Source organism: Panthera leo, chromosome A1 (assembly GCF_018350215.1).
Source record: "Panthera leo isolate Ple1 chromosome A1, P.leo_Ple1_pat1.1, whole genome shotgun sequence".
In the NCBI taxonomy this organism is placed as follows: Eukaryota; Metazoa; Chordata; class Mammalia; order Carnivora; family Felidae; genus Panthera; species Panthera leo.
The window spans coordinates 23,109,886-23,233,071 of NC_056679.1; the positions used below are offsets into that span (position 1 = coordinate 23,109,886).

General features: G+C 40.9%; 2 long non-coding RNA genes across 3 annotated transcripts; one reads left to right on the forward strand and one right to left on the reverse strand.

Annotated features, from left to right (window-relative positions):
• Positions 1-340: 340 nt before the first annotated feature.
• On the reverse strand, positions 341-7,332 carry LOC122198907. The gene is made up of 3 exons (XR_006193215.1): positions 7,222-7,332; positions 3,443-3,544; positions 341-662 (listed from the first exon to the last, which is right to left on the reverse strand). It is a non-coding gene; the product is annotated as an uncharacterized LOC122198907 (long non-coding RNA).
• Positions 7,333-30,775: 23,443 nt separating this feature from the next.
• Positions 30,776-116,100, forward strand: LOC122207780. Of its 2 annotated transcripts, none has more exons than XR_006197020.1 (3): positions 30,776-30,857; positions 56,742-56,861; positions 115,933-116,100. It is a non-coding gene; the product is annotated as an uncharacterized LOC122207780 (long non-coding RNA). The 2 variants fall into 2 exon arrangements; XR_006197014.1 differs by lacking the exon at positions 30,776-30,857 and adding an exon at positions 46,008-46,112.
• The last annotated feature ends 7,086 nt before the right edge of the window (positions 116,101-123,186 follow it).

Below are 123,186 nucleotides of genomic sequence, written 5' to 3' on the forward strand. Positions count from 1 at the left end.
ATTCTTTGGCTTAGTTTGGAGGGGATTTGATGATGCTGAGGGATAATTAAGACTTTTAAGGTGATACAGAATCTCTGTAATGCTAAAAGTCAGTAATTAATTCTAGAACTATTACGAAATTCATATAGCTAAAGTTTGGGTAACATTCTTTTCTGCCTAACTTTATGAAAATATATTTTTCATGCAAGTGTTCAAATACAAGTTAAATACAAATTGACATACCAGTTAAGAGCTGCTATCTATGAGGTAAATCCTGAGTCCAAATTTAGAAATGAGTATTGAATATGTTATGGAACCTGGTCTGGATCAGCCAGCGGAATAACCAAGCGGCACTTGGAGATCTTGGAAGGCAGGAGGTTTATTTCACACCAGCAGGCTCAGAGGAGATCATTCTCCAGAGGTCTGATCCCTGAACTTAAGCATGGGGGACAATTTATAGTCTGTTACTTCCACATTAGTGGCGATTTGGTGCATGCGGCAAGCGGAGCAGGAAGAAGAACCTGGCAGGAGAGTCTTTGGACAGGAACAGGAATTCCCAGATCAGTCCCGTCGGCCATCTTATCACATAATTTTCCCCTATCAGATAGATCTCAACTGTTTTGAGACCAGTTTATTTTTGTTATTTCTCCTTGTTTCATCAACTTGATCAATATTATGATGACCTTTGGACAAATAAAATTGATAAAACCTTTGGTGTGTGTTTTTTTTTTGTATTCATGCTTTAATCCACCCATCACCATTGTTATTGATGAGGGAGCATGGGACAGGCTGGCACAACCTCCCCTCCTCCCCATGTGGAATACATGCGATATTCCTTGGGCACTCCTGGCTACCCAAGAACAAAGGAAAGGGGTTAAGTGCTTGCCATGGTGATGTGGGAAACTAAGGCAAATGAAAAACTAAATACCCTTACTGCCTACGGCCCACTGACAAGTAGGAGCTCAGCTGCCTCAATGATGACACTTTGCTGGGGACAAAAGAGAACCTTGGTGTAATATTGTCCCAACCTGCAGGATCCAGTAAATCTACCTCAACTGCCTTAGGATGTATGCTGGCAATCTTGCTCCAAGCTTATGGCCCCCCCATAGGGGTCTGAAGGGTCTCTTGACTGAAGTTTTATTCAACTGTAATAAATGGTGTTTCCCTAGCAACAGTAAGCCCCTCAGGGTCCTAGAAACCTTGCTTCCAAAATTCCTTGGAGATTTGCTGTATCCCTGACCCCCTCCCAACCTAAGAGTATATAATGAGTTACCCATCAAGACCCCATGCAGCTTTTCCTGCCGATGGGTCCTGTCCCCATACTTTAATAAAATCTCCTTTTGCACCAAAGATGTCTTCAAGAATTCTTTCTTGGCTGTCAGCTCTGGACCCCAAGAAACTCCCATCACCCCAGAACTTCATCAGTTATCATTAAAAAATTCTTGGAGCTGCAGATATATGGTTTTCTCATTAGGTGGCCTATTCTTAAAAACTCTTGAATGTTCCTATATTAAAATATTCGTGTTTGTGTATGTGTAGCTCAAATAATGCTTCTCTCTTACTTTTATTCGTTGGTCCCAGTTAATTTCTCTTTGAATACATCTAATACAGGAAATATTAAAGATAGCTGTTGTGTCATCATTTCCTGGTCCTTCTAAGTTTCTTTTCCCAGGTAAAGTTTCCCAATTTTTATCCCTTACTACTTTTATGACATACATTTCAGTTTCACCCAACCGGGTGAGGTCATTCTTAAAAAGAATATCTTAATCATAGGAAGAGACTGAAGAAGTAGGCAATGATAGAATCATCGCTACTAAATTACTGGGCAAACCTCATGAGATTCCTGTAATTAGAAATATTGTTTGGAAAGTTATAATAACCAAGTTGGTTGTTCATGGAATGATTTTTAAGAACTATTCCTTAGAATAAAGAGCAGAGTTTTGCTATGTCACTTCTCATCATAATTTAAAGCTTCTTTTTGTTCAAATTATTCTTAGAATTTGCGTTTGTTTTCTAGTTGAAATTCCTAAATGGTGTTATCTGTTGATTTTCAAACACCTGTGTTGCGAAAGACTTATCCTAAAACAAGGTCATTTGTTGAGTCAGAGTATTCTTCTAAAAAGGCTACCTCAAAGAGCAGTGTTTGTCATTCAAATTTTGCCCTTTCTTGGGTCAGAACCTTGATCACAGTGAGGAGCTCAGTTCCTGGCCTAAAAACCCTAGGTGTGATATTTTTCAGGCTAGACCACAGGCAATTACAAAGGCTTTATCTAGGAGGCTTTGGGAAGGAAAATTACCCTTTGTGATGTTTAATTTTGTGTGTCAACCCGACTGGACCATGGGCTGCCCAGAGATATCAGATTAAACATTATTTCTAGATACATCAGCAAAGATGGTTCTGGGAGAAATTAGCATTTGAATTGGTAGAGTGAGTAAAGCAGATGGCCCTCCCCATGTGGGCGGGCAACATCCAATCCCTTGAGGGTGTGAATAAAACTTGGAGGCAGAAGAAGGTTGAATTCTCTCTCTGCTTGATTGGTTGGATTTCCACATCAATCCTTCCCTGCCTTGGGCTCCCGGTTGGACTGGGATCTACTCCATGGGTTCTCCAGCTGTCAGACCTTCAACTTACACCACTGGCCTACCTAGGACTCTAGCTTGCACACAGCAGACAGTGGGACTTTTCAGCCTTCAAAATCACATGAGCCAGTACCTTAAAATAAATCTCTTTATGTAAATATGTATAAACACATTTTTTTTTTTTTTTTTTTTATGCTATGCATTGCTGTGTAGTGAACACATCCATTCTGTTCTGTTTCCCTGGAGAATCCCGACTGATATACCCTTCCCACATAGACTTGATGTACAGCCAGTGCACTGCAGTCTGTGAAGGGAGTTACGGTCAGGACTCAGGGCCTCTTGGCCAGCCATGCTGTTATGCAGGCCTGCATTCTAGGCCAGGACTTGCATTTGGAGGTCTTCTAATTGGGAAACCTTGAAGATACTGTCCTCTGCCCTCAGATTCAATACCCTGTTCTTTTCAACTTCCAGCCCTCCCCTCTCCTGTGAACTCCAGGTCCATTAAACTGCAGAAGACTTTTGTTCTGGGCTCCCCAGGCAGTGAGATGCCCCACCCCCACTCCACATCTGTGCTGATTCGCCAGTCTCTCCAACTAGAGCACTGTTCTGTGGGGGAGAATGGAATGGGAGAGTTGGCTGCTTCCTGCAGGTTAGCCTCTTGCTTTTGCTATCACAGTGAGTGATTAAAGGCTTCACTCTTATTTCATTTTGGCTTGTTGTTTTTAATTTGCTACTCAGACAGCTCAGCTCTCCCCTGCTCTCCTCCTGCTCAGCAGAGACAGCTTCCGACAACATGGTTCACATCAGCAAAAGCATTTACCATAAAATTGGATATATCTCAGGTAATGTTAATTAAAAAAGCCAACACTTGTCGAACACTTACAGCATACCAGACACGATGCCAAGCCCTTTATGGATGCGATTGATTGCGGTGTTACTCTAAGTGTGGTCCTCAGACTGGTGATGATTGATAAAAGCTTGTAACCTGTTTAACACGAGGGAAGTGGGAACTGGGTATTTGTGTTTAGCAGTTTGCCTTTGTCATTGCTATATGGTGGCTATTTTTATTGTGTTTTTAAGAGTATTAGTCCACATCAGACTGAAAATTTTAGAAATATGTTCTTTCACCCAGGGTGGATGGAGAAGTATTGTGCTATCTCACCTAATCCTTATAATGATCTTTAAAAAATTTTTTTTAAAATGTTTATTTACTTTTGAGAGAGAGAGAGAGAGAGCATGAGCAGGGGAGGGGCAGAGAGAGGAAGACACAGAAACTGAAACGGGCTCCAGGCTCTGAGCTGTCAGCACAGAGCCTGATGTGGGGCTCGGGATCATCGAGATCATGACCTAGGCCAAAGTCGGACTGTTAATCAACTGAGCCACCCAGGGTGCCCCTATAATGACCTTTTGAAGTAGATGTTACTATTACCCTTTATTTACTGATGAGTAATCCAAGCACCGAGTGGTTAAGTAATTTGCTCAGAATCATAAATGTATGCTAAGTGTGGCAATGCTGAGAGTGTGTCAAGACAGTTTAGTACACAGCTGCTGGGCTGAACTCTTATGCTAGGGCTAGGTTCACTTCTTTTGATCATTAATATCTTGTGCCACCATATTTGTGGTCTAACAAGGACCCCCATAAGCCATTTGGATAGAATATCTGCAATTGTGTTTGTCCCGGCAAATTCAGAGTATACCTCTGCCGTAGACATATCACCTTCGTCACACTATGAGATGATGCTCTAGGCTGTCTGGATAAAGAGAAGGTCTGAGTCTTCACAGAAAACCTGTCATGTGGTCAAATATTTCCTTGTGTTGGGTATAGTAGTTTCCGAAATTCAATTCTTGTTGGAATCGATGGTCACCCAAAGCAATTTGCATATCTGTGGCACCAATTTCCAGATACGTAATTCCATTTATTTGCTGCTCTGGGATTCTGCCTTGGCATCACCACAGCTCTGTATGTTTCCTGTAGGCATCTCAGGCATGGAAATAAAACTGTGTGAATCCAAGTACTTCCTAACCCTGATGAGGCATAAATGACTGCATGTGAAGAGCTAAGCTGGGTCAAATCCTTCTCTCATTATCTTATTTGTGATTCCTTGGGCAAAAAGGTGGATTGGGGGGAAAAACCCCAAAGCTTCATGAGAAATCCTTGGTATGGAGACGAGGGATGATTCCAATACATTTCTTTGGCGGAAGAGTAAGAAACGGAGGTCATTGGAGGTAACTCACAGAAAAGGCAGTAATGGTTCTAAGGGGGGTGACTCTGGGAAGGAGGCTTTGGCCTGGGGAGGGGAAGTATGAAATTCCTGCTTTTTACTATTCAGGTGATCCCCGATTTATGATGCTTTGACTTAGTTTTTTTTTTTTTTAATGTTTATTTATTTTTGAGAGAAAGAGAGCATGAGCTCTGGAGGGGCAGGGAGAGACAGACAGGGACTGAGGCTCTGAAGTGGCCTCTGTGCCGACAGCAGAGAGCCTGATGCGGGGCTCAGACTCACAGACCATGAAATCATGACCTGAGCCAAAGTTGGATGCTCAACCGACTGAGCCACCCAGGGGCCCTTAGACTTAGGCTTTTGTTTAGGCCTCGATTTTTGACTTAACAATGGGACAAAAGTGATATGCATTGAGTAGAGGTTATACTTCGAACTTTGAATTTTGATATTTTCTTGGGCCAGCGTTACGCCGAGCGATCCTGTCTTGTGATGCTGGGCAGCGGCAGCTCCCGGTCAGCCCTGCCATCACCAGGGTGAACCACTGATACACTTACAAGCGTTCTGCACCCAGGCAACCATTCTGTTTGCCACTTTCAGTATAGTACTCAATCAGTGCCATGAGATATTCAATACTTTATTACAACATAGGCTTTGCGTCAGATGATTTTGCCAAATTGTGGGCACTGTTCTGAGCACGTTGAAGTTCGGCTAGGCTAAGCTGTGATGTTTGGTAGGTTACGTGCATAAATGCGTTTTCAATTTATGACAGTTTCCATTTACAATGGGTTTATCGGGTTATAACCCATTGTAAGTCCAGGAAGATCTGGACACTCTTCTCTACTTGAGTTTTTTTATTTTTTTTTTTCAACTTTTTTTTTTTTTTAATTTATTTTTGGGACAGAGAGAGACAGAGCATGAACGGGGGAGGGGCAGAGAGAGAGGGAGACACAGAATCGGAAACAGGCTCCAGGCTCCGAGCCATCGGCCCAGAGCCTGAAGCGGGGCTCGAACTCACGGACCGCGAGATCGTGACCTGGCTGAAGTCGGAGGCTTAACCGACTGCGCCACCCAGGCGCCCCTCTACTTGAGTTTTTTTAAACTACATGTATGTGTTCCTTTGAGCAGTTAAAGACCTATCCCAGCCCAGGTTTTGTGTCCCATCCCCTTCGGCCAACTCTTGAATTTGGCTGCAACGCAGTGGAATTTACTGCAAGTTCTTACTTGCTTCTGCTAAAGGCATCTTGCTCCAAGCTTAGCTTTTCTTTTTTTTTTCCTTTCTACTTCAGAGGCCTTTAAAATTGTAGGAGCCCTCTTGGTCCATGCATAGGAGCAACTAGAAAGTAAAGATGCATACAGACCCCTAGGACAGTCTTTGAAGGAAGAGGTATGGGGTCTGTGGCTCCAACTTCAGCCTCCCACTCTTTAGGATGGTAATTCTGGGAGGATCTGAACACTTGTCAGAGGTTCCCAACAAAACAGAGCTCCCATTGCCTTCAGAGGCAGGCTGGATAACATACTCTTAGCTTGAATTTTTCACTTTGTCATAATCCGTCTCCCCACCACCATCCCCACCCCATTTCTGCTTCCTGGGATCGCCTCCCAAATAAACTACCCACAGCGAGTCCTTGTTTTAGGATCTGCTGTTAGTAGAAACCTAGCTATGATAGGTCCTCAGGTGAAAACTAGGACTCCTGAAATGAGATTTGTACTCAGGTTTCTGGACCCTGCTTTCCACAGTGCAGCTGGGTCACTCGTGGGCCCTGGGAGCTGCAGCTGTGGGGGCAGTCACGCCCGAATGTAGACTGCAGAATGATCCCACTCTGAGCAATCCATTAAACCATTACAGAAATGTACCATGGGGAAGGTTCATGGCTGAGGGAGGGGGCCAGCGATGCCATAAGGGAGACTGTAAATGACTTTTTGGGCAGCCAAAGAAATGTCATAGAGGAAAGAAGGGAGATAGAAGTGAGAAGAGATAAGAAGTTGGCATCACACAGAGAAACGGAAATGCTGTCTCTCTCTTTTCTCCTGTCAGGAAGGCTAAGAGGTGTGAGCTGCAGATTGCAAAATAATTCAGGGAGCCAAGGACACTGCCAACTTGATTTAGATGTTGGAACTGTCTCTTGATTTTTGGAAGCCTGGGGAAGATGACCGAATAGAAACACCACTTGCTTCTGCCATGTAGGTGTGCTAAAGAATATCCACCGCCTGGAATTTTGGCAGGTCTGAGAATTCTGCAACTGGGGTGACTGCTGGATTTCTAGTTTCCAGTTTGGTTCTTACCTGGCTGTGAATGGCCACTGGCTTCCATTCACCCTTGCAATACTGCACCCACCCTCTTTTCTGTAAGCTGCCGTGGTTCTTGTTATTTACATCCAAAGTTCCTGGCTGTTTTGTGGCCCCTCCCCACCAGACCCGAGTGTACCTGGGAATCACTTACCTCATTCATCTACTCTCCTTTGGTCCCATACATGGGGCTTGGGGGTGTTCCCTTCCTCAGTCTGATCCTTTTGACTGAAGCTTCCTCTCCTTTGTTTACCAGCTGATTACATTTTCTTGTTTGTTGTTGTCCACTTTCTCTTACACACCCGTGAGTACATCTAATAGACCTTCTTGTGTGATGTCATCAGTTAAGTAGAGCAACAGTAATAGTCCCCCAGCTTGTAGATGCCAAAACCACCACTAGGAGGTAGGTTGTGATTCATTTCCAATAACTTAAGTGCCCACCTTAGAGGGCAGGGCGATTACTATGAAATTCTTAAGACCTGCTTGGCGTGCGGGTATCCACAGTCAGTGCGGGGCACTGCAGCTCCCCAGTGAGACCCACTTCTCCCCACCTGCGCCTGGCCTTCTTGATGAACGGAGACGTGAGTGGAGAGCTCTTTGGCTTGGGGCTTTCAGGGTCTCATGGATGTATCTCCAAAAGCAGGGTCTCTGAAACCACTTGTTTTCTTGGGCTAGATTTCAGTAAGTATCAAGAGTTGAAACAAATTTTGCCATTTTTATAACTTAAAAGGCAAATAACCTGCTCATATTTCTGAATTCTGTTCTAAACCTCTGACTCCTGAAGCAGGAATGCATGTTTATGCCTTATAACAAAAACTGATAATGCCCCAAATGGATGTAGACTCTTTTTTCTCTCTCTTTTTAAAGTTTATTTATTTGAGAGAGAGAGAGAGAGAGAGTGGGTGAGGAGCAGAGAGAGAGGGAGAGAGAATCCCAAGCAGGCTCTGTGCTGTCAGTGTAGAGCCCAATGCGGGCCTTGAACTCACCAACCCATGAGATCATGACCTAAGCTGAGACCAAGAGCTGGACACCTAACTGACTGAGCCACCCAGGCACCCCACTTTTTTCTCTTAATTCTTAAATTTTAAAATAAAAGCAATAACTGCTGGTATACGAAAAATTAGAGGAGTACTGGAAAGAAGGGGCATTCTGTAATTGTTAAAAAGATGCTGGGGTGCCTGGGTGGCTCAGTTGGTTAGGCATCCAACTCTTGATTTTGGCTCAGGCCCTGTTCTCACATCACAGTCCCCGAGTTTGAGCCCCACATCAGGCTCTGTGCTGACAGTGCAGAGCCTGCTTGGGATTCTCTCTCTCCCTCTTTCTCTGCCCCTCCTCTGCTCTCTCTCAAAAAAAACCAAACCAAATCAAACAAAACAAAAAAACCCTAAAAAATAACAACAACAACAACAAAAAAGGTGCTGGGCCAAACTGCCTGAGTCAGGATCTTGTTATGACCTTGGGCTTTCTGAGGCTACTGATCCTTATCTGAAATGCCGATGGTTAAGTAGTACCTATGTCAAAGGCAGTCATGAGGATTAAATGAGTTAGTGTTTATAAAGAGCTTAAAACAGAGCCTGGAACATTTTAAGCCACATATAAAAAATTTACTGTGTGAAATGAGATATTTTCTACATTTTGTCTGTCTCTATGAGCATAAAAACAAATTACTTTTCTGTTTAAGCAGGTTTATTTTTTTTATTATTTTCAATGTTTATTTTTGAGAAAGTGCAAGTGGGGGGGGGGCAGAGAGAGAGGGTGACAGAGCATCTGAAGTGGGCTCTGCTGGATGTGGGTCTCGAACTCACAAACCATGAGATCATGACCTGAGCTGAAGTCGGACACTGAACCAACTGTCACCCAGGCGCCCCTGTATGTAGGTTTATAGTACGTAAATGGACTGTTTCCTTCCCCCTTAACAGTGTGTTTTGGATATCTTCATCGTCACTATTTAGAGATATACCTCATTCCTTTTAAAGATTGCATATATGCCATTGTATGGATGTTTGGAGTTATGTCGTTCCTACTGTTTCTGTTGTAAACCATGCTGTAATGGATGTGTGACTTTATTTCTGCACACTTAAGCAAGTGAGTTCATAGAAGTAAAACAAATTTTACCTTTATTTTACTAGGTAGATATGGACAAATTACCCTCCAGAAAGGTATACCAATTTATACTTGGTTTGGACCCTTTTTTATTTAGATTTGATGACTAAACACCGATTCTTGGCTAATGGGGATAAATTAGGAATACAGAGAAATGTATCTGTGGCAACGTTGGGCAAAATGGCAGTACCTGGACTGAGATAAACTTAGGTCTTGGGTTTTTAAATAGCAGGTTCCCTTAGGTCTGAACTCTGTTTTAGGGGTACACAGACAGTACTAGCACCGATGGCACCTACCTCTTAGCTCAGAAAAACTCCAGATTCATCAGTGTGCTCACAACGATGGACACACAGAGCACTGCCTTGGTCTATATATGTCAAGCGTCCACCGCTAATAGACAAGCCCATGTATCAAATATGGAGAAAGTAAATTTCTTTATAATTACTCTAACTGCAAAAGGAGATTATAAAATGTGCTAAAAGGAAATAGATACAGGATCTTCTAGAATACAGGGTGTTGGAGAAGGAAGGCAGGAGGATTGCAGGGTGAGGAGCTTACTGGCCTCTGACCTCTGGCACTGCCTGGGTGCTCATTTTTTATCTAAAGATCGTATCTTCCTCTCTCTTCAGACTTCCTCTGTGTTTTTTTCATGATGCCAGTGAATTTTCTCTGCCATCTCACAAGGCTTAAAGACAGAGCTTGGGATATTCATCATATAGGAAAGCAAGCTTTACTACAGTGAAATTCCTGAATCAGGGAAAATTCATTTAATTGGAATGATAAATCTTTATTACTCATTTATTTAATCCCCAAAAGGCATGAATTAGGTTAAAATATTTGAATACTGAAAAAATACAAAGAAGAGAGCCAATTTTAGCCATAATCACTCATAAGTTATATATGTTATACAATAACTTATACATTATATTCAATTGAAAGTGAAAAGCACACTCTGACCACATTTTCTCCCTCCCACTCCAGCCGCTAATAGTTTAAGGTACTTCTTGGATTTTTTTTTTTTTTTTTTTTTGAGAGAGTGCAAGTGAGCATGGGGGAGGGGCAGAGAGCAAGGGAGACACAGAATCCAAAGCAGGCTCCAGGCTGTCAACGCAGAGCCTGACGTAGGGCTTGAACTCATGAGACATGAGATCATGACCTGAGCTAAAGTCGGATGCTCAACCCACTGAGCCACCCAGGCATCCCCTTCTTGGAATTTTTAGTCTTTAAAATACTTCATATTAAAGACAGAAAAATATAAGCTCTGTATGTTTTCCCACTGAACAGCCAGGAGGCCATCTAATGTTTCAGCACCTTGGAGAGATAAAGGAGGGGAGGAGTTGGGGCTGGGGGAAGGGAGCTGGACAGGGGGGCTGAGGAGTAGGCAAGTGGGATAGGAGAGGTCAGGAATGCCCAGGGACCCAGGCACTGCTCTGCTTCCTCTTCTATGGTGACTGACCAGAGTCAGAGAACATCACGTTCATCTAGTCCTGCCTCCCTGTTTACAGAGGTGTTTTCCAGCCCTTAGCTCTTGATGCTTCCTAGAGAATTCTGTCACCATCAAAAAGATAATGGAAATGGTAATAGTAACCACAGCAATAATTTCTTGACCATCTGCTCCATGCCACGTATTGAAAATACATGATCTCTTTTAATTTCCGTGCAAATCCCATTGTTATCTCCATTTGCAGATGGGGAACTGAGGTCAGGAAGTGAAGCACGACTAAGTTATACAGTGAACCAATGGAGTTTACACTTGTAGCCCCCACAGTTGGACTGTGCCGCCTGCTGTGTGATAATCCTGCAGATGAGCTGGGCTACCTTTGATTATTCTGTAGAGAAGGATTTCCTAATGCTATCCTGGATACCGTGGGGAAACAGCATTCCACATCTTCAGAAACCCACCCAGCCTTTATCAGGAAAGTTTCCTATGTGACCTTTCCTCCCCATAAGTGATTTCTAGAAGGTGGCAATAATTCTTACCCATACTTAAACTGGTGGGCTTTGTAGACTCTGTGGCTTAAAAATAATAGGCCAGGAAAATTTCCAAAATGATGCTCAGGGACAAAGAAGTACCAGACAGAAAGCAGAGCCATTAAAAACAAGAAGTTAATGGATGACTCAGAAGGGGCAACGTTACTGCCCGGTGACTTAAAACTTGGCATCTAGGAAGCTAAAATAAAAGGTTTGGGCAATCAGGAAGTAATAAAATACATTACTGGTAATTTTTGGCATTGATGAACACAGCTGGGCCAGCTTGGGGAAAATGCCAACAATGAACCAACAAATCTAAATGGCTGGCTCAGGGAGGTCGGGAGGATAGGTTTGGAATCTGAGTCTTGGTTGAGTGCAAAGTCGGGGAAGGCAGAGCTCTCTGCAGACTCTCTGTGGATCAATGGGGGAGGACTTAATTCAGCTTGTAGGTGGGGCCAGCGGGCTGATGGGGTGGTAAGAAATGACGCTCAGATGGCAGCGTGCTGGGACAGTGTCTGTCTCTGTAAGGCTCTGTGGGGCCGTGTTCCCTTCCCTTTGCAGACTACCGCCTCCGACGCTTGCTGCCACTGCCCAGCGCTGGATCTGTGGGCAGCCCAGAGGCCGATGTGTAGGGCCAACGTGAAAGGCATAGCTGTTCACTGGGCTGATGGACTTACAGGCATGCTGCTCAGGAGGAAATAATTCCCAAGAGATCTGAGAAGTCACACTGATTAAGGGGAACAGGGACATCCTATTGGCTCAAAGTACTGTGTCCTAGACACTGTGCCTGTACCTTCACACAAATTATTCTGGTTACGCCTCTCAACAAACAGAAGGTAGAGGTAAACTTAGCAGGGTTAAACCTGCAAAGAAGTTGTAAGATGGACAGAGGGAAGGAAGCACTGAGCTCTCCCTGACACTGGGGACAGGGGCTGGAGGAGGGACCTTGGGATGATCCATGGCCTCGTTTGTCTCTGTCACATCCCAGGTGGTGCCTCAGACTTCAGGCTTGTAGCACAGAGAATAGAAATGAGAGCCGGCAGAGGTAACTGGAGAGGTCGGCTAGCTGCACGTAGAATGGTGTGAGAGTCATTGCTGCAAGTGGGAGTCAGTAATGTGAAGACATGGGCTCTACTACTCACTCACCCCTCTGTGCCTCAATTTGCTCATCTATAAAATGTGGCTCATAATTGGATTCATGTATAAGGTCATCGTGAGGCTTAAAATGAATTAATATATTTTAAACACTTGAAGAGTGCCTGGAGTGTAATAAGCCTGGTGAGTGTTAATGATCACTGGTGATTATTATCAAAAAGAGACTAAAAAGGCCACTGGTAATTAAAATAGCTAACACTTACTGATTGAGCACTTACTATGTGTTGAGTCTCTTGCTAATCACTTTATCTGCATTGCCACCTTTAAGGTCCTCACTACTACTCAGCAGGTGGTGAGCATGCCCATGTTACAGAGGGGAGGATTGAGACTTCAGGAGTTAAGTCCATTGCCTGAGGCCACACACCCTGTCCAAATGGCAGAGTGGGGTCCGTGCTTGTGAGGGAATATAAAGAAGGCAGCCTGTGGATGTGTGAGGAACCATCTTTTTCTTCACTACTAGTATATTTGGAAGGGGAACAGGCGGGGACACAAGTGTTGGGTTCCAACTATTCAGAGGAGCATGAATAATTTTGTTCCTTTTACGTCTCCTCATTTGCCATTGCTTTCTGTTGGATGATAATCTCCCTTCTGTGCTCTCTAGTGATTCTCAGACATTAGAGCCCCCTGGGGAGCTCCTCTAATACTCCCAGGCTCACTACAGACCAATTATGTGGAAATCATGGGGGTGGGATCAGGCACCAGTAGTTTAAAAATCTCCCCAGGTGCTGCAAATGAGCATCATTACCCTAAAGCTTACCAATCTTAGAAGCCTCTTTGAAACACCTAGGAATTTTTAAAGCAATACCTAGGCCCTCCTATCCCTGAGACTAAGTCACTTGTTTCTGGATTGGGGCTCAGGCACTGTGTCATATAAAATATCCCCAGGTGATGTGAATATGCTCCCAGAGAGAAGAACCATTGTCTTAATTGAGAATTTGGGTAGCAACCCAGGAGAAAATACATGTCATTTTTAGGAAAAAAAAAAAAAAGGAGAGAGAAAGGTAAAATTGAGTTCATACTTATATATCAGTGGTTTATATATTTGCAATTTTTATCTTGATGTTACGTTCTACATAATTCTTGTGGTAAAGCTCAATGAAGAATCCAACATATTGAGATTTATTGGAATGAAAAAGATCATAAATAATGACATTTCCATAAGATATATAAGGGGATTTTTGAGGGGCTATTGTAAGAGTTATTGGGGCATGTGCACAATGATAGAGAAACAAGAAACCACTGAAGAAACAAGATCCCTCTCTTGTTCTGTGCTCATGGTCACATGCCATGTAGCTTTCATAGCATTGATAGCAGCTGCCATTCCTGTCACATCGTCCTAACCTAGCCTCTTTGAGTCTGTTGAAGAGTCTCTGTGGTCATCTTGGGGTTGGAGATACAATGACAGATTCCAGGCATGGTAGTGAGGGTGGAACAGAGCCCATACTATAAGGTGAGAAGCAAGTTGGGGCCTGGGGCTGAGGTCATCTTCACTGGGGGAAGTGAGAGCCTCCTTCTGTCTTCCCATGACTGGTACCTAGCCTGACTGTCAGGTCAGTTATGAACTGGGCACTGAGCACTCAGTATTCACTCTCCCTCTCCTTTCACCCACCTAGAGTATCCTGTTGTCCAAATCCTGCCCTGGGAGGTGGCATGGTGTCAGTAGAGGTCAAGTCCTAAGCCCAATATGCTTGCCATGTGACTTTGGGTAAACCCCTTACTTTGCTGAACTTCAGTTCTCCCATTTGTAAAATGGGCCAATAGCTTCTATTTCAAAGACTGTCATTAGGATTAGAAGAAAGGCATTTAAAGTGGCTCCTAGTAGGTGCTTTTTTTTAAAAATGTTTATTTCTGAGAGACAGAGCGAGAGCAGGGGAGGGGCAGAGAGAGAGGGAGACACAGAATCCAAAGCAGATTCCAGACTCTGAGCTGTCAGCACAGAGCCCGACCTGGGGCTTGAACTCACGGACCATGAGATCATGACCTGAGCTGAAGTCGGACGCTTAACCGACTAAGCCACCCATATGCCCCTGTAGTAGGTGTTTTGTAAGTTTTATTTGCTCGAGATGGGTGTTCAGGGAGAAAGGCTTTATGGGCCACACAGGTCTGCATGCTGGTAATTGTTGAAACCTGGGCCAGTCGGGGGAGAAAAGTGTTAAGCTGGAAACTGGGTCCCACTATTGACTTGTACATCTCTCTGTCAAGTGGGCAAGTGGTTTTTGCTGTTTCTGTGGTTGTGTGGAAAGTCATCCATATTTCATTTCACATGAGGATGAATTAGGAACTTAGAGTCTCTGGAAGAAAAGTACCTATTACATTTAAGTTAAAACATCAGATCATTCAATTTCAATCGCCAATATTGAAATACTGGCAAATAATGGAGAAAGTCATTGTTTTGTTTATTTTACTAATTGAATGTATTGGGGAAAGGACCAATGCACAGTAAAAAAATCTCATTTGTAGGAATGTATTTCCTGGTATTTTCATTGGTTCTGTGCATCAGTTGAATAGGATTCAGGTTATATTTAACCTTTGGATAGGAGGTATCCTGAAAATTAATTTGTAAATCAGAGATTTGGAAATTTGAAGGCATTTTCCCTCAGAAAACATGTTTTGTGTGCATAGTGCTAAGCCAGTGTGTATACATCTTTGGAAGATGAGGTCACTCAATTAATGATGCTAATTAATTCTGAAATTCTTGTGGAATAGGATTCATGGTGTCCAGAGTGGAGAAAGGAACTTAACTTTTCTTTGGTACTGACCTGTGCCAGGCAAACTTCGGGAAGAGGCAGAGTAATTTACCATTAGCATGCTGTTACTCCTTTTCTTACCCCTTGGCTGCCCTCTGGGTCCCCTGTCCTTAATGCCCAGACCTTAATATCCTAAATTCTGCCCAGAGGCCACCACCATGGTATCTATCTCACCAGGACCCTTGCTATAGACCACTCCTTCTACCTCCCTCTGCCCATCCAATGGAAACATGGCTGCTGAGGGAAACAGGAAGATTCAATTAATTCATACTCTCCTGTGAATGACTCATATCCTGGCATGTTTATGGAGCTGGGTATTTTTTTTTATATTTTATTTATTTTTTAATTTACATCCAAGTTAGTAAGCATATGGTGCAACAATGATTTCAGGAGTAGATTCCGGTGATTCATCCCCTAACACCCAGTGCTCATCCCAGCTAGTGTCTTCCTTAATGCCCCTTACCCATTTAGCCCACCCCCCTCCCACAACCCCTCCAGCAACCTCTGTTCTCTATATTTAAGAGTCTCTTATGTTTTATCCCCCTCTTTGTTTATATATTATTTTTGCTTTCCTCCCCTTATGTTCATCTGTTTTGTATCTTAAATTCCTCATATGAGTGAAGTCATATGATATTTGTCTTTCTCTGACTAATTTGACTTAGCAAAAAACCCTCTAGTTCCATCCACACAATTGCAAATGGCAAGATTTTATTCTTTTTGATTGCCAAGTAATACTCCAGTGTGTGTGTGTGTGTGTGTGTGTGTGTGTGTGTGTGTGTATGCCACATCTTCTTTATCCATTCATCTGTCAATGTACATTTGGGCTCTTTCCATACTTTGGCTAGTGTTGATAGCACTGCTACAAACATTGGGGTGCATGTGCCCCTTTGAAACAGCATATCTGTATCCCTTGGATAAATACCTAGTAGTGAAATTGCTGGCTCGCAGGGTAGTTCTATTTTTAATTTTTTGAGGAACCTCCCTACTGTTTTCCAGAGTGGCTGCACCAGTTTACATTTCCCACCAGCAGTGCAAAAGAGATCCTCCTTCTCTGCATCCTCATCAACATCTGTTGTTGCCTGAGTTGTTAATGTTAGCCATTCTGACTGGTATCTCATTGTGGTTTTAATTTGTATTTCCCTGATAATGAGTGATGTTGAACATTTTTTCATGTGTCTGTTAGCCATCTGGATGTTGTCTTTGGAGAAGTGTCTATTCATATCTTTTGCCCATTTCTTCATTGGATTCTTTGTTTTTTGGGTGTTGAGTCTGATAAGTTCTTTATAAATTTTGGATCTAACCCTTTATCTGATATGTCATTTGCAAATCTCTTCTCCCATTCCATCAATTGCCTTTTAGTTTTGCTGATTGTTTCCTTGCTGTGCAGAGATTTTTACTTTGATGAGGTCCCAATAGTTCATTGGAGCTATTTCATTTAAAAAGAGATTTTTTTTTCTTCTCTCGCTCCCCTTCCTTCTTCACTATTATTTTTCCCAGTGAGGGTGGGGTGGAGTGGGGAAACATTTAGGCCATTTGATAAAGTGAAGTGAAAAAATTCAGACAATTTGGAGGGAAAATTTTGTGGGCCAGTAGCCACAAGACAGATAGTATATCCTTTAGAGTTTCCCTGATTTCAGTTCATTTTAGCTTTGCACCCCATGCAAACTATGTCCCTTGGTGTTTAGAGGTGTTGCCAATATGAGAATAACCCCGGTTAGAGTTGACTATGCAACTTGCAGGGGGGCCAATGCAAAGTGAAAATTCAGAACCTTTAAAAAAAAATAGAATTTCAAGATGGTGACCACAGAGCCTCAAGCCACGTATGGACTCTTCTAAACCTGGGGTCTGTGTGACCACACAGCACACGTCACTTGTCTGTGAAGTTGGCTCTGCCCCTGGTTAAAGTGGATACCATGTGTTAGCTTCATTTTCTCTTAGAACCCTTAATGTGCTTTGTGTCTGAATCTCCAAGAATATAGCAAGATTTCCTTAATTTGTAGTCTTTTGAAATTTGGACACATCTTGGAGGTCAGGGACTGCAGTGATTCCTTGGGATGCTCAAACTTGTTGTTGCTTCACTTAAGGCTCCCATCTGTGTGTCTTATAGACCCTAATGTTTAATACAAAGCTCCAATATCAATAGGAGGGTAGAGGGTGGGAGGAGGTTCCCTAAGGTAAGGGTGGAGAGAAGGCCCAGCTCTGGGTTGACCCTCTTGCCCACTGAGGCCATTTTGGGGTTTGAGTCACTGATGACTCAGGTGTATATCAGAGTCTACCTATACTACTCACTTTCTGCAGTTGAATCGTGGCTTTGGCTGAGGCTGGGCAAGGGTGTACTTCAGGTCTGCTCTATTCACTCTGTCCTCTGCAGCTTCTTGATGGATATTTTGGACAGTAGTAAGATAAAGTGAGCTGAGTAACTGCTTGATCTGTCTCCCTGCTGCTGTGGCAGCAGCTGTGTGGAGAGGGGGTCTTGATTAATAAGTGAGAGGTAAGGAGCAGGAGTGCTTCCCTTGATGGTATTTTGATATGTGTATATAGAAGCATCTTTTGAAAATATCCAGGGTAAGAGGATTCATGGGGAAAGTGGAAAACGGTATAAGACAAGGTGTCTTACTTCTGTTCCTGTGTGTCATTAGCAATCCTTCAACTTTATTTTTGGTTTTAAAGTAGGGTCGTCTAGCATGGTAATAGTTCTCATTTTCTGGCATTATTATATTCACTCCACAAAGAAAGGAAACACGCCCCGAATCCCAATGTATGCTCTTGGTCCTTTTGGAGGAATCTGTTTACAAAAGATGAATATGTAATAGAGTCTGTAATATGCTTTCTCAGTTGTATTTCCCAGAGAGACCTGCTTTGCCTCAAAATTCAGTTTATTTATTTTCTAGGGAAGACACTGTCTTCTTTACAAAAATATAAGAATTTTAACTGTATAAATATGTTTTTCTTATTAAATATTTTTTTTAAAGATTATTTATTTATTTTGAGAGAATCCCAAGCAGGTTCTGCACTGTCAGCATGTATCCTGTGGCGGGGCTCGAATTCATGAACTGTGAGTTCATGCCCTGATCTGAAATCAAGAGTTGGATGCTTAACCTACTGAGCCACCTAGACATACCTCATCCTTTTTATTTTTAAGGCCTTCAGGGCCCTGTGTGGATGAAAGAATAGGAAAGGCAAGGTTGCTGTGGAGTCCCAAGCTGTCCCCATGCCTGTGTCTCTGCCCCTTCCCTTCTAGATCTGCAGCATTAGTAGAAATGAAGGACCCTCTCAGCTCAGATCTGGGAGGCACATTCCTGGACTAGGGCTTGTGATTGCTCAACCAAGTAGATGCCTCTTGTGAGAGGCTGTTCCCATGTGTGGGAGGTGGGGGGTGGGCTTGAGTTTGCTATTCTCCGAATGGACTTGAGTTGGGGTGGGCTGAAGGAAGGAAAGGGTGAGAGTGACTACGAGAGAGCAGATACTGATGTAAATGTCCTGTTTTTTGTTTTTGTTTTTGTTTTTTCTCTTTCCTCTGAGAAACTAATGAAAGCCCTCTCTAGTATGTAGGGTCAGGGAATGGTTTCTGTTTTGGGCTAGAATTTACCTGAATTCCCCAGGTTCTCTTCCACATGCCACACACTTCTTTTCTCAAGGCCATCTGTATGGGACATGACTTTCCAGAGTCAGGCACACGTGTAACTTTGCCTTTGCAGAGGCGCATGCTTTGGGTTTTCCTTAAATATCTTGTATAGCACATACATTGCTACAGATGATTTTTGTTCATTCGTTTGATTTTTCTGTCTGAAATATATGAAAAAGAAGGCTGGCTCCTTGCTTTATTTTTCATCTATTTCCCTGGAACAGTTTCTTGTTTGTTTGATACTGCAGCTTTGCTTTCCAAGCCTAAATCTCTGCTCTTGACTCTGTTGTCTGTCAGACTGCAAAGGGAATGTGTTGGTAGACCTCTTTTGGCCATGGAGAGCCCCTTCTGATTGGCATCGGAGCTGAAAAGAGTCCCTCCCTGGGTACAACTATGGAAGCCACTTTGTGTCACCCAGTAGGCAGTTTGGTGGGGGGTTAAACCGCTGTGTTCAAACATGCAGTACAGGAGACACTTAAAAAGCCTTGAGCAAAAGCAGTTCTGAGCTAGTAGGAGGAAGTACCATTGTATTTGGTCACACGGGGGCTCTGGCTCCCTCATTGTCCGGTGACTTCAAATGCTGATCTAAGTGGAACTGAGTGAAAGACTATGACCCAGAAGCAAGGTATCTTTGTTTATTTTTTGCATAACTTAGAAGGCTTCAGGCACGTGGCTACCTACCTAGCTTTTCCTTTTGAAGTGCCATCTCTGCCCCCTCCCCTCCCCCACCCCCCAGTCCTTATTCCAGCCACTCTGAACTAACTCCTTCCAGCTTCCTATTTGATGTCTCTCTGACCACAAGGTTCTCTCTGTGTGGAACTCACACTGCCAACCTGACTGGGGAGCCCCTGGTCATCTAGCAAGACCCTGTTCAAGAGCTTAAATGTCTTTCCTGACTTTCCCCCTGCAAGCTGGACCCGTGCTATAGCAGGTACTGACTACCAATACCTGATACCAGAAATGCTCCATTTCAATTGTTTACAGTTTATTTCCATAGACCCAAGAGTAGCGTAATGGTTAAGAGCACAGCCCCTGAAGCCAGACGGCCTGGTTTGAAATCTCAGAACTGCCACCTAATTCTGTGTAGCATTGGACAAGTTCCTTAACTTCTCAGTGCCTCAGTTTCCTTATCTTTAAAATGGGGATGATAACAATAGCACCCTTACCTCATAGAGTTTTGGGAAGGATTAAATGAGTTGATATAAGTAAAACACCTACCATGGTGCTTGGCTAAGGGTATGTGCTAAGTTGTTTGCAGTTATGAAGACTAATCTGGAAGTCCTTTGTGGGCAATGACACCAACTCATCTGGTTTGGGCACACCATCATAGAAGCGTGAGGAGGTAGACGAGAGGAGAAACATTCACATTCACCCCCTGTGAGCAAAACTGACCATAAGTACTCAGACATAGTCTGTGCAGGCTGTCCCAGGTAGGACCTCTGGCTGAGGACCTTACCACTTCCTTCTACCACTTCCCATCTCTTTAGTGAGTGGGACTTTTCCATGTCCACTGAATAGTGCAGCCAGGGCAACTTGTCAGTTCAGATAAATTCATTTATTCCCTTAAAAGTGTTATGTCTATTGGATTGCACAGGTGTGGCCTGGGCTCATGTGGCTTTGTCTTTATATCACAGTGTTGCCCTGATTAAGTTCTGAATATTTTCCTATACCATCAAGAAAAATCTCCATCTAGCATGGGAAGGGCAGGAACAGAGGAGATCGATTCTGGAGGGTCCTGGTATATTGTTATTATTATTACTCCTTTTCCCTGTGAGCTAGAAAGAGGGTTACTGTTTTCTCAAACAAAAGGAACATTGGATCACAAGGATCCATTAATTATGCCCTATCTGTTAGTTTTCATTCTGTATTCCCAATTTTATTCCATGATGCCATTTACCTGAGTTCATTTTTTATCTCACTCTTATCCTTTTGGCCTGATACGCTCAGACTTTGACAAATCTGGCACGTCCTCTATCTCTGTAGTTGCTGTCTTATTTCAGGCCTCATTATTTCTTGATCAGACTCCTCTCTAGGCCCACAACCAGTTTCCTGTCCATCCCCACTGCTGCCAGAATGGCATTTTGATAACAAATCTTGGATTACATGACATGATAAGGTGGTCGTAAAAATGTGTACTTTGCCTTGACATTTAAAAAAGGTTATTGTGTCTTATATCCCTTATTATTTGAAGTGATTAAAATGTTCTTAATATAACGATATTCTGGGGTGCAGGTAAAATGTTGACAAACCAAGTATTGTTGAGGATCCTGAGCTGGGCCATCATACAAAAGGTCCGGGGGTGGTGGAACACATGAAAATGGAATGTACCAGGGGGTATGGCTGATACACTTGATGAGGAAGACAAACATTCCAAAAGTAATAAGTCAGCTACAGATGCATCTATTTGAGACTGTTGTCAATGTCCATACTTGGCCTGAAGGAGGAACTGACCCACTGGAAACGTTTTATTTCTCTAACAAAAGGAAGCAATGCTTAGGTGGGACAAGAAAGGGAGAGTTTTGATTATTTTAAGGGGGGAAGTTCATACTGGAGAGATAAATGTGAGAGTTGGTAGCTTATAGAAGGTATTTACTTATTAAAATTTTTCTTAGTGTTTATTTTTGAGAGAGAGAGAGAGAGAGAGAGAGAGAGATGGAGTATGGGGGGGTGGGCAGAGAGCCATATGGAGATAGAGAATCTGAAGCAGTCTCCATCCAGGCTCTGAGCTATCAGCACAGAGCCGTACGTGGGGCTAGAACCCATGAACCACAAGATCATGACCTGAGCCGAGGTCAGACACTTAACTGACTAAGCCATCCAGGTGCCTCTATAGATGGTATTTAAAGCCATGGGTGAATTCACTGAAGGATGCAACAGATGTGGGAGAATGGAGGGCCGCCACTGAGCCTGAGCCCTCAGTGAGCCTGGGAGCCCCTGGGACTGAGGAGCAGGGCTGGTGGAGGAGAACCAGAGGGCAAAGGGTCCTGAAGTGAAGGGCATACAGAGTTGCAAGGAAAAGAACCATCAGGATCAAGCACCTCGGAAGGATCAGGAAAGACGAGAACTGACAGATGAACATAGGCTTTGGCCATGGGAAGGTCAGTTTGACCAGAGCTGCGAGGGGCAGGCCCAAAGGCAGTGTGGTCAACACAGGATGGGAGAAGGGGCTTGGAGACAGTGATGTAAAGGACTCTCGCAAGGAGTTCTGCTTTAAGAGCGGGGAAGTTGGGAGGCAACTGGAAGAAGTGGGGTCAAGAGAATTGTCTTTGCAGGCAGGGGAAGTGTGATTGGGGAATAGGAACATTGATGAAAATGTCCCTAAGCCTGGAGACATTTCTGTGCACTGATGGAAGACTTAATGCAGTTTAATGGCTGCAGCTGAGGACAAGCAGAGACAAATCTGGTCTTCCCCGGGTAGGGGTGAGGCAGGCCATTGCAAGTGCTGTGTGCAGAGCGCACAATGGATTGTGTGTCCTGGTGGCCCCTGCTCCACCTTGGCCCTTCCACCCCTGAGGCTTGTCCTTGACAGCGGTGCTAGGGACCCACGGGGAGGGGGTTGAATCATTTTCCCTGAGGCTGGTCACAGCAGATTATGGAAACAAGATAACAATATATACCGGATGCTTTAAGGAAATTATTATGGACTGTAGTAATAGTTCCTACTGACTGAGGTGCTATACTGGGTTTTTAATATCCATTAGTTGTCTTCCTTACAACAGCTCTCAAAGGCAGGTACTTTTCATTTCACAGATGAGGAACCTAATGTGCAGGCAGACGTAGGGATGTCCCTGGTCGCTCAGCAGGGCTGCTGTTCAAACCTGGCCTGTTTGACTCCAAGGTTTACACTATGCAATCCTGCGTCTCTATTGATTCTGGTGACCAGGAATTTACTTAACCTTTCTTAGATTCTGTTTTTATATTCAGCTTTTAATTCTTGAGGTAGGATGTGGAGGAAGATTCCTAGAATTGTATAAATGGTATAAGTTGTATATAATAGTGAATTGCTCTTTTTATCTTCAGCTTATTTCTCTCAGACGTTAACAGCTACCCTTCAAAGCTGATATTCTGAAATGAGAGGAGAGGCAGATATTCCATGTATGCTATTTATTCATAGTATATTCCTAGCTTATCACTTCTGCCTTTCCCCTCCTCCCTGAAAAATCCTAACTTTTCATCTACCCTCAGGTGGCAAGCCTCATGCTCCCTCTGTCCTCCTGTCTGACGTTCTCTGGACTCCCTTCACACCATGATGCCATTCTTAAACAAGACTGCACACAGAGTTCCTGTTGTGAATGCATTACGGCTTTGGATAAGGCAGGCAGAAATTTCTCTTTAGTTTCCATTATGATTTCAGAGAACTTCTATTATAAAGATAAGGCCAAAGGCCTCAGCAGTCCGTTGGACTGATGTCTTTAGACTAGAGTTTACAGCGACCTTCAGATTCGTTTTGAGAGCTACGAGTTTGGAGCCCATTCTTTATGATTCACACCAGCATTTCCCAAGTCGTTTTTATGGAACGGTGTTCGGGGTAGATGTGGCAGGAACGCCATACGAAGGTGGACTCACTGTCCATGAGTCTAGGAACTGCTGTGTATGTCCTTCCTCTCTTGAAGATTGAAAATGTGTATTAATAGCTAAGATGTCACCTAGAATGTCACAGTTTGAGTTTTCCTAGAAGTGGATCCTGCAATAAGGATTCAAAGACAAGTCATTTATTTGGGAGATCTGGGGAACATCAGGGAAGAAGTGGGGAGGCAGTTACGAGAATGGTAAGGAAGCCAGAAAAGGGTGTATAATCAGGCCAGTCGTTGCTGTGGGTGGCCAGAGATTATGCCCAAGGGGAAAGTCTGGGAGACAGTATAAAGTGCAAGTGCAGGCCTCAGAATTGTGCCATCTGAAGATTAAAGGATCTGGGATATGGGTACATCATCTTCTGTCAGTCATCATTGAGGGCTGCTCCCAAATTCTTACACTTCTAGTCTGTCACTGGCAAAGCAGTTTCTCAGGCTTTGGAGAAATCCCACAGGCAAAGAGATGCAGGGGCCATTGGAAATGAGTTGGAGGAACATAGGGGGAATAGAGAACGTGGACATTGCCTGCTCTGCAGAAAAAAACCCTGTTCGATTTAGTTTAGCCTAGTGTTTTCAGAATCTTCATTGAGCGTAAAGCACTTGCCCCTTGGCATGCTCACACATGTGCCGTGGGGCTCCAGTTTGGGAAATGTAGGGGTAATAGGGTCACAAATGTAATGCGGTATATGAGAAACCTAAAAAAAAGAAAAGCGGCTCTCCTAGAACCCCTGGGTCCTCTGGCCAGTTCACTTAGGGCATTCCGGATCTGTCGCATGTGTCACAAAGATTATGAGAAGCCAGACACATTGCCTCAGGGTCAAACATGACCACCATAGCTCTGTTGCTCCCAGACCAGATGGGTGGGATCACAGGCAGGGCACCCTGGAGCTGGGCTGTCCCTAGGCTGTAGCCAACAGTCTCATATGACAAGTGAGCACTTGAAATGTGGCTGGTATAACTGAGGAACTGAGTTTTGCAATTTGATTTCATTTTAATTATTTAAAATTTGAATCAAAACGCATATACGTGGTTAGTGGCTACCTCATTGGACAGTTCAATCCCAGAGGCATGCTACCTCTCAGGGTACACAGGAGAGGAGTGCCCCACCCCCGCACCTATGCCTTCTGGCTCTCTCTACCATCTGAGGATGGTTCACTATTCTTTGCCAACTCTGAGGTCCATCTCAAGGGGTTTCCTATACTTCCTAGCTCTGGTCTTCTCTCAGCTTCTCCAGCACCCAGTTCTTAGAGCACGGCAGTCACCAATTTCCTCAGCCCCTCTGGACCGTTACATAGCTGAGTGCTGCCATCAAGGCACCATTCAGGGAGTGGTTTCCCCACACACCCTCATATGGCTTTGGAGTGAGGTCCAGAGTGAGGCACCTCTTTGTGGACAGATTTCTCTGGAACCCCCAGGGGGCATATTTCTAGCAAGTTCCATGCCTGCAGCACCTGATCAGCTTCTCCATCATCAAGTTAGACCTCTCCAGGAGGTCTGGATCTTAACCCTGGGTTGAAGGAGAAGATTTCTTCCTTGGGTGCTCTCTTTCAGCTTTGGAATAGCAGCTGAGCCTCCCATAATTTCTGTATTCTTTAGAGTTCTCTCTACTTCTCACTAGTTTCTGTGACTGAATGTTTGTGTCCTCCCAAATTTATAACCTGATCTCCAGTGTGATGGTGTTAGGAGGTGTGGCCTTTGGGAGGAAATTAGATCGTGAGAGTGGGAGCCTTCATGAATGGGATTAGTGCCCTTATAAGAAGAGACAGGAGAGAGCTTGCTTCACCTCTCTGCTCTCTGCCACATGAGGACACAATGAGAACATGCCATCTGCAAACCAGGAAGCAGGTCCTCACTAAGAACCAAATTGGCCAGCACCCGACCTTAGACTTTCAGCCTCCAGGACTGTGAGAAATAAATTCTTATTAAGCCACCCAGAATATGGTGATTTGTCATGGCAGCCCAAGCTGACTGAGACACCAGCCAATCCATTATGGCAATCCCTGTCATAGTTAATAATCCTTCATAATCAACTTTTCCTGATCAAATTACTAAGTAGTTGCTGTGTCCTAATTGGACGCTGATGGACGTACTACAACATTCTATTTGGGAAAGGATACCATTGATAAAACTGTCATTAACAGAGCGTTGTATCACAAGAGATAATTTATTGAAGTTATACACTTGGAGAGGATGAAAATACAAGCCATACTTCCAAAATCTCTGTATCTGACCAAATCTTGTGATGAGAATTTTTGCCTATTAGCAGTTCTCTAATTGGAGAATAGAGGAAGTCCACTGCTCATTGCTCTCAATGGGACATGAAAAGTTGTAATTGGAAGATATCACTGCCAGTTATTCAAGCATGAAAGAGCATAGCCCCTGGAAGAGGGAGGAGGTTACCTTTTTTTTTTTTTTAAATCAAAATGTATTTATTTATTTTTTCAGGAATAGAATTTAGTAAGTGATTCATCACTTACATACAACACCCAGTGCTCATCTTAACAAGTGCCCTCCTTAATGCCCATCACCCTTTCAGCTTTCCCCCCTACCTAACACCCTACCAGCAACCCTCCGTTTGTTCTCTGTATTTAGGAGTTGCTCATGGTTAGTCTCCCTCTCTGTTTTTATATTATTTTTGCTTCCATTCCCTTATGTTCATCTGTTTTGTATCTTAAATTCCACCAATAAGCAAAATCATATATTTTTCTTTCTCTACTTTGCTTAGCATGATACACTCTAGTTCCATCCATGTTGTTGCAAATGGCAAGATTTCATTCTTTTCATCACTGAGTAATATTCCATTGAATATACATATACTACATCTTATTTATCCATTCATCTGTCGATGGACATTTTGGGCTCTTTCCATACTTTGGCTATTGTCAATAGTGCTACTATAAACATTGGGGTGCATGTACCTCTTTGAATCAGCATTTTTGTATCCTTTGGATAAATACCTAGTAGTGCATTGGGTATTGCTGGGTTGTAGGGTAGTTCTATTTTTAATTTTTTGAGGAACCTCCATACTGTTCTCTAGAGTGGCCTCCATACTCTTTTCCAGCAGTGCAAAAAGGGTTCTTCTTTCTCTGCAGGGACAAGGTTAACTTATTATTAGAAAAACTGAGCAGGGAAGGTCTATGGTGGTTGACAGTAAAAGAAACTCTTTTTCCTGACTCACTAAAGACAGGGGAATCCTTACTAAAAAAACTTCTGAGAGCTTTCAAGAAGGAAAACTCACCAGCCAAGGGCTGAGCACAAGATGAAAGAGGTTGATGTAAAAATCCTGGTTGATGTCCCTTCCTGATGTTCTGATCTTTCCTTCACAGTCTTAAAAAATTAGTTTGCTTACTGAGTTGGGCTTGCAAAGAGAAAAGAATGCCCCTCATCCTTGGCTGAGAATTCCTCTAAGATAGAATCTTCCTGTCTACTTCCTTCTATGGGTGCTGTAAGCACCACACTTCCAAGCTGCCACTTGTTGGGCCAGCTCCTAAGCTTGGCACTTTCCGTGTATGTCGTTTCAGCCCTTTTAAAGATTCCAGAAGACGGATGAATAAGTTAAGGTTCAGAGAGGATCAGTAATTTCCCCCATGGCCACACAGCTCTGGTACAGCTGGCATCTGAAGCCAGATCTGACTGACTTCCCAAATCCCCATTTCCTTCCATCTTGCCAGTCATGTCGCTGTTCATTTAAAAATCATTTTCAATTTTGCTCTTTCTCTTGGAAAATACCAGGACTGACTGATGAGAAAGAACAGAAAGGCTCTCAGGAACAGATGCTAATGATAGATGGAGGTTCAGAGTGGGGAGGTGTGGTGAGGAAAGGGCTTTGGGACAGTAGGAAATGGGAGGCAGACTGGGGAATGGAGATGAATACCTCAGCTGCTTCCAAAGCCTACAGGTCTACACTGGCTAACAGGGCATAGGCTCCTTGGAGAAGGGTCATCACAGAACCCAGAAACTGGTCTCAGAATGATGGTGGTTGGGAGAGGGAGACATCAGTTGGTCTCCTTGGGAATCCTAGAAGTTGACAGTAACTCCTCGTAGAATAGGGCACTATTCTAATCTATGACCAGTCTGTACTCAACCTGTACACAATCAGAACTGTATCGCAGGGATGTTAGATGGCTTCGTTCCAAAATGTCATGTCAAAGCAAATATCCTTAAGACTCACTAGATCACATTTTCCATATGGAAGACAGGAGAATAATAAAAAGTACCGGGGAACAGAAACCATATCAATCAACAGGTGATACTCCTCAGGGAACCTCTTGGGAAACTGGATGACAGGAGCTGCTGGTAAAGGCACAGATGTGTCCTCGAAGGGGTCACACCCAGGACTGGGCCTGCACCTTTCCAGGGGACTAGATGGTCCTGATCTGCAGGGAGCCTAATGTGGGCCAGAGCACCTGGAGCATTCTCAAAAAGGGGAAGGTCTGTGCAGTGGTTTCCCTGGAGGGTGGGGACAGCAGCTCTTATTTGCTTAGAGAAATTCTCTCATGCTGGGAGTGGGAAGAACTAGTTTAGCTTATCAGCCTTGGTCTCTCAGCTGCCCAGAACCCCCGTATTCCCCCAGTTTCCAGTCCACAAATTAAGCCAAAAACTGGAGTGCTAAGGAGGACTATAATAATGAATAATGATGATGATGGCAATAATAGCAACAATATCACCAACGATATTAATAATAGTGGTTGTAAGAACATTCACCACTACTATCATTTATTGAGTACTTACTACTTCCCATATATTGTGCCTACTTCTTTATATGTAATCCCACTGAATGTTCACAACAACCATGTGTATTTTATAGATGTAAAAACTGAGGCATAACAAAGTGAAGTAATTAAGGTAAAATTCTGAAGCTAGAATCTGAATGCTGGTCTGTTGGACACAAAAGCCTACACTTGGAATCATGGTACTGCAGTGGGTGATGTGGGTGGTTTGCTCTCTCCTTCTTTTCTAATGGGGCAAGATCTGATTTGGTTCAGGTACCAGCCTTCTTCCATTTAGTCCTGTGAGTTAGGGGAATCAACTCCATCCTCAGGTGTGGGTGGGTCCTACTTAGTCCAATCCAATAAGCATGTAGCATTTCCCCTGTCACTGTTATGGATCTAGGAATGGGCATGGTATCTAACTAGGCCCAAACTTGGCCTTATATTCTGTGACTGGGGGGGAGACTGTCTCTCTCTCTTTCCAGCAGGAAATAAAGAAGGTTCCCATTGCTGTGGGTAGCCATCTTGTAAGTATGAGAAAAGCTAACCTGGGGACATAGAAGACATCAGAGTCAAATGACTGATGGATAGTAGGCACTGAGAACAAGAACTCTGATTATTTAGTGCCTGCAGTCCTATTAACTATCTATTGACTTCCTCTTACGTTATCTGATAAACTTCTTTATTTATTTCAGCAGCTGAATCAGGGTTTTTGCAACTTGCAATTCAGAATATCCTGATAGAGCTATGTCCTCGCTCAGTAATGTGCAAAACGGAAGTGCCCAGTATCCTCAAGGGACATTTGCTGTCTTAATTTTACAAAACATTTTCTTGTTTTCGTTAACCTTAAACATTTCTTAGCATCTTAAAATGTTTTAAATATATACTTACATCCTCTAGAGGTCCTTAGAGCTACATTCTCTTTTTCTTCTTTTCACAAATATTTCCTAACTTCTCTCACACCAACCCAGTAAAGGACCGTAATGATATTTCTTAGCCTGCCTTTTGTCTCCTTCTGGTTTCATCAATATTTTAATATGAAAGATCACAAAAATATCTTTTCAAAGAAAAGTTATGACAGGAATTGTGGGAGCCAAACACATGACCCATAGGAAAGCCTCTTTCTTGGAACACACAGTAATGCTTATGGCACGTGTCCAAGCACCAGGAAGAGCTGAATGGAGGGAGGTCAGTGGGACCAATAATAGTCACAAAGACAGGCTTGGGTAGGCCCAGGGAGGTGGGTGGGGAGGTGGGACCCAGAAAGTCCAGCAGCCAGGCCCAATTATTCCACTGCTCTTAAGAATAGAAATTGAATAGAGATCATTAGCGTCTACTCTTATGTTATGAAGCCATGCTGACACTGAGAGCTTGAACCACAGAGAAACAAGTTAGAAATAACCGTAATCCTGTCTATGTATGCATCCAAGTGCTGTGCGCTGTGAAAGCCTGAGGTTTAGAACAACGGCCTGGGAGGGTGAGTGGCTGGCTTTTTAGGGAAGATGCAGAGTATGTAAGCAATGAAATTGGCATGAATTATTAGGGAAGCTAGGTTGTCACCAGATTCTATAAGCTCTTCACAGTCTGAGCAAATGGCTGGGGATGCAGCATTATTCCGCTTGTCATCAGAGATTCCAAAGGAACAGTTTTAGAGATGTTTGATGATATTCAGATCATAGAACTGTATTGTCACTATTTCTATATGGTTGGCTTTATACATGGTTAGATCAGCACTCCTTTGGAGTTTAATTTTAGCACATCTAATTTCTTACCAGTATAAGAAGGAGAGGCCTGAGTGGGCATGATTGTGTTAATTATATTTCTTCCCCGGAATACAGGCAACATTGTCGGTTGTTGCCTTTTATCTCTGCATTAGCCTTTTCAGATTCTTCTTTATAGAAAACCAGAACTGCACTGCTCCCTGTTTATTAGGACAGTGGAGGCTGGCCAAGTAATTATGGCAGGTCATTGCTTTAAGAAGGGTTAAAATAAAAAGTAAGAAGAGGTGGAAATGGAAGAAGGAAACGGAGTTTTATGCCTTAAACTTGCTACTTAATTTCTTCTTGTATGGTGGTTGCATTAAATCCTTATTTCCTCTAAAAGCAATGTTATAAATTAGAACTCTATTCCTGGAAACCCAGTTAATTATATGTAAATATTCAAAATATTGATCACAAAAATAAAGGAAACATGTGCAACAGGGGTAATATTTTGGAAATCATACTGGAAGCATTTAAATATTTCTTTTAAACAAAGTTCCCGACGTAGCCATGAGTACTCCAAGAGGTTTTGGAAATAGATGTGCACAGGCGAGAAATTCCCAGATTCATCTAGCAGATCAAGAATCAAGCATGGAGAATGCAGACCCAGGGTCACCCTTCTGCCTCTGAAGGCCGAGTCCTGCTTTCCAATGGTAAAGGAAGGATACGAAGCAGAAAAAGTAAAAGACAAAACCCTACCCTTGTTGATTGCAGAGAGCAACAAGGAAGATGTTGGAAGGACCAGTTCTCTGTAATCTGTGCAACAAGGAACAGACCTAGGATATTTGTTTTTACCAAATGTCAGTGCAAATGCTCTCTAACAAACAGTGTGTGATGCTGTGAGATCTGAATGACTGATGAGTGGGGAAGGTTGGTGAAAGCTGCCTTGTTTGCAAGTTATCCTGGAAAGAGTTAGGATTATTATTTCCACATTTCACTTTTAATATTTTTTCTGATTATAAGAAACACATGCCCAGCGTAAAAAGAAGGAACTTCTTTTTGCTCATCATCCAGAGCAATCACTGTTCTTAAGTGTGTTTTCCTCCTATAATTTCTTTAAAGGAAATCCCAAGAAGCCTCAGGAGTTTCTGGGAATGTCTATGAATTTAAGAAGAAGAACTTTAAGGAGATGAAATAGGAGATAAGAGAGTAAGTAACGCATGGGATGCTCAGAGCTGAATCTCAGAATCTCAGAAACACTGCTTGGAATAAATCTGAAGGAGTGGTTTGGTATATTTTATCATCTTAATTTATATTATTTATTATTATTATTATTTAATGTTTATTTTTGACAGAGAGAGACAGAGCATGAACAGGGGAGGGGTAGAGAGAGAGGGAGACACAGAATCCGAAGCAGGCTCCAGGCTCTGAGCTGTCAGCATGGAGCCCGACGCAGGGCTCGAACTCAGAGACCCTGAGATCATATCCTGAGCCGAAGTTGGCTGCTCAACCGACTGAGCCACCCAGGTGCCCCTTACATCTTAATTTATATTATAATGAGAAGTAGAATGCAAATATCTTCTGGGTCCTCATCTTCTCCTACTGTTTTAAGACTGCTATCAGAAATGACCCATTGTAGAGAGAATTAATGAATGGGAACTAATCCACCAGAGCCAGGGACAAGGAAATATGACTGTAATTATATGAACACTTTTGGTCATGACTATAGTTAAGGCACCTGTTGTAAGCACTCAGTAGATTACTTTTTACTTAAGGTGTCTGATGGTCTTCGTCTAAAATGAATTTAAATTGTTACTGCTCCATTACATTTTTCCATATTTCAGTGACCTGGAATCTCGTAGACAGTTGCAGGTTTGGAGAAATTAAATGGCAGTTCAACAAATGTTGACTTTAGTAAGCTTTTAAGTTTTGTTTTGCATGAAATTGTTAATAACAGACTAGAGAAATATGGTGGAAACCCATGGTTCCCAACCTTTACTGAGGGGAAGGACTCTTCATGATATAAAACAATGTAATAGACCCCCCCCCCCCCATATAATAATGGCTTCCTGTACCTAGTCTATGCTTTATATGAATATGGATTAGTGTATTCTGTGAAATAATTACTTGACTTTGGTTCATAGGCTGGGCTTTAGTCACTCAATTATTAGAGAAGAATAAGCAACTTTCAAAGAACTGCTCTTCGTGTGGTATATCTCCTCCTAGTCCTGGAAACTTCTTTGGTCTGCCTGTCTCAGGAATTTTGCTAGCCTTCTTGTTTTGTCAGTTAGTCTTACTTCAGTCACTCATGTCAGGCCCGAGCAGAAAACTGTATCTCTGTTGTATGGTTCCGTGATTCCTTCTTTTATTTTGTGGTAAATTGTCCCAATAGAATTGAGCCAAATGAGTGACATGGAAAAGAGCCTCTTGACTGGCTGTCTGCTGGTCCTATTTTTATTGTTCCTTGCAGGGACAATTAGAAGTACACTGCAAATGTCTTCATAATCTAGTCAGTGGCTCACCTGGGCTGGCATTTGAGAGCAATTAATTCACCTTCCATGGGATGCTGAAGATTTCCCTACAAAGCTGAGAGAAGAACTAGAATTATGTTTTGAGTAGATATTACACTGTTGCCATTTCTTTTGATTTCTTTCAGGGTATAGATCCTGCAGCTTTCTGCCCTGTTTTAGCTGGGAATGCAATTGTTCTGGTTATTATTAGTTCAGAAAGGAGAGAGATGTTCTGTTGAGTCACTCCATTCAGTGCTGGCTGTGGAACGTTCATGGCACAGCTGGAAAAATAGTCTGTTGCTTTTATTGAAAGGATGATCTTTCCTTTGGCAGGAGCAAAACCTGTATCTAGCAGAGAAACACTTAAGTAGTCAGAAAGACAATCATTTTTTAGTTCTAAAAAATATACCAATGAAAAGCTGGTTTTATGATGCAAATATAGTGCCAATGACTAAGCTACTTTGAAGTGCAGAAGTCTGAGAGTGGTTTGGCATAGGCCTGGAGCCCCCCCAGGATATTCTGAAGGGATGCTGAAATTCTTTTTTTAATTTTTTTTTAACGTTTATTTATTTTTTGAGACAGAGAGAGACAGAGCATGAACGGGGAGGGTCAGAGAGAGGAGACACAGAATCTGAAACAGGCTCCAGGCTCTGAGCTGTCAGCACAGAGCCCGACGCGGGGCTCGAACTCACGGACCACGAGATCATGACCTGAGCCGAAGTCGGCCGCTTAACCGACTGAGCCACCCAGGCACCCCTGAAATTCTTTACTAGAGTTTTGAAGGTTGCCTTTCTCACATTGAACACTATCTTTGTCATGAGAGTTTAGCGGTATAGTACTTTAAAATTTAACCCCCTCTGAAAATAAGCCACTGGGAGAGAAATCAGTATAATGTTTCTGACTCTGGGGTAGATTGCTGATTTAATCAGTTATTAGCTATGGATGTGAGCAAATGACTTCACTAACCCTCAGTTTCCCTATCTGTAAAGTGGAGTAGATAATAGAATCTACCTTAGAGAGTTGTAGTGGGAAGTCGATGAGGTATAACACAGTGCCTGGCATAGCGTGGAGGCTCAAGTAATGCTAACTGTTATTATTCGATTATTAAAATATCTAGCAGTGGCTGGTATTTTATACCACTCCTAAGTTCCACTTCTCTTTTGTCTGAAAATTTGGCTCATTTTCAGCCAAATTTTTCTCTCCTACTTTTTTGTGCCATACTCTGCTAATGCCCCTTGGCCAAAGACCACCAAGAACATGCCTGCAGTTGAACCAGTCAGATTTGTGACTTCCAGACGAAAAAGAAAACACTTACTGTGGGAAATCATGGGTCTCTCAGTAAGAGGGTGTCAGAAGGAAACTTTGAAGCATTTGGGCTTCAGTTAGGCGACTTGGGGGAGGGTCTAAGGAAGCAGGAATTGCCTTCGGATTGGGTCCCGGTAGAAAATGGGGCAATACTATGATTGGGTATCTCAATGAATCTCACTTACAGGAAAGGGAAACTGGAATGAGGATAAAGCTCTACATGGTAACGAAGTAGCAGTCCCTCATTTTGGCTAAGAGCAGGGAGGTGTGTGGCACTTTGTGGGTGGCACAGTGACCTGTTTTTGTCTGTGCTTTGCCAAAATCATGAAGTGGCTCTGCTTTGTCCCATTTTATCATGGTCTCAGAGTGTCAGTCTGAGGCTGATATTCTGTGAGATTGTTTGTCTCCTGGGAGAGTCACATGGTCTAGTTGTGAGCCCCAGGCCATCTTCTCAATGTCAGGGCCTATTCCTCTTTCTTTCTCAACCATTATAACTAGAATTCTGAAGAATTCTTCCAATTATTTTTGAATCTACTCCTGGACATTGTTCTTTGCTCTGACAATGAGCAAAGAAGACAACCTATGTGTCCTAGAAGACCTTATATTCTAATCATGGGAGGCAGACAACCAAGGAAACAAATGAAGAAACCAAATGTTTTCAGCTCTTGATAAGTGCTCTGAAGAAAGTAACAAGGGTTTTGACAGAGAATTATGGGGGGTCTGCTATTCACAATGAGGACAAATGTTACAGAGATCCTGGTGGGGCTTTTCTGGACTGGCTAAGTGTGGAACTCAGATACTCTACATTATAGCCCGTGTTTAATTTCCTTAAATCAAATAATTTCCTTGAGATAGGTAGCTTTGCATACACATGCATGCATACAATTTTCTACAAGTGATATCAGACTTACCAATAGATATGAAAGACAGGATTTTGTTCTCATGCTAAGAATATTTGGAATACTTAGGAGTCTCGAATCTGGTAGGGAAAAGTATAGGGTGATGGTGAGTGTTTTGAAAATTTGCATTTGTAGATTGTGGGGTTTGTAATACACTGATTTATTCCACAATGATGGCATGAGATGTTAGCCAATTCCGGAAGCTATATTGAAAAGGAACTATACTTTTTCAGTTACTTCATTTTATTTGTATGGCAATACATTTGCAAGTCCACTGGTTTTTTTCTGCCTTATTGCAAATTAAATAACTTGGACCTAATTTTTCAATTTCTGCTTCTCCATTTTTCTTTGACTATTAATCAAATTGTGCCTTCTGATTGTGGCAACAACAATAAGAGAAAATAAATACCACTCTTAAAATATGAGTACTTTTAAAATTATAGATTTAAATTAAAAATTAGCAATACTTCTTAAACTTTTAATTGCATTAATTCTGTATTCTACTTAAACTTCAAAATAAAATGGTCAGAGTTATAAATTCAGTAATGTGATAATCTCCTTCACATCAGCCTCTAGCGTGGAAAATCCTTATCTTTTATTTAGCAAGACTTCATTTGTCTTACCACCTCAAACATTTACTCAATTACAGCTTACCCTTGAACAACACGGGTTTTGAACTACATGGGTCCACTTATATGCATTTTTTGTTATAAATACAGTGCAGTCCTGTAAGTGTATTTTCTCTTCCTTATGATTTTCTTAATAACATTTTCTTTTCTCTAGCTTACTTTATTGCAAGAATACAGTATAAATAATACCTACAACATATAAAATATGTTAATCATCTGTTTGTGTTATCATTAAGTCTTCTGGTCAATAGTAGGCTATTAGCAGTGAAGTTTTAGGGGAGTCAGAAGTTATATACCGATTTTTGACTGTGTGGAGGCCAGTGCCCCTAACCCTCATGTTGTTCAAGGGTCAACTGCATTCAAATTTTCTATTGAATATTTCTTCATAGTGATAACTTGCTGGCCCTTCTTTGCTAATAATTTAGCTAATAGCACTTTGCTTCAGTACCTTTGGTCAGGAAGATCAGCAACACAAAGATAAAGGTTGAAAAGTTCAATCCTTCCTTAGCAATGAGGGTTTCCTCTAAAAGCTGATGGGATATCTAGTTATTCATCTGGGGATAAATATCTCATTGGCATCTGAAGAAGTTGCTTTTTACCTTTCTATCTCTAAGTAACAACTTATGTACCTTGGTAAGGTATTTATTAAGCAAAGCATGTACCAGCCTTTGATAGTTATGAAAGTGGTTGAGTTTGGATTGTGGCTAATACAGAAGGGAGAGTGGGAGCCTTCTGCAGTCAGTAGAGGCAGGAACAAAATGGCACCATGGAAACACCAAATTTTGCAAGTTGGAAAGGTATTATATTTGAAACTTAATTGACAAGCTCCTCTTGGCCAAATTTGCCTAAGAATAATAGCTGTATTTTTTTTTTAATACAGTGTTATATTTTGGTTCATGACCATACACTTAGCTTCTCTTGTCTTTTCTGTACCTTGTATTGATTTAATGTTCTTGTTTTTACACAAATATTGCTGTTTGTGAGTTTTTTGCTTTTGCTTTAGATGTTACCTCTCAGGAACAAGTAAATTTCACTGCCCATTACAGTTATTCTTTTACACTACCAACTTTTACACTAAACTGACCTATCAGTTTATTAATAGAGGGGAACTGACATTTTCTAGATCTTTCACAACCTCTGGCTCAAAATTGACTCTATGGGAGGCACTCAGTACTCTAAGACCTTATTTTGAGAGATGGCTCTCTTTTATTCCTGGACTTGGTGTCCCTTTAATGGAAAACTGCAGTATGAGCCACAAATACCGTATCATATAGGACTACAGTTTTTTCTGGTACTCTGAGATAGAAAAATGAAGTGAGAAAGACTGAGAAGTGATGATGGGGGTTGGAAAAGACTGCCAGCTGTAAAGCATACAAGACCGATAAAAAGATGTGTTTCCATTTCAGTATATTTGTAGGTACAATTCCATGACTGGATCCCTAGATTCCTGTGCTATTCTAGTGAATAGGCTGCTTCTTGGGCTGAGAGTATTTGGAAAGTCAGGTTTCATTCTGTGGTTTCTTATGCCTAGCAAGTGGTAATTTGTGAGTGGGTTTTTTCTTTGCTCATTTTCTTTTCTATCCTTCCATGACTTATCTTTCCTTTGTTCCCTACATTAGTTGGCAAGGTCCCTGCTAAGCATGGGTCAGGTGTTGGGTGGAGGCCTGCTGACTGGTCCTTGGGTTGTGCACCATTCTGTGACCCGGACATCAGCTGTGCTTTCATCCTCTCGCTCCAGAAGCCACAACCACCCTTTCTGTGTTCTACCTGTGACTGCCTGTGTGCAGACCTAGCACCTCTTTCTTGAAGAATCTACTTACCCAGAAACCTGGTAGACCAAGAAAGTTTCACAGAGGATTTTATAGTGGACACAGAGGAGTAGATTTACCTTATTCACATGCAATTTTTACATCTTCACTAGACAAGTCTATTTTATCCTCTGCTTGGTGGCATCTGAACTTTTCTGCCTCTTTTCCCCCAAATAAAGCTCTTCTCTCCAATTTCTGGATTTTCTTTGGGGGCACTTGAAAATGTTCACCACTTCATGCTGGAGAGCAGTGAAAGCTATCATTATGAGGAGTTCTTTTGCCCGCCATTAGCAAGACAATAACTATCAGCTTCACTTGAAAGCTGTTTTCTTGGCAGATGGTACTGTGTGTTGTCCAGCTGTATACCTCCCTCACTTGAGAGTAAAGTTAAGAAGTGAAATGCGAAAAGTGTATAACTAAATGTGGTTTATGTTTCCATAAATGATAACTACAATTCTAGGCCATTAGTATTTTAAAATATTAATTTTACAAAAAAGAACAAAAAACATTAAAAAAACAAGTTTTCTCTCAGCTCTTAGATTCAGATCCTTCTTTCTATGTCTTTGGGCTTATTTGTTGGCTGCCTTTGCCATTTTTACAGATGCTGTTAATATACTGTTTGATTTTTCTTTGGTTGAAGCTAGGAGTTGCATGAAAAAATGAAACATTTTTGGATATTTATTTCAGCTTATTTGAGCACAGTTGCAAAATAAACTTATTTGAATTTTATCTTCCTTGCATTCCCAGCCTGTCTTTACTGAAGAAATATGTTTCAGCGGTGAATACAGATGTTTGAAGTCACAAGTGCTTGTATTGAAGGTTTATTATTTGGAATGGAGAAGTACTCAGAAAAACCCGTATCAAAACTTTTAAGAAAAGCAATTCAGAATCTTCATTCTCTTACACAGGCTTTCTTATCTTACTTTATAATTATTTTGTGTGTCCTTGGAAGCAATTTGTAATCAGAATATCATGGTCAGTTTCACCATAGACCTCTCTTTTTGTCAGAAATGATTTATAGTAGGCAGCGGCATCTTGCATTTACATACACATCTCTTCTTTTAGAATTTATCTTCAAGAATTAGAACTTGAGCTAGAATTTATCTTCAAGAGACTCTACTAGGAGGATGTTAATGGTGATAATAACTGCTTTTGTGTATGACTTGGTTTTCTGTGTGTTTAAGGAAAAAAACCCTCTAAACCTTGGGGTAATATGCACAGCCTGGTGTAGTTAATGAAATGAATGCTTTTTAAAGTTCCCAAATGCCAATTCTCATACCATCCTGCTAGTTTTGGCCAGTCTGCTGTGCTCTCCACATTCTGTTCCCTGCTACTACCATTGGTCCTGTGCTGAAAGGACAGATCTTAAGAATCATTACAATATTTTTCATTCTTTCATTCCTGTTTTGTTGATGCATTGTGCAAGGTGCTTTGTGAACATTTTCTTTTTTTTTTTTTTAATATGAAATTTATTGTTCAAATTGGTTTCCCTACAACACCCAGGGCTCATCCCAACAGGTGCCCTCCTCAATGCCCATCACCCACCCTCCCCTCCCTCCCATCCCCCATCGACACCTCAGCTTATTCTCTGTCTTTAAGAGTCTCTTATGGTTTGGCTCTCTCTCTCTCTCTAACTTTTTTTTTTCCCTTCCCCTCCCCCATGGTCTTCAGTTAAGTGAACATTTTCTTTAATCAACAATAATTAAAAAGTCATAGGTATGAATATGCCTCACAGGAAAGAAACAGGTTCAAGAGGAGCCCCAGTTATTTGCTAAGAAGAAGCAACAGGATTTCAAACTATGTTTTTTTGGCTGTGGCAAAGTTCTCTGTTATGTCATGTCTTTTCCAGGATGGTGACACAATTCTGTCTGATATGGCATTATCCTTTAACCCGTGGGCCCACGCAGTGATTTGAGCTGGCTGCCAGAGGAGAATCCTAGGGCCATACCTGAGTCTGCTACATTCTTTGGGCACTTTGGATGATCCAACTTGACTTTGCCCTGGCCAGCCTTTGCCACCAGGCCTATTATCCCAGTCCTGTACAGTTTTGCCTTGCGTCTCCAGTTTGCTGGCCATCCATCTCAGCAGGTATTGCTTTTGAGTTCATATCCTTAGGACAGAGCCACCCTGAGAGCTGAATTTTGGAAAGGAGTCCAAAATTCAAAATTTGGAAAATCCAATATTTTTGGATAAAATATTTAAAAATCAAAGACTATAATCCCAATTTCCTCTTCATTTGAGTAACTGAAGGATTTTTTTAACACCTTTGAGTTTAAAAAAAAGAAAAAAGGCAAGCAGCTCAGGTCACAGCTTTGCTTGAGTTGCTCTGAGAGAAATTACTCAATTGCTCCTGCTTTTTGTCCAGGGCCATCTGGTATTGACCCACATAGCCTAGAAATTGAGTTCTCTGCTCAGAGTTGAGAGAGAAGGAATTTGTCAAATTTGGGGAAATAGGTAGGGGCCGCAGCTGTCCCTTTTGTTATCTCTATTGCTGCAGTCCCAGGATTTTAGGGTCCTTGGTCAGTTGCAGTGTCATCAGAACCTGGTGAAGCAGAATCTGTCACCAACCCAACAGCCCTAAGGATTTACCCTGGGGCCCACCCACATTTGCATTCTCCAAATGTAAGCAGGGAATCAGAAGTCATGTGAACTGGCCAGGCTGGAATCCTGATCCCCAAATACCTAAAAAAGGCTCCTCTTTCCCCAATACATCAAGGTGTGAGCCTTTGAAAAATTTCCCCCCAAAAGCTTAAGAAATCATCTCATTCACTGGATTTGAATTGAATTCCTTGAAATGACTAATATGTACCCTCAGCAGCTCCAGCAACAGATGCCAGGATGATAAATGACAACTAGCAAAATGCTAATCACACACGAGCCTGGAGGTATAAAGAGATAGAAGCAAAAATCTCTGCGAGCCACCCCAGCTAGTGTGGCAAAGAGAAATGAGCTTGGGATTTGAAGCCAGAGGACCTTGGCAAATTCAGGGGGGAATCTCTTTTTAAGTGTAAGTTTTAGACCAGTTATGTAATATCTCTATAAGATAGGGGCAGTGAAAATGCTCATTTCACAGGGTTTTTGTTGGTATTACGTGGGAGTTATGAGAATTAAACACTTCGTAAAATGTAAAGTACTCCACAGATGTTTGTTGTTTGTATTGTTATCACTATTATTACCTTGTGAAAGAGAAGAGAATTAATTTATTTGAAAGGTGATAGTTCTAAAAAATGAGGGAGGGAACTCTTACTGAACCTTGTGATCTCAAGATGTTACAAATGAGTGATTCTGTATTAGAGGTGCTTGGAGAGTCAGAGTGTTAAGAGGCCCCAAAACCTGAATTACAGGAATTTTACCCGTGGCTTATTGCATGGGCTTTTACAGGGAACTTCAGGTCTCAGTTCAGTTAGGATCAATAGATCTTTACTAAAATCCTTGTTCCAAGTACTGTACGAGGTGCTGGGATTCTGAGATAAATGAGACATCATTCCTGGCCTTCAGAAGCCTTCAGAAGGCTGGGGAGAAATCAACAGAACCAGACTGTTTTGATACATTGCAATAGTAGTGTTGGAACGAAGGTATATTCATGGTGATCTACCAACACTCTCTGGATCTCTAAATTCAAAGGAGATTTTTCACTCTTCATGGGAGTGTTTTGCTGATTTTCCAGACTTGACACTCTTTCTTCTTGAAAGTTGATGACCTCTATTTGTCACTTCCTTCATGACTTTCTCTTACTCTATTCTACTTTTAAACATTGGTGAAAGGCTTCATCCCTGGAACTTTGCTTTTCTCACTGTACATTATCTCCCTGGTCTTTGTAATCTGCTTTCTTGGTTTTAACTATCACTTGATGCTATGATTTCTTACCTGTATATCTCCACATATGACCTCTCCAATGAGCTACACACTCTCACATTTAACTTTTCTTCCTTCCTTCCTTCGTCTATCTCTATACCTCTATTTTTTTCTCTCTCCATTCTCTCTCTCTCTCTTCCTTCCTTCTTTCCTTTCCTTTCCTTTCCTTTCCTTTCCTTTCCTTTCCTTTCCTTCCTTCCTTCCTTCCTTCCTTCCTTCCTTCCTTCCTTCCTTCCTTCCTTCCTTCCTTCCTTCCTGTTCTTTTCCAGGCTCAACCTGTCCCATATTAAGTCTAACTGCTATAAGTTGACACCCAAGTTATCTTCCAGATTTCTAGGTGTAATGATAGTTTCTTGCATTGGTAGTCCCACTTTCTCATGACAGAATTAGAATTTATTTTCAAACCTTTTGTGGTTAGGGTGCCAAACTGTGACTTAGGTGCTACAGTCAGATGTATATGTGTAGGACTTAGGGAAGGAAGCAACATAAGGAAGTAGCTGTGGGAAGACTGATCTGGGAAGTGATGGCAGAGGCATTTGGTTCTTATGGGACATTTGAGGCAGAGTTTCTGGCATTCAGTCCCTGTGTGTTTAGGACCAAGCAGCTGATGGCAGTGGTGGAGTCTCTCCTGTGACTGCATATTGCTTCTGAGTTGTTTTAAGACGTACGTTATTACAATTAGTTCTCTGGTTTCTCTATAACTTCTGCAAACTAACAAATATTCTTTAATAAATTATTTTTGCTAAAGTGTTATTTGTAATTGCCAATACTGACTGCTATAGGCCTCAAACTGAGTTTTGACATTCTCTCTCAATGAAGTTATACATTTGTGTGTGTGTGTGTGTGTGTGTGTGTGTGTGCGCGCTATAAGCATTAATTTTTAAAAATAGATTTTTTTAAGGAAAGTTTTTGGTTCATAGCAAAACTGAGCCTAAAATAGAGAGTTCCCATATACCCCTTACCCTCACTACATACACAGCCTCCCCTACTGTCAATATTCTGCACCGGAGTTACAATTGATGAGCCTATATTGACATGTTATTATCACCCTAAGACTATAGTTTACCTGAGGGTTCATTCTTGATGTTGTATATTCTATGAGTTTTGATAAATATATAGTGAAATGTATGTGTCATTATAGTATTGTATAGAATAGTTTCACTGCCCTAAAAGTCATCTGTTCTCTCTATACTAACTCTTGGCAACTGCTGAACTTTTTGCTGTGTCCATAATTTTGCCTTTTCCAGAATGTCATATAGTGGGAATCATATAGTGTGTAGCCATTTCAGATTGGCTTCTTTCACTTAGTAATATGAACTTAAGCTTCCTCCTTGTATTTTTTATCATTTCTTTTTATTATGAACAATCCACTACCTGGATGTATCAGGTTTACTTCTCTCTTCACCTAATAAAGGACATCTTGGTTGCTTCCAACTGTTGGAAATTATGAATAAAGATGGTATAATCATGTGTGCAGGTTTTTGTGTGACTCTAAGTTTTCAACTCATTTGAGTAAAATCAAGGAACATAACTGCTGGTTAAAGTATGTTTAGTTTTGTGAGCAACCGCTGAACTATCTTCCACACTGGTGGTACCATTTTGCATTCCCAACAGCAATATGTGAGAGTTCCTGTTGCTACACATCCTTGCCAGCATTTGGGTTTATCAGTGTTGGGATTTTGGCCATTCTCACAGGTACGTGGTGGTATCTTATTGTTTTAATTTGCAATTAACCTAATGATATATGGTGTTGAGCATCTCTTCATAGGCTTATTTTCCTAGAAGAATTAATTTTAAATAATAACTTTGTCATCCTATTTTGGATTGTCTTTATGTCTTATTATGCTGGGAGCCTAAAACACTGGAAATGGCCCAGGGCTTTCTGGAGTTCTGAGAGACTCTGCCTTGAGTTGATGAAAGAGGGATGAGAAGTGAGGGACAGAGGAAAGTGGACTTAAAGAACAATGAAATGAGCTATTAGATAACAGGGATATTCTTTCCTTTAGCAAAGTTACTCACTTCCAGCTGAAGGAGGAACCAGAGTCTCCCTAGTGTCTGCTGCTTGGCTGTCTTGTGAGTAGGAGAAAAGCTGTAAATTGGCTTTTGTGTGTAGTCACTCCCCTCTGACCTCAGGCCCTAGTGGTCTGAAGTGAATGACTGTCCTTATCATACAGGAAATGCTTTCACCTTGATGAAGATAGTTTCAAAATGTATTGGCCTATTACAAACCTTGCTTCCACCCTTTCTTTCTGAACAATGAGCATCTGCCTATCATAGGGATGATTTTGAGATAAAATGTGATAATGCTGTAATGATGCTTTAAAAATCAAAGTGTTTTACAAATGAAAAATCCTACAGGATAGATTTTCCACTTTGGCTTCTCACTGAGTCACACTCACCTAATTTATGGGACCTTCAGGGTATGGTGTTCTTCTAAGTTTAATGGGAAGATTTATTTGTTTCCCAAACTAATCTTGCTATGAACACCTCATCACTTTCTTTGGTAGCAAAATGTACCTTGTGGCTACTTAAGAACATTCTTAATAATGATGAAGGGAAAGTATTATTGAATCACAATTTATTACTTTCCCCAAGAGTTTTCAGTTAGTAATGTTTTTGGGAATTCCGTCTCACCTTAAAGATCTCCCTTGATATTCACCTCTAAAATATGAGGTTGAGGTTTTGATACGTTTCTATTTTCGTATGCAGAAAGTAACAGTAATTTTCTTATCTTAAAAAGCCTTCAAGCACTATCTTAAATATCTTGTTGTCTACATGTTATGGTTTTAATTTTAATTTTTTTAATGTTTATTAGTTTTTGAGAGACAGACTGTGAGTGGGGAAGGGGCAGAGAGAGAGAGGGAGACACAGAATCTGAAGCAGGCTCCTAGCTCTGAGCTGTCAGCACAGAGCCGGACACAGTGCTCGAAGTCACGCAGAGAAATCATGACCTGAGCTGAAGTCAGGTGCTTAACCGACTGAGCCACCCAGGCGCTCCTTTGATTTTAGAAAAGTTTCTTTGTGATTTTCTTAGAGAAGTTCTGAAAAATGATTATACTTTAGGGAAAAATGCCTTAAAAAGTGATGAGAATAAGGGGTGCTGAGTTATAGCATTTAAAAAAATACATATTATTATGGCTAATGTTTATGAGAAGAGGCAGTGATTATGTTTTCATTGAATCGTTAAAGACCAGTAATCGATAACACTTTAAGATTGCGGGAAGGAGTTTTAGTCCACATTTTTATGTGCAAATGCACATAAAATTCTTCCAAGGTTTAACACTAGTCAGACTTCTGATTAATGTGTAAATAAGCAAAGAAACATTGACATCATTCAATTGGATAATTAACCACTGCACAACATAGTGTACAATGCTAGATTCTATAAATTTTGGAAATAATCATTCATCAATCATTCATCAGAGAACTGTTCAGTCTTTCTTCATTTCTGTGGGAGGCTACTTGCCTTTAGAAGGGAGTACTGAGGAACTCAAGTTGAACACATTAAAAAGGATTTTTAGAAAAGGATTTAATTATTATGGTTCTCAAAAATCTGAACACCTTTGTAATTGCTAAATCAACACACATTAAAATTTAATAGCTAGCATTGCAAAATAATCACTTGACATTTAATGGCGGGAAGGGTCATTCAAGGGGTTGTGTCACTAGTAAAATAATAAATGACGTTTTGGGGTAGGAAATAGAGGTAAATAATGAAATTCACATGACTCTGTGCTGGGCAGCTAAATCCTATGGAAAATAGAAAACAGAAGAGTAAATGAATTGGGAAAATGTTGGCAAGGCCCCATCTATATTAAATGGACTCAGCAAGCAATGGAGCATTTGTACAAGTTAAAGTCAAATGCCTTTAAACATGTGTACAAGTTGACATATTTAGAACAGAGCTCAGCGTCTCTACCTCCTCTCATCCTCCAACCAGCTTCTCCTCTTGATTCTCTCAGTTAGTGGTTTATATGCTCTCTCATTCATCTAAACTTGAGGTCTGGAAGTCATCTGAGATTCCTCCTTCTTTGTTAACCTTACATTTGGCACAAAGTCTTATCAGTGCTGCCTCCTACATTCATTCCCTTCTCTGACTCCACCAAGTTCATGAAATTACTATAAATGTCACTGCCTTATCACTCATCACTCCTGTGCTTCACCTAGAAAACATCTACTTGTTTTTCAAAACTTGCCCCAAGGATTACCTTTTTCCATTAAGACTGACTCTGACTCCCCACTGTTCCAGTAAAACAGTGTTTCTTAGCTTTGGTTGCACTTTGGAAACACCTGTGGTGTTTGAAAAAAACAAATCCACTTCCAGATATTCTGATCTGATGGGTTTGGGTGCAGAATTTGAAAATACTCCACGGGTATTTTCGATTCTAAGGGACAGTCCAGGTTGAAAACTACAACAGCAAAGTAATCTCCCCCCTGTGTTGTCTTCTCTACTGTATCTTTTAACAATAGTTCTGAAGACTGATTGATTAAACATTGGTGTCACTGGAGAGCTTTAAAAAATATGGATTGTTGGGGCTCTGGTAGACAGACTCTGAGGCAATCCTCCAATGACCACAACTTCTGATGTTCAAGCTCTCGTAAAAACCCCTCTCCTTGGGTGTGGGCTAGGACGTGTGACTAATATTCTGACAAACAGAATATGGCAAAGGCGATAGGATGTCACTATGTGATGACTGATTATATCAGGTAAAATAAGTTTCTTACTAGCAGACTTGCTCTTTTCCCTTTGCTGGCTTTGAAAAATCAGTCTGCCATGTTCTCAGAAGGCTAAGGAGAGGGCCGAGTGGCAGAACTGTGAGCAGCCTTTAGGAGCTAAGAGTGGCCTCCAGTCAATAGCCAATAAGAACCAGGGACCTCAGTGTTACAGCCACAAAGAAATGAACTCTGGTTAACAACATGAAGGAGTTTGGAAATAGATTTACTGCCAGTCATGACTCCAGAGGAGAACTGAACCCTTGGGTGAAACCATGGTAACAGCCTTGCAGAGGACCCAGCTAAGCTGTGCCTCGACTTCTGATTTGTAGAAGTAGATAAATATGGTTTTTTTTAAAGCTGCTAAATTGTGATAATTTGTTATGCAGTGTCAGAAACTAATACATGGTCTATTATGCTTTTTCTTTATAACCCACCCTAGCTGAGGTCTCATTTTAAGATGAGATGCTGATTAGATATCCAGATGCTTCTGGAATGACTCAATAGTAGTCATTCTGAAACCCATTAGGTCTAAGCTGTAGGATTCCATAACCTGCTCTTTCACTCCCACAGCCTTTGTGTGAGTGAAATATGCCATTGCTGGGTGCAGTGAGCAAACCCTTGTTTTTTTCAGAAGTACCTGATCTTACAGGTGATGCTTGGTAGGAAATGTGAAGTGACCTGTTGGAGAGGTGGTTCTGAGGACTCAAGGGCCAAGAGATGGCTGACCTGACTGGTGACTCAGGTAAAGAATTACCATTCATCTTTTTTTTTTTTTTTCTGATGTGAAATCTTCCTGTTAAGACTTAAAGCTGAGGGTGAGGAGGTAGAGTTGAGGGGTCTCTCTCTAGGCGTTCTCCTTCAGGATGCACAGTTGGAACAGATTCCAGGGACCTTCAACACAGCTTTCTGTTGTCAACTGTTTGTCAAAGGTTTGATGGAAATTCAGGGAGGAAGGGAAGGAGATTCTATATGGGGTAAGAGATTACATGATATTGAATTTCAAGGTCCTTTCTGACTCATAAGATTATTTGATTCTAGGATCTGCAGTACTCCTAAAATAATTTTGTGAGAAGGAAGTTTGCATCTAGGTAAATCCAATGGTCATTAGTACTGGTCTATTGATAAGTGTGCACTCACTTCTCTTATTCCAGTAATGTCTGAAGTTGGCTGGGCACTTTCTCAGACTTTCTAAATCAATTGCCTGCTAGGGTTCCATTAATGTTGTCCTTGTCCTTATTATTTTAGATTCCTTTTTCTGCAGATTATAAAAAAATGAGGTATTGTCTTACAATAAAATAAATGTATTTCTGGTAATTTATATTTGGTTTTCATGAGTCACCTTATACTTTAGTATATAATTTACTACTTGTAATAGTGAACTTTGTAATGATTATCCTCACTTGAATTTCATATAAAAAAACCCCACAACACAACAACAAGGAATCCATTTTACATTTGAAATGCAGTGAAGAATAAATGCCTTTTTAATAGATTTTCTTTCATCGTATTAGATTCGAGACATTGAACATACTGTGGAAAGCCTAATGAAGAATCTCAGAGGGCTCTTTTCTTTTCATTTCCAGAAGTTAGTAACCTTTTAACACTATTGTATCAAGGATTGCTTGTTGAATATACACTGCAAGTCCATCCTGGATCAAGAAAAAAGTAAAACACAGTTTCGATACTCAAGGAACTTCGGTCTGGTTGAGGAGGAAAGACGTGCACACACGAGACAATAGAACTCAAGGGAACAATTATGCAGAGCACAAATAAGTAGTTCAGGGGAGGCCAGAGAAAAAGCGGCCTGAAGGTTCAAGGAAGATTCTGCAGAAAGAGCCACTCAGCTTGGCTGACAGGGTTGTGAGGAGTAGGTAGGAAAAGGAGAGGGAGGCAAGTGTTGTCCATTGTGGTGGAAACATTAGGGAAGAAGAAAAGCTCAAAGGCATTGTATTAGCTGCCCAGAATTGCTCTGACAACATGCCATAAACTGAGTGGCTTAAAACAATGGAAATTTATCCTTTCATCATTCTGGAGCCCAGAAATTCAAAATCAAGATGGCAGAAGGGCCACGCTGTTCCTGAAGGCTGCAGGGGAGAATTGTTCCATGCCTCTATTCTATCTTCTGATGTTTCTTGCAATGTTTGGTGTTCCTTGGCTTGTAGATGCCTCACCCCAATCTCTGTCTCCATCCTTACACAGAATTCTTCCTGTGTCTTTTCACATGACCTTCCATTTCTGCATGTAGGTCTCTGTAGTTCTTCTTTTCTTACAAGGACAACAGTCACTTTAGAATAAGGGCTCCCTCTACTCCAATACGACCTCATCTTAACCACACTTGCAAAGACTATTTCCAGATAAGGTCTCACTTACAGATTCTGATGGTTAAGATTTAAAAGTCTTTTTGGGGGACCTAATTCAATTCATAGCAGCATCTATGGGGGTTGGTTAGAAAGTAGCAGACCAGCCCTGAATGCCAAGCTGAGGTCTTCAGATATAGGCAGTGGGAGTCCCTGAAGAAGTCTGAAGGCCTGTGCATGTTGCAGAAGAGGGTAGCATGCTGAAAGCATAGAGGGATATTAATAATTTCAATGCATTTGAAGAGAGGGAGCAAGATGTGGAATAGTGTGTACAGTGCCATAGAGCATACATTTAAAAAGTGATACAGCCTTATATATGTAGAGACTATTTCTGGAAGAATCCCAAATCTAGCCACAGTAGTTTCCTCTGAAAAGAAGAACTTGGCGGGGGAGGGTGCCTGGGTGGCTCAATCAGTTAGTTGGGTGCCAACTTCGGCTCAGGTCATGATCTCAAGGCTCTTGAGTTCGAGCCCCACATCAGGCTCTGTGCTGACAGCTCGGAGCCTGGAGCCTGCTTCAGATTCTGTGTCTTCCTCTCTCTCTGTCCTCCCCTGCTCATGCTCTGTCTGTCTCAAAAATAAATAAACATTAAAAAAAAAAAAAAAGAACTTGAGGCCAGGGCCCTTGGAACAGGAGTGGTACTGGAGACTTAATTTTTCCCTATATAATCTATTTCATTGCTTGTTTGCTTGCTTGATTTGAGCTGTGTATATGTATACACTAAGGAACACTGCAAAAAAGTAAAACCGAAAAATAGACGTGAGGCATTTAACTAGGTAATGCAAGCATAAGGTAACTTAAAAAAAGTACTTGCAGTATGGCCATTAGAGAATGAACGTATTCTCCACATTTAAATTTCTTCATGTTGAGTTTTCTAGATCAGACAGTTGTTGCGTATCAAAGGACCAGCCCGCGGTGTCAGCAGGTAGGAATACCCAGTTGGCCTGTTTGACTGTGATGCTCTCCCTACTCCCAGCTGCTTTTTCTGGTGTCCTCATTGCTTTAAATATTGAATTTTATAATTTTTAAAACTTATTTATTTTGAGAGAGAGAGAGAATGCAGTGGAAGGGCAGGGAGCGAGGGTGAGAGAGAATCCCAAGCAGGGCTCTGCACTGTCAGCATGGAGCCCCATGCGAGGCTCAAACTCGTGAACTGTAAGACCATGACTTGAGCCCAAATCAATAGGTGGATGTTTGGGGCGCCTGGGTGGCTCAGTTGAGCCTCCGACTTTTGATTTTGGCTTAGGTCGTGACCTCACAGTGAGTTCTAGCCCTGTGTTGGGCTCTGTGCTGACAGCCCAGTGCCTGCTTAGGATTCTCTCTCTCCCCTCTCTCTGCACCCGCCCCCCTCCTCCTGCAAATAAATAAATAAATTGAACTAAAAAAAAAGAAGTGTTGGATGCTTGCCTGACCAAACCACCTAGGCACCCCTTTAACTATTTAGTTCTAAAATCTGTGTTTTCTTCCTTGCCTTAAAGTTTAAAGTCACACGCTCTTCCTCATGAAACAGAAGACTAATTGTGCTACCAGTACTTCCAGGAAGTAGGGTGACCTTGTCCCCCATGATAAAGGACTGGGACCATAGAGAACAACAGGACGCATCTATTTCCAGACCTCCGGTGACTTCCAGGGAGACACAGAGGAGGCAGGGCTGAGCTGATGGCCTTTCCTTTTCTGGCAGTGGTGAGGGGGACAGGCAGACAGGGCGGTGCCGAGGAGGCCGTGCACAGAAGCCTGGTTCAGAGAAGCGTCCCCCCAGAAATCTCGCCTGCCCAGGGAGGGAGGTGAAAACTGCCATTCCCGCTATGCCTTCAGTCATTCCCTTTGCCTCCAGGCTGCTACCTTCAAAGGGACGGGCATTAATAATTATGGCGACTAGTTTCCCCAGATGAGGCATCCTTGTCATTTCATGAGGGTTTTCCAGAACATTGCTCTCAAACCTCCCAACAACATGATACTGCAGAAACCGAATTCTTGGCCTTTGTGATCACAATGGCAGCACTTGAAATTGGGGAAGTGAAAAGCAGGCAGAAAATTTGCTTGGTTTTTAACTCCTTCAATTTAAAGAGGCTCAGAGTGCATTGAGCAGAGTACCCCCTGCTCTTGCTGTGTGGGTCTCTCTGGGCATCCAGAGCTTTGGAGAGGTGCTGAGACGGAAAGCCTGGGGTTAATCAATTAAATTCAACATGCCTGCTGAGCACCAGTCATCAGCCAGGTAGTGGGGAAGAAAAATAAGGCACGATTCTCAGTCTCTGGCGGGAAAGACAGACCTATTAAAAAATTCAGTTCCACAATCCCTTATGGACATTTCTGAAACCCCCAAACCTCACGAAATTGAATTCTTTTTTCCATAATCCATCTGGCAGCAAAACTTGAACTGATGTGAGTCTATTTATCTATATCCTTTATTTATACTATTTAGTGTGACTCTTCATGTGTTTTGCTTAAAAAAAAATTAATGGGATGTTGCCCCAGACCCCGCTGGAGATGTTATACAATGTTGTTGATTATGCACCAGATTTCCTTCCTAAAATCCCCAAAATTCAGAATATGAGAACACATGTGGCACCAAGGGGTTGGTATTAGAGTCTGGGGACCTGTGATTGTTAAATGCTTCTCTCTGTGGAGGAGAGCCTTCTTTCTCTGGCACCTGATATTTCCTAGGATGAGAACTCAGGCTACATTGTTTCTGCTTAGTGCAAAGAACTTTTGTAAATAGCCACCTCAACCTGGCTTTCCCTGGAGCTTGGGGTTTTCCATCTTTCCAGTGGAGATCCTATAGTTTCCTTAGGCTTTTTGAATAAATAATTTTCCTTCTCCACTGTTAAGTGTTGCCTTGCCAAGGACTTATTCCTGCTTCCTATTACAGAGATTAATTCTTCCCAAATTTCTCCTTGTAGATATTGGTTAATCCTGGTGCAGTCTGGTTGCTTTTTTCAGGGCTCTAATTAGTCTGTGTCCTACTTAAGTGCAGGGGACGCCATTTGAAATAATAGGCATAGGGCCACCCAGGAGTCTGACTCCAAAGCAGGGAGATTCCCTTCTGTGGTCTTAATGTAAGTGTTTTATTTTAATTTTATTTATTTTGTTATTTTTAGGTATCTTATTCCATTTTATTTTATTCACAATGTATTCCTTCTTCTCCTTAGGTAAAAACAAATTTATACAACTAATTTTTTAAAAATTTAAATCTAAGTTAGTTAGCATATAGTGTAATAATGATTTCAGGAGCAGAATTCAGTCATTCATCACTTCCATATAACACCCCGTGCTCGTGCTCGTCCCAACAAGTGTCCTCCTTAACGCCCATCCCCCATTTAGCTCCTCCCCCACATCCAACACCTCCCCAGCAACCCTCAGTTTGTTCTCTGTATTTAAGAGTCTCTTATGGTCTGTCTCCCTCTCTGTTTTTATATTATTTTTGCTTCCCTTCCCTTATGTTCATTTGTTTTGTATCTTAAATTCCATATATGAGTGAAATCATATGATATTTGTTAGAAGTGTTTGTAAATAGAGTTGACCCCTTATTCTCTCATCCCTGGCCACAATTTCTTCCTATAGATGAGCATTAGCTTGTTTACAGTTTGACCTTAACAAGTGCCAAGTTCTCTTCCTTTGAGAATATGAGCTCACATCTGCCCTTCTGGGCAGTCAGTTGGCTCACTTGAGAGGGACAGAATGACATGAGTGGTCCTCGTTCCTGTGAACTTTGAGGCCAGGGGCGGGGGTAGAGCCCTACTGCGTCTTTGACATCTGAGATATAAATCACTCACTGGAGGGAATGGTAGCTTCTTCAGGGGGCTTGAGGAGGCTTTTTAGAAGTCTGCAGCATTGAATTCAGATACTTCTGTGTGGTAGACACTTGTCTGGACCAGAGGAGGACACAGGACCTATGCAGTAGGTCCTACATGGACTCACCATATGAGAATCAAAGAGAAAGGTGGGAAGGCTTTAGTTTTCTAAGAAACATCCAGGAATGAAAAACTAGTATTCAGAGCAGCGAATACATTTGTAATATTTTTTGTTAGCATTGTCTATTTCCGACCCACAATACTTAGGAGGAAAGCTGGCAAAAAGAAAAGCTAGTGTGATTATTTTGAGGGGTGATTATTTGAGCATTTGAGAATTCTTTTTACTATTTGAAATCTTCCCTTTTTTCCCATTAAAAAAATTTGCCCCCACATGCAATTCTTTGTAGAAAATTTAGAAAATATGGCCTACTTATAGAAGAAAAGAAAAATTCCATTATCTTGCTGCCTAGAAATGACCATTTTTAATCATTCCGGTATATGCCCTTAATGACTCTTTTCTAAGCCTATTTAAAAACCTCAGAGGATTGATATATTTGTAGGCATATAGTGTATGTCTGTGCGTGAAGCATACGGACTGATCAACAATTTTGTAATGGCTTTTAGATTTGAAAATACATCAATTCATCTCTTTGTGTTTCACTAAGTTTACTCAAATTCCATCATTTTATTCTGATTCTAGTCCTAAAGAAGGGCCTAAAAAAATGGAGTGGATGGTAGTGGTTCTGGAGAGGTGCAGTGTCAAAGAAAAACTGCACTCAACAAAGGTACAGGCAAGGAAGACTGTATTCAAGACTATAGCAATAGGGGAGAGAGATTGAAAGCAATTCCATTCAAACCGAAGATGGGACTTTTTATGTATGTGTGTGTGTATGTATGTATTTATGAAGTACAGTTAACATACAGTCCTATATTAGTTTTAGGTGTGTATAACATATTGATTCAACAATTTTATACACTGCTCAGTGCTCACCATGATAAATATAGTCACCATACAATGTTATTGACCATACATTATTGACTATATTCCCTATGCTGTAGTTTTCATCTCAATTTATTTTATATCGGTTTTGCCCCCCTGCCCACCTCCCCTATGGCAACCACCAGTTTGTTCTCTGTATTTAAAAGTCTGTTTGTTCATTCATTTGTGTTTTAGATTCTACATATAAGTGAAATCATATGGCATTTATCTTTGTCTGATTTATTTCATTTAGCATAATACCATCTAGGTCCATCCATGTTGTCACAAATGGCAAGATCTCATTCTTTTTTATGGCTGAGCAATATTCCACTATATATATTATATATACACACACACACACACACACACATATACACGCACACACATACACATGACCTCTTCTTTATTCATCTATCGGTGGACACTTGGGTTACATCCATATCTTGGCTATGATAAATAATGCTGCAATAAATATAGGGATGCATATATCCCTTTGAATTAGTGTTTTTCTTTTCTTTCAGTAGATACCCAGTAGTGGAATTATTGGATTGTATGGTATTTTTATTTTTAAGTTTTTGAGGAGACTCCATACTGTCTTCCACAGTGGCTGCACCAATTTACATTCCCACCAACAGTGCACATGTGTTCCCTTTTCCCTACATCCTCACCAACACTTGCTATTTTTTACTTGTTTTTTGATACTGGGCATTCTGAGGTGTAGGGTAATATCTCCTATGGTTTTGATTTGCATTTCTCTGATGATGAGTGATGTTGAGCATCTTGTCATGTGCCTGTTGGCCATCAGTATTGTCTTCTTTGGAAAAAAGTCTATTCAGGTCTTCTGCCATGTTTTAATCAGAGTGTTTGGTTTTTTGATTCTTTAGAGATTTTAGATTGTTAGCCTCTTATTGGATATATGATTTGCAAATATCTTTTCCCATTCAGTAGGTTCCCTTTTCATTTTGTTGATGGTTTCCTTAAATGTGCAAAAGTTTTTTATTTTAATATAGCCCCAACAGTTTATTTTTGCTTTTGTTTCCCTTGCCTGAGGAGACATATCCATAACTGTGTTGCTAAAGCTGATATTCAGGAGATTGCTACCACCTATGTTTTCTTCTAGGGGTTTTATGGTTTCAGGTCTCATATATTTAGGTCTTTAATATATTTTGAGTTTATTTTTGTGTATGGTGTAAGAAAGTGATCTAGTTTTATTCTTTTACAGATAGCTGCTTAGTTTTCCCATCACAACTTATAGAAAAGACTGCCTTTTCCCCATTGTATATTCTTGCATCCTTTGGGGGAGAATTTTTTTTAAAAAATTTAATGTTTATTTTTTATTTTTGAGAGAGAGACAGAGCATGAATAGAGGAGGGGCAGAGAGAGAGGGAGATACAGAATCTGAAGCAGGCTCCAGGCTGTGACCCATCATCACAGAGCCTGATGCGGGGCTTGAACCCACAAACCATGAGATAATGACCTGAAGTGAAGTCGGATGCTTAACTGACTGACCCACCCAGGTGCCCCGAAGGTTTTTTTAATGCTTATTTGAAAGAGAGAGAGAGCGTGCACGCACAAGGAGGGGGCGGGCAGAGAAAGAGAGACACAGAATCCGAAGCAGGCTCCAGGCTCTGAGCGGTCAGCACAGAGCCCGACGTGGGGCTCAAACTCATGAACTGTGAGATCATGACCTGAGCCAAAGGTGGATGTTTAACTGACCGAGCCACCCAGGCTCCCTGAGGAAGGATTTTTAAGTGTTAGAGTGAGCTAGTGAGGGAGACCTAAGGATATTATGCAGGAGCTGGGTCTATGTGATTACGTCTTCAGTGTTTGCTAATTGACACTTAACTGAAGTTAGACCCCTGTCCTCTCACAGAGACTGGGAGATAGGGTTGTTATCTTCCTTGACGATTGCAATTCCTGATCCTTGAGAAAGACTTTCCTGAGTTGTAAACCTGTCAAGAGCCTGAGAGATTTTATCTCCAGGGGGCAGGGAAAGAATTCACAATTGCAAGTTTTCAAAAGTAAATGTTCTAAGAAAAGGGAAGTCAGGGTACCATAGTCAGGAAGAAACCAGGTAAAGTTTAGTCAGGCTTAGGGGAACATTAGGACCATCTTGGTGAGTGGAAAGTGGTGGCAAGGTGGCTGAGACCCTGGCAGAGTTTGGAAGAAAGAGATATCTTCAGGACCTGATCAGCAGGGGCTTAGAACATGATCTCCCCTGTGCCAAGAAGAGTGTCAATAAGTAAGTAGCTTAGTGCATTTTAAATTGCATTTACATTAATTTATAAAGAAGAAACCCATTTGTATCTCTTTCCAAAAAAAAAACAAAACAAAAAACAGTTCAGTCCCTAATGGACTTTGAAAATACAGGCCCTTTTACTGACAGCAATCTTTTAGTGGAGTAATGTATTCTGTTGTGAAAATTAATTTTTGAGCTTGAAACGAGATGCTAAGTGATTTTCAGCACAAGGGATGGTTATGTTAGATATAGAGGGACTAACAGAAAACAAAATGTTCTTTCAGTGTTTCATGTTTGGGACTACCTGAAAACCAGTTCTCTGGTCACTGTTACTGGTGGTTACTCTTCAGAGTGTGTGTGTTTACAACTCTTACTTCACAAGAATGTATTGTAATGTATGTATGTATGTAATGTAAGCATAATGTTCTCAAGTTTCATCAATATTGTAGCCCATGGCAGAATTTCCTTCTTTTTGAAGGCTGAATACTATTTCATTGTATGTACCTACCACATTTTCTCTGTCCATTCGTCTGTCAACGGACTGGTAGTTTGCTTCCACATTTTGGCTGTTGTGACTAATGCTGCAGTGGACTTCAGAGTGCAGACAGCTCTAGGAGATTCTGTGTTCGGTTCTTTTGGATAAATACTTCAAGTGGGATTTCCGGAGAGGAAAACAACACAGGACGCTGATGAATAGGTTTTGAAATCATTTTAATTTTTGCTTCCTATAAGTAGTTTCTGATCAAAATGCTTTTGCTCAGTAGAAAAGGACTCATAAAGAATTTAATACCATGGGAAGGTAGGTGGAAGAGTCTTGGCGTGAGAAAAACAGATGTTTTAAATACCGGGCGATTTCCTTTCCCTCCTCCCCAGCGTCGTCCCGTGGGAGGCAGCCTAGCGGCGTGGGAAGAGGAAAGAAAGCTCCGAGGCCCGGATTTCTACAGGCTCAGGGCTAGTCCTCAAGGGGTGCCCGGCTTCTAAATTTGTTTATGAAATGTGTGCATGGAGCAGTCTGTAGCTATCGCCAGATGCTCAGAGAAGTCCGTGGCTCAGAAGGAGCTGAGAACCCCTGCTTTAGAGACCGGCTGTCTTGCTCTGTCTGGTACACACTGTGTGGCCTTGGATAAGTGGCTTGACCTTGGGGACTCAGTTTCCTCATCTCAGCATGTCTTTGAGTGGATGAGGATGAACATCTCACAGGTGTGGTATAAAGGCTAAGTAAGATGAGAACAGAAAGTATTCTGGCATTTAGAGGCTTAATAATGGTTTCTTTTCTTTTTTTTTTTTTTTTTCCTTCCTTCCCAAGCTTGTCAGAACAGAGCCTCTCTCTGGAGGATTAGGGAACAGTGGGTTCTGCTCTGAGCTCATCCTAAGAAATGTTTAGGCTAAGTAATTTCAAAGTTACAGGAAGAAGAATCCCCAATAATTTAAAATTTAATACCCTTTGCTGCTGCGATCACTTACCAGAAGCAGCAACAAGAGCCCTGGAGAAGTGCATCCAGCTGGGATTCATTCTGGGAAGCATTTCCTAAATTTAGGCCAGCGCAGGGAAGACACCCAACGCAAGGTCACACGGGGCCCCACCTGGGAAGACCCTCAAAGCGGGGCATGCCTCACACTTGCTAATGAGGGACAGTGGGGGCTGCAGGAGTCCAGTGAGCTTCCTGGGGGAGGCAGAAACCAACTACTGGTTAGTTGAGACTCCAGGCAAATCTTTTCTGTTTATTTTATGATCAGGAGCTCAGTTTTGTTGTTGCGTCTCAGAGGGGAGCTAATTAAAGATGTTAAGTGAAACAGCAGTATGGACCTTCATAACAGTTGAATGGGGTGCGGGAGCCGTTTCCACTTGGGAAGAAAGGACTCTTAAATCCATATTAGGACCCTCTCACTTCCCTTTTTAGCAAAATCACTGTTTTAGGTAAAATTGCAAGTGTGAAATTATACAGAGATGATCTGGCAGTTTGTTTGACTTTTTTCTTTCCCTCTCATTTATTTTGCATTTCAGATAACCAACTAGTGCGTGAGGATGAAAAGAGGATTCCGTGTCCTTTGCCTCCTATCTACCGTGGAGGATGTGTGAAATGAAGTGCTAACGTGAGGGCACTGGAGAAACTTCCAGGGAAACGTAAGTGCAAACTCAGCTAGTGGAAAGGCACAGTGAGCATTTTGTGTTACAGATTCTTCCTTGCTCAAAATTTAACTATTTATACATGCTCTATAAATACTGTATTATAAATTATAAATACACTATATATTTCCTATATGTAGTGTACATTATAAATATATTTATATTTATATATAATTTATATAAATTAATTATAAACATGTATTTTCCATGGATTATATGTATCATATATTACATGTAGTTTTAACTTAAAAACATTTTTTTAAATGTTGTTATTTTTGAGAGACAGAGCATGAGTGGGGAAGGGAGCAGAGAGAGAGAGTAGAGAGACACAAAATCTGAAGCAGGCTCCAGGCTCTGAGCTGTCAGCACAGTGCCCAATGCGGGGCTCATACAAACTGTGAGATCATGACTTGAGCCAAAGTTGGACACTTAACCGATTGAGCCACCCACGTGCCCCAGTTTTAACTTTTATCATATATTCAATATTATATAGATGTGTTACATATATAATCAAATTAAAAACTGCTACCTTCTCCCATCAAGCCATGTATCTGGTTTGAAGCCTTTGGAAGTCACCCCCACAAAGATCTGGAAGGAAGCTAGTTTGCACATGGTCACAGAATCACTCAGGGCAATTCTCTAAACATGCTCACAATTTGACATGTATTTTTTCTATCTTGACGGCCAGCAGGTATTTCTTAAGGAAAAAAATGCTTTCACATGAAAAACTTCCTTGCATAGGTGTGAGTCACATTGTGTTATCTTAAATTGCCCTGGTGAGTTAAATAATGTGTTGTCACTGAGCAGAATTTTCACTTTCCTCGGGGGCTGGATATTGGCCAGGTGCTCATTGAATAGGGATATTTGGGATATTTTCCCCTCATTATTAGAATGAATGATAGAATGAATCTATCTTAGATTCTCATCTTGAAAGGTGAGGTCTCTCAACTAATGAGTTTTTTTCCTGAGATAGTAGACATAGCTAAAATTTTAGGAACCCCTTAGAACTGAAATATTGTTTAGCTTTTCCTCAACAAAGAGTCTGCAATTATAAATAAATCATTTGTTAATCTTGTAATGGTAGTATTTAATTCTATGTGGAAACATCCTGTGGCAACTCATTTGTGTTTGATGTTCTCTCAGGACATTCCATAGATTCTGATCATGCGCTGTGTTTATGAACCTTCTTTACAAAATACAGCCTCGAGCTGAGCAATTAAGATTTTAATTTTATGCAACTTGATTGCTCTCCTTCACTTAAAAGAAGTGAATAAATGCATACATTGAAGAGAAACGTTATTAACCTTTTCTTTGTTTATCAGGCTTGCATATCTTGCATCAGAATACTCACGTAATGTGACAGATTAGCTTATTGTTATGCACTGGGTATTTCCTCTATAATTTTATTGATAGTGCTTTGCATACAGCAGGTGCTCAGTATTTCTTATAAATTTATTACAATACGTACCAATATTGCCTTGTTGATCTTGTGCCAGCACCACCTGATTTTTCATTAAAATTTTCTTTTATAACAGCTTTACTAAAAATTGATTCACACACTATAAAATTCACCTATTTAACGTGTACAAGTCAATGGTTTTTAGTATATTCACCATCGTGCAACCGTCAACAGTATCTAATTTTAGACTATTTTTGTCAAATCCTGTACTCATTAGCAGTCACTCCTCATATCCCTCCAAACTCTTTAAACCAAAGGCAACCACTCATCTACTCTGTCTCTTTATTTGCCTCTTCTAGATATTTCTTATAAATGAGGTCATACAATAGGTGGTTGGCTTCTTTCACTTAGCATAGTGTTTTCAAGATTTATCCATGTTGTAGCCTGTATCATTAGTTCATTTCTTTTTATTGCCAAATTCGACTCCATTTTATGCATACATCACATTCTGTTGATCATTGGTTTGATGGACATTTAATTTGCTTTCACTTTTTGACTATTATGGATAATGCTGCTCTGAACATTCGTATGCAGGTTTTTGTGTGGACACATTTTTCATTTCTCTTGGGTACATATCTAGCAGTGGAATTGTTAGGTCATATGGTAATTCTATGTATAACTTTTTGAGGAAATGCCAGATGGTTTCTAAAGTGACTGCACCATTTGCAATACCAGTGACAGTGTTTGAGAGTTCCAATTTCTCCACATGCTCCCTAACACTTGTTACTATCTTTCTTTTTGATCATAGCCATCTTAATGGATATGGAATGATATCTCACTGTGTTTTTTGATTTGTGTTTCCCGGATGGCTAATATATGTTGAACATCGTTTTATGTGCTTATTGGTCACTTGTTCATCTCCTTTGAAGAAATGTTTATTCAAATCCTTTGTCCAATTATTAGTAGGTTGCCTGTCTCTTTTTATTATGGAATGACAAGATCTCTTTATTAGAATCTATATACAAGTCTAGCCATATATACGATTTGCGTATAGTTTCTCCCACTCAGTGGGTTGTTCTGCTTTCTGGATGGTGTCCTTGGAAGCTCAAAAGTTCTGAATTTTGACTAAGTCCAATTTCTTAATGTTTTCTTTTGTTTCCTGTGCTTTTGGTATTTCATTTTAACACACCATAGAGATTATGCTATGGGAGATCATCTTAGAAGGAATACTTCTTAGATGTGTAATAATTAACTCCCACTTTCATGGGAGTTCAAACAGAGCTGTCTTTAGCACTGAGCCTAAGTAGAAATGGGATGTAGATGATGCTTGCTTTCAGCACCCCCTTTCTGCCCCTCACTGGTGCACTTTCTGCCCCTGCCATTTAGTAGATGTCTCTGGCATCCTACATCACATCCCTTCACTCACTGCTGATTTTCAGCCATGGCTGCCAGGGACAGTTCCATGTGAGGTCAGGTGCCCCTAGAGTACAAAACACTCAGGGTGAGGCCAGCATGTCTTTATACTTTTGGCTCTAGGGTCTTCTCCTATGAGTGCAGAAGCCCACAGTACAATCAGAAAAACAGATTTGTTGTCCTAGAGGAGTCCTTATCCAATGGGGGAAGGGAGACTGTGGACAATTCTTTAATCTCCATTCCTGTAGGCAGACACAATTCTGGGAGGTGAGAAGACCCCAGCAGAACAGAACCCTCTGCTTGTATTTTCTGCCTCATCGTTTTGCTCCCTTTTTTTTCTGCACCCTGGGAGAGTCTCTTGAATAGGGTCCCTGCCACCATGTCCTTCCTGCTTTTGAGAGAACCCAAACTAAAGCATTCATGATGGACCTCCCTTATGCTGCCTCTGGTATCTTGTGCTCTCCCCCATCTCTTGAGCTATCTGCAAAATCTTATGGGAACCTAACCTACACCTTTCCTAAGTTTCTGTGTCTCAATAAGTCTTTTGTATTTTGTGTCTAATTTCTTCTGAGCCCAGTCAGGTGGTTGTATAGCTAACCTGATGGAGCAATTTTAGTCAAGGAGTTGTGTACCACTAATAGTTTTACCTCTGTGTCTTCTGGGAACACCTGCATTTTAAAGAGTAACTTTGGTGGATTTCCTCTAAGCAGGAACTCCTAAGAATAGATGGAGGGAGTTGTTCTAGTAACAGCAACATTTCTCTCCTTCCCAGATCACATCCTGAAGGTGACTGTCTTCTGTCACATTTGAGACGATCTTGTGTCCACTATTTCCCCAATTAATATTGTATTATATCTTTGCTGCAGACAGTGGCTAAATTATACATGTTATATCTAAACGTAGACTTAAGATACTGCTTTGTAATGAGTTAAGTTGGCTTGAAAGAAACATAAATGTGGGGATGTTTTGAGGGCCAGAAGAGAGATGCTATTGCAAGGTTCCAGGAAGAGATTGGAATAGGTACCCTAAAGAAAAAAAATAAAGGTAGAAACAAGAAACAATAAGGGATAAAGTGCACAAAGGATTGGGCAAAATAGTCACTTGGAACATATTTTTGGATTGGTAAAGTCCACAATAAAGGTTTGTTGAATGAATAAATGCTTGAATAAACAATTTTTCCTTTTATACCAGAGAAGAGTATACATGTATCATGTTTACCATGGTCCTTGTACCATGATGGGATGGTTTTAAAAATAAGTCTACAAATTCTTCGTTATTCCTCCCTTCAAGAGGTGGAGACTAATTCCCCTCCCCTTGAGTGTGTGCTGTATTTGGTGACTTCTAGGGAATAGACTGAAGTGGAAGTGATAGTGTATAACTTTGGGGAACTGGTCATGCAAAGGCACTGTGGCTTCTGTCTTGGTTATTCCCTTTCAAATTGTTCACCTGGGGGGAAGCCCATGGCTGTGCTGCTCTATGGAAAGGCTCACCCGGTGAGGAACTAAAGCCTCCAGACAATAGCCACGTGAGCGAGCTTGGACGTGGATCTTCAGCTTCAGTTAAGCTTTCAGATCACTGAAGCCTGAATCTCTCTCCGCCAGAAGATTCACTGAAACCTCATAATAGCCACTGAGCTAGAGGAATCTAACTAGACTATTTCTGGATTCCTGACCCTTTGACACCTTGTGAGATAATAAATACTTGTTGTTTTAAACTGTTGAACTATAAGTTTTAGGATAATTTATACACAACAATAGATAAATAATATACATGGAAAGATATCAATGAATGGTAGTGGTGGTCATGGTTGTGATCATAAAGATGATGAAGAAGATGAAGAAGAAGATAATGATGAAGATGATGATAGTGGAAGAGGAGGAGGAGGGTAGTTAGTATTAACCCCAAAATCTCCTGTTTGGGAGGAGAGAAAAACATCTTACAAACCCCTCTTATATTTTTTGCTGCTTCTCTGGCTAGCTATTCATTGTCTGAACTGTGAGATAAAGACTGCTGTGATGTCGCTTCGGGAGTGAGGCTCTTGCTGGAAGTGGAGACGTTCTAGTTGCGTATGGCTGTGTTGGATTCTCTCACAGCATCTTGACCCAGTGACACTCTACGAGCAGATACACACGAGTGATATTCTACTTCATACCAAGCTCTACCTAGGTGTCAACAGACATGATTTTTCGCTTTCTTTGGGAAAGTGCAACACTGAGCAGTGACTCAGTCTCAAAAAAATTACACATTTAGGACAAAATTCATGTACAAGCTAGAAATATGTGCTTATGCACAAATGACTGCTCTGACTTCTGTCTTCTTCTTGCTTTAAAATAGAGATGAGAACAATTTGGGTTCTGCTCACCACTAATCTTGGATAGATGAGCCATGGAGGATTGTGTAATGGTAATGGCAATGGTAATTACAATGATAATGATAATGATAGTAATGGCCAGTATGTATAGAGCAGACATCTTATGTAACCATGTACATCATCTGTTAGGCTCATCACAACTCTGATTACTGAGAAGATTGTATTTCAAAGATGTTAATGAACACATGGCTACTAGTAGTGTTGAGGCTGAGCTTCAAATGGTTCTGATGTTCTCCGAAGAATGAGTTCTCTTTTCTCTACCACATTGCCTCTCTTCCTTACTATACAATGGCTGCCAAAGGCTCAAGAGGGTAAACTTTTGTATCCAATTTATGGAACTGTTTGAATTTAATGGGTACAAATAGAAGTTTGAGTTTTCTCAATACCTTTTTCAGTTATGCTCTGTTCAGTCTCTTTTTCCCCATCCATAAATGAAATACTTGGCAGTACTGTAGCCTTTTTAAAAAATGTTTTATTTATTTTGAGAGAGGGAGCGTGAGCAGGGGAGGGATGGAGAGAGAAGGGGACAGAGGATCGAAAGCAGGCTTTGTGCTGACAGCAGTGAGCCTGATGTGGGGCTCAAATTCACGAACTGTGTGATCATGATCTGAGCTCAAGTTGGATGCTTAACTGACTAAGCCATCTAGGTGTCCCAGTACTGTAGCTTTTTGATCACTCGCAGTTATTAAGTCAATGCAGTCTGTGGTAGAAAGTTCTTAAAATGGCTCTTGTGTTAGAGAGGGCCATGTGGCAAGGAGTTGAGATGTTCTCTGGCCAACAGCCAGGGAGAAGCTAAGGCCTTCAGTCTAAGAGCTTATGAGGAACTGAATGAATGAATAAGCTTGGAGTCAGATCTTCCCTCAGTTGAGCCTTGAGATGGTTGTAGCCCCAGCCACTATCTTGATTGTAGCCTGAAGCTGTATACAGATTCATATCCTACAGAAACTGTGAGATCATAAACATCTGTTGTTTTAAGCCACTAAATTTGTTTTGCATCAGTATTAATATAGTTTGACCCAGTTTAAAATTTTAATGCAATCCAATGTAATGCTCATTTCCTCTCGTTTCTTCCCTCTTCTCAATGTGGTTCAGGAGACTCGCTGGACTTGCTCTTTCATTTCTCCCCCACCTCTGCCATTTTGGGGTCCTGTCTTCCCTGGTGCTTTGGGGCTGGCTGTAGGGACATGGAAAGACACAAGTATCTCTTATTTGACTGGTACCTTTGTTCTCTCTGCTGTTACTGTTTCTCTGGCTTTGACTAAATGTTGGATAAGTGTTCACATACTGGCTCCCTCTGGGACATATGTGAGGGAGAGTTCTCTGTAGAACCCTTCAAAGCTTCCTAGTTTCTTGGTCCTTCCTGATTCTCCCTACACAGCTTCCGCCCCAGATATTCAGGTTCAGGTTATTATTGTTGGCGGAATCTCCTTACTGTCAGTGAGATCTTGAATGGGCACCTGCAAGGTGGCACAGGTCCAGCTACCTTCATGTGTTCAATTTCCACTGTCCCTCTGCCACTGGATTTCTCTGCCTTGTTGTTCCCTCCAAATAGGATTGCCAGATTTAGTAAATAAGGACAGAGGAAATCCAGTTAATTGAATTTCAGATAAACAGTGAATAAGTTTTTAGTTTAAGTCTCATGCATTCATATCTTATCTGGCGACCCTGTTCCCATACTCTTGTGTTTTTCTCAAATAGCACACACAGAAGAGATCAGAAGCACCATTGCCCAACAAGGGAATGAAATGCTAATATCTCTTTGCTGGTTAAGTAGAATGATTCTCTTGTCTCCTTGCTTGAATTGAGATGGGAGCACAGAGAAAGGAGGGACAAGCTCATCACGAATACTAAATTCTCTTGACTTGTGTGTCCAGTGGTTTCTTTGATTCCTGTGTATGCATTTGTAGACTAACAGGGGTGGGCAGTGAATTTTTGGGGGAGGAGGTGTTCTATGGGAGTGTCTGGCCTCAATTATGTATTGTGATGCTTTCTTGGACTCAGTATGGGGTGGCAAGCCTTGAATCTGGGAAAACAGGAAAAATATCCATATCCTGTGCAAGTTACAGCACAGCTGCATTAGAGCAATTCTAGATTTTCTCTTCTAAAGATGTGATTTAATTTGTTTTGTTACCCTTAGCCATCATTTATATTTCAATAGCATGTGGGCTTGAAATTTGTCAGAGTTTCCACCTGGTGAAAATGAATAAAACTACCTTATTTAGCCTCCCTCCCTTTTCTGTCTTTAAATATGTTGAAACACTGTTACCTTGATGCCTTTTTGAGAACTTGAGTCTTCATTAAGGCATCTTTTCTTGAGTTGGTGAGACATCGGTAAGCTCTGACTTACCTAAAGTTCTCTATTAGGTGGTCCCACATTTTTCCTTCCTAAATTCCCTAAATTTACCACTTGTGCTCTTTGCCAATAGTGTTGCCAAGCACTTACCCAGACCCCCCACAGGGACCCAGGTACTCATTCCCCAGGCTGCTGACAGCTCACAGCTCACAGCTCACAGCTCAGACCCTTCCAAGGAATCACCTTGGACTACAGAAACTGCCTCACTGCAAGATTACACCAGTGTGATACAAAGGCTGTCATTTTTTGGCATGTTTGGGACAATTTCATCTCTGTTTCATAATGCTTCCATTGTGTTTTTGTCCTTTTTTGCAATACTGCTTAAATTTGGTACTTTTTTCTTTTTCTTTTTTTCCATTTTATGCTGAAATTACCCTCAAAACCAGTTTGGAAAAGACAACAGGATTAAATTCCATTTTTATTTAAAATGTTTTTTCCTAGATACGTCTCAAAAATAGCTTGAAAATACATGTTTATTACAAGATGCTTGAATTCCATAATTTCTGTTAAAAACATTATTTTTTACTGTATTTTTACTCCGAAGTTGCTTGGAAACTTCATTTTTACCCCAGCAGGCATTCTGTACTTTTCTGTTAAGTATTTCTTTTATTAGATTTTTCCTAAAAATTAGCTTGGAAACATGACTTTTCATCACAACAGGCTTAAATCTCCTCATTTTCAGCAGAATTTAGGCTCATTTTGATTAAAATAATTTTTCCGAGCTATGTTTCAGGAAAAAAAAATCTTGCATAAAAGACCTTTTCAACAGAAAAGTGTTCAATTGAAGAATTTGATGATAATCATATTTGCAAGGTAGTCAAATATGAATCCTTTCTTACTAGGACCTAAAGATCTATTTTCTTTTCCCTATGACTGCTTTTGACAAGGATTTAGAAATAGATTCAGGGCTTCTGGATGGCTCAGTTGTTTGAGAATCCACCTCTTGATTTCAGCTCAGGTCATGATCCCAGGGTTGTGGGATTAAGCCCTGTGTCTGGCTCCATGGTGAGCATGGAGCCTGCTTAGGATTCTCTCTCTCTCTTCTCTCTCCCTCTTCCTCTTCCTCTTCCTCTTCCTCTTCCTCTCCCTCTCTCTCTCTCCTTCCCTCCCTCCCTCCCTCCCTCCCTCCCTCCCTCCCTCCCTCTCTCCCTCTCTCTCTCTCTCCCCATCTCCACTGTACTCTCTCAAATAAAAAAAAAAGAAATAAACTTAGTTCAGCGCATTTTATGGGTATTAATATCTAACATTACTCATGGCATCAAAGTGGTCAAAAGGTTTGCCTGTCCTTCCATGAAATTCTTCCAATCCAGGTGTATTGTCCCCAATTTTGCCTTGTCCCCCCCCCCCCCACACCTTTAAAAACATTCTGTGTCCTTCATGGATGATCTGGTGATGCCATCCTCTGGTTTAAAATTTTCATGGTCTTTCTATCATCAAGAAAGTGATTTATAAACTATGTTCTGTGGAGCTCTTGGGTTCTGTGGAGGGGGTCAAAGGCTGCTGTTGAGGCTGGGCAAGCATACCCAGGGAGTCTGAGTCACAGGGGTTCCAAGCCTCCAACCTCTACATTAGCCAGAACAGTTTTGATGGGTTCTTCAATACAGAGTGCCAGTGTTTCCTATACATTTTCCTTGATACAAAAGATTCTAGGTTTTTTTTTTTTTTTTTAAATTCCTTTTCAGTGGTAGGAGTTGCAAATATTTTTTTCCCAGTTTGTATCACTGTAGATACTAGAGGACAATTATGGCCATAAACCCTTTATTTTTCTATTTTAACAATAGCAACAACTGAAATTATCGCATGCCAAATTAGGAGGAAGTTCAGCATTATCTTTTTAGGGTACACCCTTTTATTTTATGAACCCTGAGAACTAACATGATCTGAAAGTTAAGGTTAGCCAGGGGAACAGAAGATGGGTCAGATACTGCCATTACTCCTTTTGGCCACATGATGTCACTGTGGACAACTGGTCATTTTGACAGAGTCTTCAGGTTGGCTTGTGGCTCACATCTGTGCAAGGCACTGGGAATCCTGGAAGAAATGTCTGTGTGGTGGGTAATCCACTGAATCTGTATTGTGCCCTGAGTTCCCAGGGACATAGCCCTTGATGCTTCTTTTTGTCCCATATAAAGTCGTTTTCTAAGGCACCAGAAGCCCCCAAGAACACTCTTAATGAACTGACTCTGGGATCTGTTCTTTGTGAAATAGTCCCTTATGTCTTGCAACCAATTTATATTATTAGGGGTTGGACAGCTTTTCACCCTTCTGGCTCTTTACCTACAAAGGATCTTACTATATTAACTATTGGAGGATAGGACTATATAACTTCCCCTGTTAATGGCTCCCCTGATGGCTTCCAGGGACTCCAAACCTTCATTATAAACCTTTTATTCCATGGTATTTTCTGTCTTGTGAGGACTCAATATGACTTTCTGGAAACCCCTGATATAGAAGATGATGGCTCCTTACTCTCCTCCACCGTTTCAAGTTTTAGTCTTTAGCAGAACATTCTCCAGATGATCATGGTCACTTACTTTGAGAAGTTAATATATGGTAAAAGAGAAAAAGACATAAGGGGTTAAGATTGTGAAGGATCTTATATGTTGTAATATGTAAATTCTATTCAAAAGCAATGGAAAGTCAGAAAAGATCTTTAAGCATCAGAGAGACAGGATCGACTTTGTTTTTAGAAAACTAATTTCAGAGGTTGTGTGGAAGATGAACTTTGTAGGGAGACAGCAGTGGTAGAGAGCCCTAGACAATGAACTGTTGTCATAGTTTAGGCAAGAAATGTTGAAGGCTTGGAAGAGTGCAGTATTAGTGAGGCTGAAGAGTCGTGTTGAATTCTGATGATTTTCTGAAGTGGAATTGATAGAAATTGGTGAGATTGTGAAAGTCAAAAAGAGGAGAAGGCAAGGCTGGCCCTAAGAGTCTGGATGTTGAAACCATATTGCATGTAGTGAGTTTCAGAGGAAGACAAGGTTTGTAAGGAGAGAAGGTAAGTTCTGTTTGGAGGCACTGGATTGGAAGGATATTTCACTGGGTATAGAATTCTAGGGTTGGCAGTTTTTCTTATCATACATTATTGTGTCATTCTAGTTTTCACTGTAACTGTTGAGAAATCAGCCAAAATTCTTATTGCTGTTGATATGAATGTAATAGGTATAGTAGTTTCTGACTGCTTTTCAGACTTTTCTCTTCATCTTTGTTTTTTTAGCCACTTAACTGATGTGCCTGGGTATAGTTTTCTTTGTGTTTTTATTGCTTGGCTTGATAATTATCCTGTTCTGCTGAGCTTTTTGAACTTGTGATGTTATGTCTTTTTACCAGTTTTGGAAAATTATTGGCCATTATTTCTACAAATATTGTTCTGTTTCATTCTCTCTCTCTCATCTGTATGTATGCCATTCCAGCTAATGTATGTCAGAAAACTTTGTATTGTTCAACATGCCTTTCACATTGTGCTATTTATTTATTTATTTACATTTATTTTAGTGTGTGGGGGGAGGCAGAGAGAGAGGGAGACACAGAATCTGAATCAGGCTCCAGGCTCTGAGCTGTCAGCCCAGAGCCCGACACAGGGCTTGAACCCATGAACCGTGAGATCATGATCTGAACCAAAGTTGGATGCTTACCTGACTGAGCCTCCCAGATGCCCCTGTTTGTTTTTTTTTTTAATTCTTTTTTCTTTATTCTCCAGATTGGATCATTTAATGGACTAATCTTCAAGTTTATGAATCCTTCTGATGTTCAGTCTGCTGTTAACTAAGCCTTTTAAATTCATTCTTAATTTAAGACACTGCATTTTTCAGTCTTAGGCTATCCATTAGTTAGTTTTAAGAGATTTCACTTCTCTGTAGAAATTGTCCATCTTTCCTCTCATTTATTTAATCTATTTCTAATTGTTAATTTGAAGTCCTTATCATCTAATTTCAATAACTTTTTTATCTGTGGGTCTCCTTCCATTGTTTTTTGATTTTTCTTATTATCAGTTATCTGTTACTATTCTTTGTATGTCTCATAATTTTTATGGTATGCTGAACACTGTTTAATAAACTTTTCATTTTAAAATAGTTTCAAATTTACAGAAAAATTGTGAAACAGTACAGAGAGTTCCCATATATCCCAAACCCAGTTTCTTCTCTTATAAATACCTTAGGTTGATATGGCACATTTGTTACAGTTAATGAACCAACATCAATGCATTATTGTTAATTAAATCCACACTTTATTCAAATATACTTAGTTTTTACCTAATGACCTGTATTTATTTTAGGATCCCACCCAGGATACCACATAGTTACTCATTATGTTTAGATGGGATGACTCTTTAGTTTCCCTTTTGCTGTGACAGTTTATCAGACTTCCCTTGTTTTTGATGACCTTCAAAATTTTCAGTATTGGTTAGATATTTTGTACAGCGTTTCTCAATTGTCTGATGTTTTCTCCATGATTAGGCCAGTTTATGGATTTTGTGGAAGAAAACCACAGAGATGAAGTGCCACTCTCTTTATATCATCAGGTATACATACTAGCAACATAACTTATCATTACTGATGTTAGTGTTTGTCAAGTTTCTCCATTGTAAACTTACTTTTATTCCCTCTTTCCCCTCCTTGGAGGGAAATCCCTATGCACAGCACATACTTAAGGAGTGGGGAGTTAAACTCCACATCCTTGAGGGCAGTATCTACACAAATTATATGGACTTCCTCTGCATGGATGATTTGTTTATTCTCCCCTATTTACTTATTTATGTATGTATTTATTTAATCACTTTCTTAGATCAATATGGCCTCATAGATATTTATTTTATACTTTGGATTATAATCTAATACTACATTATTTATTTTGGCACTCAAATTTTTCCAGCTTTGGCTATTGGGATTTCTTTCAGTTAACTTCTTTGGCAACCCTCTCCCCGCCAATATGTGTGTGTGTGTGTGTGTGTGTGTGTGTGTGTGTGTTTTGTTGTTGTTTTTTTGTTTTTTAGTAATTCCATACTTTTTGGTATTATAAAATACTCCAAACTCATTTTATATATTTCTTGCCAGCCCTAGAATCGGCCATTTCTCAAAAAAGAAATCCTTATTTTTATTGAAGAGTAGTGTTAGAAACCAAGATCTGGGTTCCAGGTGTCCTTGAATCTGTTGGTGATCTTTTGTTGCTTCTGGGCTCTTGTATATATACACGTGTCTATAAATAATCCTGTATGTAACTATCCATATTTATATCAAGCCAAGCATGAGTTCATAATGATGTCTTTGAGTCCATTGCCAAATGGATTATTATAGCCTTTACCCCTTGCTTATATGTAGCCTTTCACTCTGGCAGTGAGAAACCTGACTCCCACTATCTGCCCTCCATTTACTTGTTTAATTTCAATGTGCATGTATGGTGGTTTCAAATTGTTAATGTCTCCTCCCATGGGAAACGACTTTATCAATTAGAGTACAGTCTTATGTATAGTTTCTTTCATCTCTGTCTTACAGATTCCACTTATTTCCAAAGTCACTTAGGTCAGCACCTTTTCCCTCCATTCCCTTCAATGATGTTGTTTCAGACATTTGTAATAGTTAGATACTTTTTTCTTTACATTTTGCATTCTATCCTGAGATCTCCCTGCTAAATAATTTTTAAAATATTTGTATGTATAAGGTTTACTCCTTGTGCTTCTGGCACAAGTTAATGAGTTTTGAAAAATGCATATTTTCATGTATCCACCATCACAGTGTCATATAGAATAGTTCACCGCCTTAAAATCCCCTGTGCTTGAACTATTTAATCATGCCCCAAACCTTTGGTAACCACTCTCCTGCTTACTATGTTTATAGTTTTGCTTTTTCTGGAATGTCTTACAAATAGGATTATATAGTAGGTAGCTTTTTCAGACTGGCTTCTTTCACAATACATTTAAGACTAATCCGTGTCACTGAATGACTTGATAGCTCATTCTTTTTTTATTGCTGAATAGTATTTCAATGTTCAAAATGTATTAGAGTTTGTTAACCCATTAACCTATTGAAGGATATCCTGGTTACTTCTAGTTTTTGGCAATTATGAATCAATGACTTTTCTAACACCCATCAAAGAATCAAAGTTGGAGGGGAACGTCTTGCCCCCAAATCAGGAGAAATAGATGCATACAAAGAGTCACCCATGGAGTAGTAGTCACTAGAGTGATAAAACAGTAGAAATATTTGAATGGTGGTTTTGATGTATTGCTGGAGGCTGCATTTGGACATGAGACATGACAGTGAAAAGCTTCTTGGGGGTCCTCAAATCTCTGTGTGGCTAACCCCCAGAAGTCTCACTGGTTCTTAAGATAAAATCCTGCAAACATCCCCTCACTGCTCTTTCACAGGAATAAGAAGAGTACCAATCGTGAAATATACCCAAACCGTCCATAACAAAGACTTTCTCTCCAGGAGAAAAGATTTTTTGAGCTTCCTGTCAGCTGGGTAAAGAGCTTTACTCCCATTCCAGACAGCTCTAGCCTTCCTGTCTCAATATGGGGAGAGGGATAGGAAACATAGTCAACAGGGATAAGAGATTCAAGGGAGTAGATTGGAACATTGCAGCCAGGCAAAGGAATAGGAGAAAGGAAGGAAATGAAGAGCTATAGCACTAGGGGAAAAAAAAGTTGTGAAGTTCACAGACAAGAGATACAAGGCTACTAAAAGACTGAGATTTAACATAAGATTATAGAACATTTACCCTCCTTTGTCCCTTATGACCACACAAACAGGGATCCTGTATAACAACTAAATTACAGGTGAAAAGATGCAAGATGTGGATTGTCTCAGAGGAGCAATACTTCAGAACCCTCTCCAAAGTCAACAGGTGAGACAAACAAGGACAGTAGAGGAATTTGATCCCTCTGACAGATACAACTACAGCAGTCATGAAACATAGCCTAACTTCTGGCCAGATTAACATAAATTCCCACACTAAAAGGTGATTTACCTCAGTTTTTAGTACACAATACAACATGTCTGGCTTTCACACACAAAAAAGTTCAAGTTATGTCAAAAAGCAAGAAAAGAATCACAGTTTGAAAAGACAAAGCAATGATCAGAACCAGAATAAGATATGACACAGATGTTGAAATTACCAGCCAGGGAATTGAGAATAATTATTAAGCATATGTTAAGGGTTCTAATGGAAAAAGTAGACGAGATGGAAGAACAGAGGGTTAATGAAAGCAGAGAGATGGAAACCGGAAAGAAGCAAAGGAAATGCCAGAAATTAGAGATGGTAATAGAAGGAATATATGCTTTCAATGGGCTCATCAGTAGGCTTGACACAGCCAAGGAAAGAGTTATTAAGCCTGAATTATGTGAATACAAACTTCCCAAACTGATATTAAAACAGAAAAAGAAGAATGAAACAAAATTTAAAAATCCAAGAATTGTGAGAAACTTCAAAAGTGTAACATACATGGAATTGGAATACCAGAAGGAAAAGAAAGACCAGGCAAAAGAAATATTTGAAGTAATAATGTATGAAAATTTTCCAAAATCAGGACAGACCTCAAACCACAAATCCTGAAAGCTCAAAAACACAAAGCAAGATAAAAACCAAAAATCTATACCTAGGCATATAATAATTTAACTATAGAAAGCCCAAAGCAAAGAGAATATCTTGAAAGAAGAGGAAAAAATATCTTATCTATAGAGGAACCTGGATAAGAATTAGAGTGGACTTAATCATCAGAAATCATGTAAGCAAGAAGAGTGAGAACAAAGTATTTAAAGTGTTAAAAGGAAAAAAACCCAACCTAAAATTCTATATTGAGGAGAAATGAAGACTTTCTTCAACAAACAGAAACTGAAGGATTTCATTGTTAGCAGATCTGTCCTGCAAGAAATCTTAAAAGAAGCTGATCAGGCAGAAAAAAAAATATGATATTTACAAAATATATCTGATGGAAGGCTTGTATCCAAAATATACAAAGAACTCTTGAAATTCAACAATAAGAAACACACTCCAATTTTAAAAATAGGTGAGGTGAGCAATGTGAACAGACACCTCACCAAATAAAATAGCAAAATAAGCATATGAAAAATGCTAAACATTGTATGTTATGAGGAAATGCAAAGTAAAACAATAATGAGCTACCACTACAAACCTATTAGAGAGGCTAAAATCCAAAAAACTGAAAATGCCAGTTGCTAAGTAGGATACAAACAACAGAAATTCTCATTCATTGTTGGTAGGGATGCAAAATGGTAGAACATTTTGGAAGCCAGTTTGGCAATTTCTTACAAAGCCAAATATAATATTTTTTAAAATAATTTTTTAATGTTTATTTTTGATAGACAGAGTGTGAGTCAGGGAGGGGCAGAGACAGAGTGAGACACAGAATCTGAAGCAGGCTCCAGGCTCTGAGCTATCAGCACAGAGCCCGATGCAGGACTTGAACTCATGAACCATGAGATCATGACTTAGGCTGAAGTCAGATGCTTAACCGACTGATCCACCCAGGCACCCAGAGTCTTAACATAACAATCCAGTGGTTGTACTCCTAGCTATTGACCCAACTGACTTAAAAACTTGTCTACACAAAATCCTGTGCACAAGTATTTATCAAATTTATCCAGCTTTTTCTTATTGTAAGGATGGGAGTGACAACTTCTAAGCTGTTTACGTGTTGGAGATGAAACATGAATTCTGGATATTATCTTTCAAAGAACCACAGTGACTGGAGGAAATACTACTGGGAAAATCATATATTTTCCTTTTAAGTATTCACAAAGCCTTAAGTCCACAGAACTGCCTATGTGGAATGATTTTGGAAATTTTTTTTGCCTTCCCTTAAAAAAATCCTACAATAACAAATATGTCTTGTCTGCTGACTATTGCTTTAATCTTCACTATAAAGATATCATTAAAAATTTTTATATCTTTCTTCAGTGAAAATAATAATAATTTAACCTGTTGTCTAAGATCATATAAATGACTTTCTGATTGTTTTTTTTTGTTTCTTTTTTCTTTTTTTTTTAGTTTTTATTTAATTTGCAGTTAATCTACAGTGTAATATTAGTTTCAGGTGTACAATATTGTGATTCAACAATTCCATACAACAGCTGGTGCTCACCAGGACAGGACGGATGTACTTCTTAATCCCCATCATCTGTTTAACCCATCTTCCACCCCCGACCTCTCTGGTAACCATCAGTTCTCCATAGTGAAGGGTCTGTTTCTTGCTTTGTCTCTCTTTTTTTCCCCTATGAGCTTCTGATTCTGTTTAAATTGTTTTGATAGGAAAAGGATTCAAGGCTATAGTCTGTGAAATATAAGACAGGATAGCATGGACATACAAGGAAGAAATGATGGCAGAGAAGATATCAGATCCTATCTGTAGGATAGGACCTGGGAGGTCGGAATAGCATTAATTTTACCTGCTAAGTAGTTTGCCTGGATCAGTTGCTCTGAACTTCCTATTTAACTTGTGGGTGAAAGTGGAACAATGTAGCTTTTTGCCCCAACACTTGTGAGACTGCAAATTTTGGTTTCTCTCACCTTTCTTCTCTGGGTCGCCACGTGATGACTGAGCTACATGCATTACTTCCTACTCCCTGGGAGCCATGCCTTATAGACTTTCCTGATGTGCCTCTTTTTTTTCAGTATTTGAGAATCTTTTCTGGAAGTCAAGGTCAAGTTGTACTGGAGAACTCTAAATGGCATGATGGGATTTTTGGGTAAAGACGGACTACAGAACAATTTCTTAAAACATCCTTTATATATCACAAGCGATCCTCTATAGAGAGGAGCATGGTGAGCTTGAAGGTCTGTCCAAGAAGGAGCAAAATCAGGCTGTAAGAAAGCTAACCTCTTTTCTCTGGTGCAGAACGTGGAGGGCTGTCAAAATGCCTCTGGCGTGTGCTGTCCCTTGTAAGCCCTCAGTGAGTGAATCAAGTGCTGTGGGTTCCTTCCCTCTGACTTGTCCTCATGAAGCCTAATTTCCCTCTGGGTATCTGTAGCAAATGTTCTTAATGCCTTCACTGACTTCTAGAATACATTCAGTGTTTCCCTACTCTGAAAGGTTCTGGCACTCGAAGGTTTTGCAGCCCAGCCTAACCCATGCTGACTTGCACACTGCCTTGTATCTTTAGTCACGCAGGGTCTGTGAGGAAAGTAGGGAGTTGTATCATCGGGGCCACCACTCCCTTCTCACCCTCTTCCTGATCCTGGGGACTCCAGGGAGCCCCTGCCTTCAGCAAGGGCCCCAATGGGGAATGTGCCAGTAAGGTAGGGTTGCTGCCTGAGGGAAGATCCTGGCCTACTGGAGAGTTAGGCTCTTGTCCTCTCTTATTCTTCTCTTGAGAATGATAGAAACTATAGTTGGAGAAATAGCTAGGTTTATATCCACTCCATACTATTAACATGTTTTTTATACATGGTTTACACTGGAGATAAAGCTATCAGCTTAGTCTTACGAGAAGGACTTTAGGCCTAGGATACTTTCTGGAACTATAAAAAGGTTGCTCAATGCACTAGGTGTTAAGCAGAGAAGTGGAGCCTTTTATAAATGAGAGGGGCTACACACGTGCGAAGGAATTCTCTGGTCCAAACTGCAGAGCCTTGGGAAAATATAAGCCATTCTTTAATTAGGAAGCACTATATTAGTGATTTTCACTGTGAGCTCAGCACTTGGGCCACAATCATCAGGGAGAAGTTATTTAAAAAGCAGATTTCTGGCTGATTTTTTGCCTAGGGAATCAGAATCTCTGAGGTGGGGCCTGGGACATCTATATTTTAAACTAATTTTCTTGGCAATCCTTATAAGGATTATTAAATAATGAGTGCCCGAGGGACTTCCTTCAGTTTTTGTTGCTGTTTTGTTGTTGTTCGTTTTTGTTTTTGGCTTTCTTTAAATTGAAGTATGATTGGGGCCTCTGGGTGGCTTGGTTGGGTGTCAGACTCTTGATTTCGTCTCAGGTCATGATCTCAAGGTTCTTGGGTTTGAACCCTGCGTGAGGTTCTGTGCTGATGGTGCAGAGCCTGCTTGGGATTCTGTCTCCCTCTCTCCTTCTCTGCCCCTCCTTTACTTGCTCTTTCACTATCTCTCTCAAAAATGAATAAACTTAAATAAATTAAAGTATGATTAACATACAGTGATGGGGTGCTGGGTAGCTCAGTCCGTTCAGCATCTGACTCTTGATTTCAGCTCAGGGCATGATCTAATGGTTCGTGGATTCGAGAACTGCGTTGGGCTCTGTGCTGACAATGCAGAGCCTGCTTGGGATTCTCTGTCCCCCTCCCTGGCTTGTTCTCTCTGTCCCTCTCTCTCAAAATACATATAAAAAACATTTAAACAAAAACAAAAACCCCAAAACCATATAGTATTGTATTTCAGGTATACAAAATAATGATTTGACAATTCTATACGTTACCCAGTGCTCACCAGAATAAGTGTAGTAACTGTCCATCACCATACAGTGTTATTACAGTATTATTGTCTATATTCCCTATGCTGTACTTTTCATGTTTGTGACTTATTCGACAAGTGGATATACCTCTTAATCTGTTTTATTCATCTCCCCCACCCACCTTCCCTCTGGCAGCCCCCGGTTTGTTCTCTGTATTCAAGAGTCTGGTTTTGTTTTGTTTGTTTTGTTTTTTGGATTCCAAATATAAGTGAGATTATATGGTATTTGTCTCTCTCTGACTTACACTCTAAACTGAAAACACTCCACAGTTGGGTGCCAGGGTGGCTCAGTCTGTTAAGTGTCTGACTCTTGATTTTGGCTCAGGTCATGATCTCATGGTTCATGGGATCAAGTTCTGCACTGGGCTCTGTGCTGACAGCATGGAGCTTGCTTGGGATTCTCTCTCTTCCTCTCTCTCTGCCCCTCCACCTCTTCTGCTCTCTCTCTTTCTTTCAAAATAAATAAATTAACATTTAAAACAAGCAAAAAGCAACACTCCACAGTTGTCACATTTGTAAGTCTAATGTTATTTTTGGCTTAAATAGAATGGTAGACAAAATTCTAAGATGAATTCCAGTGACCCATGCCCTTGTAAAATCTCTCTTTGACTGTGGGTGGGGCTTTTAACTTGCTTCTAGCCAGTATATTTTGGCAAAAATGATGGGATACCACTTCCTTGATTATGTTACATGAGATGGCAAAGGCGAAGGGATTTTACAGATGTAAGTAAGCCCCTGCAGTAGCTGAGTTTAAGTTAACCAAATGGGAGATTAATTTGGTGGGCCTGACCTAATCAGTTGAATGCTTTATAAGTGGGTCTAGGGGTCAGAGATAGAAGAGGCAGCAGAAGCATTCTCCTGTTGGCCTTAAAGACACAAGCTAATGTGTTGGGGTGAGAGTCAAATGGCAGGGAATGGTGGGTAGCCCCTAGGAGGTGAGGGCCTTGGTCCTATAATCACAAGGGCCTGATTTCTGTGACCAACCAGTGAGACTGGAAGAGGAGTTTGCAACTCAGATGGAATTGCAGCCCTGGCTGACACCTTGACTGCAGGCTCGTGACCTGGGCAGAGGACCCAGCTAAGTCGTGCTCAGACTCCTGACTCACGGGAGCTGTGGCACAATAGATATGCGTCATTTGCTGCTGCTGCCTGTGTTATGCAGTACAGAAGACTAATACAAATATTAGAGAATAAAATACCTTATTTCTTTTTAAAAAAAATTTTTTTTTCAACGTTTTTTATTTATTTTTGGGACAGAGAGAGACAGAGCATGAACGGGGGAGGGGCAGAGAGAGAGGGAGACACAGAATCGGAAACAGGCTCCAGGCTCCGAGCCATCAGCCCAGAGCCTGACGCGGGGCTCGAACTCACGGACCGCGAGATCGTGACCTGGCTGAAGTCGGACGCTTAACCGACTGCGCCACCCAGGCGCCCCAAAATACCTTATTTCTTAGGCACTGCCAATTCGATTTCTCAATTGCCTTGAGTTGGCAGCCATAGTCTTCAAATCAGGGTCCAGGAACCTGACAGAGATTAGGAGACTTTTCCAAAAGGTACATGGGCACACAAAGGGCATCAATTCTTTGTATTCCCAGTGTCCATACATAGTCTGTTATATGTCTATACATACTTTTTTCTCAAATTTATTGGCTTAGAAAAGTGCCTGCAAATTCAGGAAGCAGTATAGTTTCTTCTTTTTTACCTTTCTTTTCACATTTGCCTTTCTCCCACTTCCCAAAGGAAGTCATACTTCCTCACATCTGAAATCATAGCACATTGAATAGTTCAGGGGTGTGAAAATCTCCAATCAAATGACACATATCAGTATTGATGATGCTTCCATTAATCAAAACCCCATGTACCTGCTATGGGATTTTGTGTCTTTTCTTTTACTTATTTCTGTTGAGTACAAATTGTGGCATTACAAACAGGGTATTTAGGCGTCTGTGACAATGTACTGAACTCACATATATTGCAAATGTGTAGCAGGAAAGATGAAATGCTTTCCTGTCCCCTACTTGATATCTGTGAAAGCAATACTTCCTAGGGAGAGGCTCATGAGAGAAAACATGTAAAGACAACATACTCCATACTGTCTTCACTCCAGGATCCAAGACCAGCTCCTACCTGGCACCTGACTGTGTTCATGTTAGAGGGCAGAGAGGTGCATAGAAAAGAGAATGATGTAAATGTTCCAGTTATCAAAACTTGTTTATGTATTTTTAAAATAGATGATGGTAGGTCTTATAATAATATGATATTTTACCCATTTGGGGCAATTTAAAAGTGTGATGTAATGGTTTTATTTAAACAATCAAAAATCAAAAATTTACAATTTACAAAAATCGAAATGACAACATTTGCACATGTTGGACATCAGATGGGAAATTTTAGTTGTCAACAAACAATTTAGAGGTGATCCATAGTTTCTCAAAATTATTTTGGAGATATACAGTTAAAGTGTGAAGATAATTGATTATATCATTCAATTACAGGCTAAGGAATGCTGGATTAATAATTCCCAAGTTTCAGTGGCTTAGAACAACCAAGAAGGTTTATTTCTCATTCATGTCACTGGTGACCCTACTCCATGCTCTTTTCTGTCCAGGATCCAGGTCAAGGAGCTGCCAGTACTTGGGACATGGCTGTGCTCATGGCAAAGGGAGAAGAGAGATGGTGATAAGATGGGGTCATTCTTAAGGCTCTAACTTGGAAATGGCACCATGATTTTCATCACATTTTATGAATAAAAGCAAACCACATAGCCAGACCTGATACCAGTGGAACAGGAAACAAAATTCTCCCATTAGAGGGATCAACAAATATTTGGGAACAAAATCTACAGAATTGTAGATACTAACAATAGGACAGAATGTGGATGGGCCCAGTGGAAAAGGAAGTGGGCAAAAAAAGAAACATAAAGATGTGCCCTGGTTTGAAAATAGAGGCACCAGGACACCGGTTACGATGCTACTAAGTGAATAAGGGCTTCACTTATTTGGACTGACCAATTTTTTTCTTTTTTTTTTTACTTCTTTCAAACGATTTCAGATACAGTCATTTAAATCCTTCATGGAGCAGAATTTTTAGGCGGCTGACATGTATGTGGATCAAATCCAATCAATAGTGGATTTTTTATCAAACACTTGTGAAATTTGATGTTTTCAGTTGGCAGGTTTGTTTCATTTTTATCTTTCCAATAAGTACAACTTCACCATTTGCCATTTGCAAAATGATTTGTTTGTCTATTTGGAAACAGCATGCAAGAACATTGTCAGGGAAATTGATGAGACAACAAATTCTGTTTTGAAATTGTGAAAGTTTCTCAGCATAGGAAACTTCACAGAAACCTTCTGGAACCCTCGATGAGAACTTTAGGATCAGTCAGTCACCCAAGTTTTAATGCCAATCTGTAACATAAATGCTTCCAATATTCAAAGCTGTTCTGTTACTTGATATATTTTAATGTGGAATCTCACCTCCTACAACTGTATTGGGAGATTTTGCCACATGAAAATTTCATATAAAGTTCCCAAAATTATTATGTGTTTAACATATTTAAACATTTTTTTCTTTAAGTCTAGAGTAGTAGAAAGATTGATAGATTATGGTTTAAAGAAAGCTTAGGAAAAAAATATGATCATAAAGCACTACCTCTATTCTCTCATACTCCCAATAAACTCAATCTCTAGCCAATATAGCACAATGTCCTGCTTTATAGATTGAATATAAATGAACTATTCCCTTGGGAATCCTGCGTGCGAAGTACTTAGCATTGTGCCAGCTATACAGTAGGCACTCAATAAACATTCCCTAACAAAAACAAGAAAAGCAATCCCAATGCTTAATGAAGTAAGGAGGATGGTTAGGCAATTGAGGGCCACAGGGAAGAACTTAAGCTTAATTTTGAAAAGTTGATTTTTGTTTTAGTGTGCAGAACACCAGAAGTGGTCATTTAGGAAAGTTTCTTCAGCCAGTGACTCCAATCAGAAAGGTTGATGTGGGCAGCAGGATTCTGAGGGTCATTTGTGTTGGATGTTCTTCTCTGAAAGTCTTTCAGAACTTTTCCTGGTGGCCTGGGTGCAGTCTTGAAGTATTACATTTTATCCTGGAAATTTTGCATATGGAACTAGAATCAGGAACATTTTAATTGTTCTGTTTTATAAAGGTAGTTAAATAATTTTGTCTATGAGCCATCCTCTACTTCTTAAAATTCTCCCCTTGAGTTTTTGAGAAATGTCATAGACTCTGGGTCTGGAGTTCTCTCTTGTCCAGTAAGAGAGTGGATAGAGAGTAGAAATGCAAGAGAGGCTAATGTCTGGGAGGAGACAAGAGTCCCGAGTAAGGGTCCTTCCTCAATTTTTATTAGGATCAGAAGGCTTAGAAGCGTGATGGACGTGCACAAAGAGACAATGAAACTGTGAACATTAACTCATGGGTGTGAGGGAAAGGGGGCTTTGAAGATATGCAGAGTTAGGGGTTTTTGGGTCAATACAAAACAAAATCCTGGCACTAAGCAGATGGTTGTTTCTGACAGAAAGGAGGTGCTGTCTGTTTATCTTAACTTGCCTAGGGGATAAGACAGATAGAGCATGCTACCTCAGGGTCAGCAAGGTACCTTTCTTTTGCTAATTAGCTCTGCTCTGGGCAACTTGGCCCTGCTGTGGTCTGAAGTCCTGTTTTCCTATTTTTGTCCTTCCTTCCTGTGAAAGCAGCTCTCTGCCATAGTATTAAATTGGGGGTGTTTCTACCCTGATTCCTTAATCTTGTTTACCTAATTTTGGATGCTTCCATCCTGAGATTTCCTATTCTTATACCTTTGTCCTATACTGGGGACCTTTGCCTTGTTTACCTAATCTTGTTTACCCACACTTGGGTGTGTTCATCCTGTGGCTTTCTAATTCTTTTTTTTTTTTAAATATGAAATTTATTGTCAAATTGGTTTCCATACAACACCCAGTGCTCATCCCAACAGGTGCCCTCCTCGATACTCATCACCCACCCTCCTCCTCCCACCATCAACCCTCAGTTTGTTCTCAGTTTTCAAGAGTTTCTTATGTTTTGGCTCCCTCCCTCTCTAACCTTTTTTTTTTTTTTTCCCTTCCCCTCCTCCATGGTCTTCTGGTAAGTTTCTCAGGACACATAAGAGTGAAAACATATGGTATCTGTCTTTCTCTGTATGACTTGCTTCACTTAGCATAACACTCTCCAGTTCCATCCACGTTGCTACAAAAGGCCATATTTCATTCTTTCTCATTGCCACGTAGCATTCCATTGTGTATATAAACCTTTATGCTTTGTTAGCCCATCTGCACAGCTCAGGGAATTCCTAAGCTTATTCCCCACAGAGAAATATAATGATGATCCCAAGATCACTCAGCCAAAAGTTATGGAATTGGACCAAGAAGCCAAGCCTGACTACACATCTAGACTTTTTTCTACTGGACTATAATTGTTGTGCTAATGAAAGGTGATCAAAATCTCATTTTTTGAGAATGACAATATGGCTTGTCTCCGTATTAAAAACAATTGCTACAATGGGGTGCCTGGGTGGCTCAGTCGGTTAAGCGACCGACTTCAGCTCAGGTCACGATCTCGCGGTCTGTGAGTTCGAGCCCCGCGTCAGGCTCTGGGCTGACGGCTCAGAGCCTGGAGCCTGCTTCCGATTCTGTGTCTCCCTCTCTCTCTGCCCCTTCCCCGTTCATGCTCTGTCTCTCTCTGTCTCTCTCTGTCTCAAAAAAATAAATTAAAAAAAATGTTTAAAAAAAAAAACAATTGCTACGATTTTGAGTCTTCTACTAGGATGTTCCTAGAAGATTCTTGAGACAACTATTTGTCATATTTTCCCCACTAATTAGTAAATACAGCCTAATTGTATGTCCATCTAGGTTAACCTCAAAGAATTTTAGCTACTTGTGTTTCCAGGATTAGTAGGTTGGGTTCAAGACTCTTTGGTACTATTCTGACAACAAATTGGGCTCTTTCCCTTTCCCTAAAAGGCAATCAGTGTAGTCATTACAAGATCAGTATTTCCTTCCTGAGACAATCAGTTTGAATGCAAAGTAAGTTTATAAGTATTTTGTCTTAAAATGTTAGCATAGCACCATTGAAAGGGGATGGTATAAATTTGAGAAGTAGGAAGAGAATAACTAATACCTTTTGATGTTTCTTGACGGCCATCATCCAAATTTTCCCAATTTAATCCTAGTATGTACTAAATTGTATTCCAGTGTTCTCAGTGGGGAGGGTGGTAGGTAGAAAGAAACAATGGTTAATTGGATTGTAGCTACATGACTTGTCATTAAATCAGTGAAGAATCAACCTAACCAGTTTGGTGTCTTTAAGGGAAAGCAAATTCTTGATTAGCTAAATTTCTCACTTTTTAAATTGGGTGGCTTTCTTGTTGCATGGCTACATCATCAGATAAAACTAAAAATTAGAGGTTTTCTGCAAACCATAGGAGGCATTGACATTTGTCAAGGTAGCTCCTGTAGGGCTTACTTGGAAGCAGCTGAACACTGTGGAGAAGGCACAATCAGCTTTGGGTGATGTGAACTCTACCTACAGCTCCCTCCCTTTCGACTAGTGACCCAGCTCCAAATACCAGGCCTATCTGCTATGGAGACCCCGACTCAGTGCTGCATTCCCAGGGTGTCCTATAATCCTACCTGAGATATTAATTAATAATGACTTCCAGTTCTCAGATTCCAGGGCCTATTTGAGTTGTAATGAGAGATTATAAGGAATAGCATCTCTAATGATTATATTTCAAGTAGATGGTGGGTGAAATTTTGGGGGTTGGGGAATTCTCCAGTCTTATCCCACAGGTATCCGTGTTGCTATGGAGGCTGTTCCATGCAATGAACACAGCTTACAAAAACAGAGCCAAAGTCAGACAGTGAGGATTTTAGTCTGATTCTTCATCTGGACTCCCTTTGTTATTCCTAACTGGTTTGGAAGCACTGAGGATGAGTTTGAGAATTTGCTACCTGTAAATGACAAGCTGGGGAAAGGAGGCAAGAGGATATACAACCACAAATATTTACTGAGAACAAATATATACTAAACACTGAACCAGGTATGCAGACGAGCAAAACAAGTAGGGTCTCTGTCTTCATATTACTTGATAGGATGGTGGTGGGCGCTAGAAAGTGACCAGATATGTGCATATATGCTATGAATTGCAATAAATACTGTGAAGGAAAATAAAAGGAGGATTTGCCCGGGGAAGGATGATCTCACTGGTGAAGTTCACAGACTCTGGAGTCCAAGTGTTTGGATTCAAATCCCACCTCAGCTGTGTGATCTTGGGCACATTACTTAAGCCTTCAGTGCCTCACTCTGCTCAGCTGGAAAATGGGGATACTAATATCTACTTGATGGAGTTGTGAGGATTAAGTGAATTAGTATGTGCAAGGTGATTAGAACAGACTGGCACAAAGCAGAACTTTGACTATTATTATTACTTCTGGGGGTCAGGGAGAGAGCCTCCCTGAGGAAATGCCAGTTGAGGATTTAGAGGAAGCTCCATGAAGAGGGTTAGGGAGTGGGCTCTAGGCAGAGGGAAAAGCTTCTGAGATAAGAAGGAGCACAGTACATTTGAGAGACTGAGGGCAGAACGAGCCCATGTAGAGTATGCCAAGTGGCCAGAGGCTGAGATGAGGCTCCTGAGGACAGAGATCAGATTATGTTGAGATTTGAGGAGAATTTTAAGGATTCTGTTTTTTTATTTTTCTAAGTGTGATGGGAAGCCATAGCTGTGTTTTATACTGAAAAATGACATGATACAATAAAGTATGTGCCTTAAGGAAGAACATTCAGCCTTCCCTGTAGAGAATGGAGAGGAAAGTGGGGTGAAGAAACCACCTGGGGGCTGTGTTAGTCTAGTTGGGGTTCTCTAGAGAGATGGAAGCAATAGGATATAAACATATCTATCTGGACACACACACATAGATTTGTTTTTAGACGTGGATCATGTGATTTTTTGGGCTAGTGAGTTGGAAACTTGCAGGGCAGGCCAACAGATTGGAAATTCCAGTAAGAATTGATGTTGAGTCTAATGGGGCACCTGGGTGACTCAGTTAGGTGTCCGACTTTGGCTCAGGTCATGGCCTCATGGTCTGTGGGTTTGAACCCCACGTTGGGCTCTGTGTTGACAGCTCAGAGTCTGGAGTCACTTTCAGATTTGTGTCTCCCTCTCTATCTCTCTGCACCTCCTCCACTCACGCTCTGTCTCTCTCTCAAAAATAAGTAAACATGAAAAAAAAAAAGAATTGATGTTGAGTTCAAATTCCTTCCTCTTTGGGGACCTCAGCCTTTTCCCTGAAGGTCTTTAACTAGAGACGCCCACCCACACTATGGAGGATAATGTGCTTTAGGCAAAGTCTAGTGATTTAAATGTTAATTATGTATAGAAAGTATCTTCATAGCAACATGTAGACCAGAGTCTGACCAGACAAGTGGGCACTATAGCTTACTAAGTTGACATATAACATTAACAATTGCTGTCACATGGAACTATTTCCATGGTCCAGTGAGAAATGATGGTGAAATAGAGGGTGGTTGTGGGGATCGAGACTCTCCTTAATCGAGTCAAGATTAGTATAAAAAAAGAATGAGCACAAATTGGTGTTGACTGATTGTGGCCAGGGATAAAAATCAGGAGGAATCAAGAACATCTCCTTGATTTCTGGCAAAACTAAAAAAGAACAACAACACAGTCCTACCTCAGTCATCCAGTCAAATGTAGGAAGTAGGGGAGAGAAAAAAACAGGGATGAGTGGAGAGAGGAGAAACGAAGAGCAAGGAAGAATCAGTGGTGGGCATCTTTCCTGTGCAGAGGCCCTGCCCGTTGGTGGAGGTGAGGGCGATAGGCTCAGCACATGGGCCCTGGTGTTGGGAGGCATGTGCTAGCCATAGCTAGCAGGGGACTGGTATGCATGAGCAGTGACCTTTTACAACCATGCCCTTGCTTCCTAGTAAGTGTGGTTTGATGGAAGTCATATATTTACAGGAAAGACTGGCTCATACCACTGGGAACCAAAGTAGGAATATGGAGAGAGGATAATGCCTCTCTTCTACAAAGCTTGGGGAGAGTTTTCCCAAAAGGAGACAGTATTAGCTATGTTGAATGAAGCTAAGCAAGCCATCGTGGAAAAGTGCCCATCTAATTTGGTCACATGGACATCTCGGGTATTAGAGTAGTTTTGCGGGTGGTCCCATTTTGCAGATGAACAAGTTGAGATTAGAAGATAGTTTAAACTAGGCTTGGAGCACCCAGGTGACTCAGTTGGTTAAAGTGTCCAACTCTTGATTTTGGGTCAGGTCATGAACTTGTGGTTTGTGAGTTTGAGCCCCGTGACCAGCTCTGCGCTGACAATGCAGGGCCTGCTTGGAATTCTCTCTCTCTCCCCCCCCCCCCCCCCCCCCCCGCCCCTGCCCCACTCACGTGCATTCATTCTCTCTCTCTCTTTCTCTATCTCTCTCAGAAATACCTTAATTTGAAAAAAAAAAAAAAAAAAGATTAGTCTTAATGCAAGCTGGCAGCTCAGTTTATCTTCCTTAAAAGACCATGCTCTTAATATCTGTACATGTTTCCTTCCTCTGGAAATGTGCTCAGTGTGGGGTCCTCCTGCCTTTGTGCTGATTTTATGCCTTTTCTTGATGTGGCTTGTGGAGAGTGGTGGTCTGGTTTTGGATGTTAGCCCAGATCTAAACTGGGTCTTCTGAAAATACCTCAAAGTTCTAATACTTAAGACCCTTTCACCAAACTTGTCACATTCGGTAACATTTTCTTGAAGATTTAGTGTAGGTAAATTGTCAGTTTATTGTACCAATTCTTTAAATCCCTCTTGGTTAAGAGACCCATGCAGTTAAAGCAAATGTATTGAAACAGATTTTATACTTACTCAGTCATATAACAAAATTTCAGCCCAAACCAAGAACAACCACTTAACCATTTTGAAGAGGTAATTTAGTTTCAGCTCAGCAATTTTGAAATAAGTACTTGTATAATAAAATTTAAATTATAGCAGCTCTTTTCTAGAAGTTACTGTGTATGTATTTATAACTTTATAATACATGCTATTATGGTTGATTTAATATTCTGTTATTTGCAACTGACATTAAATTCCTTCTGTTAATCTGACTTCTGGATTCATAAGTGTTAGTGACTTTTTGCTCATGTTTCATGTTCTTTCCTTTATATACTGAGTGAAGGGAGTGGCTTTGAGTCTAATTTGTAGCTGTGGTGATGATGTCTTCTTAACCCCCAGAATATATTTAGGAAGGTGCACATGTAAATCATAGTTACATCTGAGGAATAAAAACACTAAAAAGAACAACATCATTGGTGGTTGAAATGCAAAAGGTGGACTGACGTGGGAGAGAGATCAGAAAGTTCTTTATTAGTACTTCTATAAGGTCACAACCAGATGGTTGGGTCATCTTTGGTTTAACCTTGAAACCAGTCTGTTTCTGGTGTTACCCTCTGTGCCCCACCTTTTTGTGCCTTTCTCTGCTCGGAGTGGATTTTTTTTTTTTTTATTCAGTTAACAGTTTCCTTCTAAACTAGATTTCTGAACTTTTTCCTTTTACCTATACCTGCTGGTTTGGGACAATATTGCCTTAGCTTGATGAAGTTCTTGGCTATTGGTTGAAGATGCAGTAGGTTTTTTTGCCGTGTGCAGCAAAGTGACACAGGGTCGCTTTTCATTTGTCTGTCATGGGGTGGCTGGTCACTGGACAGAAGATTCCTGATTTTCACATTGGAGTGATTCTGAAGCAGAGTGTATATATGGCTAGAGAGTTGTGAGCACCAGGACAGCCTGTTCTCCAGTCTTCTTCCCTCAGGAGAAGACTCCTCATCCTCCTGTAGCCCTCTCTGGGGAGTTCTGGATGTATTCGTGTTTCTCTATGTGTCTGATTTGATTTAAAAAAAAAACCTCACAAAACCTTATCAGTAAAAAGCTTTTCATGTTTAAAGCATTGGGATTATAACATTTCCCCATTTCATGACTGATGGTTTTGCTCTATGACCTTAAATGATCCCAAGCACTGGTGAGGGCATGCTAATATTCCCCTGTGACTTTACCTAATTTCCACGTTCCAAACAACACCATCCATCATACGTCTCTCCTGGTTCTTCTGGGAAAATACATGATGAGTACATCAGTCAGGAGATAGAAACCATACAACTTGCATTGTTTTAACAGAGAGAATTTGGTATAGAGAATGGTTAATGATGTAAATGAAAGGAAAACTATGCCAAGTTATCATGGAGGTATCATGGAACAAAGAGAAGAGGTTGGAACTGTTGAAATTTAGAACGATGGAAAAGATGTCCCAAGGAGCAAAAACTCAGAATTCTGAGAAGGAGCTGCTGCCTCATTGAGTCTGGTGTCTCTGAGCTTGGAGAAGGTGCCCTGACTTATTTTTAAAAATTTTTTGATAGAGAATGAACAGGGGAGAGGCATAGAGAGAGGAAGACAGAGGATGCAAAGCAGTTTCTGCACTGTCAGCTCAGAGCCCAATGTGGGGATCGATGCCAGCCTTGAACTCACACCGTGTGATCATGACCTGAGCCAAACTCAGAAACTTAACTAACTAAGCCACCTAGGTACCCCAACGTGCTCTGACTTCTAAGGCAAGGACACTGGCCAGTGGGTGCTGGCATCTCTGTGCTTGCAATGTGGCTGGATCCACAGCACTGGGTCCACTTGCTGCTTGGGTGGGAGCTGCTGCTGGGGTGACACAGGCAGGGGTAGCACAGGAAGCAAGAAGAAAATGCCAAAGAAGCAAACAGGAAGGAGCAAATCCCTTCTCCCTCCTCTAGCTTTGCAATCTCCCTGTCACCCTGGTACTGGCAGGGCCTGACAAGGAGGAGCAAGCAAAGGAGCAGATGGGGTGACAGAATCACACTTCAGCATCACACAGCCCAGGGTGCAAGGGTGGGTTTGGAGTTGAGAGGTACAGCCTGACGTCTGGCATGTTGAGCTATCGTTGTACAAATCCTTTCATTTGTAAAGGACTTCTATATGAGTTCTGTATTTTGAAAGCAATAAGCATGCCACACATGAAGAATGACTGTGACCAAGGTATTTTATCACTTTCAAGTCATGCCTATAAAATGCTCCATAGATGTGCATTTTTTAAAAAGTGAGATCATTTTGCTAAACACAAGAAGTTCTATTTGTGGGTTATTTATGTAAGGACTATGTAACTTTATGTAGTGGTTTAAAAATATGTCCATGAATTCTTCAACACTCCTCCTTTTACGAGGTGCTGCCTAATTCCCCTACTGTCTTAACTCACCCTCCCCTTGCATGTGGGTGGACTTAGTTATTGGCTTCTAACACATCGAATGTTCAAGAAGTGTTGGTGTGTGACTTCTGAGCAGGGTTATAATAGGCATTGCTGTTCCATCTTGTTCTCTTGGATGACTCCTGACAAGTGGGTAGCTCATCATCGTGATGTGAGGACACTCAAGGTACCTGAGGAGAGGCTCATGTGGGGAGAACCTGAGGCTTCCTATTCACAGTCAGCACCAGCTGCCAGGTACGTGTGAGTGAGCCAGCTGGGCAGCAGGTCCTATAGCTCCATGGAAGCCTTTAGATGACAGCAGCTTTAGCTGCCATTTTGATTCTAACTCACAAGAGAATCTGAGGCAGAAATACTTGTTTAAGCTGCTTCTAAATTCCTGAAGCTGAAAAATTTTATTGTTTAAAACCACTAAGGTTTTTTTTTTTTTAAAGTTTATTTATTTTTGAGAGAGAGAGCAGGGGATGGGCAGAGAGTGAGAGAGAATGAATCCCAGGCAGGCTTGGCATCATCAGCATGGAGCCTGTTGTGGGACCCGAACCCATGAACCATGAGATCATGACCTGAGCCGAAACTGAGAGTTGGACACTTAACTGACTGAGTCACCCGGTGCCCCTAAAACCACTAAATTTTGAGGTAATTTGTTATGCAGCAATATATCACTAATACGCTTTGGCTTTTGGAAAACAATGGGAATGATCAATGTTTTAAAAAGATTCAGAGTCCTCAATGGGTGGTCACCAGCTTTCTTGTTCAGGAGGTCTGGCTCCCGTGACCTTGTCTTTTCCAGGCAGTCTCATGTAAATCCAGCACTGCCATCTATGTTTAGAAGCAAGCTTCTGGATTCCACACCAAAGTTACAGAATGTTTGGCACCTAGCAGTTAGCCTAAGGAAAAAGAAGTATTTTCCAGGTGAAGCCATATGTTGTTGCTCTCAGGTGGTCATCACCATCAGCACTATCATTGTTATTAAACATTCAGCTGCAGAGTGTCCATTTAAATGGGAGAACCCCACCACAGTTCCCCAAAAGCAATTGTACACACCCTCAATTATTTATTTTAAAAATAACTATTTTCCTCTTGCCTTAAGTCCTTAATATCTGTAAGAGTGACCATGCTTACGTTTGGATGATGTAGCCAGCATTTTATGGGAACAGATACCACGTATCAAGGCCACAGCACTTTCTATGTCAGCCTTCCATTGAAAATGCTGCTGTCAACTCAGCCATTAGCTTCATTTTGCAAACTGATTCTCTTTGTAGTTACCCATGTTGGATGACAGAGTTTCGAAAGGGAAGAAGTGGAAGAAAGAAGTATGCCTGCTGAGATAATTGCACTCGTCTCTCTCCGCAGGACATAAAATATCTCCTTTATCTGCTCATTCCTCTAAGCATGCTACTTCAAAGTGCAGTTCGGGGAAGAACTCAAATGTTAAAAAGCCCAGATGACATTTCCAGAGCAATACATTACCTAACTTTTGAGCTAGTGCAGGCAAGGTGACTGATGGCTGGTGGGCTGGTCATATGCCCAGAGAAGTGCATAGTCATGCTTGAAAGGGATTCCTCTCAGGAGTCAGTGTGGGGATTTTGAAACTGTGATTTGTTTGCTACGGAACAAGCCAACCATGGCTCCTTCACGCAACGTTTGTGTTCTATGCAGCTAGAGGTGAAGCAAGGGTGTGTTTTCTTCTTTCTCATCCTCAAGTTTGAGTGGCGCTTAGTTTGCTGTTTGAGCAGGAATATTAGCTTCCTTTCAGATGCAGGTGTCAGGAGATGAGAACTCTTACTTTCCCAGCTCTTTCTTACAAAGGAATGTTGATGCCATCTTCTGTGATACAACTCCTCCTTTTGACTATAGGGATTTTGTTGGGAACTAACATGGATAGTTATTTTCAGTCTAATACAATATGAGGATAGGAAGGAGGCAAGAGGGGACAGTGTTCATGGGAGAGGAAAAAGAGGCCAGGAGAGAAAGGCAGAAATGAGAGATTTGGAATTGCGATCTGGGGTTAAAAGAACAGCTGTGGAGGGGCCAGCTTCTGTGTTAAGTGTTTTCAAGGCCTGTGCAATGAACAAACATGTGTGGAGCCCTCCCCTGCCATTCTGCACACCATCATACCCGAATCTCCCCCCAAGTGTGATCTTGAACAACCTCATCCCACCTCCTGGCCTTGCTCACTGACTTCCATTTTGGAAATACCAGTGAGAAGAAGTCTGGTTATATGTCCACGTTAGCGTGAAAATAAGGCTAGTTTTCTTTAAGAAAATAAAGGAAATAAAACAGCCTTTGATTATTGGGTAGGAGTACCCCCCTCAGGGCAAAGCCAAACTCCTTCTGTTTTCATAATACCTCAACGGCTTCTGTTTTAAGAGACCTCATAAATGCGGCCTCATGGGAAGGGGTTGGAAATACTAGAGATGATTTAAAAAGTGGGGAGTGTTGAACAGTTTAATTATCTACCATAAATATTATTAATATTATGCTTAGAAATGCTTTCCTTCAAGAGACTACACTTTTGAGGAACAATTTCTGTGGAGTTTGGATAAGCAGGAGAGTTGTCTGAGACAGGGTCCTAGGGGCTACTAGGGAAGCATTTTTATTACAATTATGATGGTAGTAATACAGGCTTCAATTTCAAAAGGTAGAGGGTATGTTAGAAGGAAGAAGGCTTGTCATTCCTTATCACCAGGTAAGGAGCTGAGCATTTCATATGCCTGAATATATTTGTCTAATTGAAAAAAAAATCATTATGGAAATAAGACTTCTTATTTCAGAGTTTGTCTTATATCCAGGCTAGTAAGATTTAGTCTTTAAGGATGGCTCTTCTATGAGTTCTAGAAATATTCTTGAAGTATGGATTTCTACTAATCTGCAAGGTATTGCTAGATAATCCTTCCAACTGGTGTCCTGCTTCCCTGAGGCATTTCCAACTTTAAAGTGACTTTCTCCTTTTCACTAACTAGATGTGTTTGGTATTGCAGGGGTATTATAACTGCTGAGATATTAGCCTTCTTTCTAACTACTCTGGTGGGTGGTAACCTATAGAAGTCCTTGTGTATATTTAATTTTTACTGGGATTGAGGCATTATAATGAGCTTCTGGAATTTCCTCACATGCACTATAGTTAATACTTTTAGAAATATTTTCACCATTTTTTTATTCAAATGGAACATAAATTATCTTAACCACTGAAGAACTTAGAATAAACCCTGGTAAAACAGATATATATGTTCCTGAATTTATTATCCTAGTACCTTGTGGAAAATATCTACTCTGGAAGAGACTTCTAATAGGCTCCCAAATCCAGTGCCCTTCTCTTTCCAGGAAGATGGGAGGATTGTACTTTCTTGCTGCGTTGCAGTTGGCTAAGTAGTTATTGCCACCAAGTTGTGAGTGGAAGAAACATGTGTCACTTCAGGGTTAGAGCACTTACTTGCTGGTGTGTGACCCTCCAGCTCTGCCTATTCCTTGCAGTGGTGTGCCCTGAGTCATGGTGGAGAAATGGCGGCATCTCTCGATGCAATGACCACATGAAACAAAACTGATCTGCCAATCTATGCTGGGCGTCTGGTATGAGTGAAAAATAAACTTTTGTAGTTTTAAGCCTCTGAAATTTCTGGGATTCTTTGTTAGTGCAGCATAGCCTAACCTATTCTAACAACCATATGCTTCTTCACAAATATACACCAATGATGGCCTACCGACAAGTCTGGCATGCTGCCTAGTTTCAACAATTTAATTTTTTTTTGTATTTCTTTTATTATGGTAAAATATATTTAATACAAACTTTACCATTTTAACTATGTTTACATGTACATTCAGTTGTGTTAAGTGCATTCCCATTGTTGCGCGGCCATCACCATCTTCCACCCCTAGAACTCGTTCATCCTCCCAATCTGAAAATTAGTAGCTGTTCAGTGAAACTTCCATTCCTCCCTCCTCCCAGCTCCTAAGAATCTCTGTTTGACTTTCTGTCTCTTTGAATTTGTCTTTTCTAGGTACCTAGATAATACAATATTTATCCTTTTGTACCTGGCTTATTTCACTTAGTATAACATCCTTAAAGTTCATCCATGTTGTATAGCATGTTGGAATCTCCTTCTTTTTGTAAAGATTGAATAATATTCCATTGTGTGCATATAATACATCTGTTTATCCATTCATCTGTTGATGGATACTTGGGTTGTTCCCATCTTTTGGTTCTTGTAAATAATGCTCCTTGCTTCCATTTTTGGGGGGTATATACCTAGAAGGAGTATTGCTCATATGGTAATTCTATGCTTAAGTATTTTGAGGAGTCACCATACTGTTTTCTACAGTGGCTGCATCATTTTACATTCCTGCAAACAATGCATGAGGTTTCTCCACATCTTTGCCAACATTTGCTATTTTCTGTTTTTTTTAAATTAATTTTTAAAATAACAGCCATACTAATGGGTGTGAAGTGGTATCTTGTGGCTTTGATTTGCATTTTACTAATGATTAGTTTTGCTGAGCATCATTTTATGGTCATTTGTATATCACCTTTGGAGAAATGTCTATTCAAGTCCTTTGCTCATTTTTGGATCAGGTTGTTGATGTTTCTGTTGAGTTGTTGCTGCCTATTTTTGTAAATAAAGTTTTATTGAAACGCAGCCATTCATTTACATGCTTTTTATGGGTGCCATTGTGCTATAGTTGTGATAGAAGCTGAATGGCCCACAAAGCTTAATACATTTACTATATGACCTTTTACAGAAAAATTTTGCCAACTGTAGAACAGTAGAGCTTCTATTTCCACTTTTCCCAGGAAACCTGGCACATATACTCTCCTTGTTACTCTTCCTTGTTCCTCCTCCCTACCCTTAACCTCAAGATGTGAGACTTACTTCATTGGCCAAAGCTGTGAAGAAAGGTAAATTTAGGAGTTGGGAAGGAAAATGGAAATTATAGGACGGACAATATTTCAAGGTTGTGAGGTGAAAATGTGGAAGTGGGACTTTACAATGTTTATTTTTTATGTTAATATTTATTCATTACCTTTAATGTGCTAGGTACTGCTAAGTATTTTGCATGCATAATAACATTTAATTATCAGACCATATCTCTGAGATATGTGTTCTTATTAACCTTATTTTTTAAATGAAGGCATTGAGGGGTTTGTTTTTTGTTTGTTTGTTTTTTTTTTTATCTCAAGTTATATTGTAAGTGACTGAGCCAGGATTTGAACTCAGGACAACCTAGCTCTAGAGTCTCAGCCACTCAGTCATTATGCTGAGCAGAAACAAGTTACATGTGGAAACAGGGAGCTAAGTGGGTTGGAGAAGAGATTGTGTATTGGAAAGTAGAGGTAAGGAAGGTAAATGTCATAGCTTGGAACTAAATTTCAGGTGGTCTTGAATGCCAGGCTATGGATTTTGGACTTTATCTGAGAACTTCGGGCACCTTAGATGATAGAAATCTATATGGAGTTGTAAAAAATTGAAGGCATGAGGTGAGGTAAGGCAGAGGGAGTGCTTGGCAGGCTGTGGCAGTATAATCTAGCACAATGATAAAGGCTTCAACTAGGATGCTATAAATTTTAAAGTGGATAATAAAAAGTCATGAATCTGTTTTCTTAGAGTAATGCCCTCTAAAGGAGTTTCTAGGTTAAATTTAGAGGAGAATGTAGGTCTCCCCTCTCTTTTCTCTCTGTGACCTTGGCTGAATTTTTCATCTACCGTGGAGAATGCTGGGAGATATGCCATAATAAAATTGGAAAATGGGAAATATCATTCCCTGAAGTGCCTTTGCCTATGGCCTTTCTTGAGGCTTGTGGGGACTTTCTTAATGCACATAGGAACTGAAAACTTTAATTTGATCTCCTAGTTACTAATAAATTGCAATCTTCCTTTATTCTTCATGACAGATAGGGCTCTGTTTATAGTACTTCTACTAGTTTTGATAGATAAACAGAAGACCTCTTAATTTATTCTGAAGAAGTCTAGATCAGGAATAAATCAAACCTTTGTTACCACAAATACATATTTGAGAGTTGGAGACCTGTCTACATTCAGAAAGTCTTCTGGTTTTATGAAAGGTCCAGGAACATTTAAGTTCATTTAAAATAGAACATTCACAATAGAGTCAATTCTCATGATTCACAGTAGTCGTGTTCTCCGTGAACACAAAGTTAGCAAATAATGAATGTTGGCTCCTGGGGGAATGCAGGATAAGTTCCTGTGAGCCTCTGGTCACAATATTTTCATTAATAGATCAATACATAAACTTGTTTTATGTGTATGTCTGTTTAAAGACACCTTATTTAATATAGATGGTTGATTCATTTATATTGAACTATGGCCAACAGCACTATAACTCATGCCTGAATGAAGCTTATGTAACACGTGTGTTTTCTCCATAAGGTACATCACAGCCTTCTCTACTTAGGAACACTAGACAGCACTTCAGCACCCCAATGATTGGGAGCCATTTTCACACAAAAATGTGAAAGTGTGGCACTAAGTAGAGAGCATAAAGGACATCTACCTCCAGTATGGGAGCTGGAGTAAGAAGGTGCAGCACCAGCTAGGAATACTAGGAACATGTGAATCAGGTGACTCGAAGTTTTTGCCACTCTGCACATTTTTATAAATGACCACAAGAGCCCCCCAAATATTGATTTTGGGGTTATAAAGAATTTGCAAACATGGAATCCATGAATAATGAAGACTGACTGTACATGATGAATGAGTGGAGTTATTTTTATAACCAAAGTTTAATTTGGTTAACCATGTGCTAAACTATGCTCAGTTAACCCCTGTCTGAAGAAATCCTTGATCCCACATAGTTCTGCTCTGATTTGTAGGGAGAAAGCAACAATTGGATGACATGCTTGCCTTGCAAATTTAAACCCTGCATGACAGCAAAGACCCTTTCACCAGTCCAAGTGAGAAAACATCAGCCAGTCGATGGCTAACCCATATTTCCCTTTAAGTAGTGAGAACTCACAACAGACTTAACCTCCTTTTGCCTCCCATGTATCATGTAAAGCAGCATGTGAAACACAGAGGGTTTTTTTTTTATGTTTTATTTATTTTTGGGAGAGATATAGAGTGCAAGTGGGAGAGGGGCAGAGAGAGAGGGAGACACAGAATCTGAAGCAGGCTCCAGGCTCTGAGCTGTCAGCACAGAGCCCGATGCGGGGCTTGAACCCACAAACTGTGAGACTATGACCTGAGCTGAAGTCAGATGCTTAAGCAACTGAGCCACCCACGTGCCTTGAAACACCACCCAGGTGCCTTGAAACACAGAGGGTTTTAATCTTGAGACAGCACTTCCACCCTAGGAGAATCAAGAACACAAGGGATTGCCGAAGCTAACCTTACATTCCTCCCAAGACAAGGCCATCAATCAAACAGCCTGCAAAGGAGGATGCTGTTTGATGCAGCCAGGGAATTAAACTCAGGCACAGAGAGGCCAGGAAGTCTAATCTGGGTCCTGCTTATACACCTCCATGAATTAAATTCATAGGTGAAAGCCAGAGAGGTAGGAAGAATAATTTAGCTGGTTAATTGTAAAGTTTGATTCATCTTTGCAAGCTATCTAAGCTACCCCCACTTGAGTAGTGAGAACACTGAGGTCATTTCAAACTTTGGAAGCAATTGCCAAACAAGGAACTGAGTTCCCAAAGCCCCTAGGTCCAAGATGCCCTGTCTAACACCATGGAGAGACCTTGAAATCAAGGTCCCGTCTCAGACCTCCTGCACTCCCCTGGCACCCAGTGGTGACATCCCTTCTACCAACTCAGACCTGTCCTCCAATGCTCCATTGCAATCTGTGAGGCATCCTCCTTACTGCTGTGTCCCTGCAGGGAAGCCTGACTCCTTAGGCTTTCTCCTGGTCTTTTTCCATGCTGTCCTAAGTCTTGATTAAAGTGTAGTAGCAGGTACTGTCATTGGAAGTTCTGAGGAGTTGGAAGTGGCAGCAGAAAACAAGGCACTTCCACAGAAGCCACAGATATTTTAAGGTGCAGCATATACTACCTGGAGCAGGCTGAGCAAGATGGGGATGTTTGGTGTTGGAGCAGAGGAAGCCTCCTGGGGTATTAGAGCGTTTATTCCTGGTGCAATAATTGATAACCATAATGGCAGTTCTGCCATTCAGGAAGTGTAAAATTATTATTTTTTAATTGTTTTTAAAGTTTATTTATTTTGAGAGAGAGTATGAGCAGGGGAGGTGCAGAGAGAGAGGGAGAGAAAGAGAATCCAAAGCAGGCCCTGTGCCACCAACACACAGCCTGATGTAGGACTCGAACCCATGAACCATGAGATCAAGACCTGAGCTGAAACCAAGAGTTGGTCCCTTAATGACTGAGCCACCCAAGTTCCCCCAGTTAGTGTGAAATTATGTTCAGACACCCCCCCCCCCCAAATAGGACATAGAGGTAAAGCATTTCAGTAAAGACTGTCATAAGAGTGGTAAAAATACAGTAAGCTTTAGCACTTCTAGAGAAAGCTTATCTGCAAAATTCAGGTCTGTGCAATTTCTGGATGATGTTAGGCAAATAAGACTTAATCAATTTCAGATGAGTTGCTTGGTTCACAGCCTTCCGGGTTCCTGCATATTTCTATTCTAGGTAGAAAGAATGATAGCAAAGTTGCTCAAATGAGAGAACCTGCATGAAGGAGCATGACAGTCTTTTGGTTACTGCCCCAACAGCCAGGTCCCACTTTGTTCTCTCAAGATGGCTCTGATGAAGGCCACCATCTCAGAAAATATCAGATAATTTTCTGGTCTTCCTTGCAGCTAGGGGTCAGCATATGACTGACATATGACTAATGAAATGCAAGGGAAAGTCCGTTGGGAAGTTTCTGGAAAAGCTTTCCTCCTGGATTAGAAAAAATTTTTGAAAAAAAAAAAACAAACAACTGGACAATACAGAGACCTATCAGGAAAGTTCTCTTACTGTCCATGTGCCCCAGCGCCCTCCCCTCCTGCCTTTGCACTGCGTTGTGATTAAATTCACTATAGCCCTCTTGCTGTCACAAAGGGATCCACCACTCTTGCACCAAAAATGGCAGGTGGGAGAGGTGGAGAAGTCCTGAATCCTTGATGACACATTGAATCCCTGAGCCAACCTTGGCACCACCTTTATTCAGGTTTCTTATTATGTGAAAGAATCAAAACTCCTAAAGAGTTCTTTTGGGTATTCTGATATGTCCATCTATAAATCTCTCAAATGATCAGGGGAGGAGGAGACTTCCTTTTAAGGTTTGTGTGCTGCATTTGATACTTGGAACGCACTTGAAAAGCAAAGAAACTGAGGGGCAAGTTGCAGAGAAAATCGTGTATGTAGACTGGTTAGATTAAGTTGTTAATGAGGTCAGGGGTGGAGCTGATTTTCTGAGCGATTTGGCTGCTGTCGACATTTCACGGTCACCAACTGAACCCTTAATGCTGTCAACAACAGCACCACCACCACCACGATGGTGATAGCTAACATTTTACTGAGTCCTTACACTGAGTACTGATACTGTTCTAGGACCTTTACAGTTAAGAACTTACTGATTTTGCCAGTAACCCTATCAGGTCTCCAAGGTGGCCCCCAATGGTCCCCAGTTCCTGGTGTTCACACCATCATGTCCTTAGTCCCCACGTTGTACCAGGGTTCGTTTGTGTGACCAACAGCATAGGGCAGGAGGACTGGGTGTCACTTTGGATTAGATGATAAAACACTGCTTCCTTCTTGGGGAAGAACTGAGGACCCCAGACTGTTTCTTGGTGTTTTGGTAGACCTGTATTATTTGATCACTTGGGTGGGGGGGTCCCCAGTGTGCAGGAAGTGGTATAAATCCATCCCTTGTACGAGAATAAGCTCTCTGCCCACAGTGGGTCGGCAGGATCACCTTTCTGTATCAAGGACGCTGTGTACATAGAACTCGGCCCAGTCAGAATCACTCCCTCATTAAATCGGTGACTTCAAAGTCTAGTGTGGATCCAAAGCATGAGCTCAGTAGCTCCCTCAGTCTGATATCTTGTGCCTGTCAAGGATTTGGACTTGTGTAGAGGACAAAGAAAATTTGTTTAAAATAGGGGGTTACACCTTTGGGAGGGACTTATTTTGTCACAGATTGGTTCCTGCTCCAAGCGGTGGGTTAACTTAGAGTTCGTATTCTTTTCAAATTTGTATTAATTGATTCCTCCTCCCAATGACCTCTGGATGTGGTAGAACGAAAGCTCTTGGCAGGTCGAGGCCCTGGAGGAGATGTCAGACATTTAGAGAAATCATAGAATATGCATTCCAGAGACAATGCACGCAGAGGCTCCCATTTACCGAATAGAAATGTGGCACAAAATTAAAAACCTCTTTTGTAATACTAAAAATTGTATCATTTCACAGGCTTATCTAGTTGTTTTATTTTTTCAGAATATGTCGCATACCTTGTTTGTTTTCACTGTTAGCATGTTATTCTGTTACAGCTGAGGAAAAGTGACTCAGAAAGGTCAATTGATTTGTTAAGGTCAAACAATAAGAGCTTGTTTATTTGGTGCTTACTGTTGTCTACTTACTATTTTAAGCATTTTACAGATATCAACTCACTTAATCCTAACAACCATCCTATGAGGTAGGTTCTATCATTAGCCTCATTTTTATGAGCAAGGGAAGTACGACCCAGAAAGGTTAATTAACTTGTCTAAGATCACACAGCTAGAAAGAAACTGAGTCAGGATTTGGACTCCTGTCGTCTGACTCATGAGGGCTGCCCACCTCCAAATGTCTGCAGGCCCCCAGGTCATGCTGCTAAGCATTCGGTTTTACTGTAATTAACCAGCAATATAGGCTGGAATCTGAACCCAGTTTCACATTTTCAACTCTAATATTGATTCTTTTGCTCAAGATGGTAGCCATTTTGTTACAGTACCAAATATATAATTTCATATAGATGCCTACTCTTTGTTAACAATTTTATAAACTGTTAACTTGTAAATTTGGCCTATCTTTTCTGCTACGTTGCCTGCCATGTTTGATGGAAAGACCTTCAAATGATAGCATTGGGAACCATCCCATAAACCTTGAGAAATCTATTGGGCTGTTCCTTCTGATTCCCAAGTGTCCCACATGGACCACAGGGCAGCTCTCAAGGTGCCAAGTGACATTTGCATGTGGGTACCTGTCCTTTCCCTCCCTCTACCTTAGACCGAAATGGAAATCAGGCAGATGCCTTCTTGGGTTGCTCTCCCCAGGCCCCAACCTGAATCTAGCTCTCATGGTCTTATCCCTCTGAGAGTGAGACCTCAGATCTGGGGCCAGCCCCTCACTGCCTTCAGTACTTGTTAGCATCGTGCATGGACCAACTATTTCAGTGTGACTTTTAGGAGGAAGCATGGTGCAGGGAATATAGTGTGGGCTGAGGGTTGGGTCAGCTGGCCAGGGTTTTTATCTCTCCTCTGCAGTTTTCTCTCCTAAAGGCTCTCCTTCTCCTCTTCCATGACCTTATGCATGCACAGTAGAGGCAGCATGTGAAATGGCTCGTATCTGTTTCTCCCACCAGATGTCAAGGTTGGTCTGCATTACCCTCTGTGTCTCCTGACATCACAGACACCAGCAGTTTGACATCCTAGAGAGAGGTGGTGTGGGGCTAGTGGCTGGAAAATGTTTACACTTGGACAGAAAGAATCAGACCACCTTCTACCTTCCACACACAGTACCCGAAGGGCTTACTTTTGAGAACTTTCCCAGATGCTGTTACATTGGATTCTCACAATAGTTCCCTCAACTAGTTCTATTATTATCTTAAAAGATCTTATGAGGTTTCTGGGGTGCCTGGGTGGCTCAGTTGGTTAAGTGTCCAACTTTGGCTCAGGTCATGATTTCACGGTTTGTGAGTTCAAGCCCCACATCGGGCTCTGTGCTGACAGCTCAGAGCCTGAAGCCTGCTTCAGATTCTGTGTCTCCCTCTCTCTGCCCTTCCCCCACTTCTGCTGTGTGTGTGTGTGTGTGTGTGTGTGTGTGTGTGTGTGTCTATCTATCTCTCTCTCAAAAATAAATAAACATTAAAAAGAATAAAAATAAATAGGGGTGCCTGGGTGGCTCAGTTGGTCAAGTGACCAACTTTAGCTCAGGTCATGATCTCACAGTTCATGGGTTCGAGCCCCGTGTCAGGCTCTGTGCTGACAGCTCAGAGCCTGGAGCCTGCTTCAGATTCTATGTCTCCCTCTCTCTCTGCCCCTCCCCCACTCATGCTCTGTCTTTCTCTGTCTTAAAAATAAATGTTAAAAAAATAAAAAGATCTTATGAGGTTTCAAGCTTGCCCAAAGGGTAACACCAGGATTCAAATCCAGATCTTTTTATCTTAACTCCAATGCTTTTTCATTACACCACACTGCTCTACCTGTTACCATGTTCTTTCAAGAACTTTCCAGAACATTATAAAGAAGACTTTATAGAATATCCAATCATTAGCTTTGAGCCACCCAATAATTTAGAGCTGATAATAATAATAATATCAGCTAATAATTATTGAATGCTTACTATGTGCCAGGCACTGCACTGAAACTTTTTTTTTTAATTTTTAAAAGTTTCTATTTATTTTTGAGAGAGAGAGAGAGAGAGAGAGAGAGAGATAGAGAGAGAGAAAGGGAGGGGGCGGGAGACAGTGAGCACACAGGAGGGGCAGAGAGAGGGAGACAGAGAATCCTTAGCAGGCTCCACACTGGCAGTGCAGGACCTGATGCAGGGCTTGAACTCATGAACCATGAGATCATGATCTGAGCTGAAATCAAGAGTTGGTCGCTTAACCAACTGTGTCACCCAAGTGCCCCTGTGCTGAGAACTTTATGTGCATCAAATGTCATTTAAGTCTTAAAAACTCTATATAGCTTTTCTCCTCAAAATGTGGTCCGCAGATCAGTTGCATGGGCATTACTAGGAACCTGTGAGAAATTCAGCTTTTAGAACCTGCTACAGATCCCCTGAATCAGAGCCTGCATTTTACTAAGATGTAGGCCACTTGTGTGATCGTGGATGTCTGAGATGTTCCACTCCTAGGAACTGCCCTGGCCCATTTTATGGAGGAGAAAAATAAGGCTTGGGGAGATTTCAGGAACTTAGGTGTCCATTTAGCCAGTACGTTCAAACCAGGTTACGTGCCTCCAAAGTCTTGCACATCACAAATGGCTACTTTCCATATCTGAGCCTTGGCCTGCATGCCTGTCACACGGGGATAAAGGTGCCTTAGGGTTTTGGTGTCATCGCATGAAATGCGAGGTAATCGTGCAAAGCAGCAGACTGAGCATCTTGCCCACAACTGAAGGACAGCTTGGTTTATTTTCTATAAAATGGTGTTAATAATGCCCACCTTTCAACAGTCTGAGACTCTCCACCATAATGCCTGCAAAGAGCTTAGCCAGGGTTCAACAAATGGTGATTATATTTTATGTGTGTAATGATGAAAACTCATGAATAAGGACTAGATTCTAAGCAAGTGTTTCTTCATAAATTTCCAGGCAAAGCATGATTTCTGCTTGTTTGGAAGGACAAGGACTCTCTTTCTGTGGCAACCCTCACTCCCTATTCCTATAGCAAGAAACCTAAAAGTGAAATAAGCAGGAAGGGAGACATTTTATCTCCCCAGAGGCCTCTGTCTTCTCCTGTACTTATTTTTTCAATAGGGAGAAAGCTGGACATGGTCATGAGCAAATGTCAATTTCTGTACTTTTGTGGCAATATCTCCCTGCTATGGATGTGATTCTAACAGTAGTTCAGCCTGTGAATGAATGCCACTTTTTTGTATTCCTGTGTCACAGAGCCCTTTCCCTTTCTCACCAGACGAGACATCATGGGTCTTTCTGAAGTAGCTCGTGCCAGGAGGTCACACATGGGCTTGGTGGCCAGAGATCTGGCCATTTGAAAGTTCGCTGTGTCACAGATGTGGTCTGACCTCTGGCTGATAGGCTGTCGGTCCCTCATTCCACTGGGAGCCTTCACGCCCTGCTTGTGGGTTGCAGCGGGAACATCTTTTTTGTGGAGTGACAGGTGCAATTCCTTTTTCACTCACTGCCTTGCATCGTGTTGCTTCTAAGTCTAGGCTTCTTTTCAGAGTCCACATTTCCACGAGGTGGTGCAGGGCAGTGGCTTATGCACTCCAGTCTCTGGTGACTGACTGTCTGCTTTCAAATCTTGGCTCTGCAGGTTACTTAACCTTTTTTTGTGCTTCATTTCCTTTGCTGGAAGGGAATAGTAAAAGTATCTACCTGCTTGCTAGGGTTGTGAGAGTTTAGACGGACTTAGAACAGTGCTTACTATATAGGAAGTATTCAGTGATGGCTCTTGTTACCTTTGTTTTTCCCAGGAAATCTGTGACCCGGTCAGGATAGTTTTGTTTCCCACTTAACCGATGAGCACATTAGGGTCACCCAAGCATAGGTTCATAATCCCTTGCATCCAAAAGCATTGAAACAAAGAGATTTTTTAAAAAGTAATTATTTGGTAGTAAAACTTGACCAGAACTGACATGTTGGTGTCTACGATCTTTATCTTACCTAGTGTATATATTCATGTTTCACTGAAATAGTAGTGTGTTTGATTTTGGGTGTGGCTGTGTGCCCCTCTGAGGAGCTGATGAAACTTTCTGAACTTCAGATGGCTTGCCTGAAAAACAGGGTTGTGATACCCTCGTCACTGGGTTGCTGGGGGATTAGATGCAGGAATGCTTATATATTGAGAAGACAGGCCATCCTGTTCCTCTTCTCCCAGACTAATTAGAGTCAAGACTTCTGGGAAGAACATAATAGGGCTCTTAGAATGAGCCATTTATTGGAGCCTCTTGAGAAAACTATTGAAAGGTACCATTAAGGTACATTAAGGCCCACTTCTTGATTCTGTAGGGTCTGGGGCAAGCAGGAAAAGAGCCAGACTCTATTCTGCCCACCAGTGTCTAACAGGGTCCAAAGGTCAGAGGGGCTATATTGCTAATTATGATGCAGCAAGTGCAGATGTCAACTCTGAGCCAGGTTTTGATGCTACTTCCCATCACCCCAGCCTTGACCCCACCTGCGCTGACTGCACGTGCCTGATCTCACAAGCTGCCCAGGCTCTGGGGGCTCCTCTGCCTCCTGTCTTCTCCTCCCTCCAGACACCAGGCAAAATAGGTTGTCCTTCCGTTTGATGAACTCTCAATTCAATCCTGGATCTGTGACTTGACATTCGTGGTCCTCTCTGCCTGGAACATGTCTCTTCCAGATTTTCCCTCATCATCTAAGTCCTAGGCAGGTCCATTGTCATCTCCTAAGAGAGAGGACCTGGCCACCCCTCCTAGCTAAATGACCCCTCTTACTTCTCATAACTCTCTATCCTACAATCATGGTTTTCTCCCCCTTTTCTACTAAACATTTACCCATTATCTGGTAATGGGTATCTGATCTATTGGTATATGTATATATACCATATATATTTTATTATATTTTTAAATATTTTTTATTTTACTTTTATTATACTTCATTTTATTTTATATATAGAGAGAGCACACAAGCAGGGGAGAGAGGCAGAGAGAGAGAGAGAGAGAGAGAGAGAGAGAGAGATTGAGGATCCTAAGCAAACTCCACACTCTGTTTGGAGCCCAGTGTGGGACTCAATCCCACGACCCTGAGATCATGACCTGAGCCAAAATCAAGAGTCGGATGCTCAACTGACTGAGCCACCCAGGCACCCATCATTTATATACATATATATATTTAAATGTTTATTTATTTAATTTGAGGGAGGGAGAGAAAGTGGGGGAAGGGCAGAGAGAGACAGAGAAAGAGAGAATCCCAAGCAGGCTCTGTGCTGTCAGCACAGAGCCCACTGTGGGGCTCTTTCCCGTGAGCTGTGAGATCATGACCTGAGTGGAAATCAAGAGTCAGATGCTCAACCTACTGAGCTACCCAGGTGCCCCGTGATCCTTGGTTTACGTTTTTTTTTTTTTTTTTTAAATTTTTTTTCAACGTTTTTTATTTATTTTTGGGACAGAGAGAGGCAGAGCATGAACGGGGGAGGGGCAGAGAGAGAGGGAGACACAGAATCGGAAACAGGCTCCAGGCTCCGAGCCATCAGCCCAGAGCCTGACGCGGGGCTCGAACTCACGGACCGCGAGATCGTGACCTGGCTGAAGTCGGACGCTCAACCGACTGCGCCACCCAGGCGCCCCCTTGGTTTACGTTTTTATTGTCTCTCTTCCTGCATAGGAATGCAAGTTCTTTAGGTGTGGTGGTTTTGCCAGTCTTGTTCATTATTGTGTTCCCAGACTATAGAACTGTGCCTGGCACATACACTTATTGATAAATGAATAAATGAATGGGAAATCACAAGGGAAACCCAGCCTGAAAGACCCTGTGTCCACTTTATACAGTGGCATCTTGAGGGGATTCCATCCTCTCCAGATTGTTTTGAGAAGCATGGAAATCCTGCTGATATCATGGAAAGCACACCATAGGATAGTATAGCCTGATCGATTGAAGCCTATGGAAAAATATGAGGCAGAACATAATATCCTGTAGAGCATCTTGTCACAGTGGGGTTGGGGATAGAATACGGAATGGGTGCAGGATTTGGGGTGGTGGAGTGGTAGAGATTCAGCCACACTTGTAAAGTGTTTATTTTTAAGAAAAAGAATCTGAAGCAAATATAGCAAAATGTTAATATTTGATAAAGCTGAGTCTACTCAGCATGGATACTTGGAATAGGGTACTTTATAGTGTTATCATTGCTTGAAATATTTTATAATAAAACTTATGAAACACATAAACACTTTAAAAACACATATTTTTATTAGGTAAGATCCAGGAAGTTATATTCCTCTCTGTGGATAGGGGTAGTTTTATTGAGAGGTGAATGGAATTTATGGATGGAAACTTATAAAAATAAGTGATTACAGAGAGAGGAAATCAGGACCCTCCAGGTAGGGCAACCAGGTTAGAATCTGGGGGGAGCATCTATGAACGATCTTCTTGTGAAGGGCTGATTTTCTTGGGGACTTTTCCTCTAGACTCTGGGAATAGTTACAATTAATCTCTCCTTCTCCCAAGTTATAATTCCCTTTAAAAATTGGTTTAGTGAAGAAATTCATGTATGTACAGCCTGTTATGGCTTTCTGGGGATATGAAAGACAGGGTGGTAAAGAGAAAAGGGAATCTTGTGCCCCATCTCCTTTGTATCTTAAAGAGGAATCTTCATCCTATGGGTAGATAGAGTTGGGATTTCCATGTGTGGACATCAGGACTGTGAGTAATTGCCCAGGGGAAGCTGGGAGGGATGGGGTATGAATCCTTGATGCTAAAGACTGCTCCTGAGTGACCACTTAGAGCTGTGTAAAGCTGTATGCTTGTCTCCATGTGTTAATGAGACCTGGAATATGAGCAATAAAGGGAAGTGGGCACCTGTGTTGGATATGTATAATAGAACATGATATGGAATGTGAAGTTTTACATTCTAAAGACAAGGGAGAGACACATCTAGGGCAGTCTTACTAAGAGATGATGAATATGATCAGCAAGTAACAATCTGTTTCATCTGTTTTTGCTTATAAAAAAAGAAAAGACATTTGAAAGGATTTTATTGAAAGAAATCCATATTAATGGAAAACTCTTTGGCTTTTATTCTGGGTTGTTCCAAACACTACACCCCCTCCCCCTGCCCCGCAACTCCTTTCCAAGAGGACCACTGTAGAGACTAGCAGTCTTACAGAAGGGAGTGCTGGTCTCTCAATCCTGGCAGAGGCCTGGTGGGTAGTTTACTTTTGGGATGGGGCATAGAGAGAGAGAGAGAGAGGTGTGGGAAACTTCACGTGTCCCTGGGATTGGAGAGTAAGATTGATGCCTGCCTCCTTCATAGAGAGTTATGAAGTGGGTAGGCTGTCTGGAACAGCCCTCAGAGGTAGAGAAGGGGGGCAGGGGAGCACTGCATCTGGGCCAATCTATAATGACATTTGAGTTCCCATCACCATCACCAGTAGAGGTAAACCGGCTACCAGCCATCTTGAAGGGATCTTCCCCCAAAAGGGCACCTGCAAGGGGGAGGGAGACAGCAGCAATTAGAGGCCAAGGTTGGACTGCTGAGAATAGGAGATTGGGGGGGGGGGACTGGAAGAGGCTGTCCAGAGAGCCCAGGGCCCAGGTCAGAGAACCGGTCAGTGCCAAATTCAACACGTCTGTCAGGGAGGCTCTGAAGGACGGGCCCCTATATAACTTGAAGGCTTGACGTCTGGCTACAGTGATCTCAGGGGGATTTTCTGTAGTTTGCTCCCCTTCATTGTCCCCACCTCCCTGCCTCCCTGAGTATGGAAGAGGGCAAAGATGGAAAGTGAAAGGTGGAAACGGTGTGAGAGACTAGATCATGTACCTATGGCATGTGTTTGGCCCATGGGCCAGAACTGAATTAGGAAGCAAGGAAGAAATTGTAAATAAGATATGATATTGCTGTTTTTATATGATACTACTGAATTTTTTAATACCTGGGAGTGAGTCTCAAATTGCATTAAAGTGGTGGGAACTGCCTGAGATGTTGTCTGGGGGGCACAGTAAGCTTTGATGTAGCATGCCAGTAATAGGAGAAAAATAGAGCCGTTTCCTGGTTGTGCCTTATAGTAATCAGCTCATAAAATAAACCACAGAGAACGTGGTACAGTGCCTTGTGGATGGCAAATTCTTGGTAAATGCCAAAAGGCATTACTATGACCATCATTTTTATCCTCCCTGCAGAGCAAGTGAGTCAGGTCCAAATCACTACTCTGCAGACTCAAGAGGACAGAGGGTAACTGAGGGAAGCAATGCCTCACAACCAGTATAAAAATCCTGTAATCGAATCACACTTTAAAGTTCACCCTCAGATCTACTTGCCTGGAAAATGCCAAAGAAAGAAACAGGAAAGATGAAATCTCTTAAATTTGTGTGGAATAAATGTGCTGTCCTTCCTAAGAAAGAGGGAGAATGTAGGCCCACCATGGGTAACCTTTCCTAGATCTGTTCCAGGAAAGGTCTCTTGATTGAAGCTTTCAGGGCATTTCAGCATTGGGATGGGTGTACATTTTGGGTGTGGTTTTTATGCAGTCTGTGGGCTGTGGGAGTTGCAAGGCACAGATCCATTCTTGTTCCTCTGACTTTCATGTGAAATTAGCACAACTGTCTTTTTTCATACCAAGTCATGTCATTTCACCATGGCCTCACCCTAGATGCAGAGAAGAGCCTTAGGTATAAGTATTTACTTTGTGGAGAATCTGAAAGGATTACTATGCTAGTAAACACAGGTGAACACAGGGAAAGCATGGATGGTAGAAATTTATGCTAATCCAAAAATGTCAATTGCTTTAATCCTTACCAACCATCTTTGAGACCCTAGGTTCTTCACAGACTAGTTTGAGTTTTATTTTTGTTTCTTGCTAATCTAATATTTGGTGATTATGGGAAGCACTGAGATGGAAAGAAAATAGGTAAAGTAATGGGGCAGGAGAGTCTAATCCATAAACTGGATTGAATACTTAGGTGTTAGCTATAAATACTGTTTTGTAATTATCTGTCATCGTCTGGGTGATTTATACTGACACTCTGTGAATTATGAGAGGAGAGATGTCCCCTTAACCTGTTTTGCCTCCTCTTTGGATTTGGCTCTGTTAATAATAAAGCTTAGAAAACTCAAGAAAATTATCACTGACTCAGAATCACAGAAGGTACCAGGGCATTGGGTAAGTATAAATTTTAGGCAATCGAGGCGTCATTTGAAAGAAACCTTTGTTAGATCAGAGCATTTCCTGGAATAACACACTATTGAGATTAGCCATGATTGATTCTGGGAATCTTGGGGTCACTTTCTCTACAATTGTTAGGAAAACAGCCCACCCAAGAAATTGATATGGTTGAGCAGAACATGTATAGAACAGTTTAACCCATCCATCTCTTCCTGGGAAATAGCTTGTTTTTAAATCACAGGAGTACTTTGTTTTTTTGAGTGCTGACCCCACCTCTATTTTAGGTGACCTGAGAATAATATGACAAAAAAATTTCTTCAAATACATGAAAGAAGTTGACTCACTAATGTGAAGACAGACATGTAAGGAAATAGAACCCTCTAAATTCAGTGATTCTGTTATTCTGCCACAGCCCATGTACCTGCCTCTGCCTGTGTTAGCTCTCCACCCTCACTGAGACCTCCAAACTTTCCCTTCCCTGGTATTTTCACTCATTTGTTATACACTACCCTGCTCATTTCATTCGTCCTTTGGGTAGCTCCTTGTTAATTTACTTCATTTGTTATACAGCTCCCTGTGCATCTCAGTCACTTGACAAACACCTCCATTCAGTGCTGCTAGGCATATGCTGTGAGAGGGCCAGATGGATGGGAATAGAAAAAGTTATCAGGACAGAAGTGGCAGGTACCCTGTCCCTTGCAGCAAAGTCTGAACAAATGTGAAAAACCTTCAATCAAATCCAGGCTGGTGTTACTACCCAGAGAACTGGCCTGAATCACAAAAGGGCAAAGGCACCAGCATCTTGACTGATATTTGGGTCTGGCCTTCATGTGAGAAGAACCAGTAACTGGTTACAACTCCCAAGGGGACTGGTAAGAACTAGGCAAGTATGTGAGGTTGCCTAGCTCAGTGGTTAGAATTCAGGACGACTGTTCCAGTTCCTCCCTTCAGAATGTGGTAGGTGGCTGGAGGTGGGGTGGAGGTAGAGTTAGCAGAAAGCCTGGGCAGCAGGTTGTGGTTGAGGTGGGAAGATCCTATGGAATGGGAACAATATACAAAATCTGTGGCTACATTTAGGACCCCTCTATTCTAGATATTCAGACTTGAGATAGGAGATAACTGGGAAGTTCCTAATTTGATGCTAGCCTGGATTCCTCTTGCCGCATGGCCAAACCTCCAGATGACTGACCTAGTATATTTTCGGTTGCTTCTTGAGGGCAAAAGCTGTGACTTACCTATTCTCATACACATCTCAGGACCTCTCACTATGCATTGAACATGGCCAACATGTCACAGGTGACATCTGAATAAATACCAGAAAGGATATTTTAGACAGTGAGCTTCAATCTATAAGCCTTACCATTTATTTTTCCTATTTTTCACAAGCTCTCATATTTAATCCTTTATTGTAGACACCAACCAGGTTTAGATACTGATTTAGATTTTCAAGTCTTTGCACTGCTTTAAATGCCCTTGTGCCTTTCTATACTCTCTTCCCTGATCCAAGTAAGAATTATGTTCTATCCATAACCTGGGCATGCAACTCCCATTGAATGCACAAAAGAGCGCTTTTACAATTTCTCTCCCTCCCCCGTTTTGTTGAGATATAATTGATATTAAACATTGTGTAAGTTTAAGGTGCACATTTTAATGATTAGATATTACAAAAATGATTAGCACAATAAGGTTAGTCAACACATCCTAATCATTTTTCTCATTTCAATGGACTTTGTGGTCAGAAAGATCTGCATTTGGACTCCAGCTGTATTGGTCAACAGCTGTGAGACTTTGGGCAAGTTATTCACCCTCTCTGCTCACCTATATATTGCGGATTACACAGCTATGCCTTAGCATTATTGTGAGGTGGTAATAAAGTCGAAAGTATAACATACCTAAGAGTGCTAATGAGTAGGCGTTAAATCCCCTTTTTCCCATGGACCATAGCAAGGCTCTACTTCAGTGGTTAGTTTCCCTCTCCATACATCTCTCCAAACTACTCTTATAACCACAATATTTATTTATTTTTTAAAAAAATAATGAACAAATTAACTCACCCATAATCATACAACTGGAGTTCAGTACAGCCAGGATTTAAACTCTGTTCTTTCTAACTCATGTGCCCACATGCTCTTTCTTTTCTGTGCATTAGCAGGTTTCTAGCATCAAGTGTATTTTATTCTATTCTAACAGTTTGAAAATTGAACCAAGTTTTAAAATTTCTGTATTTTCACAGAATCACACATGACGAGCACAAAGCAGACACCAAAAAATGCTAACCTGCTGTGGTTGTACTCAACTGATCCAATATCTCATTCTTCAACCAGCACAGAAATAGGTTCCCCTGAGTGTATGTCCCTACCTTTATCCATATACTCATGTATGAGCATCTGAAAAATGATCATGTCAAATTCCTGGAACCTGTAAATGTTACTTTAGTTGAGAAAAGGGCCTTTGCAGATGTAATTAAAGATCTTGATATTAGGAGATCATTATCCTAGATTACCCAGATGGGCCCTAAATCCAATTGCAAGACAAAGAGGGTTATTTGAGACAGATAGAAGAGAAGACACAGAAAAGTGAAGGAGACAGTGGGGCCACAGAGGCAGGTATTGGAATGATGGCCAAGGAATGCCTTGAACCATCAAAAGCAGGAAGAGGCAGGGAAAGATGCTCCTGCACCAACTTCCAAGACAACTTGATGTCAGACCTCTGGCCTCCATAACTGTGAAAGAATAAATTTCTGTTGTTTGATGTCACCAACATTGGAGTAATTTGTTACTACAAACTCGGAATGAATATACCATGTATTTATATGCATAAGCTAAATAAAATGGTAAGAAATTACATTTCTTGAGTGCTTTCCCTCTCCTGTGATTCCTATCTCAGACATTTTCCCAAACTTTGAAGCAATGTTGTTAGCTTGGTTTCCTATCTTAATTATTAATGCTGTGTCTGCCTTTGCTGGTTGTGTAATTTTAGGGCCTTACAACCAATCTTAAATAGAAAAAGGTCAGGTGACATTAGGTGAAGTTTGGAGAGTCTGGGTCTTGGAGACCCAAGGTCAGTGTTTTGTCTTTAATCATTTGCTTAGAGGAAGACAGAAAGAAGAGGGCAGAATTTCCATTGAATACGGAAAATACTAACTAGGGAAATGGGTAAGGATGATTGTTTCATTACTTGGCTCGTGAGATTTTAGCTCACGAGCAACTGGTGTCCCTAGATCTGAAAACCATGCCAATGGGTAGTTTAACACATTCTTTTAGGAGATGTGACAACTGCCACAGTGAAGATCATACATTGTTTTAAAATTTAACTCCTATAGGATAATATTGAGGTAAAAATTGCAGTGATCTCTTGACATCCAGAAGTGATAAAGTAACCAAAGGTTATTTGCAAGTGATTTGTAGTGAATAATTGCAGACCTAAGGTAGAAAATGAAATAGATTAAATCTTAAAGACTTGAGATAAGGACTGTAGTTCTAGAGCTAAGGTACAAGATCCGTATCTTTACTAGATAGGAGAGAAAGGAGAATAAATAGCTTTCTGATAAAAGAAACTTGTCCATAGTGATGATTTCTCCAAAGACCTATTTTCTTTGTTAGAAAATCAAAGAGGAAAATTATATTGCAAGGTCACGGAATTAATCTTTTTCTGAACAACAACAACAAAAATGCAATTAAAAAGACATAGATTTATACCTGGAAATAAATCCATTGAAAGTGATTGTGGTTGCTCTTTGAGTGTCAGCTGGCTGGGGACCGATACACGAATAAAAATTATTCCTGATTAAAAGATCTGTGGAAGTCGGGTTTGGTTTCATGTCAGAGTCCATTGGTCACTCAGAGGTGGCTGCACTCTGTTCTACAGGAAGGGCAAATCAATCAGAGTGAGAAAGAATTAGAAGCTGAGATGTTCCTATTCATTCTGGTTTTGTCATGGTTTTATGAATTCTCAATTTTAACTCTCATAGCCATTATAAATTTTCATTTTTCTTGGCTATTACTGCGTCAGAGATGTCACACAGCTGTTTCTATGACTCTGATCATCCACTCTCTCTTTTATTTTTATAAGTTCCTATCATCATCATGGTGCTTTGGATGACAGCTGACAGGTGAAAGAGATGGCACTTAAGGGGAACTTTCTCCAAGCTGTCAATATCCAGATAGAATCTTCTGAGGAAATAATAAAAAAGAAATTTCATTTTTTGGAAATCAGCTACTTAACTCTAGCCATAAGGCATGATTCTATTTGTCACATAATGTAAGAATTAAAAAAAAAGTACCAAGATAGAAAACTAAAATTAAAAAAAGCCTTGAGTATATCTCTTGGAGTTCTTTACCACTATCACATCTAGGTTATCTGGGACTCTCTGGTCACAGTGTTTTTCACTCTAAATATACGTTATCTACTATTGTGTAACGAACTACTTCAAGATTAGCAGCTTAAAATAATAAACATTTATTATATCAGAGTTTCTGTGTATTAGAAAGTAGGAAGCAGCCTAGCTGGATGTTTCTATCTCTAGGTTTATCATGAAGTTACAGTGAAGCTGTTGGCTGGGGCTGTAATCATCTCAAGGCTTGACTGTAGGAAGGTCTGCTTCTGAATCCATTCATATAGTTGCTGGCTGTTTGCAGATTGGGCACTCAGCAGTAGCTGAAGCCAGGTTGGCTTTGGCAAGTGGAAACCTGTGGTTTTGAGCCCATGCATAACCTCCATCCTTGCTGCCATGGCCATTTTGTTCATGAGCTTGTTGGGCAATGGTAGGGGTGGCTGGAGAAAGAGGCTGATGACTCTTTATGGATTGGCTGTCCAAACCACCTGTATATTAAAATCCTCTGAGATCATTCACATGGGACAAAATATTTTTCACATTCTGTGTCTATTCAAAAATAGCTGTCTACATACCTCCTTCCTAGACCTCCTAGCCACCAATTTTCTAACCTTTTTCCTTCCAAATCCTTGACAATCCTGCCAAGCCATTAAGCCACAGCTCCTGATATGGTATAGACATGTACCTTTGGGCATCTATTCCATCATTCCCTGATATTTAAATGTGTCTCCACTCATGGAAATTCTCACACTGTCAAATAACAGCCATGGCATATTGGACAACATTACTTTTTAGTGGCATAAAACAGACATAATGTCTTCATCAAAAGAGCTTTATTGTTTTTACATAACAATTAGTCTGCAGTCTAAGCTGGGTCCTCAAGGGAAACTTTAAAAACCAAGGCACCTTCTAGCCCCCCACTAGTACCCCTGGGCCATGGTTTTCCTATTCCTGATATAAGATGATAACAAAGTTCTATTAACCTTTTGCTCAATACAGCTTCAATACTCAATACAGTATTTCCATTCTATAAGAAAGGAGGAAAGAAAGGGCAGGAGGAGAAGGATTATGCCAACAAATACTTTTACCAGGGAAACAAGAGCTTCCCTACTCCGCTTACATCTTACTGGCCAGAACTATGTTCCATGGTGTTCCACAGTGGAATAGAGTCTGAGGAGATGAATATTTCTCAGTGGTCATATTGCCTCCCAAAACAAAATTGGGATTCTCTAAGTGAGGAGGAAAGGATGAATCGATATTGGCAGTTTCCATTATTTATTATCTTTTTCTTTTCTATAGTTTGTTGCAGTGGTGGTTAGAAACAACTGTAGGTTAAGAATATGGGGGAAAGGATAGGAGAAAGAGGAAGGTACTGTCAGGAAGAGGAATTGGATGCTAGAGGAATGGAATCCCTTCATTTTTAGTAAATTTAGTTAATTTCCACTTCATATAAGGTGCCATTTTATTTCTAAGAGAGAAGACCTAGGAGGTAAGTATTCCTTAAATTTCATGCCACTTCTGCCTTCCTTTCCTCTCTGAAAGGAGAACCTCTTGTTCACCCATTATTGTTTGATGAGTCTTACAAGGATTTGCTTTGGTCCACAATACCTGTTTGGTGGTTGTCTGTCTTCTCTGTCAACAACCAAAGTGGTTTCTTTGAGTTTCCTTATTCCTCTGGAGACACTGGCTGTACATTTGCTGTCTAAAGCAAAAGAATGACTCTAAGATCATGTTTTGTGGTTGAGTTGTTAGGAAGGGCAGAGATTATTATACTAGTGAGGCAGGCAATTTTAAGTAGGAGGGATTTGGGAAGATACAAGTTCGTACCATCTATCTAATACATCAAGTTTTCTACTTGGCCTAAGCAAGGGTGTTTAGTGGTAGACATTGTCCTTTAACTCATCTCAGTGCCACTGAACACCTAAGCCCTAGAATGCTAGAATTCTATCTAGATGCTCTCTAGATTCCTGGGGGATAGACTTTGAACAGGGTGGCCTTCTGTGCAAAAGCTGTTTTATGTTCATGACTGTATTTAAGTCACAAGCCACGAGCATCACAAGTCAAATGGCAGATTTTCCTACCAATGAATTATTCTTATGCCATCTTCTGACATTGAACTGGGATAGAACATAGATTATTTGTTGGGGGGGCATTGATTAACACATTTGTTATGTGTGAGACTAATATACATGATAAATCATAGATACATTGATAAACTGAAAGAAGAATTTACTGTGCTATAAAAATCTCTATGTCTAAACTAATAGTGAATACAGTGATATAAACCTGGTGTCACAGCTCATAAACAATGTAGAAAAAGATTTTAATTCTTCATTTTCCCTGAGATAAGTATTGCCAGTCTCAGTGAAAACCTATTCAGTCAGAGTTTCTCCTTCTTGGATTAGTAGATTTTAATAATTTAAGTCATGTCTTTGATTTCTAGGTTGTCTCCATGGCAACCTAGTTGGAAGTCTTTTTGGCAACTAAGTGGGTGAGAACATGTCCCACAGCCACCTGACTTATGGAAAAGTGCCACCAGCTGTTTATTTTTCATTTCTAACAAGTTACAAAGCATCATATTAGAATATTATCCCCTGAATATTTGTCCTGAGGAGGATTTAGACTCTTGTATTTCATAGTTTGGGACTCTACTGATCTCCACCTGACATGACACCACCCATTTCTTTCCAGTCTATGTTCTCTATTCTGGTGTAGCCAGTATCCCAGGTCATTGATTCTGTGGGAAAGCCAAACTTCTCAGAAGGAGAAAGGCTTATGGCTGCCAATCTGGCTATTGTCTGTGACCTTGATATTCCCTCTATGATCCATGCCCTGCAGGACTTTGTGATTTTCTGTCTCTTCCAACCCAGGGATATACTTTGGCAGCTGATCTGTCACGACACTTGAATAAAGTTCTCTTCTTGTTCATGACCCACTTCTTAATAATAAGAACATGAAGTCAAAGAGGAGGAAGAGAGTTTAGAGCACTCAATTCTTCATTACCTGCCATCCCATTCTCTGGCAGCTCATTACACAGGGCTGCCAAATTCCTAGGTAAGATGTCAGGCTACCTTGAAAACTACATTTACTAAAAACTTCATTTGTAACAGACATCCAAGGGAACGTAAGAAAGTAGCAGAGAACAATTAGCTGACAATATCTTTTTCTGGATCTACTTCATTATTTATCCTGTTCTTGCAACTGTCAGAACATATTTGTGTGTTCATTCGTTTAAAAACACTGGCAGGAGCTAGTAGAAATCCAGTTTTCAGTTTTTCTTCCATGGTAGTCTCATGGAGAGATTGTACTTTTTCATATCCTAAAGAAATATAGCTTGTAGGAGTCCAGAGAGCAGGAGCTTCAGGTTAACTTACAAAGGAAGGTATAAGAAATCCTCTCGTAAAAATTTTATAGTATCGTAACATCTCAATTCTCTTCTCTATCCTCATATAATACTCTTTTCTTGCTTCACATGAAAATTATTTTTCACTGTATTTGTAATTTCTCCTTAGATCTTTACTTTTCCTCAGATAAGCCCCAGTTCTGGGTTCCGTGGGTTATCTGGCTGTAGCAGAGACAGCTAGCTAACCACCACACATGTGTACTTCCCTTTCCACAGTGGGCAACTGTCCAGCTGGAGACTACTCTTCCCAGTCTCCTTGAATCAAAGCAGGATTGTGTGGTTAGTTTTCTCCAAATAGAATATGAGCAGAAGTTATATGCTTCTCTTCTGAGCTGGGGTTTTAAGAAATGATTGTGCATTCTCAGCCCTTTCTTCTCAGGACCTCTGACAAGATTCAAAGAACTCTGAGGTCCAAGGGGATGGTGGAGCCACCGGGCAGAAGGTGACTATGTCCTGAATTACCACGTGAAGACACTTGGCAAACGCCTGGACAGTGCCATAAGTATGCAATAAACTTCTCTTGTGTTAAGTCACTAGAATTTTACGACTTATTTGTTAAAGCAGCTGGTGATAGTCTATCTAACATATAATCTTTTTAAAAATAGCCTTTTTATTTTGAGAGAGAGAGAATTCACACATGAAAGGGGAAGGGGCAGAGAGAGAGAGGGACAGAGAGAATTCCAAGCAGGCTCTGCACTGTCAGTATGGAGCCCAGAGTAGGACTTGAACTCAGGAGCCGTGAGGTCATGACCTGAGCTGAACTTGGACACCTAACCAATTGAGCCAGCCAGGTGCCCCTCTAATATACCATCTTTAATCCCAGATTTCATCTTTTCCATCATTGGTCCTTTATAAACTGGTTGCTTCCTGTCTTCCTTTGTTCCTTCTTACTCTCCATGATTTTCCTGGGTGAACAGCTAAAGAGATAGGTAAGACTAGAAATAGAGGACAAGTGGGGAGATGATGAATTCTGTTTTGGAGACATTAATTTGAATTGCCTATGGGATAGTCAGGTGAGGACATCAAGTAAGAATTTAGACACTTGCCTCCAATTTCAGTAAAGTGTAGGCTAGAGGTACAAGTTTCAGAGTCAATAGCATAACACATTTAACTCCAGAAGGATTGTTGAGATTATCTAGGAAGAGAGAGTAGAGAATGGAGAAATGAGCCAAAGATTGAGCCTTAAGGTCTTCAACATTTAGAGGATGCATAGGGAAGGTGTTTGACAGAGTAGAAGGGGAAATAGAAGGAAAACCAGGAAAGGATGTCAAAGGAGGCAAGAGAGAAGATTTGGTCAAGAAGGAAGGAGTGGTCACTATTTCAAATGTTATTGACTAGTGGGATAACCATGGCAGCATCAATGACCTTGATAAGAGATGCTTCTTCAGGTTGATGGTGGGAAGCCAGACTAGAATCATTGAGGATAGAACTAGAGGTAAGGACATGGAGACTCTCTGGTGTAAAAGACCCTGCAAAAAATCACACAGGAAGAACAGCAGGGAAATAAGGTAGAGTGGAAGGGGGTGTGGGATGTGGGGTCAAGGAAGATTTTCTTGAAAAAATTTTTTAAAATATTTATTTATTTTTGAGAGACAGAGAGAGCATGAATGGAGGAGGAACAAAGACAGAGAGAGAGAGAGAGACAGACAGACAGACAGAATAAAAAGCAGGCTCCAGGCTCTGAGCTGTTAGCATAGATCGTAATGTGGGGCTTGAGCCCACGAACTACAAGATCATGACCTGAGCCAAAGTCGGACACTTAACCAACCCAGGTTCCCCAAGGAAGGTTTTCTTAAGATGGTAATCCCTTGAGCCCATTATATGCTATTGGAAATGATCCAGTCGGAAAAGGATAAAAAAGACCCAGGAACATGCACACCATGACACTTTCCAACTGTTCAACATGAATCAGATGCAGTGAAGTTTCTTCTTACTCTATAGACCCTTCCATGATTGAGCCAACCTAACGTGACTTCCGCTTCCTCCAGCCTCCTACAGAATGTATGGCATGTATGGCTTTTCATATAGTTGCTCTGAACAGCTTGGTATGGTAGAAGCACCAGTGTTTGGAGTTGGAAAGACTGGAACTGAGTTTTCTCTGTCCCCTTTCCAATGTTTCTCTAGGCACATCACTTTTCACTTTTTGTCACTTTCTATTCCCAACCATTCAGATGCACCTGAAGTCCATGTATATTGCCTCCATAAATTCTTGACCTTTTCAGGTGCTATCCCCCAAGTCAGATATGCCCATTTCCTCTTCTCTCCCTCCAGGAATGGCTAAATCCTACTAATCAAGCTCAAGTGTCTTCTGTATAATACTTCCTTGACCTTGTTAGTTAGATGATCATTCAGTGTAATCCCACAGGAACACTGAATTCTTCTGCAATAGCACTTATTACACTGAAGGACAATTGTCTTTAATAGTCTTACTCTCTAATAGGCCTTGAGCATCTTATTTTTCCTTCCCTTCCTCTGTGTTCATCAGTTTTGTTTCTTAGAGGGACACAAACCATAAGAGACTCTTAAATACAGAGAATAAACTGAGGGTTGCTGGAGGAGAGATGGGTATGGATATGGGCTAAATGGATGATGGGCATTAAAGAAGGCACTTGTTGGGATGAGCATTGGGTTATATGTAAGTGATGAACCACTGAATGCTACTCCCGAAGCCCATACTACCCTGTGTGTTAAGTAACTTGAATTTAAATACATAAATTTTAAAAAATTAAAAAAATAAGCCTTGAGCATCTTGACAGTAGAAACCATGCCCCATTTATCTCTGATATCCAAGTGACTTTCACAGTGTCAGTCACATGAAAGACATTCAAAAAATTTTTAAGGAATGAATGGATGACTGAAATAGGCAGAAGATTGGCTGTTGTTTTCTGGAGTCATTTGTCATTAACGATCTTTGTTTACACAGTGTCTAAACAATATTTTTTTGCTTACGTGGGTGCTCAGATATGTATGGCCTGCATTGAATCATACATCATTATGTTAAAGGATAAAGAAATGTCCACGTCACTGCTAGAACGTTAGTAAAATATATTCTAATAATAGATGGTGTGACTTAAGAAACTTTAAGAAATAGAAACAGAGAAGAAATTGGGTAAATAAACACAATATACTGATGAAATTGCCTGGAAAAAAGCTTTTGATTTTAAAGAAACCAAGGGGCATTACACAATATATTTCCAGGGGTGAGAAAGTTAATTCTCATTGGATAACAAAAATTAATATATGATACAATGTCAGTAATAATTATCTTAAACTGATGTTGAGAAAATATCTTTCTGTTACTGTTGTTTTAATCTCCTCTTGATACAGAGGGGAAGTGGAGAGGGTATACTGTCTCATCTTCAGGGCAATTTATCTTAACAGATATGTCACTTTTCAATGAGACTGTTTGTGAATTACCTGTAGGTGCTTTGAAAAGCCAGACTTACAATTCAGTCATAAGCAGCACATTTGTTTTATGAAATCAGTCACCTTGCAGGCTCTGTGATTAGAAGGTGCTCCTTGAGAACCACTAGGATCTCCCAGCTGCCTCATAATGGACATTGAAAAAATGTCCTTGAACTTTAGGGGATCAAAGTGACAACAACACACTGAATAGAAGATAAGGAACTTGTGTGCTTTAAGATGTCTGTAGCAATTGGAGGAAATAAAGTTCTTATGGCAAATTATCCACATGACTAAATGTGGCTTAAAAACTCAAAACTATAAAATGGAATATTAATCCTGAATAAGAACTGTCTTCTGTTCCCCTCCCTAATAGTTAAAAATAGACTTTCACTGATATGTGTAAGAATTTCCTAAGGAAAATGAAGGCAAAAGAAATTAACTTCAGATTTTCGGAATGTATGTTAGGTCTAGACTAAGAAAACATCTTCATAAAACTCACTTAATGATTGAGGAAAGCTGGAGTGAATGGAAAGCTTTGGAGTGTTAACATCAGAATGTAAGGACTAGATTCTTAACTCTAGAATGACTTCCCATGTCACCTCATATTTATAAATCACATTTGGTCACAGAATTGAAATGCAGAGTTCTATGAAATACGGAGTTCATTCAACAGACTGAGAAGTAGGCATAATGAAGAGTGATGCACAAAGAATAAGGATCAGGGTGGCAAACACTAGGAACTTGTTAGTGCAGAATCTGGAATCTCAGCTACTTCACGTGCACAGGTGCTCTCAGAGTTCGAGAGGTGCTGCTCTAGTCTGTCCACTCAAAGAGGTAAGTCTAGCTATTCCGCCACTCTGGGCCTCTTTTTCCATCTGTAGACTGGGTGGAGAGGCATTAGTCACTAAGTTCTTATTCCTGACCTTGAAGAGACCCTGAAGTGGAGATGAGCCCTGGAAGGGAGAGGGCTATGTCTACACAAGACACCTGGCCAGTGCTGCACTGACCACCACCAACCTTGTACCATGTAAAATGCCATATACATACAAAACTGCTCTGCTATTGGGTGAAATGCAATGTCAGGACAGGTGACATTTTTTCTTTGGAGTGTCATGCTGTGATGACAGCGGTCATTTGCAGTCAGTCCTAGAAGCCAGGGGATTGAAGCCCAGAGAGAGCGAGAGAATGAGAGAGCAAGAGCAAGCTCAGGGCAGATGAGCTTCAGTGATCCAAGAGGGGCAGGACCCAGTTAAGAGAAAAGATGAAAGGTCACATTAATGATGACACATCATCTTTCTCCTCTGTAAAGTTCTCACTGGATGTATCTCAGTGCATTCTACCCAGACATTACTGGCTTCCATATGTTAACCATCATTAAATATTTACATATCTTAGTGTACCTCAAATCTTTTTTTATTTAGTGCTAGTCTGAGGGTTCCAAAATCTTCCCTGTCTCTCTTCACCTCCAAATCTCCCATTCCAAAAACGTCATAATGTTGCTTTCAGGTGCCGCCTGTCGCTGACTAACAGCTGCTCAGATAAGCTGTTCCTTTTCAATCCCATCTACTAGCAAATTTTAACAAGAGCTACAGACGTGCAGAGAAAACAGAAATAACAGAAAAGCTGGCATTCCAAATGGTGTAAAAAAGAAAAGGATCTGGATAAGTCATTGAGGGTGTAATGTGACTGTGTTACTTGTCATCTCTGCTGGGACCTCTGAGAAAAACTGATCCTCAGGGACTCTTGTTGCCCATTTAGAGTGGACATGTTTCCTAGGCTGCTCATCTTGCCTTAATTGAAACAGGATTGACTTTAGTCTCTGTAAATTGGGTAGGGATGCTATTTAAGGTGTCTTTTAAGTTTTCATCATGAAGGTGTTCTGGTGTAGGAAAATCAACTCCTAGGTCTGGAGTTGGAAGGCTGGGTTTGAGTTCTGACTCATTAGCTAAGTGCCCTTAGGAAATTCACATAGTCTTTCTGAGCATCTGCTGTACTCTAAAATCTTTCCTTCTTTCTTTGTGGGCACATGGTTGCCCAATTAGAGACCACATTTCTCAGCCTTCTTCATAGCTGGGTATGGTATCATGACTAAGTTCTCTCCAGTGGAATGTAAGGAGAGGTGATGTGTGGGGAAATTGCCTACCATGCATTCTTTCTCCTTCTCCTTGTATTAGTGGGGCAGGATGACCCAGCTTCTATGGTGTAGATGAAGACAACACCCATAGGGGATAGCAGATGAATAAGATGGAAGGACCTGAATCTCAAGATGTCTTCATGACCTCTAGCTGCCCTGCCAGTTTGCACCTCCAAAGCTCCATACTATAACGTATGAGAGAGACAAATGTCTATTTCATCCACTGAATTTTTTGTCTCATTATAGGTACTTATTCTTAGCCTTAATAGAACATCTATATCTTTAGTAAGATTGGAGAAATCATAGCTTCCTGACAGAACTGTTGTGAGGGTTGTTACATGATGTATATAAATGTTTTATAAATTATAAAGTACATACTATTATAATGTTAGCTTTTATTGTTTTTGCCATTACATTGCACTGTACCTGAGACCACAGGTAGGCATGACAGAGGATGGGATAGAAGATGGGTGCCAATAATAAAGGGTCTGGAGGGGCATAAGGCACTTCTTTTAGCAGATCTATTGATCCTGCTGGGAAACATGGGAAGGTATGAATAGAGAAGCATAATGGTCAAACTATGGATTCACATTCAGACTACCTGGATTTTAATCCAGATTCTGCCACTTACTACCATAGGCAAGTTACTTAGCCTCTCTGTTCCACAGTTTTCTCAGAAGAATTTGGATGATAATGGTGCCAACCTCACTGGGTTGTTGTAAAGATTAAACATGAGCTGTGGAAATTCATGCATATATGGCACTTTGAACAATGCCTGACATATAAGAATCATGCAACAAATGGCATTAGTATTTGAATTACCCCTATGTTTACAGAAAAGGACAAATGGAAATGGAGAAGTGGGTGCTTAAATGTGTAAGTGGCCTTTCCATCTCAAGATTCACCATTATCCGAGACCACTTCAACATCCTTGTGGAGACAGTTACTAACACCCAGACTTACTAACACCCAAAATCCCCTATCACCATACTTCATTGGCTCTCAAATGTACATTTTTGCATTTCAAAAACTGGGATCAATCTTAAAATGGATGGAGTTTTACAGTTGTTGTGGGCCAGGCAGGAATTGTGATGCAGTTGGCATTGCCTGTCATTGCATGAACAAACTGGGCCACAGCTATTCATATTATTGTTGCTGCAATTGAGTTATGTACAGTGTTGGTTTGATTGTTATTTTAAATACCTTAATAAATGTTATGCTGATAGTTGCCATTAAAGTGATACATTATGAACCCAAATAGACATGGAAACAGAGCAGCAGCATGTACATTTAATATTACTTAAGGGGATATTTGTAGTTGGAGGCATGATAACAATTCCATATTCACTTGAACAGCAAGAGCCAAGATAAGACCTAAGGAAGGAAAACTCCCATGAGTAGATAAAACTGTTATATTTTGGGGCATCTGGGTGGCTCAGTCGGTTAAGCGTCTGACTTTGGCTCAGGTCATGATCTCACGGCTGGTGAGTTCGAGTCCCGCGTCGGGCTCTGTGCTGACAGCTCAGGGCCCGGAGCCTGCTTTGGATTCTGTGTCTCCTTCTCTCTCTGCTCCTCCCCGACTTGTGCTCTGTCTCTATCAAAAATAAATAAATGTAAAAAAAAAAAAACTGTTATATTTTATTGCTGAGATATATATACAAGTATTGCCAGCCCCATGCTTAGATATGCAAATAAAGATGGAAAAATTGTCAAAGTTCTCAGAATACCTGAAAAGAACTTTTAAAGCCACAGGAGGCTATGTGTTGAAGATGATGGTTAAGGCACTGCATCACTAAACATCAATTTGTGAGAAAATTTTTCTAACTTTGAATGGAAGCAGATTAATTTTCAGCAACATGTGATTCAACTGAGGAAAAAAGTATAAATTAAATCAAATGGAAAATGAAGTCTCAATAATTTTTGCATGTTTAGAAATTTTTATGTTAGAGGTATGAGAGAGATAAAGAACTTGATCATGGGTAGGGAAAAGCATCACATTACTGTAATAATATGTAAAATTTCAGAGGCCAGAAGTTGTTAGCCATATTTAATTTAGTCCACGAAACAATATCTAAGAATA